Consider the following 144,179-nt stretch of genomic DNA (forward strand, 5'->3'; position numbering starts at 1 on the left):
AGTCACTGATTGATATTGAGTTGAAACAATCCTATAAAAAGAATGTATCAATACCTTATTAGTTGCCCATGATAAACTAGTATTGAACCATTAAAATACAATCAACCAAAACATTAGGTGGTTATTATCTTAGAGTTGGAAAACTAAAGTTTTGTAAAATTTATATACAATTGTGAGATTTTAGATTTTTAATATGTTTAAATTTTTAGTTCACAACTTTTAAAAATCCATTATTAAAATTTATCTCTTTTAGGATATGAGTAAATGAATTAACATAAAAGCAAAGATAAATAATTGCCAAATTTTTATAATTGCTATCCATAAATAAAATAATGACAACATCATATTTTGATTTAAACTATCATGAGATGATAAATGTTTATTGTAAAATTTTACTCTCTTGATATAAAATAATCAACAAAGGACTTTAATAGGTCAAGAATAAAAAATTCATCATCAAAAAAATTAAGTTGGTTCTATTTTTTAATAAGATTTTTATGTGTGGAATGTTTAGCACCATGCCGCGTATAATTGATCCCAAAAAGAGCATAAAGTATTAGATGACTAAAAGATTACTAGCTAATACATAAATGAGTTGCTTATTCCTATCTCAGTTATATTTATGTACTTGAAGGATATGGAATAGATTTTTTCAAACTTACCAAACAACAAACTTAGAGTGTTATATAAAGTATTTGCATTATATTAAAAGATGACATTATTTCTATACAATATTTAATTAATAAATATAACAAGTTGTATAAGGTCATAATTCTTTATTTAATTTATAAAATTTCACTTCTACTATTAGATACGTTATTGCATACAAAGAAAGTTACAATATACAACAAAAATATCAGTTTCTAGATGACCATGGTCAGTTTTAAAAGACTAAAACATTATGTACAATGTTTAGTTGACCCTAAACTTTAAAGCAACTCACTCTTGTGATGAACAATTCATTCATCAAAATATATTCCTTCAATATTAGAAATTTTTTTCACAAATAATCAAGTGTTAGCCCATCATATTTTAAAGGCAACTTATTAGCCTGATGGTCTTCCTTCTCTTTACGACAATGCAATTTTTCCTAGTAGCATCTGATGAGATTACTCTAACACCATCTTCAACATTAGAAGAGTTGGCAAAAATCTTAGGTCAGTAATAGTCATTATTCATTAGTTTATAGTATTTGGAATAGCATACGATCCAATGTTATGGTAGTTTTGATATTAAACTAATGATAAATAAAATCAAGTTCAACACAATGTAGACCATATAGGAAATATGTAATGTGAAAAGTTATCTTCAATTCTTTCAATACCAACCTAAAAGCTTGTTTCTTTTACTAATTTTGCTATATTAGACCATATTTTTTGTTGCTTCATATTCTTGTTAAAATTTTGATCTTATTTCAAATTATTTTACTAACTTGAATTAATTTTGTTCTTTAGTCATTGTTATAAAAGAGGTTATCGCTGGAGATAACATCAAATAATTCAAGTTAAAACATGCTATTATTCATCCTCTACATAATTCTATACACCCTGTACCCCAATAGGTTCATTTTATTAATATCATAAAAAAGAAATTTTAATGCATTATGTGTTGTAATTATTTTACTTCTATATGAACTAAAAATTATTAAAATACATGTCTCTCTAATATTATCGATAAAATTGAAATGGACAAATGTGATTTTGCAAAAAAATAACCCAAATAAAATTTCAAAAATCAACTTTCATAAATGACTTGCATTATTATTACAATCGGTTCTATGTTTTCACGAAAAGAAGATTGGATATAACTATTACCACATGAAATATAGCTTATGTCATTATATTGCATAATTGTTCTAGTAAGATGTATTGTTTCTCAATATTATTTTATTTTATAATCTATTACCATAAATTGATAAATCTTGAGAGTGGGTTAGAGTTCCAATTTCCATCATAAAGTATACCAACACACAAAATCCTCACTCAATTATAAAATAACAATATTCTTAGCTCTTATATTTTGATGATGAATAACTTACTTGATAGTTAAATGAAAAAAAAAGTTAATTTCAAGTTACTGGTTGGTATTGAGTTGAAACATTCCTTTAAAAAGAAAGTATCAGTACCTTATTAGTTGCCCATGATAAACTAGTATTGAACCATTAAAATACAATCATCCAAAACATTATATGGTTATTATCTTAGAGTCAGAAAACTAAAGTTTTGTAAAATTTATATATAATTATGATATTTTAGATTTTTAATATGTTTAAATTTTTAGTTCACTCCTTTTAAAAATCCATTATTAAAATTTATCTTTGTTAAGATATGAGTAAAAGAATTAACATAAAAAAAAAGATAAATAATTACCAAATTTTCAGATTTGCTATCCATAAATAAAATAATAACAACATCATATTTTGATTTTAATTATCATTAGATGATAAATGTTTATTGTAAAATTGTATTCTCTTGATATAAAATACTCAATAAAGGACTCGAACAGGTCATGTTGATAATTAATTCATCCACATTTTAATATTTTTAACTTGTAGGAGGAGGATCATCAACCACATTCTTGGACATGGTGAATGAGATATTATTCAAATCATAAATTGTAATTGTGAGAATTTTCACTCCACAGATTTTCATATATTATAAGTATTCTAAATCGACCACATAAAAAAATAAGTTGGTTCTTTTATCAAATAAGAATTCTATGCTTGGTGAGTTTTGCATCACGCTTTGTATACTTCATCTCAAGAAGAGCATAACTTATTAAATAACTCTGATATTACTTGCTAATTCACAAAGTAGATGCTCATTCCTCTATTAGTTACATTTATGCACTTGAAAGATATGAAATATTTTTTTATTTATTTACCAAACCACAATCTTAATAGTGTTATATAAGGTATATGTATCATGTTAAAAGATGAAAATATTCTTATAAAATATTTACTTTATGGATATAAAAAACATAGATTACAAATTGTATGAGGTCACAATTCTTTATTCAACTTTTATACATTTAATTTCTATCATTTTATAAATTATTACATACTAAGGAAGTTGCTATATACAATGAAGATTTTAATTTTCATGGATTGTTTTAAAATAATAGAGCCGATTCATAAAATTCAATTGACCCTAATCTTTATATAACACACTTTTGTTAAGAATAACTTATCCATCTAGACATTACTTCACTAATGCAAAATTTATTTTTTCTATGAATAATCACGTGTTAGTCCATCATGTATCGAAGACAACTTCTTATTAGCTTAACGGTCTTCATTCTCTTAATGACAATATAATTTTTTGTACTAGCATCTATAGAGATTACTCCATCATCATCTTGAGAATTAGAATAGTTGACTAAAATCTTATATTAGTAATAATCATTATTCACTTGCTTATAATATTTGAAATAATATATGATAAAGCATTATGGTAGTTTCGATGTTAAAATTTATGATTAATAACACCAAGTTCACCTCAATGTGGACAATATAGATAAGTAGTTTGTGAAAATTTGTCTAGCTTTTTCAATGCCATCAATAAAGCTTTTTTTTCATTACTAATTTGGCTATATTATTCAACATTTTAGATAGTATTGTATGATTGTTAAAATTTATATCTTGTTTCAAAATATTTTACTAGCATGAATTACCTTTGTATTTTAGCTATTGCTATCAAAGTGGATTAGTTGGAGATGACATCAGATCTATTGATATTAAACCATCAATCATACCTCCTCTTTATAATCCAATACACCTTAAATCTCCTTAAGCTAATTTACCTAATATCATAAAAACTAAATTGTAATGCTTTATGCAATGTCAATATCTTACTATGTGATGAATAAAAAATGATAAAATAAAAGTCTCTAATATTATCGATAATATCGATATGGTTAGATGTCAACATGTAAAAAAAATATCTCAAATGAAATTATAAATATCAACTTTGAGCAATTATAGATTGTACATAGTCATGACAAGTATAATTATATCAAAAAGTGCTCTCTTTCTATTTCTAGAAATAGAAACATACAAGTTTATAAGAAAAGAAGTTTTGACATTACTTTTACCACATGAAATCATATTATATCATTATATTACAGCAATTGTACAACAAGATGGATATTTTTATTGATATTATCCAATTATATAGTTTATTATTGTAAATGAGCAATTCTTGTAATAGGGGTAGATTTTCAATTTCTTCTACAAATGCAAACCAATGTACATAACACTCACTCTATTAAAGTACAATTATATTATTAGCTTCTAAGTTTTGATAATGAATAACTTATTCACTAGTTAAATGATCAAATTTTCATTTCAAGTCACTAGCAGGTAAAACATTCCTCTAAAAGGAATCTATCAATACATTATAAGTTAATAATGATAAAATAATCTTAGAGCATTACAATATAATTATCTTGATCTTGAAATTTAAGTGGTTGTAATGTCAAAGTAGGTAAAACAAATATTAAGATATTTTAATAAAATATCAAATTGTTTTCTTATGTTTTGATTATGTTTGACTTTTTAGTTCATTCCTTTATACAATTGATTATTAAAATTCATCTTTATTATGTAGCATGAGGGCAAACAAATTAACACAAAACAAAAGATATATTTTTACAAATATTTCTAACTTTGCCATGCTTATATACAATCATGATAATATCATATTATGACTCATATTATCATGACATACTCGATGTTTATTGAAACATTTTGTATTTTGATAAAAAATAGTGAACAAAGGTCTCAAATAAGTCAAATTGACAATAATTTCATCCACATTTTGATATTTTTAACTTGTACAAAGAGGACCATCAACTAGGTTCATGGAAAAGGTGAACAAGATATTATTCAAATTATAAATTCTAAGAGTGATAATTTTTACACCATGTTTAGATTTTTAGAAACTACAAGAATAAAAAATTCATCTTCAAAAAAATTAAGTTGGTTCTATTTTCAAATAAGATTTCTATGTATAGAAAGTTTAGCATCATGCCTCATATACTTGATCCCAAAAAGAGCATATAGTATTAGATGACTAAATGATTACTAGCTAATTCACAAAAGAGTTGCTTATTCCACTCTCAGTTATATTTATGCAATTGAAGGATATGGAATAGATTTTTTCAAACGTACCAAAAAATAATCTTAGAGCATTATATAAAGTATAATCATTATATTAAAAGATGACATTACTTCTATAAAATATTTAATTAATGAATATAACAAGAAAAGTATATAAATTGTATAAGGTCATAATTCTTTATTTAATATACATACATTTCAATTCAATCATGAGATATGTTATTGCATGCAAAGAAAGTTACGATATACAATAATGATTTCAGTTTCTAAACGATCATGGTTAATTTTAAAAGACTAAAACATTATGTATAACATTTAGTTGACCCTAATCTTTAAAGCAACTCACTCTTGTAATGAATAATTCATCAATTAAGACATATTACTTCAAGATTATAAATTGTTTTACAAATAATCATGTGTTAGCCCATCATGTTTCTAAGACAACTTCTTATTAGTTTAATAGTCTTCCTTCTCTTTACGACAATGTAATTTTTTCTTGTAGTGTCTAATGAGATTGCTCCAGCATCATCTTCAGCATTAGAAGAGTTGACAAAAATCATAGGTCAATAATAATCATTATTTATGTGTTTATAGTATTTGAAATTGCATAGGATCTAACATTGTGGTAGTTTTGATATTAAAATTAATGATAAATAACACCAAGTTCTACACAATGTGGTCTATATAGGAAATATGTAATGTAAAAAGTTATCTTCAATTCTTTTTATATCAGCCTAAAAGCTTGTTTCTTTCATGAATTTTGTCATATTAGACACAGTTTTTGTTGCTTCGTATTCTTGTTAAAATTTTGATCTTACTTCAAATTATTTTACTAACTTGAGTTAATTTTGTTATTTAGTTATTGCTATAAAAGAGGCTATCATTGGAAATGACATCAAATCATTTGAGTTAAAACATACTATCATTCCTCCTCTACATAATCCTATACACCCTATACCCCAATAGGCTCATTATCTTAATATCATAAAAAAAATTATAATGTATTATATTTTATCATTATTTTACCTCAAGATGAACTAAAAATTATTAAAATATATCTCTCTAAGATTATCGATAAAATTGAAATGGATATATGTGAATTTACAGAAAAAATAACCCAAATGAAATTCAAAAAATCAAGTTTCTTAAATGACAAGCATTATTATAACAATCAGTTCTATGTTTTCTGGAAAAAAAGTTGGATATAACTATTACCACCTGAAATATAGCTTTGTCATTATATCGCATAATTGTTCCAATATGATATATTGTTTCTCAATAATATTTAATTATTAATCTATTACCATAAATTGACAAATCTTGCGAGCGGGTTAGAGTTTCAATTTCCACCACAAAAGTATACCAATACACAAAATCCCCACTCCATTATAATATAATAATATTCTTAGCTCTTATATTTTGATGATGAATAACTTACTTAATAGTTAAATGAAAAAAATTTTAATTTCAAGTCACTGGTTGGTATTTAGTTGAAATATTTCTATAAAAAAAAAGAATCAATACCTTTTTAGTTACCCATGATAAACTAGTATTGGACCATTAAAATATAATCATCCAGAACATTATATGGTTATTTTCTTAGAGTCGGCAAAACTAAAGTTTTGTAAAATTAATATACAATTGCAATATTTTAGAATTTTAATATGTTTAAATTTTTAGTTCACTCCTTTTTAAAAATCAATTATTAAAATTTATCTTTTTTGTGATATGAGTAAAAGAATTAACATAAAAGCAAAGATAAATAATTGCCAAATTTTTAGGTTTTCTATTCATAAATAAAATAATGACAACATCATATTTTGATTTAAATTATCATGAGATAATAAATATTTATTATAAAATTTTATTCTTTTGATAAAAATAATCAACAAAGAGGATCATCAAGTTCACAATCAATTCATCTACATTTTAATATTTTTAACTTGTACGAAGAGGATCATCAACTATATTCCTAGACATGGTGAATAAGATATTAATCAAATCTTAAATTGTAATAATGAGAATTTTCACTCTACATTTAGATTTTCATATATTACAGGAATACTAAATCGACCACATAAAAAACTAAGTTGTTTCTCTTTTCAAATACAAATTCTATGCATGGAGAGTTTTGCACCACGCTTTGTATACTTCATCTCAAGAAGAGCATAACTTATTAAATGACTATGGTATTACTTTCTAATTCACAAAATAGATGCTCATTCATCTCTTAGTTACATTTATGTACTTGAAAGATATGAAATATTTTTTTTTTAATTTACCAAACCATAATCTTAATAGTTATATATAAGGTATAAATATCATGTTAAAAGATGATAATATGCTTATAAACTATTTATTTTATAGATATAACAAGCATAAATTATAAATTGTATGAGGTCACAATTCTTTATTCAACTTTTATACATTTCACTTCTACCATTTTCTATATTATTACATACTAAGGAAGTTGCTATATACAATGAAGATTTCAGTTTACATGGATTGTTTTAAAATAATATAGCCTTATACATAAAATTCAATTGACCCTAATAGATATAACCTTATACTTTATAGATATAACAAGCATAAATTATAAATTGTATGAGGTCACAATTCTTTATTCAACTTTTATATATTTCACTTCTTTCATTTTCTATATTATTACATACTAAGGAAGTTGCTATATACAATGAAAATTTTAGTTTACATGGATTGTTTTAAAATAATATAGCCTTATACATAAAATTCAATTGACCCTAATCTTTATATTACCTCACTCTTGTGAAAAATAATTCATCTGTCTAGACATTACTTCAATAATACAAAATTTATTGTTTCTATGAATAATCAAGTGTTAGTCCATCATGTATCAAAGGTAACTTCTTATTAGCCTAACGATCTTTATTCTCTTAATGACAATGTAATTTTTTGCACTAGCATCTATAGAGATTACTCCAACATTATCTTGAGAATTAGAATAGTTGGCTAAAATCTTATGTTAGTAATAATCGTTATTCACTTGCTTATGATATTTGAAATGATATACGATCAGGCATTATGGTAGTTTGATGTTAAAACTTATGATTAATAACACCAAGTTCACCTCAACGTGGAATATATAGATAAGTGGTTTGTGAAAATTTATCTAGCTTTTTTAACGTCTTCAAAAAAGCTCTTTTTTTATATATATAAATTTGGCTATATTATTCACCATTTTAGATAGTATTGTATGATTGTTAAAATTTAGATCTTGTTTCAAAATATTTTACTAATATGAATTACTTTTATTTTTTAGCTATTGCTATCAAAGAGGATATAGTTGGAGATGACATCAGATCTATTGATATTAGACCATTAATCATACATCTTCTTTATAATCCAGTACACATTAAATCTCCTTGAGCTAATTTATCTAATATCATAAAAAATAAATTGTAATGCTTTATGCATTGTCAATATCTTACTATGTGATGAATAAAAAATGATAAAATAAAAGTCTCTAATATTATCGATAAAATCATATGGTTAGATGTCAACATGTAGAAAAAATGTCCCAAATAAAATTCTAAATATCAACTTTGAGCAATTATAGATTGTCCATAGTAATGGCAAGTATAATTATATCAAAGAATGTTCTCATTCTATTTCTAGAAATAGAAACATACAAGTTTATAAGAAAAGAAGTTTTGACATTATTATTTCCACAAAAAATCAAGTTATATCATTATATTACAGAAATTGTACAACAATATGGATATTTTTATTGATATTATTCAATTATATTGTTTATTATTGTAAATGAGTAATTCTTGTAATAGGGGTATATTTTCAATTTCTTCTACAAATGCAAACTGATGTACATAACACTCACTCTATTAAAGTGCAATTATATTATTGGCTCCCAAGATTTGATAATGAATATCGTATTCGCTAGTTAAATGAACAAATTCTCATTTCAAGTCACAAGAAGGTACCAAATTGAAACATTCATCTAAAAGGAAACTATCAATACATTATAAGTTACCTATGATAAAATTGTTAGGATCAAGAGCGGTACTAAGAGGGGGGGTGAATTAGTGCTGCAGAAAACTTTCACGATTTCAAAAAACTTGTTTCGATTAAAACTGATTCCAATGAAAATGGTTTCAATTCAATCCATTTCAGAGAGAATTTGAACTTAAAAGCTTTCGTAAAAGTGCAAGAGAAGATTAAGGAGATTTATATTAATGTAAATTGCATAAATGAAAAGCATCGATTTCATAAAATCTTCATATAATTAAAGTTGATCTCGGAAGGTATTTACTTGAAAGCATATGTAGGCATAGTAAAAGCACAATAAGGAGGAGAGGTAGTTTACTATAAAACTAATTTGCTCAAAGTAAATGCAAACCGAGTTTTAGAGTGGTTCGATCAATGTGACCTATATCTACTTTTGGATTCCTCCTCCGACAAGGTCACCAACATCCGCTAAAGGCCTTCCTTCAATAGGTGAAGACCGAACACCTTTTTACAATACTTTCTCATTTTCCTGGGTTTAGGAGATAACCCTTACAAGTCTTGCTCCTCTTTCTTGGATGGTTATAAGGCTAAGAGATGAAGGAGGAGAACTCTTCACTTTTACAATTCTTTAAGACTCAAGAATTCAAGATTATGCCAATAGATTTCGTGCTCTTTTATGCAGAAAAGGGTGGGATTTTTATAGGCCCCAATGGCTTCAAAATTGGAGCAAAAAAGTATCACATCCCCGAAATCCGGGGTACTGACGGTACCACCGCCATTACTGGGTGGTACTACCATCGTCGATATGACACTGGGTGATACCACCACCGAACAGGGGCAGTGCCACCGTTGGCCATATTTTTAGGGGCTGAATTAGGTGTTCAATTCGGCCCAATTATGCATTGTTAAGGGCCTAATTGGCCCATAATTAAGTTAGTGGGATTACCTTCCAATCCTAACTTAATTTATGTTCTAACTACGATAATTAAGATACAATTTATAGTGCTTCTTGTTCCGGTGTGTCAATTGCTCTTCCGGCGAGCTTCCAACGTACTTCCGACGAACTCTTGGCAATGTTCCGGCGAACTCCCGACAAGCTCCTGGACTTTACGATGATCTTCTTGGTGAGTTCCGATGAGCTTCTATGGCAAGCTCCTAGACTTCTCGATTGGTTCTGGCAGAAATTCCAATGAACATCCGGACTTCCGTCGAACTCTCGAACTCCCAATGAGATCTCGATCTTGACTCCGGTACAACACCTGCTTTATATCTTACTACTATCGTAGTTAATCCTACATACTTTTTTCAACATATAGATTAGATCAAATAAATTACAATTGACTTCATCATCAAAATCCGAGATTCAACAATCTCCCCCTTTTTTATGATGATAATCAATTGATCACGGAGTTAACCTTAACTCCCCCTATCTATATGCCATACGAAAAGACATTCTTGAATTCAAGAAACAAATTGATAAGATAAGTTAATTAAACTTATCAATATGCACATCATGATTCCTATCATGATCTATCATTCTCAAAATATGATGCCAAGTATTTTTCAAAATGATGTCAAGGCATGATATTCATTTTCAAGTATGATATTTCAAATATGAAAGATGACAAAGATAGCAAGTCATCATTCTATGACAAGATATCAATTACAAAATAACAAGTTAAGTTTTAGATATCTTATCATAATGAGAGAAATTTATCAAGCAAACATTTCAAGTATATATGATGAAATACATTGCATACATTTATCATCAATTTACCATATTTTGGTACTATTTCTCCCCCTTTGTCATCAACAAAAAAGAGAACAATTCAACAATGTAAATGTGGTAAAAAAAATCAAGCAAGTTTCACACTCAAAAGTTCTCATCATTAAATGTTATCAACATTAAAACGATAGATTCCAACAACTTCTCCCCCTTTGTCATCACATTTTGCATGAAAAAGAGGAAAGAAGGTAAAGAGAGAATACATTAAGAACTAAATTTGTGAAATAATTTGAATCAAGTCAAAAATAAGTTTTCGTTAAAACACGCTTTCATTTTGACAAAGAGGAGGGATTCATGAAAAGGATCGAGACATCCATATGAAATCAAATCTCTACGAAAATTATCACACAAATGCTTTCATTATCACACACAAGAATTCATCTTTCAAGGATTAATATATCCATTGGAATTTCTTCACTTTTCATGAGAAGAATTCATGGGAGAGGAGTATCACGTGAAGGAGAAATTCATGAATAAAACTTCATAGTGAGAAGAGCATTACATCAAATTCATTTCTCATTAAAAATTCATAAAAGTGAAATCCGTGAGAGATGCATTTGTCAATTACTTCCATGTATCAAACATTAAGATATGTATAAACACTTCATGCATTTATAAAATGTTTCATCATAGCCGATCATCACTACTTGTATGAGATAAAATCATTAGTGCTTGTAGCACTCAAAAGTTAAGAATCCGATGTATGATTAAAACTTCTCAATATTCAATAAAGATCATAATCATTATAGAAATTTTCAGCATCAAAGTAAACATGATATTGCATCATTGTATGATAATATGTTCATCATTTAAAGAGATCACAACATCATAGAAACTTTCAGCATCAAAGCACAAAATTCCAACATCAAAGTAAACATTTTATTGAAGCACACAACCTTATCATCATGTAAAATTCGTATCATAAAATTATCAGAACAGAATTTAAGTGAGTGATCTAAAGAATCAAGAAAGTCTGAAAATAAAATTTAACAAATTCATGCATTCAGACAAATTAGCATTCCTAACTTCGCAAATGATCATCAAATAATATATCAGGTTATAAATACCAAAAGTTAAATGTATCAAGGAATTTATTCATTTAAAACATTTATCAAGTCTAATTCTTAGAGTGATACATTCATCAAAGTAAGAATAGAATTTCACCATCAGAGTAGGCAACATAAGATTACAACATAAAAGAAATTACAACGAAATTTTTGCATCAAAGTAAGCAACATTTTAAGATTACAAACAGCAAGGTAATTAACATAAGATTACAACATATAAGTAAACATAATACAATAAAGAGATTTCATCCCCTACTCATTCAGGTGATGGTACGTTAAAATGTCTAAACAAGGTATTAAACTATCGATGAATCTGCTACAACTCAATTAAGATTTGATCTTGGCATTGTTCAAGTCAATCTTGTCATTGTTCAAAATGATCCATCTGAGTCCCTATGTCGTCGATAGATGAGGGAGGTGCTTGCTCTACTAGAGGTGATTCCTTAAAGGGACCAGTTGGAGGAGATTGATTACTCCTAAAAATTGATATTTTAGGTTCTGATTCTGGTTGGAGGGGATCAGTCCTTCTAGGCAGTCTAGTCCATATTCCATTTCTAAATGTATATCTCATCCATCAAAGTAGATTTCTATTTATGATACTAAATCTATCTAGTTTGATAACTTCTTCTTCGGGTGGAATAGTAATATCATAAGCATGGAGTATTCTTATAATTATGCCATCATATAGAAGCATCATGTCCCTTTTTGATAGTTCAATCATGTTCTGTTGGATTAGGTAACCAAAACAATTATTATGTCCCTTTATGATCCAATACATGGTACCTAATTCCATTTGGCTTACTTCATCATAATGATATTGCTTTGGGAGAATGATACTTATCAAGATGTGATGAAGTATTTTGGTGCTTAAAGGTAGTAAATATTCATAGCTTTTTGAAAGAATCGTTAAGTTAGGATTGCCAAAAATTGTTCCTAAGGCATCAACGTAAGTAGTCCCAACTATTTCATCATCCCATTGTCCTTTAAAATAACACCCTCTTTCTTTTACCGAAATTCCTATGATGTTGCAAATGATTCTATCCGTAATGGGTATATGATGTCCTAGTAGATAGGTAGATACCCTTTCATCTTCATCTACATATAAATTGTTATAAAATAGCCTAACAAGTCTAGGGTAGATAGGTTCGACCATTTGAAGAATTGGGAGAATGTCTAGATTTGCAAACCATTGAATAGGTTTTAAATCGATTCGTCTAAATCAATATATTTACCCTTATGAACATGTCTAGACTCTATGGATGAAAATTTTAGGGCATGTTAATTAGAATCAAAAAGTAGGGAGTCATAATTTTCATCTAATCTCCTCTTCCCTTTGTCTCTAGAGGATCTTCTAGAAGCCATGAGACTAAACACATAAATGATGAGAGAACTACACATAAGAGGTAAGATCTATCAATAAATTAAGAGAAGGAGTTTGAGAATTACACTTGCAGTAATCTTCTTGAAAGTTTGAGATTGATCCTTGGATTTGAAAAAGGGGAGAGTTTCCTTGAGTTTCTAGAGGAGGATCAAGGAGAATGTGGGATGGAGAGGTGTTTAGAAGTGTGAGGAAGGAATGTAGGAGGGCTTGGGGTTGGTTCTACTGCCGGCCCTAAGTGCCTTTTTATAGGGTAGAATTATGGGCAGTGCCACCGCCTACAACCAGTGCCCACTAGCGGTGCTACCGCCAGTCCGACGATGCCACCGTCGATGCACTGTTTTAAACCCTATGGCTTCTCAATAGAAACAGTGCCATTGCCAGGGCACTGTTTTCCTCAACTTATCACTTTTCTTTTTAAAGCATTATGGCTTCCCAATTGGCAAGAATTCTTGCTTGCTCTTTCAAGCAGCATCATAGTCATTTTGTGGTGCGAATGCCTGTTCGCATGAATCTCATACCAAGTCAGTTTTCGTAAATGGGAGAGAGAACTCTTATTGAAATTATTAATTCATAAAAGATTAATCATATCAATATTCCATGAATCATATTTGTAATAAGAGATCATAGCAAATGAAGACTCATTTTTCAAATGTCAAGAAATCCAGAAATTGTGAGAAAGGAACTCATGCATAAAAATTCTTAAGTTTCAAATATTGAGAGATTATGATCAAGTGTTTATCACTTAAGATTTCAAATAATAATTAAATCATCAAGTCATCAAACATGATCTTATTTTAATTCTAATGATCTTTTCTTTGTGTGTTTTCTCTTTTTTTTGTTTTTTGGCTTAGAGAGCTTTATGAGATATTTTAGATCTCTCGTCATAAGCCTTGTGCATCCAAAGTATCATCTCTTGCTCCTAGCTTGTGATGGTATATTTTTCTATAAAAAATGATGATTTTTAGTTATTCATTTGACCTTGGGTGCCTCAAAAATCGATCTACATAGCTTATCATGTTGCATTGAGTCATTTGAGGTTCTTTTAGGAACCCAAATCAATTTATGTGAACTATATTTCTTGAATGGACATTTGTATGCAACATGTCCAAATTTGTAACAAAAGTTGCATTTGGTGTGAGATGATACATGGAAGGTAGGGCCTTTAATAAAGATGGTTGGATTTTGGTGAGAGCTACTCACAAATCTTATTCCGCCTTTTCTATTAACATGACCCTTATTGGCAAGGATCATGTTCAAGGACTTACTAGCAACCTCAAATTTCTTCAAGGTTTCTTTGAGTAGCAAGTTTTCCTTTTGAAGTATTTCTAGTTCATGGCATTTTGTGTAAGAAGCTAGTTTATCATTGTGCTCAACTTTTAATCTATCAAAATTGTTAATAAGAGAAGCATGTTCCTTTTTTAAAGAGTTATATTTTTTACTCAAGATTCTGCATTCATCAAACAATTCATGAAAAGCACTTGAAAGCTCATCGAAAGTTAAATTTGCATCTAATGAACTTGTTACCTCATCTCCAATAGCCATTAGCGCATAGTAAGCAACTTGCTCGGTGTTGGTTGGCTCCTCTTCTTCGGAAGCACTTAAGTCATCTCATGTAGCTTTGAGAGTCTTCTTCTTTGGTTGCCTCCTCTTTGCTTGGGGACATTCACTCTTGAAGTATCCCGGCTTCTTGCATTCCTAACATATCACTTGTTATTTCTTAGGTTCAAATTTATTTTTAGTATCATTTTTAAATTTATTTCTTTTCATGAATCTTTTGAACTTATTTGTTAAGAGTGCCACATCATCATCAAAGTCCTCATCACTTGAGTTTTCTTTCAAATGGTCTTCTTGTGATCTCAATGGCATATCCTTTTTGTTCTTTAGAAGGGTATCCTCAAGCTCTTCATGAGTTTTACATGTCATTTCATAGGTCATTAGTGACCCAATTAGTTCTTCAAGAGGAAAATTATTTAAATCTTTGGCCTCTTAAATGGTGGTTACTTTAGGGTCCCAACTTTTTGGAAGGGATCTTAAAATCTTATTAACAAGTTCAAAATCCGAGAAACTTTTACCAAGTCCTTTTAGACCATTGATGACATCTGTAAATCGGGTGTACATGTCTCCAATGGTCTCACTCTGTTTCATTTGAAACAACTATAAGAATGCACTAAAAGATTAATTTTTGACTCCTTCACTCTACTAGTGCCTTCATGAGTCACTTCGAATGTGTGCTAAATGTCAAAAGTCATTTTATAAATCGATACTCGATTAAACTCATTTTTATCTATTTCACAAAATAAGGCATTAATAGCCTTTGCGTTTAAAGCAAAAGTCTTCTTCTCCAAATCAATCCAATCATTCATTGGAAGAGAAGACTTTTGAAAGTTATTTTCTACAATATTCTATAATTTAAAATCTATTAAAATTAGGAAGATCCTCATTCTAGTCTTTCAATATATGTAATATGTCCCATTGAACATGGGCGGACATGTAATTGAATGGCCCTCTAGGCTGTCGACAAATGTTATCTCTCTTGGGTTTAAAACCAAATGAGAGTGAACCTTGCTCTAATACCAATTATTAGGATCAAGAGCGGCACTAAGAGGGAGGGGTGAATTAGTGTAGTGAAAAACTTTCACGATTTCAAAAGACTTGTTTCGATTAAAACTGATTCCGACGAAAATGGTTTCAATTCAATCCATTTCGAAGAGAATTTAAACTTGAAAGCTTTCGTAAAAGTGCAAGAGAAGATTAAGGAGATTTGTAGTAATATAAATTGCACAAATGAAAAGCATCAATTTCGTAAAGTGTTCGTATGATTAAAGCCGATCACATAAGGTATTTACTTGAAAGTGTATGTAGGCATAGTAAAAGCATAGTAAGGAGGAGAGGCAGTTTGCTATAAAAGTAAATTACTCAAAATACAAGGTCACCGGCATCCACTAAAGGCCTTCCTTCAATAGGTAAAGATCGAACACCTCTTTACAGTACTTTCTCCTTTTCCCGGGTTTAGGAGATAATCCTTACAAGTCTCACTCCTCTTTCTTGGATGGTTACAAGGCTAAGAGATGAAGGAAGAGAACTCTTCATTTTTACAATACTTACTCAAGAACTCAAGATTATGCCAATAGATTTCATACCCTTTCATGCAGAAAATGGTAGAGTTTTTATAGACCCCAATAGCTTCAAAATCAAAGCCAAAAAGTGTCACATCCCCGAAATCCGGGGTACTGGCGATACCACCACCGTTATTGGGCGATACCACTACCGCTAATATGACACTAGGTGGTACCACCGCCGAACAGGGGCGGTACCACCGCTGGCAGCATTCTTGCTGGTGGTACCACCGCCCAGATATCCTGGGGCACTACCTTCCAAGCAGTGCCACCACTGGTCATATTTTCAATGGCTGAATTGGGTGCTTAATTCGGCCCAATTTAGCCCTGTTAAGGTCTTAGTTGGCCCATAATTAAGTTAGAAGGATTACCTCTCAATCCTAACTTAATTTATGCTCTAACTATGATAATTAAGATACAATTTACAGTGTTTCTTGTTCCGGTGCCTCAATTGCCCTTTCGGTGAGCTTCCAGCGTACTTCTGGCGAACATCTGATGAACTCTTGGTAATGTTCCAGCGGACTCCCGGCAAGCTCCTGGACTTTACGATGATCTTCTTGGCAAGTTCCAACAAGCTTCTATGGCAAGCTCCTAGACTTCTCGGTTGGTTCGAGCAGAACTTCCGACGAACGTCCGGACTTCCGTTGAACTCTTCAATGAGATCTCGATCTTGACTCTGGAACAACACCTGCTTTATGTCTTACTACTATCGTAGTTAATCCTGCACACTTTTGTCAACATATAGATTAGATCAAACAAATTATAATTGACTTAATCATCAAAATCTAAGATTCAACAAAAATAATCTTAGAGCATTAGTATATACTCATATTGAAATTTAAGTGGTTGTAATGTCAAAGTAAGCAAAACAAATATTTAAGATAATTTAATAAAATATCAATTTTATCTTCTTAGATTTTGATTATGTATGTCTTTTTAGTTTTCTTATTTATACAATTGATTATTAAAATTCATCTTTGTTATTTAGCGTGAGGGCAAACAAATTAACACAAAATAAAAGATATATTTTTATAAATATTTCAAACTCTGCCATGCTTGTATACAATAATCATGATAACATCATATTATGACTAAAATTATCATGGCATTCTTGATGTTTATTGAGAAGTTTTGTGCTTTTGATGTATAATAATGAGCGAAGGTCTCGAATAAGTCAAATTGATAATAATTTCATCCACATTTTAATATTTTTAACTTGTATGAAGAGGATCATCAACTAGGTTCATGGAGAAGGTGAACTAGATATTATTAAAATTATAAATTCTAAGAGTGAGAATTTTTGCACCATGTTTAGATTTTTAGAAATTACAAGAATAAAAAATTCATCGTCAAAAAAATTAAGTTGGTTCCATTTTCAAATAAGATTTCTATGTGTGGAAAGTTTAGCACCATGCCTCGTATACTAACAATCAATTCATCCACATTTTAATATTTTTAACTTGTATGAAGAGGATCATCAACTATATTCTTGGAAAAGATAAATGAGATATTATTCAAATCATAAATAGTAATAGTGAGAATTTTGACTCTATATTTATATTTTCATATATTATAAGAATACTAAATTGACCACATAAAAAACTAAGTTGGTTCTCTTTTCAAATAAGAATTCTATGCATAGAGAGTTTTGCACCATGTTTTCTATACTTCGACTTAAGAAGTGCGTAACTTATTAAATGACTAAGGTATTACTTCCTAATTCACAAAGTAAATGCTAATTCCTCTCTTAGTTACATTTATTCATTTGAAATATATGAAAAAAAATTTTAAATTTACCAAACCATATTCTTAATAGTGTTATATAAAGTATAAATATCATGTTAAAAGATGATTATATTCTCATAAAATATTTACTTTATGGATATAACAAGAATTGTTGATAAATTGTATGAGGGCATAATTCTTTACTCAACTTTTATACATTTCACTTCTACCAGTTTATACATTATTACATATTAAGGAAGTTGCTATATACAATAAAGATTTTAATTTGCTTCTGTAGTTTTAAAACAATATAGACTTATGCATAAAATTCTATTGACACTAATCTTTATATTACCTCACTCTTGTGATGAATAATTCATTCATCTAGACATGACATCAATAATAAAAAATTTATTTTTTTTAAAGTGTTAGTCCATCATGTTTTGAAGGTGACTTCTTATTAGCCTAAAGATCTTCCTTCTCTGAACGATAATGTAATTTTTTGCACTAGCATCTAAAGAGATTATTCCAACATCATCTTGAGAATTAGAATAGTTGGCTAAAATATTATATTAGTAATAATCATTATTCACTTACTTCTAATATTTGGAATAATATACGATCAAGCATTATGATAGTTTCGATGTTAAAACTTATGATTAATAACACCAAGTTCACCTCAATGTGGATCATATAGATAAGTGGTTTGTGAAAATTTGTCTAGATTTTCTAATGCCATCCAGAAAGCTTTTTTTTTAATTAATTTGGCTGTATTATCTAATATTTTAGATAGTATCATATGATTATTAAAATTTAGAACTTGTTTCAAAATATTTTACTAACATAAATTCTTTTATTTTTTAGTCATTGCTATCAAAGAGACTATAGTTGGAGACGACATCATATCTATCGATATTAAACCTTTAATCATACCTTCACTTTATAATTCAGTACACCTAACATCTCCTTGAGCTAATTTTTCTAATAACATAAAAAAATAAATTGTAATGCATTATGCATTGTCATTATCTTACTATGTGATGAATAAAAATTGATAAAATAAAAGTCTATAATACTATCGATAAAATTGAAATGGTTAGATGTCAACTTGAATAAAAAAATGACCCAAATGAAATTATAAAAATCATCTTTGAGCAATTATAGATTATCCATAGTAATGACAAGTATTATTATATCAAAAAATGCTCTTTTTCTATTTCGACCAAGTTTATATAAAAAGAAGTTTTGACATCACAATTACCACATTAAATCAAATAAATCATTATATTACATAAATTTTCCAACAAGATGGATATTTTTATCGATATTATTCCATAAATTTTCTTAGATTTTGATTATGTTTGACTTTTTAGCTCACTCTATTACACAATTGATTATTAAAATTCAAATTTGTTATTTAGCATGAGGGCAAACAAATTAACACAAAACAAAAGACATATTTTTCTAAATATTTCTAACTTTGCCGTGCTTATATACAATCATGATAACATCATATTATAACTCAAATTTATTGAAATTTTTTGTGCTTTTGATATAAATAATGAACAAAGGTCTTGAATAAGTCAAATTGATAATAATTTCATCCACATTTTGATATTTTTAATTTGTATGAAGAGGATCATCAACTAGGCTCATGAAGAAGGTGAGCTAGATATTATTCAAATCATAAATTCTAAGAGTTAGAATTTTTGCACCATGTTTAGATTTTCAAAAATTACAAGAATAAAAAATTGATCGTCAAAAAACTTATGTTGGTTCTATTTTCAAATACTACGCATGGATAGTTTAGCACTATGCCTCAGGTACTTGATCACAAAAAGAGCATAAAGTATTAGATAACTAAAGGATTACTAGCTAATTAACAAAAGAGATGCTTATTTCTCTCTCAATTATATTTATGCACTCTAAGGATATGAAAAAGATTTTTTTCAACTTAGCATGCAACAATCTTAGTGTGTTATATAAAGTATAAGCACTATGTTAAAAGATGACATTATTTCTCAAAAATATTTAATTAATAAATATAACAAGCATAGTATATAAATTGTACAAGGTCATAATTTTTTATTTGATTTATATATATTTCACTTCAACCATGAGATACATTATTGCATATAAAAAAAGTTATAATATACAAAAAAAAAAATTCAGTTTCTAGATGACCATGGTCAGTTTTAAAGGACTAAAACATTATGCATAACGTTTAATTGACCCTAGTCTTTAAAGCAACTCACTCTTGTGATGAACAATTCATCCATCAAGATATATTACTTCAATATTATAATTTTTTTCAAATAATTAAGTGATAGGCATCATATTTATAAGACAACTTCTCAGTAGCCCAATGGTCTTCCTCCTCTTAATGACAACATAATTTTTCTGGTAGTGTCTGATGAGATTGCCCCAACATCATCTTCAGCATTAGAAGAGTTGGCAAAAATTTTAGGTCAATAATAATAATTATTTATTTATTTATAGTATTTGTAATAGCATATAATCCAGCATTATGGTATTTTCGACATTAAAACTAATGATAAATAATACCAAGTTCTACTCAATGTGAACCATATAGGAAATATGTAATGTGAAAAGTTATCTTCAATTTTTTTCATGCAAATCAAAAAGCTTTTTTTTTTTACTAATTTTGCTATATCAGACCATAGTTTTTATTGCCTCGTATGCTTATTAAAATTTAGATATTGTTTCAAAATATTTTACTAACTTGAATTAATGTTGTTCTTCAGCCATTGCTATCAAAGAGGCTATAGCTAGATATTACATAAAAACATTTAATATAAAACCTTTTATCATTCCTCCTCTACATAATCATGTACACCCTATACCCCAATAGGCTCATTTTCTTAATATCATAAAAAATAAACTGTATTGTATTATGTGCTATCATTATTTTACTTCGAGATGAATTAAAAATTATTAAAATACATGATTCTCAAATATTATCGATAAAATTGAAATGTTTAAATATGAACTTCTAGAAAATATAACCTAAATGAAATTCCAAATATCAACTTTTTTTCGTGACAAGCATTATTATAACAAACAGGATATAACTATTACCACATAAAATATAGTCCTATCATTATATTGCATAATTATCTCGATATCATATATTCTTTCTAAATATTATTTAATGATATAGTCTATTACCATGAATTGACAATTATTGAGAGCGGGTTAGAGTTCCAATTTCCATCACAAAAATAGACCAACACACAAAATCCTCACTCCATTATAATATAACAAAAGTCTTAGCTCTTATATTTTGATGATGAATAATTTTCTTAATAGTTAAATGAAAAAATTTTAATTTCAAGTCACTGGTTGGTAATGAGTTAAAACATTCCTATAAAAATAAAGTATCAATACCTTATTAGTTGCCTATGATAAACTAGTATTGAACCATTAAAATACACTCAACATGAACTTTAAGTTATTATAATCTTAGAGCAGGTAAAATTAATGTTTTGTAAAGTTTATATACAATTGTGAAAATGTCAAAATTGTATATAAACTTTACAAAACTTTGGTTTTGCTTACTCTAATATTATAACCACTTAACTTACCAAAAAAAAAACATACAATTGTGATATTTTAGATTTTTAATATGTTTAACTTTTTAGTTCACTCCTTTTAACAATTCATTATTAAAATTTATCTTTTTTAAGATATGAATAAAAGAATTGACATAAAAGCAAAGATAAATAATTGTAAATATTTCAAGTTTGCTATCCATAAATACAATAATGTTAACATCATATTTTGATTTAAATTATCATGAGATAATAGATGCTTATTATAAAATTTTATTCTTTTGATATAAAATAATCAACAAAGGACTCAAACAAGTCAAGTTGACAATCAATTCATCCACATGTTAATATTTTTAATTTGTACGAAGAGGATCATCAACTATATTCCTGAAAAAGGCAAATGAGATATTATTCAAATCATAAATAGTAATTGTGAGAATTTTCACTCCACATTTAGATTTTCACATTTACAAGAATACTAAATTGACCACATAAAAAACTAATTTGGTTCTATTTTCAAATAAGAATTCTATGCGTGGAGAGTTTTGCACCATGCTTTCTATACTTTGACTCAAGAAGAGCATAACTTATTAAATGACTAAGGTATTACTTCCTAATTCACAAAGTAAATGCTAATTCCTCTCTTAGTTACATTTATTCATTTGAAAGATATGAAAAAAAACTATTTTAAATTTACCAAACCATATTCTTAATAGTGTTATATAAAGTATAAGTATTATGTTAAAAGATGATAATATTCTCATAAAATATTTACTTTATGGATATAACAAGCATTGTTTATAAATTATATGAGGACCTAATTCTTTACTCAACTTTTATACATTTCACTTCTACCATTTTATATATTATTACATACTAAGGAAGTTGTTATATACAATGAAGATTTTAATTTGCATGGATAGTTTTAAAATAATATAACCTTATGCATAAAATTCAATTGACCCTAATCTTTAGATTACCTCACTCTTGTGATGAATAATTCATCCATCTAGATATTACATCAATAATATAAAATTTATTTTTTCTCTAGCTAATCAAGTGTTAGTCCATCATGTTTCGAAGGCAACTTCTTATTAGCTTAACGATCTTCCTTCTCTTAACGATAATGTAATTTTTTACACTAGAATCTAAAGAGATTACTCCAATACCATCTCAAGAATTAGAATAGTTGGCTAAAATCTTATATTAGTAATAATCATTAGTCACTTGCTTCTGATATTTGGAATAATATATGATCAAGAATTATTATAGTTTTGATGTTAAAACTTATGATTAATAATACCAAGTTCACCTCAATGTGGATCATATAGATAAGTGGTTTGTGAATATTTGTCTAATTTTTTTAATGGCATCGAGAAAGCCTTATTTTTTACTAATTTGGCTCTATTATTCAACATTTTAGATAGTATCATATGATTGTTAAAATTTAGATCTTGTTTCAAAATATTTTACTAATATAAATTATTTTTATTTTTTAATCATTACTATCAAAGAGGCTATAGTTGGAGATAACATCAGATCTGTTGATATTAAACCTTTAATCATACCTCCATTTTATAATTCAGAACACCTTACATCTCCTTGAGCTAATTTTTCTAATAACATAAAAAATAAATTATAATGTATTATGCATTGTCATTATCTTACTTTGTGCTGAATAAAAAATAATAAAATAAAAGTCTATAATACTATCGATAAAATTGTTATGGTTAGATGTCAACATAAAGAAAAAATAACCCAAATGAAATTATAAATAGCAACTTTGAGCAATTATAGATTGTGCATAGTAATGACAAGTATTATTATATCAAAAAATACTCTCTTGCTATTTCTAGAAATAGAAACATCCAAGTTTATAAGAAAAGAAGTTTTGACATCACTATTACCACATGAAATCAAGTTATATCAATATATTGCATAAAATTTCCAACTAGATGGATATTTTTATCGATATTATTCAATTATATAGTTTATTATTGTAAATGTGCAATTCTTTTAGTAGGGGTAAATTTTTAATTTCCTCTACAAATGTAAACCAATGTACATAACACTCACTCTATTAAAATACAATTGTATTATTAGCTCTAGGTTTTGATAATGAATAACTTAGTCACTATTTAAATGAAACTATCAATACATTATAAGTTACCTATGATAAAATAATCTTAGTGCATTAAAATATGCTCATCTTAAAATTGAAGTTGTTGTAATGTCAAAGTAGGCAAAACAAATATTTAAGATATTTTAATAAAATATCAATTTTGTCTTCTTAGATTTTGATTATGTTTGACTTTTTAGTTTACTCCTTTATACAATTAATTTTTAAAATTCATCTTTGTTATTTAGCATGAGGGCAAACAAATTAACACAAAATAAAAGATATATTTTTGTAAATATTTCTAACTTTGCCATGCTTGTATACAATCATGAAAACATCATATTATGACTCAAATTATCATGACATACTTGATGTTTATTGAAAAGTTTTGTGCTTTTGATATAAAATAATAAACAAAGGTCTTGAGCAAGTCAAATTGACAATAATTTCATCCACATTTTGATATTTTTAACTTGTACGAAAAGGATCATCAATTAGGTTCATTGAGAAGGTGAACTAGATATTATTCAAATCATAAATTCTAAGAGTTATAATTTTTACACCATGTTTAGATTTTCTGAAATTACAAGAATAAAAAATTGATTGTCAAAAAAATTAAGTTTGTTCTATTTTCAAATAAGATTTTGAATTTAGCACCATGCCTAGTATACTTGGTCCCAAAAAGAGCATAAAGTATTAAATGACTAAACGTGACTTGTTTCTAATTTTATATTTTTCTAATATTTTTTATAATAACATGTTTTCATTTTTAAGTGATTCTATTACATCCTTACTATTAATAGACTCTTCTAAGCAATGTTTTAGCTTTTTATTCGTGACAAGTAATAGTTTGTATTTTTTAAAGCATACAATTATAATTAGTTTTAAAATAACTCATTTTTAAGTTCAAGATCAGATGATTCTAAATTTTTCACATTTAGTGCAAGATGTATAAGATGTTGGCATATAGTTGTCATACTTATTTTTTAATATATCAAATTCGAGTGAGACATTATCCCATTTTAGTAAACTATATTTTTTATCAATCTTTTAAGTTCATTATATAAATCATCAAATAAAGTTATTCATTATGTGATAACAAAGTTTCAGGAGAGTCAAATATCTCATCATTGAAATGTTAAGATCAAGAGGTCGGCACTAAGAGAGGGGGTGAATTAGTGCAGCGGATAAAATAACGTCTTCAAAAACTTCGTTGCGATAAAATCGTTTCCAACGAAAAACCGATTTCAAAAACTTAACTTGAAAGCATGTTCGTAAAGATATGCAACAAAAGTACTGAGGACATAAAGCACATATGGAGGTTTGCAGTAAGGTAAATAGCAATAAGTAAATGCAATCCAGAGTTTTAGAGTGGTTCGGTCAATGTGACCTACATCCACTTTCGGCTTCCTCCTCCGATGAGGTCATCGGCGTCCACTAGAGGCCTTCCTTCAATAGGCGAAGGCTAAACACCTTTTACACCCCTCTTCTCCTTTTACCGGGTTTAGGAGATAACCCTTACAAGCACTCACTCTCCTCTCTAAAAGAAATCTAAGTTTAAGCTAGAGGAGGGAATACACTTATGATCGCAGCAGCGTTTTCTCTCTTTTAATCTCTCTGTGCTTGTGTGCTTTAACCAGAGATGAGAGGGGTATTTATAGGCTTCAAGTTAATTCAAACTTGGAGCCTAAAAACATCTCATCCCAGGTTCCCCGGGCATGGGCTGTACCACCGCCTAGTGTTAGTCAAACTAACACTGCCTTGGGCGGTACCACCGCCTGGGGGACAGTGCTAGGTGGTACCATCGCCTAGACTGGCGGTACCACCACTTGACATAGTCTCAAAGACTATGCCATGATGGTGAGACTTCTTGGGGCACTGTTTGGGCCTCTTATTAGGCCCAACACAGTTCTTACATGGGCCTAACTGGCCCTTAATTGGATTGGCCCAAATCCAAGCCCAATTACGTGATAACTACGAAATCCTAAGACATTTGCTAAGCTAAACAAGTTCCTATGTCTATTCTTCCGACGAACTTCCGACGATCTCTCGATAATATTTCGGCGGACTCTCGGCAAGCTCCTGGACTTCACGATGATCTTCTTGCCGAGTTCTGACGAGCTTCTTTGGCAAGCTCCGAGACTTCTCGGTTGGTTCCGCCAGAACTTCTAACGAACGTCCGGACTTCCGATGAACTCTCGAACTCCCAACGAAATCGCGTCCTTGACTCTGGGACTTCATTTTGCTTCATACCTTGCTATCGTAGTTAATCCTACATATGTAAAATACACTTCGATCTGGACATTTAATACTAAGCATTAATCAAGTTGTCTGGCATGTCATTGGTCCTTCGACGCTTCGTCTGATTCTTCGGCACATCGTCCTCTCTTGCGGTCTATTGCCCAATCGGCCAGTTGACTCCGCAACTCCGATATCCTTGGTGCAATATCCACTCTTCTTGGCCCGATGCCCGAATCCACGGCCCGAAACCTTCTATCGATATGTCGACCGATCCACCGGTCCGATATCCAATCTTCTAACATGTTTTTCTCCGGCAGAACATGATTCTTCCTGCTTTAATTATCTCATCTTGATCGAAGTATCTTGCGTCACTCAAAATGTAGATTAAAACATAAATAATTATCAATTGGTTTTATCATCAAAATCCGAGATTCAACATAAAATTTATTGAAGCATAATTTGTCACTTCTTCTTTATTGATTTGCTCTTCCTTTTATGACTTAGTTGATTCATCTTATGTTACTTTGAGTGTTTTCTTCTTATTTTAAGTTAATAATTTTTTTTTTAATTATGGACAATTATTTTTTAAGGGTCCCAAATTTTTGTACTCATAGCATAAATTGTATCTTTCTTAGGCTCACATTTATTCTTACATTCTCTTCTTACTAGATTTGTCGTGTTTTTTTTATGAACTTTTTTGAATCTTTTATAAGAAGTATCATGTCATCATCATCATCATTTGAGCTTTCACTTGAGTAGTCTTCTTTAGATTTGAGAGTAATATCATTCTCTTTTTTTAAAAGGTTTTCCTCTTCTTCATCATATGCTTTATATGTCATTTTATAGGTCATTAAATATCTTTTGAGTTCTTCAAGAGGAAGGTTATTCAAGTCACCAATAGCTTTTAATCCATTGATAAATCCATAAAATGAGTATATATGTCACCAATAGATTCACTTGGCTTCATTTAACTAATTTATAACTATAAATCAAAAAATTAATTTTAGATTTTTTCACTCTACTTGTGTGTGACTTCAAGTGTGTGTCATATATAGAAAATCCTCATTCATCGCCTAAAGCCCTGGTTGTAGTAGTACTACCTAGGTCACACTGGTACCATCTAAAATTTAAATATTACGATGGTATGACCATTGGAGTTTAGATTTATAGGTCATGTTAAAAGTTATAGTGGTAATACCAACTTATGTCAGCAATGGTACTACATGTACCCTAAAATCATAGGGATTTAAATTTTTAATTTTATTTTTAAATCCTTTTAGGGTCAATAAATACCTCACTTAGGCTTATTTGATAGAGCATCTATTCTTAAGGTTACAAAGTATTATAAGCTCTAATTTTGAGCATAGCTTGTCTCCTCTTCTTGAGTTTAGTTATAATACTAAGTTGTAAGAGATGAGAGATCTTTAAAAAAAATTAAGTATTAAAGTTCTCTCCTAACTTTTAGAAAGGAGAAGGGTATAAAGTAGCATTGATCTCATCTGTTAGAAGCAAGATCATTAGTGAGAACTGATAATCTTGAGGAAAAAAAAATCAAGAGTGGGCATTGGTCAAGATGACCGAACCACTATAAAATTGGCTTACCTCTCTTTACTCATCTTTTACTTGTGACTTATTATTATTCTCTTTAATCACAACTTTTACTCTCACTTGATACTCAATCAATCGAGTTTTCATAATGTGTTATTTTCTTGATTGAATTCTGAAATATTTAAAATTAATATAGCACTAATTTATCCCTCTCTCAATGCCATTAAGATCCTAATAAAGTTAAGATATTATTGAGCAATAAAAATATATTTTGATCATAAGAGATGAAAATAATTCCAAATCATTTTTTTTATTCTAGCAAATAGAATTCTATTGGTTTAATTTTGGATTCTCTGATATATCTTTATTCTAGCCACCCAAAGGAAACGGCATAATAATATCAAATAAGTCCTTACATTTATATGTGGCCATAAAGGATTCAAGGTCTCATGTATAGTTTTGGAATAACGATGAGAATAGTAATGCCATTATCGACTATAATTATCTAATAGTTCAAGTGCAATTGATATAATTGAAGCACAATCTAAATATAGCTTTTTTGGGTAAATACTATCACGTCAACCTATAGGATTAATAGTTTTCATAATTTCTTTTCTAGTTAAATGTGAGAGATTACCCTTTGATTTACGAGGAGGAATTAGTAGTAGGTTATCAAACAGAATATTCATGTATCAAATTTTATTTATTTTATCTTACTTCTTACCTAATTTTTTAGTTTCTTCATTATTTATGATAGTTCTTTGTTTTGGTGGGTGAAATTTATGTTAGGATCGGAGCAGCACTAAGAGGGGGGGGGTGAATTAGTGCAACGGATTAAAACGTCGGTTTTGGAAAATCTTTCATATGATAAAAACTGAACTCGGAAGTGCTTAACTTGAAAGCGTATTCGTAAAGGTGTGCAGCAAAAGTAATGAGGAAGTAAAGCACGTATGAAGGTTTGCAGTAAGGTAAATAGTAATAAATAAATACAAACCAGAGAACACGCTAATTTTATAGTGGTTCGGTCAAATGGCCTACATCCACTTGCGAAGCCTTCTTCGATGAGGCTCCCAACTTCCACTAGCAAATCACTTTGAAGGGGAAGGACAAATACCCCTCTTATAACCTTTTACAAGTGGTTTACACTCTTACAGATTTTCAAAGAGAATGAGGGAGGTAAACACTCTATTGAAAACAAGACTTGCTAAAGACTTTGCTAAGGCTTTATCTCAATCTCTAACTTCTCAAAGGTTGTATTCTTTGCTGAGAATTGAGGGGTATTTATAGGCCCCAAGAGGATTCAAATTTGGGCTCCAAATTTTGAGTTCTCTTAGGTTTTCGAGGCTGACGATGCCACCGCCTGTCGGTGGCGGTGCCACCGCCTTTCAATTTCAACATTGATAGAGTTCTAGCGGTGCCACCGTCGGAACTCTCGAGTTCTGGGCGGTGCCACCGCCCGAACTCTCGGGTGCTGGGCGGTGCCACCGCCCAGTTCGACGGTACCATCGCCTGATACTTCAGGCTCTAGGCAGTGCCACCGCCTAGTCTAGCAGTGCCACCACCTACACTATTTCAGCTCATTAGTTGGGCTCCAAACTTAGCCCAAACCAGTCCGAACTCGGGCCCAATTGGCCCCTAACCGGGTTATAAGATTAACCTCTAATCCTACTCCTAATTAACGTGCTAACTACGAATTTAAAGACATTTCCTAAGCTATTACAAAGTTCGCAAGTCAAGACTTCTTCCGGCGAGCTTTCGACGAACTTCCGGCGGTCTTCCAATAAACTCTCGGAAACCATTCTGCGGACTCCCGGCAAACTCTTAGACTTCAAGATTTGATCTTGGCGAGTTCCGACGAGCTTCTTCGACAAGCTACAATCCTTCTCGGCGAGCTCCGCGAACTTCCAACGTACCTTCCGGCAAGCTTCCGAAAACCCTTCGGCAAGCTTCCTACTCATTCTCGACTAGTTCTGGCAACATTCCCGACGAACCTTCGGACTTCCGTCGGACTCTCGAACTCCCAACAAATCATTCGCGCTTGACTCCGGTATTTTGTTTCTCTTTATGTCTTTATCGTTATCGTAGTTAATCCTACACACACAAGCCAAAACTCTACTCTGATCTAGATAATTATTACAACACGAATTGACATTCTGTTGCCCGGCACGTCATTGGTTAGCACTTTGTCTGATTCTTCAGCGCATCGTCCTCTCTTGCGGCTTGTTGCCCAATCGGTAGTTGACCTCCGCAACCTCGATATCCTTGGCGCAATTCCACTCTCCTTGGCCCGATGCCTAGCGTCCGAAGCCTTCTGCCATCCAATATCTTGACGTGATCTCCTCCGGTGCAACGTCAATTCCTCCTGCGTCAACTTTCTAATCCTGATCGAGTAGACCTGCATCACTCAAAGTATAGTTAAACATCTAAACACAATCAATTAGTTTCATCATCAAAATTCGAGATTCAATAATCTCTCTCTTTTTGATGATGACAACTAATTGATGACTAACGGAGTTAATCTTAACTCCCCGGAGCTTAACCAAACTCCCCTTATCAATATGTCATATTGATAGAAACTCTTGGATTCAAAAATCCAAGCAACATGCCATGATCAAATCATGACATGGCCTCAACATACTTCTCCCCCTTTGTCATCAACAAAAAGGAGAAGTGTCACTTTCTATGTGTTTGAGAGATGAATTCAACTTATTGCATGAAAAATATAATATCAAGTTTTATCATCATGCAATCTAGCGATTAAAGATGTGTAAGTTTAGCATGTTTGGTTTTCTTGAGATAGCAACTGATTGCTTCTCTTTAGTCTACTAGCTAGCAGTTTTCACGACATGCAAGTTGCAAGCTAGCAAATTTTTGCTTCCTTTGCAATGTTTGAGTTAGCAATTTTTCTTCCGTAGCAAGTTAGCATATTTTGCATTTTGAGATAGCAACTATTTGCTTCTCTTTAGACTATACGCTAGCAATTTTTACGATATGCAAGTTTTACTATATACAAGCTAGCAAAAAATTACGAAAGTAAATACAAGATAGCTTTCTTGTGTAAGCTCATGATTCTTGCTTCCTATTGCAATGTGCAAGTTGCAAGTTTTGCTTCTTTTGCAATGTGTAAGTTTTCAAATTTTGCATCTTGAACTAGCAATATTTCTCCCCCTTTGTCATTGTCAAAAAGAAAAGAAAAATACAGTTTTGTAGTTCTTTTTCCTTTTACAACGATTTCAAAATCATGACAAATGATGAATAATCAAGTTATGAATGTCAACACAATTTTTCATCATGAATATTTTATCATTGCATGCATCATTATCATAAGTTGAAGTATTACATGCATAATATCATATCATCATTCATAATTACATTAATGTTTCAATATAGTAATTTCTTCTCAAAATGTGTAACTTAATACTCATTGCTTCTCTTGAGATTTGCAAGCTAGCTAGCAAAATTTGCTCCCCCTATGTCATTGTCAAATAGAAGGGAATAACAATACAATAGTGTAATTCATTTCCCTTTACTATAATCTTCAAATCATGACAAGGGTTAAGTGTCAATCTTATTTGTGCATCATTATATTTTTAAATTAAAATATACATATTTTAAAAAACCTTATATTTCATTCATGCATGATATTGAATAAATCGATCGACATTATGATACCAAACATTCATCATTTAGAGCATTCATGATACAAAACATTAAATCAACATTTATCATTTTAGCAACAACTCATAGCATTTTAAATCATGATTTATATCATATGCAATACATCACATCATAATTAGAAAGCACAAGTATTACATGCATCATTGCAAATCATAAATGTTTCATATCATGATGGTATCAATTTTGTCAAATTATATCCTACCATGCATGATCAAAACTTCTCCCCATTTTATCATTGAAAACAAGAAAGAAGTAGGGAAGAGTATAAAAGTGTAAAATATTTCAATCATTTCAAGGCATTTATATTATAGATACAAAGAAATCATATCATCAAAGATAAGACCATTTGAATACCAAAAGACATGATTCATTTTATCAAATCTCTTCCTTTTATAAATAACAAAAATTATAGGTGTACAAAGAAGAGATTGTGATTAAAAAAGAATCTCAAGTAATAAATCCAAGAAATCAAGATCATAATTTGAATACAAACTCATTCAAATTCAAATCGTCAAATTCATCAAAATCTCAATATTACTTTCAAGAGATTCAAAATGGTATACATAGATTTATCATAATAATCATCAAGATCAATAAGATAGAGAAAAATAATTTTTCAAGGAAAAAATATTTTTCTCTTTTTAGTTGTTTCAATTCATATGATTTTATTTCATTTATGCCAAATAAAAACATATATCATGTTTAAAACCGAAAGTGTAAGATTTATTACAACAAAGATCAATAAGGCACTTCCATTATAGTAAAAATCAATAATCCGTAAATCGCAAGATTCTTCATGCATAATTTTAAAATTTATTAAGCATGATCATTATCTATGACACTAAAACATGGTTTCAAAATGTTTAATATTTTCATTATACAATTTCATCATTATGCATCATCATATTTTCAAATTCGAACATGCACAATTTCAAAACTATACCTTTCATTTTTCATGCATGATACAAATAACTCAATCATCAATATGGGCATATCATACATGATATTCAAGCATTCATGATATATCATTTTGGCAGCATGATCATAGCTATTCAAATGATAGTATCTAAATGTCAAAATTCATTACATCCTATTATGCATGATCATTAACTTCTTATTTGTATTTCATGCATTATTTCATTTCATCACATAAGGAATATCAAGAAGAGTTATTGGGTGATGAGATAAATATTTCATGAGTACAAGGAATTGCATAAAAATCATATCATGAAAAGATAATAACAGAAGACACGTTTTCTTTTGAAAAATCTCCTCTTAAATAATCAAGGGAAAATCTTAGGAGATCATGATATAGATAAAATTCATTCAATCTTATAAGAGAACAAGATATTAATTCAAGCATATAAAATTTCTCAATTCATTATGAATCATAAAAAGAATTGTGGTTCCGAAAAATCACGATTCATTTAGGAAAATTTTCTCTTTAGTGCATGATAAGAAGAAATATAGCAATGATACCAATCATAATTCATTTGGATAGTAGATGCTAAAAAGGAACATTGAGGATACAACATCTTGATTTTTATAGAGTAAATCTCAAGTTATAAATCTCAAAAAATCAAGATAAAGCTCATTCAAATTCAAATCATCAAATCAAAATCATTTTCAAGAGATTCATAAAAAGATGATAAAATAGATTCATCAAACCAAGAATTTTCAAGAAAAATACTTTTATCTATTTAGTTGTTTCATATAAGCATGCCTTTGTCCTTTTTATGCCAAAAAATATATATATATCATCAATCATTTAGGATCGAAAAATAAATTTCTTCATAAAAACCATCAAGATCATTATGCATAACTTTTAAAATCTCATGCATAAAATGGTATCAAAACATTTAATATTTTCATTCCATCATTTTGCATTGGTTTTATTGAACATAATTTTGAATGATTCTTATAGATAACTAAAACTTCTTTAGTTTTAATTTATATGATTGACTTTATCTTAACATGATCAAATTTTATTCATATGTCAAAACCATACATCATGTTTGAAAACCAAAGACAAGGTTCATAAAAAATCATCAAGCCTTCCATTCAAAAGCCATGCATCGTCATTGAAAATCAATATGAAAATCATCAAAATACACATTCTTGCTTCTCAAGCACATACATAAGATTAATCTTACTAGGTGTACAAGCATTAGATTTATATCTAACATTTTATTGCATTAACATAAAACATGCAATTTTCATTGTCATGAACATATTTTTGTATTTTTATTTTTAAACATTTAATTTTTAAAAAAATTGATTCAAAACTAAATTACAAAAAAAAATGCATTATGAAAAGCATTATGTAATTTCAAAGTAAATTAGGGGGATTTCGATTACCTCATCATTGAAAGTGGTTATGGCGTAGTTTGCCACCTCCCCTTTCTTGATTTTCTCCTCGTCTTTGGAGGAGCTCGATTCATCCCAATTCTTGTTCCTTTTCTTGCGTTCAAAGCAAGTAGTTCTGTTCTTTTTGTTCTTAAAATTTTGTTTCATTAATTTTTTAAATTTATTAGTGTGGAGTTCAATTTCACCATCACTTGAGCTTATGCTCAAGTAGTCTTCATGTGTTCTATGTCTCAAATCCTTCCTGTCCTTTGAAAGGTTGTTTTTGAATTCCCTTTTTGTCACATTGTTCATTTTGTAGGTCATTAAAGACCCAATTAGTTCTTCGAGTGGAAATATTTTAAGGTCCTTGGCCTCTTGAATGGTCGTAACTTTTGGATCCCAACTCTATGGAAGGGATCTTAAAATTTTAGTTACTAGTTCAAAGTTAGAAAAATCTTTACCAAGAGCTTTAAGTCCATTGATGACATCCGTGAAACGGGTGTACATGCCTCCGATAGACTCACTTGGTTTCATCTGGAAAAGTTCGTAAGAATGCACAAGAATGTTGATTTTGGACTCTTTCACTCGGCTAGTGCCTTCATGAGTAACCTCAAGAGTTCTCCAAATATCAAAAGCCGAATCACAATTCGAAATACAATTAAATTCATTTTTATCAAGTGCACAATATAAGGCATTCATAGCCTTTGCGTTTAAAGCAAAAACTTTCTTCTCCGATTCATCCCATTCACTCATCGGAAGAGAAGATTTTTTAAATCCATTTTCGATAGTATTCCAAAGCTCGAGATTTAACGAAAGTAAGAAAACTCTCATTCGAGTTTTCCAATAAGTATAGTCCGTCCCATTGAAAAAGGGAGGACAAATGAGAGAGCGGCCCTCTTGAAAGCCGTAAAGAGCCATTTCTATTTGAGTGTTAAACCAAAGTAGAAAACGTGGCTCTGATACGAATTGTTAGGATCGGAGCGGCACTAAGAGGGGGGGGGGGTGAATTAGTGCGGCTGATTAAAACGTCGGTTTTGGAAAATCTTTTATACGATAAAAACCGAACTCGGAAGTACTTAACTTGAAAGCGTGTTCGTAAAGGTGTGCAGCAAAAGAAATGAGGAAGTAAAGCACGTATGAAGGTTTGTAGTAAGGTAAATAGCAATAAGTAAATACAAACCAGAGAACACGCCGATTTTATAGTGGTTCGGTCAAATGACCTACATCCACTTGCGAAGCCTTCTTCGATGAGGTTCCCAACTTCCACTAGCAAATCACTTTGAAGGGGAAGGACAAATACACCTCTTATAACCTTTTATAAGTGGTTCACACTCTTACAGATTTTCAAAGAGAATGAGGGAGGTGAACACTTAAACTATTAAAAACAAGACTTGCTAAAGACTTTGCTAAGGCTTTATCTCAATCTCTAACTTCTCAAAGGTTGTATTCTTTGTTGAGAATTGAGGAGTATTTATAGGCCCCAAGAGGATTCAAATTTGGGCTCCAAATTTTGAATTCTCTTAGGTTTCCGAGGCTGGCGGTGCCACCGCATTGTCACGGACTTAGCTGGTTTTGCCTAAGTCGTGCGGCACCCTTGCATGTCTGTCCGCAAAGGTCAGCCTCCCCGAAGCCTCCCATTGTCCCTTAGGACCAACAAAAGAGAGAACGGGTTAGAGAGAACGCCTCAATCGGGATCCACAAGCAAATATCTCCGAAAAACACTTCATAGACAATGCAAATTACAAACAGACTTTACAAGCTCTGAATAGTGGCACAACAAAGGGTAAAATGGTCCATTATAGACCAAAAATCTCTCACACGTGTCCACATGACACAACCTTTATTTACATGCCTAAAGAGGCCACCAACCCAACTAAAATGGGACTATTAAGCCTTCGGCCGCCCCTCTACATGCTGTACAAGGCATGAACATGCCAAAAGACATGGACATACATAAGCATTACATCAAACATCTTGTTTCAAAGTTTGTCCGTGACATTCAACCCCAATTATTCCTTCGACGTCATCGTTGAAGCCTTTGTCGACATTGCAACTCCTCGCCTTTGCTGAGTCTTCAATCTTCTGCTCTAGCTACAATGCGCCTCTTAGCTCCTTGCTGCTCTCCGCTGCTGTTTTTGAGTAGTCAAACCTTTGATCCGCCATGCTGCTTCAACTCACCAATGACTCTGACTCTGGTGTGGGGTTGGTTGAGTTTTGTTGATCCTTGTTGATTCCTGTGGATCCCCCAAATGAAGGAAAAGACCATCTTTACTGCGCCAGTCTCTCAAATTCCTCATGCTGCTTGAACTGGGTGGATGCTTGTTGGAGCTTTAACGAGCATCGTCTCGTAAACTTCTGAAGTTTTGGGTCATTCCTCCACAAAATTTGCTCATTGACTCTTCTTACACTTAGTTGTCACATCCAAGTAGGTTCGCATCACTTCCGCTTTCGATTGGCATTTCGTTGGGAAATGAAGCGGACAATCTACTCTCAGTAGCACTGATCACCATTGGTGAGGATTTGACAACTATTGTCTTCCATTATCTTCGAAGGGTCTTTGAACTTGTGCAGAGCTCCTCTGCTGGATAGATAAGAGAATTGGGGTACTCAGTTTCGCCCATTCTCTTAAGAGTTGAGAAGGCAAAGGTTACTTGACTTCGCCCGCCTCCTCGAGGATGTACTTCATGCATCGAGCTGGTTACTAGCCTTCGCCTGCTCTTTGCTCACACTTCTGAAGCTCTTGAAGTGTTTGCACTCCTTGCGTTGAGTTAGTTACTGTGATTCATCTTCTCAATGCCATTGAACTTCTAGAATATAGGAAGTTTTCACCCCAACTTGGAGTAATTCTCTCATAGGTTTGGTCGCCTATGGGATTGTACCGTCTTCTCCATCAACCCTACCGCCTACTCCACTGAGTAGCAAAGGTACAATACCGCGTACTGCCTGCTTCGTTCCTTGGTTATGCACTCTTGCATGACCCAAAGTCCTTCACTTTCTGCTATCTTGATGAGAAGCACATTGACACCGGTCTTACGAAGTTCTTCGGCCTCTGCCCTTCAGCCTTGTCTCGGTACTTGGAGATTGCCTTTGCATTCTCCACCTCCTCGGCCCCTTTCACGACCAAGCGCTCTCCCTCCATGAGAGCAAGGGATCAATGACTTTCACGGAAGTCCCGCCTCTGCGGTACCATGGCGCTGCCATGCCCATGGCCCTACTATCCGTCGCCTCGCATCTGCATCCCTTTTCTTCACGATCAGTAGATATGTCTCCGTGGCACTCCTCTGAGTCCACCTCCATTCTAACTGATGCTTGATTTTGGGTAGCTAAGTCCCTCTGGACTCATCGTCGCTTCCTCGCCCCTTTCGACCCCCTGCTTCAACACCTCTGTGTTCTCTAAGCAGTCCGTTTGGTCGATGGAAAGACAGACTGCAACTCCCATGCATGGCCTCTGCCATCACATTGTAGGGTTTGCACCGATTCTGTTCTCCTTAGCTTCCTTGGTAGCAACGTTCGCTTACTCGGCCTTGTCCTCTGACTTGCCGGGCTCCCTTAAGCGAATATGAGCTCTGGAGCAGTCCAACTCTCCAGCTGCTTCGATCATACCTCTGCATGATCAAGTTCCTCCCATGGAACTCACTGGTACTTGCATTCGAACTTTTCCATTGGTAGAACCCAGCCCCCATATGCTGATGACCAAGGTTTTCATCCGATGCAAAATTCGATGCATGAACGAAAGACCCGCCTCTGCGGTACCATGGCCTTCACTCCTTGAATCCATAGCCCTTCTTGCCGTCGTGTTGTTCACCGAAGTGGAGCTCCCAGTAGCTCCCGATCATACCTCCATATGATCTAGTCCCTCCCGGGACTAAGTTGTGTGTATCGCATTACCACGAACTGTTCCACCACGATCCGCTGCACCATGTCGCCTCCTGGTGACATCTCCATTGCATTCTGATCCTTGTGGAATAAACTCGAATTGTGAACCTTCCATGTGTGGCCTCTGCCAATACATCGCAGGGTCTCATCCACCTTCGATTTTGTTCGCTCCTTTGGCAATCGACCTTCATCCACCCACTCTTGGGTCACACCTAGATGAAGCACCACTCTAGGACAGTCCGTCGCCTAGTAGCTCCCGAATTCCACCGACTTCACTGTAATTTGTGCACCATTGTCTGGATCCTGGGCCTCTGCCCCTACCAGCACAATCTCCGCTGCGCACCGCTTCCTTCATAGCAAATTGAATGACAACACTATGGCATATTCTTCAAGAGTACTCGCCTCTGCGTCCTCTTGCCCCGTGCTAAGGCCTTCTGAACCCAACTTCGTCTCCGCAAATTAAGTCGCCTTAGTTTCTCCATCAAATGCTTTTCCAAGATAAGGTGCATGTGCCCAGAAGCTCCCTTCTTCCTCGGCACCATGCAAGATGAGTCCGCTCCATTAGAATGAAGGACCCATGGAACAACATGATCCTACTCTTGCCTCTGCAAGAGTTCATGTCCTTGACCTCTGTCTAAGGAAAGCACTGTGCCTCTGCTCCATGTTCCAACTTCTATGCTGGCTCCCTTCATGCGGCTTGAGTACTTCACCAAGTTACACCCAAGTTGCTCCGCTCCTCGTTTTTGCATTGAGTCGATGGTGGCCCTCGCGCCCACCATTCCACGGGTCAGCCCTCCCTTGAGTCTGATCTCCACATCGACTCCAAGTGTGCCTTCATTTAAGTTGCTTTGGATCGCTCCCCCACTTGATCTCGCAATGCATCCACCAATGCATTCTCTCAAGCGAGATCATGCGACGACTCCTCGCTGCTTGCTCAGTCCATCGAGCTTCGTGGAGTTGTTGTTTGTTGAGGTACTCCTCCTCAACATGTGCAGTCCGTCGCACATGATTCTCCCTCTAGAGAGCCGGGATTTATCTCTCTTGGATAACTGTCCCATTTGAGCAACATCTCTCTTCGTTTAGGAGACCACCATCCCCTTGGACTACTCCGATCTGCTGAACAAACTGTGCATTGTTCTGCCTCCTGCAAACGCACTTGCTAGATTGCGACTCCCCGTCAATACAGTCCCCGCTGCACCCCTCAAGGCCTAGCAACATGCTGAACTCATTGCACACTTCAGCCTCCAACGGACGTATCCTTCACATGCCGAAGAGAAAGTTTCAATGCTCCATGGCGCCGAGTTTCGGTCGCCTTGGGATGGCCACGAACATTCCATCGTCCGCATACAAGCCCATGCATGAGTACCAAATTCTTCGAGTTAGCAATTCCCCTCACCTCTATGAGCTTTGCATAACTCTTTTGGTCATTGAGCAACTCATTCCACCTTGGATGGTCTCATCCTTTACCAAGTGCCTCGCTTGCCTTGAGCACCATCAAGTATGGTTGTCAACGTTGAGCCGTAGCTCAAACTTAGCCATCCCAACCTTTGTACGCTCCACATTCATCCCAGCTTGCCTGTTCTCGTGGTGCCTCTTACGCGAAGGGTTGGCCATTCCTCTGAATGCCAATGTCAGATACCCGCTCCTCTGAGCGACTCCTTTTCCCTACATCTCCATGCTCGTTTTTCCCCAAACGGTCGCGCGTGTGCTGACTGCCCTCAACGCAGCCCCGCTAGGTTCCCCACGTTTGCATGCTAAGTGTTTCTATGAGTGCTTGTCCCATTCTGATACCATCTGTCATGGACTTAGCTGGTTTTGCCTAAGTCGTGCGGCACCCTTGCGTGTCCGTCCGCAAAGGTCAGCCTCCCCGAAGCCTCCCATTGTCCCTTAGGTCCAACAAAAGAGAGAACGGGTTAGAGAGAACGCCTCAATCGGGATCCACAAGCAAACATCTCCGAAAAACACTTCATAGATAATGCAAATTATAAACAGACTTTACAAGCTCTGAACAGTGGCACAACAAAAGGTAAAATGATCCATTTTACCGAAAATCTCTCACACGTGTCCACATGACACAACCTTTATTTACAAGCCTAAAGAGGCCACCAACCCAACTAAAATGGGACTATTAAGCCTTCGGCCGCCCCTCTACATGCTGTACAAGGCATGAACATGCCAAAAGACACGGACATACATAAGCATTACATCAAACATCTTGTTTCGAAGTTTGTCCGTGACAGCATGTCAATTTCAACATTGATAGAGTTCTGGCGGTGTCACCGCCGGAACTCTCGGGTTTTGGGTGGTGCCACCGCTCAAACTCTCGGGTGCTAGGCGGTGCCACTGCCCAGTCCGGCGGTACCACCGCCTGATACTTCAGGCTCTGGGTGGTGCCACCGCCTAGTCTGGCAGTGCCACCGCCTACACTATTTCAGCTTACTGGTTGGGCTCCAAATTTGGCCCAAACCAATCCGAACTCGGGCCCAATTGGCTCCTAACCGGGTTATAGGATTAACCCCTAATCCTAACCCTAATTAATGTACTAACTACGAATTTAAAGACATTTCCTAAGCTATTACAAAGTTCGCAAGTCAAGACTTCTTCCGGCGAACTTCCGGCGATCTTCCGATAAACTCTCGAAAACCATTCTGTGGACTCCCGGCAAACTCTTAGACTTTAAGATTTGATCTCGGCGAGTTCCGACGAGCTTCTTCGGTAAGCTACGATCTTTCTCGGCGAGCTCCGTGAACTTCCGACGTACCTTCCGGCGAGCTTCCGAAAACCCTTCGGCAAGCTCCCTACTCATTCTCGGCTAGTTTCGGCAACATTCCCGACGAACCTTCGGACTTCCGTCAGACTCTCGAACTCCCAACGAATCCTTCGCGCTTGACTTCGGCACTTTGTTTCGCTTTATGTCTTCATCGTTATCGTAGTTAATCCTACACATACAAGCCAAAACTCTACTCCGATCTAGACAATTATTACAACGCAAATTGACATTCTGTTGCCCGGCACGTCATTGGTTTGCGCTTCGTCCGATTCTTCAACGCATCGTCCTCTCTTGCGGCTTGTTGCCCAATCAGCGGGCTTGTTGCCCAATCAGCAGTTGACCTTTGCAACCCCGATATCCTTGGCACAATTCCGCTCTCCTTGGCCCGATGCCTGACATCCGAAGCCTTCTGCCGTCCAATATCCTGACGTGATCTCCTTCGGCGCAACGTTAATTCCTCCTGCGTCAACTGTCTAATCCTGATCGAGTAGACCTGCATCACTCAAAATGTAGTTAAACATCTAAACACAATCAATTAGTTTCATTATCAAAATTCAAGATTCAATAATTTATCTATTCTGTATATATTGAGCTTTTTCGGAATCAAAAAAGATAATTGAGGTCTTTGGAATGACAATTGGTATCTTTATTACATTAGCTAAAATTTATTTGTCAACAAGATGGACTTTACCTATGATGAGAATAGACTTAGCTATTAAATCTTGGATGAAATTTCTTTTACATATTTCTATTTCTTTGGGTATTCTATTATTCACAACTTCTTCTCAAACTTATTCCACTATAGATGACAAAATCCAATAATGATATTCTAAATTCATAATCACTTAAAAAAAACATCAATTTATTCATAGATATCTACAATATATTTCCCATCGTGACTAAGTTCATGAATTATGGTCAACAAACAATATGAGCTATAAGGTACGTTGATCAAAGTTTCATAATTATCTTATCCCACACAAACTGTTTATTATTCAATATTCTTATGAGAAATCAATCACGTTAGAGCATTTTTGTTGTCAAATTAAATTTGAATTTGATAAATTGCATTACTTGCGAAGTATGTGTTGGTGTATGCCCAATAAATCTATCTGTTGTTGATTGAAGATTGAAAAGAGATATAAAAAAGAAATAATTAATTAATTATAGTATGGTTTTGTAGTGACTGTATCGAGTGTTGTCCAATAAAATGTTTATAAATGATCGAAGAATATAAACTTTCTACTTATGATCAGGATTGTGTTATAATCAAATTACTTTAGATTGGTTACCCTTCACTGTGAGGTCACACAATTCAAACAGTTTCGAATTTGACTTAAATCAAAAAAGATAAAGATGAACCCTTTGATTCAAGAACGATTACCAATTAAGAAGATTTTGTTTTGATAGCTAAATTTGACAAATTCAGCATATTAACTAACTGAGTTAATAAAAAAATAATCATTTAAATTTTAAAAAATAAAAAAAATATATATTATATTTTTGTCCATCAGTCACCACAGTCAATGTTTCATGAAGTTTGTCTTGATTTGGTTTAATCAAATTTAGATCCAGTTAGGCTGTTATTGAAAAGGACCAAAAATAGTATAACTAGGTCTAAGCTTAGATTTTTTAAACCAAACACTCATAATACGTTTCAAACCAATTAACAAGTCAACATATTACAAAAAATTTCATGGAAGCATCAAACAATTATGAAATTTAACTGAATTTAGATATATTCAGCCTATTAACAAGCTGAATTAATTAGTGATCATTTAATTTTTAAAATTAAATATTATTATAATTTTATCCATTTGGGAACATTTCTAAAGTTTCCATAAACTTTGGCCTCGCTTGGACCAAACTCAATTAACTTTTGAAAAGGGATTAAAAAAATAATATAACTAGGTCTAAACATGGGTATTTTTGAATCAAACTTTCAAACTATCTTAAAAATCAATTAACAAGTTCAAATGTTAAAAAAGATTTCATAAAAGCATCAAAATTTGTGAAACTTAGTAGAATTTAAAAAATTATGTTAGGAACAAAAATGTCATTAAGATGGAACGGGTGGGGGCTATATTGAATTAGTGCTTTTGTAAAAACATTCATTTTAACTTAAAAACATTCACAAGTATAGTGAGTAAGTAAATTAGTTTATAATGAAGTAAAAAGCATAAACAAAAATGCAAATCGAGTTTATAGTAGTTCGGTCATCGCCACTTATGTCCACTCCTGATTCCTTTTCTATCAAGGCCACCGATGTTCACTACCGATCTTCTTTCAATGAGCGAAGATCAACTACCCTCTTATAACTCTTTCTCTTTTTCACGGGAGAGAATCTTTACATCTCTCTTTTATCCTAAGACTGACGTCACTCCTCTCTTTAGAAAAACTTCTAAACCTACGAGGAAGAGACTCTAAAGTTTAGAGAGATTACAACTCTTTTTTCATAAGGATTTTTTTTTTCCTTTTTACTCTTTTTCTTTCTTTCCCAAGCAAGAATAACTAGGGCATTTATAGACCTCAAATGACTTTTAAAAATAGAGCCAAAATTTAAATCCTTGGGATTTCGAGGTACTAGCAATACCACCGCTTGTGCATAGTGGTACCACCGCCTAACACTAACGGTACCACCGACGAGTCTTCTAGAAGAAGTACATTTTATACTTTTCCAACTCACAAGCGATTCCACCACCTGTTCTAGCGGTACCTAACTTTTGGATCACCGAATGGGCCTCCCAATGAGCCCATATCAGCCCTGACTTAGGCCCAATTGACCCCTAATTGAGTTAGCTTGGTTATACTTGAAACTAACTCAATTAGACCTAAACTATTTTGATTTGGACATAATCGATTACAAACATGAATCCTATGTTGTCCGGCATGTCATTGGTTCATCTGGTACTTGATCCGATCCTTCGACACTTCGTCGATCCTTCGGCGCATCGTTGATCCTTTGGCGTATTTGCTCAATCCATCTGCATGTTAACTTATCACAATATCCGATCTTTTTAGCGCAATGTCTGATTCTTCTGTCTGATGCCCGAACTCATTGCACAAAGTCCTTCCAGCACGTCGACCAGTCCTTCGACCCGACATCCAATCTTCTAACATGTTCTACTCCGACCCAACATCTGATTCCTCCTACTTCAATCGATTTACCTTTCTATAATCGAAGTTAGTCTTACAACACTCAAACACTGATTAGATTATAACTTAATTGATTTTAATATCAAAATTCGAGATTCAACAAATTTAAATTATTAATAAGTTGAATTAATCAAAAACTTATCATTTAAATTATCAAAATAAAACAATATATATGTCTATGTTGGACCATTATCAAGTTTGACCATGTTTAGACCTAGTTACACTATTTTTTAAAAGGGACCAAAATAGTATAATTGGGTCTAAACCTAGGTAGCCAATCTTTCATAAATCTTTCAAACCAATTAACAACTCCAAATGCTACAAAAGATTTTATGGAAGCATCAAAATTTGTTTATCTGAATTTTAAAAAAATAGCCTATTAACAAGCTGAATAAACCAGAAAATGGTCATCAAAATTCTTAAAATTATAAAATACTATATTTTTGTCCATATCGGACCATTGCTAAAGTTTCCATGAAATCTGGCCTCGTTTTGATTAGGTCTAAATATTGATGTTTTTGAATCAAAATTTCATAACATCTTTCCAACCAATTAGCAAGGTTCAAATGTTATCAAATAATGCATAGAAGCATCAAAATTTATGAAATTTAATTAATTTTTTTATTAAAAAATTCAAACTGTTCACAAGCTAAATTAATTAAAAACTTATCAATTATATTCTTAAAAAATATATATATATATATTATATTTTTTTGTTCATCTGGGGCTATTGTCAAAGATTCCATGATGTTTGACCTTATTTTGACCAATTTAATAGTTTGGTTTAATATAATGAATTTGAAAAAGGGGAGAGCGAGAGAGAGAGAGGATAATTTTTAAAAAGAAAAAGATAAAAAGTGATTGATGATTACTTTTACCATTTTAAAATTCAATGCTCTCTCTGAAAATTTTTGAAAAATGAGGTGCTAACCGAGAATTTCTTAATACAAGAAACTTTTTTAAAAAATTTCCCCAAGTTTCAAAGTACTCGTATACTGATTAATACTCACACCGTACTGGATATTGATAACTGGGCATATCATTATATTCTTTTAGTGATATCCGATTTTAAATCACTATACCACTTAGTATCTTGATATCGTACGGATCTAGTACGTTAATAAAATCTTAATTATTTCCACCTTTTGCATACCATGACTAAAAAATACATTACACTTAATTCAGATCGCAGTAGCTAAAGGCACTTTTGAAACTTAAATGATTCAATTTACTAGTGGTTACGCTGTAGATCACGGTCAGAGGAAGCTTCAGACATCACATCATCAGATACACTGGTAAGTGTGAAGAATTGGACTTACTAGCAACATAAAGCTGACATACTAGTAATAAAATTTTAGCTTACGAAAGAGTGTTATTATGTCCAGGCTAAATATCAAGTTTTAGTTAATCCTCCTCCCCTGCTAAACAAAATTGAGAAAGGGCAAAAGAAGGAAAAGAGAAAAGCTGCTAAATTCACTGGTTTCTTCTGGCACAAGTAATTAGCACTTGCAATAATAGACCAAGTCTTCAAAGCTTGCAGCCTAAAAGGTACATCAGTAGTGATTCAAAAAACAAAAAATATATGTTTCTCTAAATCTTGTAGTAAATTCCAATTGAAAAAGATGGTAACAAACCCCCAACACGGGTGAATGATACCCCGTTTTTTCCATGTACATGAAACAAATCAAATGCAGTATAACCAAGGAACACGGAGAGAAGAAAAATTATGAACATAAAGTCATCAAACACTTCCATCATAAATCCAAAGCTTTAGTTGTCTGTCGCTGTGCATGAATACAGTTTCCGGGGGATGAGATTCACATAGAACTCTAATCAGACTGTACAAAAGAAGTTAAAATGATTTATATGTACACTGTTCCAGAGCTTCCTGCATGATGGTTAGAAGAGCCAAGGGAACAACAAAATTAATTACGGAGTGTACAACATACTCTACTCTCTTTGATCAGACGAATTTTAATGGCTGGAGCAAAACATCTTGGATCAGCTCATCTTGTAAGCCCAACCATGTTCATCTAGAAATGCTTGAACAGCTTCTTTGATAGCAAGGTTTGGTGCCAACTGGTGTGGATCAAGTGGCTCCCTTGTTACCGGATCAAACTTCCCCACCTAATTTTAAAGATTAATGGTCAGAGTTAGAAGAAAGTTTCTAAACAACAGGATATTTTGTATCATTATATAACTCTTTCTATGCAACGATCACATGCCCCTTTTCCTTCTCCAGATATCCAATGTTTTTTCTTTTTTTTCAGAGAACAAGTAGTACTCGTAGTTGTATACATACAAGTCCTAAGTCAAAACATTAAAATAAATAGAAGAATTTGATGGCTCTCATTGTTATCATCTCCAAATTCCTAGAAAATTTACAAAGAAGATTAGACAGGCAAAAGGATCTGCAAGTATGCAACAATAGATACAAAGGATAATACTAAATTTTGACATAGGATTAAAATCACCAAATTGAAATGTTATCTAAAGCACAGTAAATCAGAAAAGTAAAACAAAAGTAACTTGAGCATCACAGCCACATAAATTGCTTATGATACTTCAGTTGCCTCTAGGAAATCAACTGCTACATTATTGTAAAGCCACACTTAGTTTATTATTTTATGTCCTATATGGTACAAAACATGGACACAACCGTGAAACAAGCATGACCATTGTATGAACTCGTACGTGCTGTTAATGGACTTAGCTGATTTTGCCTAAAACATACAGCAGCACCCTTACGTGTCTGCCGACAAAGGAGTAGCCTCCCCATAACTTCGCAGGGCCCATAAAGACCTGCAAAAGAGAAAATGCTTAGAAAACAAGCAAACGCATGGGCAAACTATTGTCATTGCTTCGTTGAAGCTTCAACGTAAACTCCAAACCCTAAACTCAAGATCCTACAAACTAACATTAAAGCAAACACTTGATAAGCACCGGAACATCAAAAGATGGATTTAGTAGGCTCTAAACGATCATGCGACACCGCAGTGAGAACTAAGCAATAAACCAACCTAAAACACTACCTCAAAGCCCCATCAAGCCATATGCCACCTAGGGTTCTAGGTGTCTGAGATGGCTTACGTTTTGGGCCACTCTTCGATTATGGAAATCTCTACAAGAGACTTTGGTTTTGGGTAGTTTTACTCCATGCGATGATCACACATAGGCAAAATAGGGCTGCCAACTCTACTGCAAGCCCCTTACATACTGCCTAAGGCATGAACAATACTCAAAAGAATGGACATTACATCAAACATCTTAGCTACGAATAATCTATAACATTCTCCCCCACATATTCCTTCGAGTTCCTTATCAAAGACTTTGTAGAAGCTGCATCTTCTCTCTTGTTGTATCTTCTGTCAAGCTTTACTTGCAACATGCCTCCTAGCTCTTGGTCTTTTAACTCCTCTATTAAGTAATCAAACTTTGATCCGCCAAAGCTGCTTCAATCACCAATGACTCTTAACTCTGGTGTGGGATTCATCAAGTTGTGTTAATCTTCACTAGTACCTACTAATGCCTCCGATGAAGGAAAAGGACCTTATTTGTTACATGCCAATCCCTCAAACGTCTTGTACTAACTTAACCAAATAGATGTTTGTTGGAACTTTAACGGGCATCACCTCATAGAATTTAATGTTTTAAGACCTATCCTCTATAAAGTTTGCTAAATAATCCCACTTTACTTAGTCATCACCTCCAAGTAGGTTCGCATCACCTCTACTTTCGATAATCACAATTAGTGAGAATTTGACAACTGTTGTCTTCTTCTAAGTCTGGTCTTCATAAATGTTTATATCACCTCTATTGGACAACCAAGGGACTAGGGTACTCAACCTCATTCATTCTCTCAAAAGTTGATAAGACCAAGATTACTTGACTTCGTCGGTCTCCTTGAGGATTGCACTTCATGCATGAAGCTAGTTCTAAACCTTCACATTGTCATGCACTTAGCTGGTTTTGCCTAAGTCGTGCAGCACCCTTGCATGTCCGTCCGTAAAGGTCAATCTCCCCGAAACCTCTTATGGTCCCTTAGGATCCATAAAAGAGAAAACGGGTTAGAGAAAGCATCTCACTCGGGATTCACAAGCAATCATTTCAATAAACACTTCATATCCAATGCAAATTACAAATAGACTTTACAAACTCTGAACAATCACACAACAAAGGATCTAAAATGGTCCACTACAAATCAAAATCCCCACAAGTGCCCACATGACACTACCTTTGTTTGCAAGCCTAGGATGGCCACCAAAACCAAAGAAAATGGGGCTGCTAAGCCTACTGCCAGCCCTTTATATATTGTGCAAAGCATAAACAAAAACGAAAGACACGGACATACATAAGCATATATTGAACACCCCATTTACAATTTTGTCCGTAACATTCTCCCTCACTTATTCCTTTGACGTCCTCGTCGAAGCCTTTGCCGATGCTGCAACTCCTCGCCTTTACAGAGTCTTCAATCTACTACTCCAACTGCAATGCGCCTCTTGGCTCCCAGCTGCTCTCTGCTGCTATTGTTGAGTAGTCGAACTTTTAATCTATCATGCTGCTTCAACTCGCCAATGACTCTGACTCTAGTATGGGGTTAGCTGTGTTGTGTTTATCACTGTCGGTTCCTGCAGATCATTCAAATGAAGGAAAAGACCATTCTTAGTATGCGCCAGTCTCTCTAATGCCTCATGCCACTTGAATTGGGTGGATGCATGTTGGAGCTTTAACGAGCATCGCCTCGCAAACTTTTGAAGTTTTTGGATCCTTCCTTCACAAAATTTGCCCATCGACTCTTCTTTCACGTAGTTGTCGCTTCCAAGTAGGTTCGCATCACTTCCGTTTTCGATTGGTATCCTGTTGGGAAATGAAACGGACAATCTACTCTCAATAGCACCGATCGCCATTGGTGAGGATTTGACAACTATTATCTTCCATTAGATTTCTTCGAAGGGTCTTTGAACCTGTGCAAAGCTCCTTTGCTGGATATATAAGAGAATTGTGGTACTCGGTTTCGTTCATTCTCTTAAGAGTTGAGAAGGCAAAGGTTACTTTGATTTCGCCCGCATCCTCGAGGGTTGTACTCTATGCATCGAGCTATAATTACTAGCCTTAGCCCGCTCTTTGCTCACACTTCTGGAGCACTCGAAGTGTTTGTACCCCTTACGTTGAGTTAGCTACTGTGATTCGCCTTCTCAGTACCATCGAACTTTTGGAATGCAGGAAGTATTCACCCCAACTTGGATGAAGTCTCTAATAGTTTTGGTCGCCTTTGGGATTGTATCATCTTCTCCATCAACCCAGCCGCATACTCCACTGAGTAGCAAAGGTATAGCACCGTGTACTGCCTACTTCGTTCCTTGGTCGTGCACTCTTGCATCGACCCGAAGTCCTCCACTTTCAGCTATCTTGATGAGAAGCTCGTCAACACCAGTCTTACGAAGTTCCCTGGCCTCTGCCCTTCAGCCTTGTCTCGGTACTTGGAGTTTGCCTCCGCATTCTCCACCTCCTCAGCCCCTTTCACGACCAAGCGTTCTCCCTTCAAGAGAGCAAGGGATCGATGACTTCACGGAAGTCCCGCCTCCGCGATACCATGGCACTACCATGCCCATGGCCCTACTATCCGTCGCCTCGCATCTACATCCCTTTCTTCGTGATCGGTAGATCTGCCTCTATGGCACTATGGCACTACTCCGAGTCCACCTCTATACTAACCGATGCTTGGTTTTTGGTAGCTAAGTCCCTCTGGACTCGTCGTCGCTTCCTCACCCCTTTCGACTCCCTGCTTCAACACCTCTGTGTTCTCCAAACAGTTCCCCTTGGTCGATGGAAAGACAGACTGCAACTCTCATGCATGGCCTCTGCCATCATGTTGTAGGGTTTGCACCGATTCTGTTCTCCTTAACTTCCTTGGTAGCAACGTTCGCTTACTCGGCCTTGTCCTCTGACTTGTCGAGCTCCCTTAAGCAAATATATGCTCTGGAGCAATCCAACTCTCCAGCCACTTTGATTATACCTCTACATGATCAAGTCCCTCCCATGGGACTCACTAGTGCTTGCATTTGATATACTCCCTCGGTGGTACACAACCCCCATATGCTAATGACCAAAGTTTTTATCCAATGCAAAATTCGATGCATGCATAGAAGACCCGCCTCTGCAATACCATGGCATTCACTCCTTGAATCCAGTCTTTCTTGTTGTCGTGTTGTTCACCGAAGTGGAGCTCCCAGTAGCTCCCGATCATACCTTCGTATGATCTAGTCCCTCACGGGACCAGATTCGTGTGTATTGCATTGCCACGAACTGTTCCACCATGATCCGCTGCACCATGTCGCCTCCTGGTGACATCTCCATTGCATTCTGATCCTTATGGGATGTACTCATATTGTGATCCTTCCATGTGTGGCCTCTACCAACATATCGCAGAGCTTCTTCCACCTTCGATTGTGTTCGCTCATTTGGCAATCAACCTTCGTCCACCCGCTCTTGGATCACACCTAGACGAAGCACCGCTCTAGGATAGTACGTCGCCTAGTAGCTCCCCAAGTCCACCGAATTCACTGAAATTGGTGCACCATTGTTTGGATCCTGAGCCTTTGCCCCTACCAACATAATCTCCGCTGCGCACCGCTTCCTTCATGACAACTTGATATGACATATTTTTCGAGAGTACTCGCCTTCACGTCCTCTTGCCCCGTGCTAAGGCCTTTTGAACCCAACTTTGCCTCCGCAAGTTGAGTCGCCTTAGTTACTCCGTCAAATGCTTCTCCGAGATAAGGTGCATTTGCTTCGAAGCTCCCTTTCGTCTTTAGAATCATGCTAGATAAGTTTGCTCCATCGGAATGAGGGACCCATGGAACGACATGATCTCGCTCTTTCCTGTGTAAAAATTCATGTCCTAGACCTCTGTCCAAGGAAAGCTTCGTGCCTCCGCTCTATGTTCCATCTTCTATACCAACTCCCTTCATACGGCTTAGGTCCTTCACCAAGTTACACCCAAGTTGCTCCGCTCCTCGATTTGCATTGAGTTGATGGTGGCCCTCGCGCCCACCATTCCACGGGTCAGCCCTTCGTTGTGTCCGATCTCTATATCAGCTCCAAGTGTGCCTTCATTTGTGTTACCTTAGGTCGCTCCCTCACTTGATATCGCAATGCATCCCCCAATGCATTATCTCAAGCGAGATCATGCGACGACTCCTCATCGCTCCCTCGATCCGTTAAGCTTTGTAGAGTTGTTGTTTTGAGGTACTCCTCAACATGTGCGGCCCGTTGCACATGATTCTCCCTCTGGAGAACCGGGATATATCCCTCCAAGGTATCTGTCCCGTTGGAGCAACTTCTCTTTTTTCATCCTTCCCTTTGGAAATTTCGAAGACCACCATCCCCTTGGACTACTCTGCCTTGCTGAACAAACTGTGCATTGTTCTGCCCCTGCAAATGCACTTGCTAGATTGAGACTCCTCGTCAATATAGCCCCTGCTACACCCCTCAAGGCCTAGCAACATGCTGAACTCGCTGCACACTTTAGCCTCCTACGGACGTATCCTTCTCATGCTAAAGAGAAAGTTTCAATGCTTCATGGCGCCGAGTTTCGATCGCCTTAGGATGGCCACGAACACTCCATCGTTCGCATACAAGCCCTTGCATGAGTACCGAATTCTTCGAGTTAGCAATTCCCCTCACCTCTGTGAGCTTTGCACAACTCTTTCAGTTGCTGAACAACCCATTCCATCTTACATGGTCTCATCCTTTACCAAGTGTCTTGCTTGCCTTGAGCACCATCAAGTATGGTTGCCAACGTTGAGCCGTAGCTCAAACTCAGCCATCCCAACCTTTGTGTGCTACGCATTCTTCCCGGCTTGCTTGTCCTCGTGATGCCTCTTGCGCGAAGGATTGACTATTCCTCTGAATGTCAATCTTAGATGCCCGCTCCTGTGAGCGACTCTTTTTTCCTACATCTCCATACTCGTTTTCCCCCAAACGGTCGCGCGTGCTGGCTGCCCTCAACGCAGCCTCGCTAGGTCCCCCACGTTTGCATGCCAAGTGTTTCTATGAGTGCTTGTCCTGCTCTGATACCATATGTCACGTATTTAGCGAGTTTTGCCTAAGTCATACGGCACCCATGCATGTCCGTCCGCAAATGTCAGCCTCCCCGAAACCTCTTATAGTCCCTTAGGGCCTACAAAAGAGAAAAAGAGTTAGAGAAAACGTCTCACTCGGGATCTATAAGCAATCAGTTCAGTAAATACTTCATAGCCAATGCAAATTACAAACAGACTTTACAAGCTCTGAACGGTCGCACAACAAAGGATCCAAAATAGTCCACTACAGACCGAAATCCTCACAAGTGCCGACACAACACAACCTTTGTTTGCAAGCCTAGGACGACCACCAAAACCAAAGAAAATGGGGTTTCTAAGCCTACTGCCAACCTTTTATATATTGTGCAAAAACATAAACAAAACCGAAAGACACTAATATACATAAGCATTACATTGAACACCCTGTTTACAAGTTTTTCCGTGACAACATGTCATTGCTTTCACTTTTAAAGCACTCGAAGTGTTGCACTCCTTATACTAAGCTATTGTGATTCACCTTCTTGTTGCTATCGAACTTTTGAAATAAAAGATGTATTACCCAAAAAGAGCAAAATTTTGCACAAGTAAAGCAAGTCCCTAACTGGTTATCTCTCTAGGATTGTACAACCTCCATCGTTTTCGTTACCTATACTGAGCAAAAAAGGGTACAACATCATATGTTACTTATTTCATTCCTAGTCGAGCACCATCACATTGACCTGAAATCTCCCACTTTCAATTATCTTAATGAGAAGCCCTTCAATACAAGTCTTATGAATTTCCCTAACCACTACACTTTTACCTTGTCTTAGTACTTGGAGTCTTCCATTGCATTTTCCACTGTCTTAATTCCCTTTTTACGATCATGCGCTCTCCTTCCATCAGAGGAAGGGGTTAGTGGCACTATGGAAGTCTCGCCTCTATGATACCATGGTGCTTCCTCGTGCACATGGCCCTAGCATCCATATCCCTTCACTTCATGATCGGCAAATCCACCACTACAACATTTTAGAACTCCATTTGAATCTACATTCATTCTAATCGATGCTTGATGTTGGGTGGCCAAGTCCCTTTGGAATCATCATCATTTTCTAACTCCTTTTAACCATATGATTCAACACCTCTGTGTTTCCCAATCAATTCTCCCCTGGTCGATAGAAACTTTGGTAACTATATGATTACACATAGCCTCCACCATCATGTTGCAGGGCTCACAACGATTCTTCTCTTCTCTGCATCTTTGGTAATAATATTCTCTCGCTCGACCTTGTCCACTAACTGCACTGGGCTCCCTCAAGTAAATATAAGCTCTCGAGAAGTCCATCATCCAATAGCTCTAATCATGCCTCCATATGATCAAGTCCCTCATGGAACTTACTAATGCTTATACTTGGAAGGTCCGCCTCTATGGTACAATGCCCCTATCTGTTGATTTCCCAAGCATTCATCCGATGCAAATTCGATGCTCACATGGAAGACGTGCCTCTATAGTACTTTGACATTCACTCCTTAAATCTGTAGTCCTTCTTGTTAGGTTACTCGTCAAAATAGAGTTCTCAGTAGCTCCAACCGTCCTTCCAGATCATTAAGTCACTTAGCCCCTCATAGGAATTCTTGATTTGTCGCATTGCCTCGAATTGTTCCACCATGATCTGCTGCATCGCATCGTCTCATGGTGACGTCTTTATTGCCCTTTAAGCTTGGTGTAGTGAACTTGGACTACTATCTCTCCTTGTGCGACCTCAACCAACACATAATATGGCCTCCGCCACTTTTAATTATGTTCACTCCTTTGACAACCGACCTTCATCCACTTGAACTCGAGTCACTCATGAATTAAGTATAGCTTTAGGTTTGTCCATCTGTCACCCAACAGCTCTTAAAGTCCCCTGACTTTATTGAAATTTAGTATACCATTACTAGGATCCTAAGCCTCAGCCCCTAGCACAATCTTCATTATACACCACTTTCTTCACGACAACTTGAATAGCAGCACTTCGACATATTCTCCAAAAGCACCCTATTATGGACTTAGCTGAAATTGCCTAGGTCACGAGGCACCCTTGCGATATTCATCCTCAATGGGATAAGTCTAGAAGCAACCACATACAAGTCCCGAAGAACCTGCAAGTGAGAAAGTTGATTCGATTTCAGAAAATGAGTGGTGGACGAGTCTCGACGTCTCACTTAAACGTGCAACAAACAAGCAATTCAACAAACACTTAAAGAGCAAAGAAAAACAAGGACTTTGGAAGGGAAAAAGGCAATCGCAAGAACATAAATGGCCACTCAATTGGGTGTTAGGGTGTTAGGCAAGTCTACGCACACTTTGCATATAAATTAGTAATCCAAAAAGGGCCCAACACAACACCAAAGCCCCATCTAGCCCTATGCCACCTGAGGGGTTCTAAGAGGCTGATACTAGCTAACATTTTGCACCACGCTATAGGCTTGAGAAGTCAAACTACGACATGCAAAAACAAGGTTGTTTTGGTCCAATTTTGCCCTATACGGTGAGCAATCCTTGAGCAGCCTTGCGAACTATCTATGCTTTCAAAAACCAAGGAAAACACACAAAAATAGGCAAAACATAATGCCAAATAAATATATAAGCAAACATAAGCGATGAATAGTCCATTGACGAAGAAGTTGCCCCCTCCATGTCCTCTTGCCCACTATTGAGACTTTACTGCTACAAGTTGAGTCGATCCCTAACCTTAATCTTTCCTAAATGCATTGCCAAGATAAGGTGCATGTGCACTGAAGCCCCCTTCGACTTTTGCATCATGCTAGATTAGTCTAGCCCATCAAATGCGGAAACTAAGGAACAACATGATTCTACACCATGTCCTCGACCTCTGTCCAATGAATGCTCCACGAGATTGGTGCTTCCGCTCCATGTTCAACATTCAACATCGACTCCCTTCATCCCTAAATCATCAAGTCTCACCCAAGTTGCTCCACTCCTCAATTCGCATTGAGATCACAATGTTCATTGAGACCATGGTTCCACGAGCAAATCCTTCATCGAGCTTGATGTTCTCACTGACTCCAAGTGTGTCTTTATCTTTGATGTTGCCTTCGGTTGCTCCCCCAGCTGATCTCGTAATACATCCACCAACGTATTACCCCATGTGCGATCTTGTGATAACTCCTCACCACTTACTCAATTCTTAGCCCCCTTCGAGCTTTATAGAGCTTTCACCTTGAGGTACCTCCCTCAAAACATGCGATATTGTTGCACATGAATCCTCCACTAAAAACCCAAGAAACATTCGTTGGATACTTGTCGTGTTGAAGCAACTTTCATCTTGGCATACTTCCCCTGAAAGTTTCGAAGACCATTATCTTCTAAGAATACTTCATCTTTCCAAGACACAATAGAGTACTATTTCGTCACTGTGAAAACGCACATACTAGATTGTGACTCTTCACCAATGTGGGGTGCATTTGAGAACACATTTGAAATGTACATTAAGGGCCTAATGCATATTTCAAATATGACTTAGTGTTTAATTTTTTTTTTTCAAAAATCACATTTAGACTTTATGCTGCATTGCAAATGCTCACATTTAGCCTTTTGCGGGAAGCTAATATAATTTTTCAAGTACCCAAAAGACCTTATAACATTATCTAAAATCATAGGATTGTCAACATGATTCAATGAGAAACCAATATGATTTGTCTTCTATAGGGTGAAATTTTATTTATTTATTTTCAAAGGTTATTTTATATTTATTTATATGATTATAATTTTTATTTATTATATATTAGGCCATACGTTTTTTGTAAGATTATATACATTCATTTATTTATTTTATTTATTTACTTATTAATTTAATAAAAATATGTATTTTTTTGAATAAATATTAAAAATATTAGAAGGGTAGATTTGTCATATAATATTTAATAGACTTTTGAAATATAATTTTAGCTAAATAACACTTACATCAATTCATTTTTAAAATGTAGTTTTCACCTATTTTTATCAAACAATCAAGGTATCCTATAATTGCATATTCACTTAAGCTTTTTCTCCAAATGCATACTGAAAATACAAATGTGTTCCCAAAATACAATTGTCGTCTACCAATGTACCCAACAAGGCCTAGCAATATAATGAAATCCCTACACAGATTAAAGTCATCCTTTTCCCCTCTATCGAAGAAAAAATTTCAATGCTCCATGACGTCGAATTTCATTCACCTTGGGATAATCAATGACACCTCCCATTCACACACAAGTAATTGCTTTAGCATCGAATTCCTTAAGTTGGCAATTCCGCTCGCCTCCGCGAGCTTTGCACAAATTCCTTCAATCATCACGCAATCAATCCCTGCTTGCATGGTCTCATCTTTTGCCAAACACTCTTGCTTGCATTGAGCACCATCAAGTTCGGCTTATGATGTCAAACTATAGCTAAAACTAAGCCATCCCAACCTTTTTGCACTACATGTTCTTCCATGTTCACTTATCCTTATGGTGCCACTCGTACAAAGGGTTGGCTATTCCTCTGAATGTCAATCTCTGATACTTGCTCTATTGAGCAACTCCTTTCTCTGTCTTTACACCTATTTCCATGACTTATTTAGTTTTCCTCAAACGATCGGATGTGTAGACCACTCTCTATACAGCTTCGCTAGGTCCCCACGTTGTATCAGAAGTGTTTCTTTGTGTGCTTGTCTCATCCGATACCATACTTTGTTTGCCAAGTCATGTGACACCCTTGCATATTCATTTGTAAAGATACAACCCTATAACCTCGGAAAGCCCCTAAGAACCTTACAAAAGAGAAAACAAGTTACAAAACAAGCAAACGTACAAGCATACTACCGCCACTACTCTATCGAAGCCTAAACTCAGGATCCCATAAGCAGACATTAATGTAAACACTTAATAGGCACTGAAAGGTCTAAACTATCGAACGACAAAAGGTCCAAGTCATTCTGCCATATGCAAGTCCTAGTGCACAAGTGTCATGCAACATTACTACGGAACCAAACGACGAACCAACCCAAGGCACTACCCGAGAGCCACATCCAGTCATATACCACCTAGGGTTCTAAGGGTCTGAGATGGCTGATGTTTTGGGCCACTCTCCTCTCATGGAAATCCTTATAAGTTACAGGCTAGAGGTTTCGTTTTTGGGTAATTTTGCCTCCACACAATGATCACACACAAGCTACACATACTAGAAAGGGCCACAAAACCCAATCAAAATAGGGCTGCCAAGCCTATTACGAGCCCCTTGCGTGTCCGTCCGTAAAGGTCAGCCTTCCTGAAACCTCCTATGGTCCCTTAGGACCTACAAAAGAGAAAACGGGTTAGAGAAAGTGTCTCACTCAGGATCCACAAGTAATCATTTCCGTAAACACTTCATAGTCAATCCAAATTACAAACAGACTTCATAAGCTCTGAACGGTCGCACAACAAAGGGTCCAAAATGATCCACTACAGACCGAAATCTCCCACAAGTGTCCACATGACACAACCTTTATTTACAAGCTGAAAACAGGCACCAAACCCAACTAAATGGGGCTGTTAAGCCTTCGATCGTCCCTCTACATGTTATACAAAGCATGAACAAACCAAAAGACATAGACATACATAAGCATTACATCGAACACCCCATTTACAATTTTATCCGTGACTTTCTCCCCCGCTTATCTCTTCGACGTCCTCGTCAAAGCCTTTGCCGACGTTGCAGCTCGTCGCCTTTACAGAGTCTTCAATCTACTGCTCCAACTGCAATGTGTCTCTTGGCTCCCAATTGCTCTCCACTACTGTTGTTGAGTAGTCAAACGTTTAATATGTCATGCTGCTTCAACTCACCAATGACTCTAACTCTAGTGTGGGGTTGGCTGAGTTGTGTTGATTACTGTTGGTTCCTGCGGATCCTTCGGATAAAGGAAAAGACAATTCTTAATATGTGCTAATCTCTCAAATGCCTCATACCGCTTGAACTGGGTGGATGTCTGTTGGAGCTTTAACGAGTATCGCCTCACAAACTTTTGAAGTTTTTGGGTCCTTCCTCCACAAAATTTGCCCATCGACTCTTCTTTCACGTAGTTGTCACTTTCAAGTAGGTTCGCATCACTTTCGCTTTCGATTGGTATTCTGTTAGGAAATGAAGCGGACAATCTACTTTCAATAGCATCGATCACCATTGGTGAGGATTTGACAATTATTGTCTTCCATTAGATTTCTTAAAAAGGTTTATGAACCTATGTAGAGCTCCTCTACTAGATATATAAGAGAATTGTGACACTCGGTTTCACCCATTCTCTTAAGAGTTGAGAAGGCAATGGTTACTCAACTTCACCTGCCTCCTCAAGGGTTGTATTTCATGCATCGAGCTGGTTACTAGCCTTCGCCTGCTCTTTGCTCACACTTCTGAAGCACTCGAAGTGTTTGTACTCCTTGCGTTGAGTTAACTACTGTGATTCACCTTCTCAATGCCATCGAACTTTTGGAATGCAGGAAGTTTTCACCTCAACTTGGAACAAGTCTCTAGTAGTTTTGGTCGCCTTTAGGATTGTACCGTCTTCTCCATCATCTTTGCCGCCTACTCCTTTGAGTCACAAAGGTACAACACCGCATACTGCTTATTTCGTTCCTTGGTCATGCACTCTTACATCGACCCGAAGTCCTTCACTTTCGGCTATCTTGATGAGAAGCTCGTTAACACCGGTCTTACAAAGTTTCATAGCCTCCGCCTTTCAACCTTATTTCGGTACTTGGAGTTTGCCTCTGCATTCTCCACCTCCTCGACCCCTTTCACAACCAAGCGCTCTCCCCTCGTGAGAACAAGGGATTGATGACTTCATAGAAGTCCCGTCTCTACAGTACTATGGCACTGTCATGCCCACGACCCTACTATTCGTCGCCTCGCATCTACGTACCTTTCTTCGCAATCGGTAGATCTGCCTCTATGGCACTGTGGCACTCCTCTGAGTCCACCTTCATTCCAAGTCCACCTCCCTCGATGGTACACAGCCCCCATATGCTGATGATCAAGGCTTTTATCTAATGCAAAATTCGATGCACGCATGGAAGACTTGCCTCTTCGATACCATGGCATTCACTCCTTGAATCCATAGCCTTTCTTGTCGTCGTGTTCACCGAAGTGGAGCTCCCAATAGCTCTCGATCATACCTCCGTATGATCTAGTCCCTCGCGGGACTAGTTTCGTGTGTATCGCATTGCTACAAACTATTCCACCACGATCCACTACACAATGTCGCCTCCTGATGACATCTTCATTGCATTTTGATCATTATGGGATAAACTCGGATTGCGATCCTTCCATGTGTGGCCTCTGCCAACACATCACAGGGCCTCTTCCACCTTCGATTATGTTCACTCCACTGGTAATCGACTTTCGTCCACCCGCTCTCGGATCACACTCAAACAAAGCACAGCTTTATGACAGTCCATCGCCTAGTGGCTCCCGAAGTCCATCGACTTCATTGAAATTACTGCACCATTGTCTAGATCCTGGGCCTTTGCCCCCACCAGCACAATCTCCGCTGCGCACCGCTTCCTTCATGGCAACTTGAATGGCAGCACTGTGGCATATTCTTCAAGAGTACCCGCCTCTGCATCCTCTTGCCCCGTACCAAGGCCTTATGAACTCAACTTCGCCCCCGCAGGTTGAGTCGCCTTAGTTCCTCTATCAAATACTTCTCCGAGATAAGGTGCATTTGCCTCGAAGCTCCCTTCGACTTTGGCACCATCCAGGATGAGTCTGCTTCATCAGAATGAGGGACCCATGGAACGACATAATCCCACTCTTGCCTCTGCAAGAGTTTATGTACCGGACCTCTGTCGAAGGAAAGCTTCGTGTCTCCGCTCCATGTTCCATCTTCTATACCAACTCCCTTCATGCGGCTTAGGTCCTTCACCAAGTTACACCCAAGTTGCTCCGCTCCTCGATTTGCATTGAATTGATGGTGGCCCACGCGCCCACCATTCCACAGGTCAGCCCTTCGTTGTGTCCGATCTCCATATCAGTTCCAAGTGTGCCTTAATTTGTGTTGCCTTGGGTCGCTCCCTCACTTGATATCGCAATGCATCCCCAATGCATTATCTCAAGCGAGATCATACGATGACTCCTCGTCGCTCCCTCGGTCCGTTGAGTTTTGTGAAGCTATTGTTTTGAGGTACTCCTCAACATGTGCGGTCTGTTGCACATGATTCTCCCATTGGAGAACCAGGACTAATCCCTCCAAGGTATCTGTCCCGTTGGAACAACTTCTCTCTTCGCATCCTTCCCTTTGGAAGTTTCGGAGACCACCATCCCATTGGACTATTCCGCTCTGCTGAACCAACTTTGCATTGTTCTACCTCCACAAACGCACTTGCTAGATTGCGACTCCACGTCAATACAGCCCCCGCTGCACCCCTCAAGGTCTAGCAATATGCTGAACTCGCTGCACACTTCAACCTCCTACGGACGTATCATTTTCATGCCAAAGAGAAAGTTTTAATGCTCTATGGCGTATTATTTAGATTGCCTTGGGATGGCCACGAACATTCCATCGTCCACATACAAGCCCTTGCATGAGTACCGAATTCTTCAAGTTAGCAATTCCCCTTACCTATGTGAGCTTTGCACAACTCTTTCGGTCGTTGAACAACCCATTCCACCCTACATGGTCTTATCCTTTACCAAACGCCCCACTTGCCTTGAGCACCATCAAGTATGATTGCCAACGTCAAGCCGTAGCTCGAACTCAACCATCCCAACCATTGTGCACTACGCATTCTTCCAAGCTTGCTTGACCTCGTGGTGCCTCTTGCGCGAAGGGTTGGTCATTCCTCTAAATGACAATCTTAGATGCCCGCTCCTCTTAGCAACACTTTTTCCCCACATCTCCATGCTTATTTTCTCCCAAATTGTTGCGTATGATGGCTGCCCTCAACGCAGCCCCGCTAAGTCCCCCACGTTTGCATGTCAAGTGTTTCTATGAGTGCTTGTCCCACTCTGATACCATATGTCACGCACTTAGCTGGTTTTGCCTAAGTTGTACGGCACCCTTGTGTGTCCATCCGTAAAGGTAAACCTCCCCTAAACCTCCTATGGTCCCTTAAGACCTACAAAAGAAAAAACGAGTTAGAGAAAGCGTCTCACTCGGGATCCACAAACAATCATTTGAGTAAACACTTCATAGTCAATGCAAATTACAAACAGACTTCACAAGCTCCGAACGGTCGCACAACAAAGGGTCCAAAATGGTCTACTACAGATCAAAATCTCCCACAAGTGTCCAAATGACACATCCTTTATTTACAAGCCGAAAACGGCCACCAAACCCAACTAAAATGGAGTTGTTAAGCCTTCAACCGTCCCTCTACATGTTGTGCAAAACATGAACAAACCAAACAACACGGATATACATAAGCATTACATCGAACACCACGTTTATAATTTTTTTCGTGACATCAAGCCTATTGCGAGCCCCTTATATGCTGCCGAAGGCATGAACAATATGGAAAAGCATGGATATTACATCGAACACCTTCGATATGAACAATTCTTTGAAATATAGAACACAACATAGTATGGACTTGGCAGTTAATGTTACCAACATTCCATGTATTGCAATAGTATACTAATGTATAATAGACAATCAACAAAAATCATAATATATGTAACTTAACCAAAAGTCAACTATAGAATCGTATTGCACATATTATATAGGTGTCATACATATGTCAGATATAATAAGTTAGAAGTCATAAGCTTTCTTATCAGTATAGGTGATACATATGTCTTAATATATTTCAAAGAATCCCACATATTTCAAGATGTATTTGACAAGTACCAGTCTCTCTCCATACTACATAGCGCTCCTATATGTGCTACAAATATGTAGTCCACTAGTTCCTAAACCAAAAGAACAAAGTATGTAAGAATTTAAAAACAAGATCTTGAGAATTTTTCTCCCTCGTTTCCTCTTTTTTTCCCAACAAGCTGAGATGTAAAAGGTGATGGCCGATGAGGGAGATGGATCTAACCTTGAGAAACAAATTTTTCCTCCTAGTAAAAGTGGTGACTAGAGAAAGAAAGAGGAATTTGTCTTCTAACAAGGGGCACATCATGGTGGTGATGGTAATTGTGCTAATGATAGGCAACTAGCAGAGAAAATGGAAGGCAGGAGCCATCACTTGTATTTTCACACATCCTCCACTTTCCAATTTGAATATTTTTGACTTCATGAGATAAAAGGTTTAGTCCATTTAAAGAAACAATTCTTCAAGAGAAAAAGTGACTCATTTTTTCAAAACTAGAAAAAAAGTAGTTTATTGTGTCAATACCCCCAAGAAATATTGGCACAATTAGTAAAGAATGAGATACACTACCTTCTGAAGATGATCAAGAAGCACAGCCCTCTCGTAGGTAATGCCACTTGGAGTGATCACAGGATCCCGGAATATATCAAGTGTAATTTTACAGCATAGGAAATCAGGCACCTGAAACATCACTATCAAGTTACAGTTACCAGTTTTATAAAATGACAAAAGATGCTGTCTAGAAAAGTTAATTTGAAGTCTCACCTCTGTAGGTTGGTCAGCCTGTGCAGCTTTGTTAAATACCTCTTCAAGATGTCCCAACTGTTGCAAGTGTCCATTTGCAATTTCTTCAGAGATATTTTCCACTTGAGAATCCTCAATTGCATAATAATGTATAAGAGCTCTTTCACATGCTTCCCTGAAACAAGCAAATAGTAGAAAAAAGATTAGGCATAGATGACTCAAAACGTCATAGTGAGGATATCAAGAAATGCATCGGTCAACAACTTGCAGATAAGATGTGACCTACTTCAATTTCTGTAGTCTTGATGCCCGCTTGCTAGACGAATCCTCCCATTCCATGTACTTTGCTTTGGCAAGAATCTGCCAGATCTCCTCGACCATGTAGCTCGCAGGATTTGCACCCCTTCCAAGTTCCAGTGCCTACATCAATAAGTTCCTACTGTTAAAATTCTAGTAACTAAAAGTATTTACAGCATGAAACTAAAAGTGCTGACAAAATCAAAGATAGGCTAGATGCTCGAAGAGTATTTAAAAAGAACACCAAAAGAGAGGGAAAGTCTAGCATGTATTTTAAATTCAGACTTGAGCTGGCTAAATGCATCGAAGCTTCTTTTTCCCATTTGCCCTTATTCCAACTTATGGTCCTCTATCAACTTCGAAGAGAACAATTTTTTACCATTCAAAAAGTGACCAACCACAAGATTACTTGTTCAAGATATCACCTTGAAGGCTTGAACAATGAATAATCTGCCTAACAATGAATAACAAAGAAAAGTAAGTCATGTGCATGTCCTAAAGTGTTCTTTACTTGATACAAAAGTGTCTCAGATAGAAGTACTACATCGAAATCACTTTCCAAAATTTAAGGTGCAAATATAAAATAGATCAATAAGGTCTACCCTGCAAAAATCCTACTTTAAAAATGATATCCGAATATGTTATACATCTGCTGTAAACCGAGATTAGCCAAAAAAAAGACAATTTGTGCAGTTTGGTTTAGTGAAGTTCTTTTTTTGTATTTGGAAGTTAAACGAAAAAAATTATTCAATTCAGTTCGGTCTCAGTCTATTTACAAAACCAAAAGGTACTGAATGCAATGGAATAACAGATCCATATATGTTTAAATATATTATACATTATTTTTCAAGTGTTTTACAGAAACATATCAAGTTATTTTTTTCAATTTGTCCGATACACGTACACTTGAACCTTACCTAGTACATAAGTTGCACGTGCTATGTGATGTCGAGCTCCTCTTATCTCTCACTCTCCTCAAGTTGTAAACCCAACTCTTCGCCACCATTATACTCTCTCTCTCTCTCTCTCTCAATTTCCCACTTTCCAAAGCTAGATCGTTCATCTCCCATTGACCAGAAACCCACCTCCTTGATCTCTCTCCCAATCAACCAAGCATCACTGTTGCAGGCCCTCAAAGTGTTTGTTCCACCTAAAACCACTACAGACAATCCTCATACTGGAATTCCATAATCTGGAACTCCTGCTAAAAGTCACCAAAATGATTAGCATAGGCTAGAAATAATAGCAAGAAAAAAGTAAGGCAGCTAAAATGACCTCTAGGGCATGGAAGCACCCCACCAAGATGCCTTATGAAGGTTACTTGTCTAATGTGCCTGACTATAGGTGGAACTAGTTCTGCATGAAACCATCCATATAAGTGGAACTACTTCTGCATGAAACCATCTAAATAAATGCCCAAAGTACCCACTGACTAATGTAAACAAAGAACACTAGTTTTTCAACATCAATTAATTATGGAAGAGTGAAGCTAATAATAGCAGTAAACTTGCATGGTAATCTGATCAAGATATGGAAATTTTTGGTTAATGAATTCCCTTTTGGGAGTTGGAGCATAACAGATTTTGTAAATTTTACAATGGCATACAACCTCAATTCTATATTCCATCTCACTGTTATTCAGAAATGTTTTAACACCTATGCTAGTGAAAAGGGCTGAAGACACGTTTGACAAAATCAGCCCAAAGATTTTGTCTTATATAGACTTCAAGGAAAAACCTTAGTTATATGTGCCTCATGGCTAACTTAATTTATAAAAGTTAAAAATTACATAAAAGACCATTTAATTACATTCCCATATAGGCATTCAGGAGAAATTATTGGGAAACCAAATGGCCTTGGTACTGGGAAATTGATAGGGTTCTTACAATCACAGTTGACAAAGTGAACTCTAGTGGCCTTGGTATTCAATTTTAAAGACTTTTAAGCAATGATAAGAAAGTATGCCAAAGAGTGAGGATCTTCACCAAAGCATTCTGCAGACATACAGCTCAACTGTTAAGGAGGATTTGAAAGATTGAGGATTTATAATAGCAAAAGCCATGTATGCATGGATATTGAAATTAGGTGATACTTTACACACATGATGCTAGAGAGTGTTGTAAAGTTTCAAAGATCATTTGTCAGGTCAGAAGAACATGATACAACACAGATCTGAGATGTGGACAGAAAGGATGAGAGGTTTTCCCACTGAGGACTGGGAATCTGCATGTGCTGTGTTACCCGTTTAAACGTCTCTTTGTGATAGAAAATTGTGTGTTTCATGCTAAAGTCAAGTATATTTTGTTTTATCTGAATACTAAGCATCTGCTCTAGGAACTTCTATTGAAGGATCAAACAAGAAGATCCAGGATATATAACAACAGTGTGCCAGACATGGATGAAGTAGATGATCTCCAAGCCTAGATTATCTAAAGACATACGAGAAAAAAGGCAAAAGAAAAATAAGTACTCTGAAGGCAAATCAGAGCTGGACAGACACTTGGAAAAAGCAATTGAAAAATTTTATAAAAATTTTGATACAATCAATTGGCAGAAGGTGAATTTTTCTAGATTTTCGTTGTTTGTTTTATGGCACTAGATTTACTAGTTATCCCTGACTCAACTGTTATACCTGAATATGCTTTTACACATCTTTGTCGTTGTGTATGTGGTTTGTGCATGGAAATTTAAAAAGCTTGAAGAAGTAGTAGTATTGACTCATATTTCTATTATTGTTGCTTTAAAATGATATATTGTTCATTGTTCACAAAGTTATTCTTATTTCATTGCTTGCAAACTTGTGTTAAAATAAATGAATCTGTTCTTGCTGATTGAAGAGGTAATCCATCCAAAACTCAAGTGTTAAAAAAGGCATGAAGATTAATTATATAATTTTCCTGTCCTTGTTCTGTTTATAGCATGGTCAAAGCATATTTGTTTTGTTTTCATCTATTCCTAAATATGTGACTGATGTGTACTGTTATGTGTTGAATTATGCACTGTGGTCCTTTGGATGTGAACTTCAATGCTGGGCAGGATTCTCATAGAAATAGAAGCTTCATGTGCCATAAATATGTTGGAAAAACCTTAATTGTCATGATAACCTGAGTGCCTGCAGTATTCACAATAACCTTTAGTGAAATGTATGACAATTTAAGACTTAATGTTCATGTAAAGGCCATGAACAGAGATCATACCTAAAGAGGAAATAAAGAACAGAGATCATACCAACAAGTCAAAAACATACCTTCTCCAATTCCTTGATTCCCCCAGCAAAATCTTGCCACTCCAACAACGCAAGCCCCAACATATAGTGTGCCTGAAACTCAATCAAGGAATTCAACTTAAGTTCTCAACCACCAGAGTAACTAAATTATGGCCATAGCAAACATTCAAAGATAGGATAAAAGAACAAATTGCGAAAACCAACCAACATATAGTGTGCCTGAAACTCAATCAAGGAATTCAACTTAAGTTCTCAACCACCAGAGTAACTAAATTATGGCCATAGCAAACATTCAAAGATAGGATAAAAGAACAAATTGCGAAAACCAACCAACAACTTAGTTATAGATGAATATCCTTGTATTCTAATTGATTGAAAGGATAAAAGCTCTATATAACAAGGCTTGAATTCCAACACAATGATTGTTATGATCAAGGTTTTAAATACAAGTTTGATTTGGGTTTTGGTAAACCATTGGACTGGTATTGGATATTACACTGATCTATAATGTATCATTGAAAAATTAATTAAAAATATAAAAAGATAAATGTACCAGTATAGATTATATGCTTGATACTGGTACTTGGTCGGACTTGTAAGTATCAGTTGGTTTGTATAAACCTTAATTCTGACACTATAGGAGCACTTTGATGGTTTGTCTCTGTTACTATTTGGTGTACATAGACAATGGTAGGAAAAGGTGCTATGGAAGGCTGTAAAAGTCTCAATAGCAGCACTAACATCATATCAAGGACTGTCGTACCACCCAAAATGGTACAAAACTGATGGTACATTTCAGTCGGCGGTACGTGGACCGCTCCATTTGATCATTAATGGCTGGATTCTGCCTAAGGACCAGTACATATCACCCAATCCACTTGATACAATTGAAATTCGCTCATTACCGACTTATATTGATCATTAATGGTCGGATTTAGACCATATCGGTTCGATCAGATCAAATCAGGAGTCTTCAATTGAAGGTATTATACTCTTTCTATGTTTTAGTTATCATTTAACATAATTAGATGCTTATCATTCTACAAATGGCAATAGGTAAAGGTGATTAGTGTATTTCTCTTAAGATTAGGATCAAATAGGTCTGCTATCTTATTTTTAGGCTCAAATTAGGGTTAATTTTGCCTAATCACAGCTTGTTAATGACGATTGGTATCTTTCTTTTAAGTTTAGGCATAATTAGGGCCATTATCTAACTTTTAGGTCGAAATTGGGGATAATTATGTCTAATCACAGCTTGTTAAGGGTGACTAGTGTGTCTCTCTTATTTTTAGGCTCAAGTAAGTCTATTGTCTTACTTTTAGGCCCAAATTGGAGGTAATTAGGCTTAATAGCTAGTGCCTTTGTCTTAAGATTAGACACCATTAGGTCCATTATCTTACTTTTGGTCCAAATTAAGAGTAATTAAGCCTATCATGGCTTGTCATTAGTGTTTCATTATAAATTTATTTGTTGATTAACGATTTTCCTCATATTTAATATGATTAAATTGTAATTAGAGGCAATTAGTGTCATTTTTCATACTTAGACCCAACTAGGGGCCATTAGCTAGGCTTAATCACAGTTTCTTATTATTTGTTTCATTATAAATTTAGTTGTTTAAGAATCTTTTCTTGTATTTGATATTTTTTAAAAAAGAACAGAAGGAATTTCTATTACATCAAATGGTGTACATGATACTCACATGTGAAATTATACTTGAGACTTATCAGTTATCACTTGTGCAACAATACACTAACCAACTCAAATGATGAAATATGATTAACCAACTCTTGTATTTAATATGATTAAAGTGCAATTAGAGCCAATTAGTGTACCTTATCCAATTAGAGGTTTTAGCTTAATTAAGCTTGTTATTAGTTGTTTGATTCAAGGTATGCAATTTCGAATAATACCGCCCGATACGGGCGGTATGTCCGGTCCGTCAGCTTACCGATACACGGACCGTCCGTTACCGGACGGAACGAAATAAATAAATAAATAAATAAATATATATATATATATATATATATATATATATATATATATATATATATATTTATTTATTTATAAATATTTTATAAAAGGGGATGTCGCCAAAGCGATGCGACGTCCCCTTTTATAAATATATATATATATATAAATATATATAATATTTTATATATAAATACATATTTATTAATTTATATATATATATATATATATATATATATATATATATATATATATATATACGAGGCGACGTCGTCGAGCTTGGGAGAAGAGAGAGGTGACATCACTGAAATATATATATATATATATATATATATATATATATATATATATATATATATATATATATATATACCGAACGGTATACGGCTCGGTATATAGTTTCGTATCGTACCGAGCGAACGTCAAAACTCATGGTATGGTATGAAATTGCATACCTTGGTTTGATTAAGAATTGATAGGTTGATTAAGGATCTTTCATGTATTTAATATGACTAAAGTTTAATAAAATCAATTAGTGTTATTTTCTTACTATTAGAGCCAATGCAGGATCATCTAGGCTTAATCATAGTACAATTCTTTGTAAAAAAATGATCCCAAACCAACAATCAAGTGATTAGGCTTGAGAGCATACTCGGGGTTTGGACAACCACCATCATTGGCAGATGCTACGCAGAAAAAGGCTACAAGAAGAAAATTTGAAGAACTATGGAGCAATATAGGTTTGCTCTGCAAGAACTAGTTTATGATAAATATGAAGGTCATGGTAATGATATCGACCCAGACCTTGCAATTGGCATCCCTAGCTCATCGAAGCATTAGCATATATATTTTGTGACTATGAGACATCGATCAAGCAACTCACAATAGAAGCATGGCAATGACAGTAGCACTAGACCACAAAGACTGGATAGGAGTGTGAGGTTGCCAACTACCCCAACTCCTCAATTGAGTAGAATCAATAGCATGAGATAGGATGGCTTACAAGGTTTCATGGGAGGCTTTGCTAGGAGGAACACCTAATATTGTCGATATTGATCAGTAGGCTTATCCACTAAAAAAACAAACAAGGATTATTGATGCATATACAAAGGAAAAAAGTGGCATATTGGCAAAGTCATTACCAACTGGTTTAACTTTCACATTATTCTAATGCTTATATCCAAGTTCCAATGCTACATCTAGGTTCCAATGCTTATAGCCAAGTTCAATTCAAAAGGCTGGCATAGGCAATTAACCTCCTACATCGAAGGAGATACATGGCGTATATGAGTTGTAAAACTAAAAGATTAGATAAAATGAGCATCGTTGACTTCTTAATATATTGAAACACAAGGGCCATCTTTCACATGTCCGTTAATGCATCAAATAAAAGTCAAGATGCGAACTACATAAAGAACCAAAAGGACACTATGGTAGAGGAGATTGACTCACAATATGTTGTGCAAATTATTAACAACAATGGAGTAAATTTCAAGAAGTTGGATTTGCAATTGATAGATCTGAAAGGATTTTTTTTTTCTTTTGCTCAAAATGCAACATACTACATAGACCTCATTATCAAGGATACTGGTGAGCTACAATAAACAAGTGGCAAGGCACAATCGATCAAGAAGTTTATCTACAACCATCACTAGATACACTCCTCTGTAAAAGTACACAAATAGAAGGATCCGCATCACTTGACTTGCAATGAACTTTATCATTTTGAAGTCCATTCAACAAAAGAGACATGGATTAAAGGCAACATTTACATCACAAGAATAAGTTGATTCTCGTTATTCGAATTCATCGAAAGGGGAGAAACTGGAGAAGTAGGATTCAGTCTCTAAGATTATACTCATGGTTAGAGCCACGATTTGGAGAGGTAACCATAGGTAACCTAAAAGTAGTTGAGCTACTTTAAGGCATCCACCACAAAGTTGATTTGGTTTACTTGACATATATATATATATATTGATTTCGACAGAAGAGGAGGTTACAAAAGCATTAAACAATGAGTGGAATACTGATCAGTATGTGTAGGACCCATATGGACCAAGATATTTACAATGCAAGTATGTTAAATGTCGACTTCAATTAGAATTTAGATAATCTATATTAATAACATGTTATATTGACCAAAATAAGTCGTTTGTCATGCAATCTATTACCTAAATCCTAGTATTATAGCCTTGTCACTTATTTAGATATGTTGCAGACACTACATAATGTTATATATAGGCTCCTACCAAAAAGTGCCAAGGTGTCGGATTATTCTCTAATAATATAGTTATATTGTGTCGATTATAAATTCAAATGATCATTAATGATTTGTTATAGTAATAATTATATTTTCCTACCTCTAAGTGGTGGCTATAATTTAGAGGGTCTGTGCCCAATCTAACAAAGGTTGCAGCATATGTGCTTTCATAGATGATAGTATCAAGTGAATGTGAATATAATTGGTCAACGTTCGAATTGATTCATATGAAGGTGTAATGAACTCAAGGTTCGCCGAACCGTACCGTACCGGCGTTTCGACGCTGGCTCGGTACGGTACGGTACGGCGTACCGAACGGTATACCGAGGTGTACCGCTCGGTACACCTGATTTCACCGATTTATCCCTCCGAAAATACCTGAAAATTAAAAAAAAAGTTAGGATAGAGTTTTCAAGTTACAAATAAATATAGTAATAGTATAAGTTTAGCAAAATCAATGTAAATTTGGTAAAAATAGCATCACATATCTTTTTCGGGCTTTGAGGTAGTCTTGTTCGAGGTTCGTATTTCAGCTCGTTATAGATTAAAATATCTATAGAAAAATCAGTTGAATTGTTAGACTATTTTGTTACAATATAAACTCTAAAATTCAAATGAATTAAATAATCATATATCTAGATATACCTGATTGTTAATTCTACCACCAAAACGAACGACGGGCCTCCACGGGTGGTGGATCGGGGTCCTCGATCCGATACATATCAATATGATACTTTTGTTGGACCCAATCATGAAATTGATCCCATGACATAGTGTATTGATACACCGTATGCCATTGATGCATCAATGTGATACTGATCGTAGATTGATCGTCATAAATCATATTTGTCCGAGGCAGCTCTTGAGGCATATATTGGTGTTGTTCTGTATCATGTTGTTGCTCAGAGAAGGATGACCAACTATCACCATACTGTTGTTGCCCATATGATTCTTCATAATACGATGGCTGTGAATACGATGAGTCTCTTTCTGTGTCTATATCATGTATGCTCTGTCGCATTTGTTCATATTCATCCACTGCCTTCCCCTTCTCCTTTCCCTTCCGCGCATAAACTTAACCAGTACCTTGTCGAGTTTCATGATCTGAATCTTGAGTGGCATGTGTAAAATATTGCTCCTCAGTCCATTCACCACCCTCAAGTTGTGCAGACGAGACCAACGACTGCCCGGTATCACCGCCATCATCTGTTGAGGCACTGCTATCCGTGTTGCTGTCATGTCTCTGGACCGAACGAGAAAGAGAATGTGATTGTGAAGGTGTCTCGTCGCCCGACTCGATTCTTTCCAACGATGCAACTGATGCTATTGCCTTCCCCTTTGCCTTTGCACGTTGGGCGGACGAGTGTGACCGTTGGGTATCGGTAGTTCCTCGAGCAGTTTGACTCATACCTCTTGATTAGAAAGTTCTTCCTCTTAATCTTCCCAAATTTACCTCGATTGAATTCACAAATCGTTGTTTTATAGAGTTTATGAGAGAAAAGAAATGTTTGAGAGAGAGTTTAAGAGTGTATAATGAAATAGGGGAGAGAAGATTAGTTTAAATAGGAGGAGAAATGGCTCCAACGGTCAATTTGACCGTTGGAGCACTGTAGCACTGCTACAATGTGGTAACAGTCGATTTCGACCGTTACCGAGTGGTATCGGGCGGTAACGGTCGAAATCGACCGTTACCGAGTGGTATCGGGCGGTAACGGTCGAAATCGACCGTTACCGAATGGTACCGGGTGGTAACGGTCGAAATTTCGACCGTTACCGCCCGATACAGGCTTTTTTTGGTGTACCGCCCGGTAGAGGGCGGTCCGCGTACCGGTCGCCTCTCGGACCGGTACGTACCGCCCGTACCGGGCGGTACACATCGGTATGGCGAACCTTGAATGAACTACTACATAGATGACTAGAGAAGCTTGTATACATGCACTACAATATATGTTAAGACTGCAATGCACCTGGCTTGACAAGGAACAAGAGAAGCCGCCAAAGATAGATCCTTTTGATCTCCAATTCTATAACAAGGATTCTCAATTGATGCTAGAATGAGTCGAAAGAGCATGTACCTGGGATCCTTTGCTCGATGAGGTGAGTGATAAGATCCTAGGGTTTTATCATAGAAGAAAGAGGGGAAAAGGGGATGATTACTTCGAAGGAATCAGCCTCCTTGATCACTTCGAGGGGATCGACCTCCTAGGGTTTGTCAAAAAACTGAATAATATTTCATTGCCTAATTAAAAGAAACAAATACATCCCTATTTATAGAATTCCACCCCGAGTCCATCAGGACTTAGACTCTTAATAATAAATAAATATTAAATAAACCCCTATCTGACTTTTACTGAACTAAACAAACTCAATAAACATCATTCAAAAGCTCAAAAAATAAAAGGATCCTAACAATTCCTCCTCCTTTAAATCAGCCTTGTCCTTAAGGCTAAACAACATCAAACTCGGGGAGTTTCTCTTTTAGCACTTCAGTCACAGGGTATTTGCGGTGCATCACAACCTGTTGATCAAGTAAGTATAGTCTCCATTTCTTGATAGTGTAAGCAATAGGTCGGCCTTTCGGTGTAGTAGTCATTGCAGTCTTCTGAAGAACCCTCTCCATCCAATGGCTGGTGGCAATTGTGACCTGACTTTCATGTCTTCCCTTTATGATCACTTGCTTTCCATTAATAAAAAACTTCATGATTAGTTTAGAAAAATTCCAAGAAACATCACCCAGGGTTAATAGTCATTCAATTCTAAGCACCACTTCGAAATCTTCCAAAAGTAACAAAAAGAAGTCCACGAGCAACTCTTTGCCTTGTATAATCAACTTTATCTTCGAATATTTACTATCACAAGTTAAAATTCGTCCATCAATGACATTTACTTCGAATTTGTTACAGTCTTCAATGTGGTAGGCCAATCGGTCAGCAACCTTACTGTCCATAAAATTGTTAGTGCTACCAGTATCAATCAAAACTGTAACATGCTGATATTCCAAAGTTCCTCCAACTTTCATAATTTGTGGGTTAGAGTAGTCGACTAATGCATGCACTGTATGTATGATAGGTCCAACATCTTCATCAGAGTCCATACCTTCAGGATCAGAGTCCACATTGCTAGCTTTCGGTTCCTCCCCAATTGGTTCAATCATCAGAAGTTGCCCTTGTTTACATCGGTGCTCCCTACTCCACTTTTTATCACAATGCCAACACAAACCTTTCTATGATCTTTCCTTGAGTTATTCTCGGGTTAGTCTTCTAGTGTTAGGGTTTCGGTTGGGAATAGATGGGGCGGGTGGCTTGTTGATCATATGTTTGTTGTCACTTTTGTTTCGAAGATTTTCCCTGCTGATTTTTTCTTCATGTAAACATGCAAATGATATTACGACTATCATAGTGCGGGGTTGGCGAGCTTTGACTTCACACTGGATATCTAGATTAAGTCCTTCGATAAATGTACCCACCAATTATCGTTCGAATCAATCTCTTGCTTGATTTGACAATCGTTCAAATCTGCTTTGATATTCTAACACTGTGGAAGTTTGGCGAATTTTAATGAGCTGCCCATCAACATTCTCATATTCAGATGGTCCAAAGCAAATAAGAAGTCCTCTCTTGAATTGCTCCCATGAGGGAACCCGATGACAAATTTCGTACCAATCATACTATTGGATTGCATCTCCATCTAGTTGGATTGAGGCTATTTCCACCTTCGATTCTTCTGGGGTTCTATGAAAACGGAAAAATGTTTCTGCCCTAGAGATCCAACTGATCGGATCTCCATCTTCCCATCTTGGAAATTCCACCTTCATGCGTGGATAGCTTGTGCCCTGTTCTTGGTTTCTTTTTCCTATGTCTCCAGATCGGTTCAATGTAAGACTTGAACTTTCATCTTGTTGAAGTTTGTTGAAGCTCTCCAGTAGGCTCTTTTTGAAATCATTAAGTGTTTCTTGCAGCCGGTTCTCAATTCTGGTTTCCAATGCTTCGATTTAGGCTTTTACTAAGTTGTCGGTAGTCATTGCGTAAGACTGCAAATCTGTAATCTCAACTCTTGTTTCTGACGTCAGGACAAGGGCATCAACACTGCCCTATTTGGTGTTGTTGCTGTGATATAGTCGATGGCAGCACTGTGAGAGTGAAGGGTTGCTGCGAGGATACGGGGATGTAGCTGCAGTCGCTACGTGGGAGGCAGCGATACTTGCTGCACCCGCTACGTGGAGGGATCGCTACTGCTAAGGGTTGGGAGGCAACGATGGTGGTGCGACTGGGGGCAGTGCCGCCAAGGGCTACGGCGGTTGAGGACTAGGCTGCGGCGGCGTGAATTGAGGGAAGCGTTGCCCTGTCTCTGTCGCGTCGCGAAAGGAGGCGCTGGCGACGCCGAGGGATCGCGGGTGATTGGGGAAACTGTAGCGGCTGCGGCGGTTGAGGACTAGGCTGCAGCGGTTGCTGTCGATGCCGACAGCGAAGAGGGGAGGAAACAGTGGCGGCTGCAGCTGTCGTGGTTGCCTTGTTTCGGTCGCCACAAGGGATGGTCGAGCGACTGCGATTGCGACCCAAGGGGAGGTAGCGATGGTGGTGTAGCTAGGGGCAGCGTTGCCAATGGTAGAAGCGACAAGGGGCGTGGCCCGCTGGCTGGGAAACAATGATCGTGGCCCTTTTCACCCAAGCAGGTTGGGGCAACGAGGAGGGAAGGTTGCTGGTCGGGGAGGAAATAGCGACAACTGCGACGGTCGTGGTTGCCCTGTTTCGATCGCCGCGAGGAGGGATGGTCGAGCGGCTATGGCTGCGACCCAAGGGGAGGCAACGATGGTGGTGCGGCTAGGGGCAGCGTCGCTGACGGTAGAAACGACGAGGGGGGTGGTCTGCTAGTCAGGAAACAGCGGTCGCGGCCCTTCTCGCTCGAGCAAGTTGGGGCAGTGAAGAGGGAAGGTTACTAGCTGGGGAGCGACGACGGCGGTGGAGAAGGGGGAAGCGGTGGTCGCAGGCCGGGAAGTAGGGGTTCTTTCTCAATCGAGAAGGATTGGCGTGCATGGATACCGACTTCACCCTTTCTCTTTTTTTTTTTTTTTGAGATGATGATAGCTACAACAACACTACAGCGAGAACGCCGAGGATCGTCGCTTTGATATCAAATTATAAGACCCTAGAGTTTTATCATAGAAGAAAGTGAGAAAATGGGATGATCACTTCGAGGGGATCGACCTCCTTAATCACTTTAAGGGGATCAACCTCTTAGGTTTTATCAAAAGACTGAATAATATTTTATTATCTGATTAAAAGAAATACATACATCCCTATTTATAGAGTTCCACCCAGAGTCCACAGGACTTGGGACTCTTAATAATAAATAAATATTAAATAAACCCTTATCCGACTCTTACTGAACTAAAAGAACTCAATAAACATTATTTAAAAGCTCAAAAATAAAGAAATCCTAATAGTGGGAGTCCCCATGTTTCTCTTGTTTCATCATTAAGGCTATAGAAGAAGAGGAACATCTCAATAGCAGAGTTAATCTAGTAGGGGTCGTGGCACCGAACAATGATAGACATTTGCGGGGAAGGAGAGCGCAGTAGCATCGACTCATCTATTGGGAAGAATTATTGGGCAATAGTTTTAGTCTGCTGACAAGACACCTCCCTTGCATTCAACACTCCATAAGATCCATAGAGATAGTAGCGAAGTCAACAGTAGTGCCCTGACCTATGATGGTGATGGCGATGACCAATCAATTTTTCCATCTACTCAACCTCAAGGTGAGGCATGGATGAAGCAACACTTTACACATACCGCTAAGATTCAGATTACAGAGATCAAAGTGTTAGGTTTCGAATTTTGATGATGAAATCAATTGATAAATTTGAGGAACTAATGTTATTAAAAGTAATGCAAAAAATACTTCGTCTAAGGATTCGAACCATTTGAGGACAAAACTTCGAGCTGAAGAATCAAACATTATGTTGAAAGATTGTCATGTAGGGAGTTAGATATTGAACCATGTCGGAAAAATTAAACACTATGCCAAAGGTTTGGCTATCATGTCAAAAGATCAAAAATTGTGTTAGAGGATCAGATGTCATGACACTACTGCGGAACAAAGCAATGAACTAGCCCTAGACACTACTCCAGAGGCTCATCCAACCATGTGTCACCTAGGTAGCTCTTGGGTGTTGCATTGGCTGACACTCCACATCACTCTATGAAGCTAAAAACCCCCAAAATGACTGTCTGGATAGCCTGTTTTTAGAAAGTTTTGTCTCTATACGACGATTCCATACAACCTGCATTTATAGGAGTAGGACGACCACAAAAGTCAACCAAAATAGGACTGTCAAGCCTACTGCAAGCCCACTACATGTTGTACGAAACATAAACAAAATTGAAAAACACAAACATTACATCGAACATCCTTTGTACAAATTTGTTCATGACAACTAGTACGACTATTTTAAGGTATTTATTCTTTATTTATTCCATCTTTTAAGATGTTTTGAGCCTATATATATATATATATATATATATATATATATATATCATTAGCTTCGTGAGTTGAGGTAAGTGTTCTCAAGTGTGAAGCTCACCTTATGAGAAGTCCTCTTTTGTGTGATAAAGTTTGCTCCTTGTTGAGAGAGGAATGTTTCGACTTTCAAGTGTAATCCTTATCCTGAACCATTAGAAATTGTAATAGATAGCTGATCTTGACCCATTGGAAGGAAAGTCGATGGCCCTAAGAAAAAAGATGTTGAATCTCAGATTTTGATGATGAAATCAATTGATGTGTTTGATCTAATCTGTGTTTTAAGTGACGTAGGACTAGTTTCGATCAGAACAGCCAAAACAATTAAAGCAGGAGGAATCAGACGTTGGGTCAGAGCAAACATGTCAGTAGATTGGACGTCGGGCCGGAGGATCGGTCGACGTGTCGATAGAAGTCTTCGTGCCGTGAATTCGAGCATCGGGCCTAAAAGAGTGGACATTACACCAAGGAGATCGGAGTTGCGGATTCAACATACCAATTGGGCAAAAGGCCGCAAAAGAGGACGATGTGCCGAAGGATCGGACGAAGCGCCGGATGAATCAATGACATGCCGGACAATATAGGATTCGCTTGTAATCGTTTATGCCTAGATCGAGTTAGTTTAGGTCTAATTGAGTCGGTATTGGGGTGAAACAATGCCAACTCAATTAGGAGTCAATTGGGCCTAAATTGGGAGTGATTTGGGCTCATTAGGAGGCCCATTCAATGACCCAAATGTTGGGCTAGGCGGTGGCACTGCCAGAACAGGCGGTAAAACCACTTGTAAGTCGGAAAACTCCAAAAACTCGGTCTCCAAGGCTGTCAGGCGATGGTACCGTCCAATGACAGTGTCAGGCAATGGTACCACCAGACTGGGTGATGGTACCGCTCAGTGTTGGGCTGCAGGCGGTGGTACCGCTCGTACCCAGAAGACCCGAAAGTTTAAATTTTTTGCTCCATTTTTTAAACCATTTGGGGCTTATAAATACCCCACATGGCCAACAAGAAAGGAGCAAGAATTATAGAGGAAAAAGCTGAGTAAACTCTTCCAAAACTTTGAGTTCCCTCCTCCTGGTGCTTAGAGTTAGTCTTAAGGGAGGTGTGTGAGGGAATAGTTGTAAAAGAGTGACTTGTAAAGGTTATCTCCTAAACCCGTGAAAAGGAGAAAGTGTTATAAGAGGGTAGTTGGTCTTCACCCATTGAAGGAAGACAGATAGTGGATGCCGGTAGCCTCGACAGAGGAGGAATCGGGAGTGGATGTAGGTCACAACGACCGAACCACTATAAATCGGTTTGCATTTCTTTTTGGGCAATTTACCTTTACTGCAAACTGCTTTACTTCCTCATTACTTTAGCTGCACACTCTTATGAACGTTTTCAAAGTTAAATACTTTCTGATATCGATTTTATCGAAACGAAGATTTTTCAAAATCGATGTTTTTTATCCGCTGCACTAATTCACCCTCCTCTTAGTGTCGACTCGTTCCTAACAGTTGGTATCAAAGCCTGGTTTTTCTCATTTGGTTTAACACCCAAGAGAAATGGCTCTTTTCGGCTTTCAAGAGGGTCACTCTCTCATTCGTCCTCCCATGTTCAATGAGACGAACTACACATATTGGAAAACTCGAATGAGAGTTTTCTTGCTTTCTTTGGATTTGAATTTATGGAATATTGTCGAAAGCGGTTTTCAAAAGTCTTCTCTTCCAAAGAACCATTGGAATGATTTGGAGAAGAAGACTTTTTCTTTAAATGCTAGAGCTATGAATGCTCTATTTTGCGCCTTAGATAAAATTGAATTCAATCGGGTTTCTACTTGCGAAACGGCTTTCGATATTTGACACACTCTTGAAATCACACACGAAGGCACAAGTAGGGTTAAAGATTCTAAAGTTAATCTTTTAATGCGTGATTTTGAATTATTTCGTATGAAACCAAACGAAACTATTGGAGACATGTACACCCGTTTTACGGATGTTGTCAATGGTTTAAAAGCACTTAGTAAAATTTTTTCGAATCTTGAACTTGTTAATAAAGTTTTATAATCTCTTTCTAAAAATTGAGATTCGAAAGTAACTGCAATACAAGAGACAAAGGATTTAAATAAATTTTCACTTGAAGAACTTATCGGGTCTTTGATGACCTATGAAATGACTTATGTGGCACTTGAACTTGAGAACAACCTTCCAAAGAACAGGAAGGATTTGACACTTAGAACAAATGAAGACCACTCGAGTGAAAGCTCAAGTGATGAGGACTTTGAACTCTTAACTATAAAGCTTAAAAAATTCTTAAAATAAGAATCAAAGAAGAAAAATGAACCTAAAAAGAAGAAGCTACAAAAGAAAAAGAAAACACTCAAGGTGGTTTGGGACGAATCGAGTTCATTGGAAGGAAGAAAAAACCAAGAAATGTGAGGTGACAAACTACGCCTTAACGGCTTTCGACGACGAGATAATCAAAATCCCCTTTAGTTTATTTTCAAATAACTTGATGCTTTTTCATGAGTTTTTTTTTAAATTAGTTAGTAAAAAATAAAAAAAATATAAAAATATATCTCTTTTTTTTTTTTTTTGCTACTTTTGAAAATGATAATGAAAATTACATGTTTTATGATAAAGGAACAAAATGTTAAGTCTAATGCTTGTACACCTAATAAGATTAATCTTATATATGTTTTTAAGAAGCAATAATGTGTATCTTAATTATTTCCATATTGTTTTTCGATTTTGACTAAAAATATTTTATGTTTAATGAAATCATACTTGATGATTTAATGATGCATAATGATTTGAAATCCTATGTTTTTTGAATTACATGTTATACTTTTGATCTTTTATCTTTCATGATATAATTCTTTTGTATTTATGATTTGTATATCTCATGATATGATTGAATCATTGATGTAAAGTGTTATGACCCTTTTTCTGAGCTTTTGAATAATGTTTATTGAGTTTGTTTAGTCCAGTTGTTCATTAAATCGGTTTGGTTCAGTTAGAGTCAAGTAGAGGTTTATTTAATATTTATTTATTATTAGAGTTCAAGTCCTGATGGACTCTGGGTGGAACTCTATAAATAGGGATGTAACTGCTTCTTTTCAGTTATCTATGAAAAATACTATTCCGTCTTTTGACAAACCCTAGGAGGTTGATCCCCTCGAAGCGATCAACGAGGCCGATCCCCTCGAAGTGATCATCCCTTTCTCTTCTTCCTTTTTACGATAAGACTTTAGGGTCTTATCATTTGGTATCAGAGCGGTGATCCTTAGCGTTCTCGCTGCCGTAGCTATCAAAAAAAAAAAAGTTTGAAAGAAGGTGAAAAAAAAAAGGAAAGAAAGAAAGAAAGAAAGAGAGAAGAAGCAGCAGCAACCGCAGCCACGCACCCCAGCTTCCGGCCAGCCCACCCGCCGCCTGTCGCTGCTCTCCGGCCAGCAACCGACTCTGCCCCACTTCCGGCTAGAGTCCACCGCCGCCTCCCACCCGAGCCACCACCGCTGCCAGGAGACGACACTGCCAGTGTCCCACTTCGCCGCAACCCTGCTCCTCTTCTCTACTGTCGCTACAAGGCAACTCCTTCTCCACTGCCGCCGTTGCTTCCCGGCCGATCAATCACCGACGCCCACCTCCCAGCTGCAACCCTAGTCGTGCCCCCCCCCTTAGGTCGCAGCCGTAGCCACCGGTTGCCGCAGTCCCTCGTTGCAACGGTTGCAGAAACAGAGTTCCTCTGTTGCCGCAGCCCCTCGTCGATCGCAGTCGCGCCTCCACCAACCGTGCCACCTCCAGCACTCCTCTTCCCCTCTAGCACCGTCGCCGCCCAGCCGACCCATCACCGTTGCGGGCCACCGTGCGACAACCGCCGCTCGCCTCCTAGCCGCCGCTCCACCTTGCTCTGCATCCTTTATAACCGAAACATAGCACAGGAAGCTCACCTTGCTGCCCTTGTTTCCAGCCGCACCACAGTGGCGAGTCCCCTTGTTGCTGCGAACGTCAGCTGCCATCACCGTCGCTGCTACTGCCCAGCCAGTGACAACGCTGCTCGCGCCCAGCCGTGATCCTCGCAGCCTCTCCCTTGCTCTGGTAACAGAAACAAGGTAAATCATCGATTACCTTTGTTCCCACAGAGCCACCGTCAATTCCTATTCTCCACTGCAACCTCAACCCCGGCCACTTCAACGCTGCCTCTCCCTTGCTCTGCCTCCGCTGCTGCAGCCGCCGGATGCCATCACCGCAGTCTCAACCTCACTATTTAGCGATCGCTTCCGTGAGTCACAACGGTTGCAGTCGTCACCTTCCAGCCCCCGACGCTCTCATCTCACGCAGCGACTGAAACACAGGGCAGCAACTCTTCCTCCATCGCAGCCACCGCATCGGCGAGCCCTTGCCGACGTTGCCCCCAACCGCACCACCATCGCTACCTCTCCGCCCTCAGCAACAGCGATCCCTCCACGCAGCGACTGCAACAAGCATCGTTGCCTCTCACTAGTGCCTCCTTCCACAGTGTGACAGAGACAGAACAACGCTGCCTTCCATCCGCGCCGTCGTAGCCATCGCAGCGGCGAGCCCTTGGCGGTGCTGCCCAAGTCGCGCCACCATCGCTACCTCCCAGCCCTCAGCAGTAGCGATCCCTCCACGCAGCGACCACAGCATGCATCGTTGCCTCCTACGCAGCGAACGCAGCTACATCCCCACATCCTCGCAACAATCCTTCATTCCAATAGTGCTACCACCGATTGCATCACAACAACAGCACCGAGTAGAGCAGTGATTTATGCCCTAGTCTTGACACCAGAAAAAGGAGTTGAGATTACAGATTTGTAGTCTTACAAAATGGCCACCAATAACTCAATGAAAGTACAAATAGAAGCATTGGAAATCAGAATTGAGAACCGGCTGCAAGAAACACTTAATGATTTCAAAAAAAGCCTACTAGAGAGCCTCAGCAAATTTCAACAAGATGGGAGCTCAAGTTCTACGTTGCACGGATCTGGAAATACTGGAAAAGGGCCCCAAGATTGTGACACAATCTGTTCATACATGAAGGTGAATGGACAGCTCGCCAAAATTTGTCAGACTTCTACAGTATTGGAATATCAGAGTAGGTTTGAAAGATTGTCAAATCAAGCTAGAGATTGGTCAGAACGACAACTTCTGGATACATTTATTGAAGGGCTTATTCCAGAGATCTAGTGTGAAGTTAAGGCTCGTCAACCCCGCACTATGATAGCTGCGATCTCATTCGCACATCTACATGAGAAAAAAATCAACAAGGAAAATCATAGAAACAGAAGTGACAACCACCAAATAATCAATAAGCCACCCACCATATCTATTCCCAACCAAAGCCTTGACACCCGAGGACTAACCCAAGAAGAACTCAAGAAAAATTCAACAAAGGGTTTGTACTATGATGAAAAGTGGAGTATGGAGCACCAATGTAAACAAGGGCAACATATGATGATTGAGCCAATTGGAGAGGAACCGAAAGCAGAAGAGTTGGACTCTGATCATGAAGGTATAAATTCTAATGAAGACGCTGAACCTACCGTACATTCAATGCATACATTAGCCGACTACTCTAACCCGCAAACTATGGAAGTTGCCGGAACTCTAGAGCATCAGCCTATTATAGTTTTGATTGATACTGGTAGCACTAACAATTTTATGGACAGTGAGGCTGTTGACCGATTGGCCCACCACATTGAAGACTATGACAGATTCGAAGTAAAGATCGTTGATGGACGGATTTTCACTTGTGATAGCAAAGGTTCAAAGATAAAATTGATTATACAGGACCAGAAGTTTCATGCAACGATTACTGAAAGACCGACCTGTTGCTTACACTATCAAAAAGTGGAGACCATACTTACTTGATCAACGGGTTGTGATGTGTTGCAGATAGTCTATGGCTAAAGTGCTGAAAGAGAAGCTCCCCGAGATTGATGCTGCTCAGCCTTGAGGACAAGGCTGATTTGAAGAGGGAGGAACTGTTAGGACCCTTTTTCTGAGCTTTTGAATAATGTTTATTGAGTCTGTTTAGTCCAGTTGTTTATTGAGTCGGTTTGGTTCAGTTAGAGTCAAGTAGAGATTTATTTAATATTTATTTATTATTAGAGTTCAAGTCCTGATGGACTCTGGGTGGAACTCTATAAATAGGGATGTAACTGCTTCTTTTGAGTTATCTATGAAAAATACTATTTCGTCTTTTGACAAACCCTAGGAGGCCAATCCCCTTGAAGCGATCAAGGAGGGTCGATCCCCTCGAAGCGATCAAGGAGGTCGATTCCCTCGAAGTGATCATCCCTTTCTCTTCTTCTTTTTCACGATAAAACTTTAGGGTCTTATCATAAAGAAGGAAAATGCAATACCAAAACAAACAAAATGATTTTGATTAAAAACGTTTATGAAATCATGGTTTATGAAATAATGTAATGATGATTTAAAGTCATGTTTAATAAGTTTATATTTCAAAATTATGCTCGATGAGTTATGACTTATTGATCTTTGTCGTAATGAAAGTTGCTTTTTCGGTTTTAAACATTGATGCATGTTTTTATTTGGCATAAAATTTGGGCGTGCTTATATAAAATCAATCATGTGATATTGAACATAAATCACATAAATTGAAACACGTAAAAAAAGAAAATATTTCTCCTTGAAAAATTTCTTTTTCTCTATCTTATCGATTTTTCAAAAAGAGATTAATGAATCTATTTGTGTTATTTTATGAATCTCTTGAACTATTAAAGTGATTTTGATGACTTAGATTGAAATGAGTTATTAATCCAAATCACGATCTTGATTTCTCGATATTTGATACTTGAGATCTTTCTATGAACTGAGATCTTTTTCTCCTGGTTTCTTTTTATGATTTACTAAAAAGAATATCTTTTTCGGAATTTATGACTTAAAATTTCTTTTGAAGAGTAACCTCCTAAGATTTTTTTTTGTTATTTACTAGAAAAGGAGATTTATCAAGATGAATCATTTGGAAATTGATCTCTCTTGATCTTTCATCTTTCATGTCATGATTTTCATATGATTACCTTTGTATTTATGTGATGCTTAGAGCATTGATGTAAGAAGGAAATGAATTGCACCATTAAAAAATTCCTCTCTTCTTCTGTCTTATTTACAATGACAAAGGGGAGAAAAGAAATTGAATGAGTTTAAAATAATGATGAATGTTTTGAAAATAAATGTGGCATGTTTGATGATTTTATATTTTTGAAATTATGCATGATGAGTTGAAGTGATAATGGTTTAAAAATATTTATTCAAATACATAAATCGATAATCTTTTTATCAAATGAATCATGATTTTTCTTGTGAATTATTGGAATTATCACATGATCTTCTCTTTTATGATATGATTTTTACTATGCATAATTCCTTGTATTCATGAAGTATATCTCATCACCAAATTTTTCTTGTTATTCTTGTCATGATGTGAAAATTGATGTAAAGGAAAAAGAATTATAATATTATATTCTTCTCTTCTTTTTGACAATGACAAAGGGAGAGCAAAACTTGCTAGCTTGCTCATCTCAAAAGAGAAACAAAAAGGGCTATCTTGCAAATCTCAAAAGAAACAATACAAAACTTGCTAAGTTACACATTTCAAGAAAATACAAAACTGATGCTATCTTGTACATTTCAAAAACTTACTAGTTTGAACATCGTAAAGAAAAGCAAATATGCTAACTTGCACATCTTTAAATTTGCTAGCTTGTATGTTATAAAACTTACATATCTCTAAAAATTGATAGTTGCACTTCTCCTTTTTGTTGATGTTAAAGGGAGAGAAGTTATGATGATAATCATGAATGCAAAGATGTACTTTGATATTTTGATTATGCATGATTTTATATTACATGCAATGATATGATTAATTGGTTATATTCATGATGTATGCAATATTAAAGTACCTTGATTATATGATGTATTGCATTTGATGTGGATCATGATTGTTTTAACTTGAATTCAAGGTTCTATCAATATGGCATATTGATAGGGGGAGTTTAGTTTAAACTCCGTCATCAATTGGTTGTTATCATCAAAAAGGGGGAGATTATTAAATCTTGGATTTTGATGATGAAATCAATTGATGTGTTTGATCTAATCTGCGTTTTAAGTGACGCAGGACTAGCTTCGATCAGAATAGGCAAAACGATTAAAGCAGGAGGAATCAGACGTTGGGCCGGAGCAAATATGTCAGTAGATTTGACGTCGGGCCGGAGGATCGCTCGACGTGTCAGTAGAAGGCTTCGTGCCGTGAATTTGGGCATCGGGCCTAGAAGAGCGAACATTACGCCAAGGAGATCGGAGTTGCGAAGTCAACATACCGATTGGGCAAAAGGTCGCAAAAGATGACGATGTGCCGAAGGATCGGACGAAGCGTCAGATGAATCAATGACATGTCGAACAATATGGGATTCGCTTGTAATTGTTTATGCCTAGATCGAGTTAGTTTAGATCTAATTGAGTCGGTATTGGGGTGAAACAATGCCAACTCAATTAAGGGTCAATTGGGCCTAAATTGGGAGTGATTGGGCTCATTGGGAGGCTCATTCAATGACCCAAATGTTGGGTCAGGCGGTGGCACCACCAGAACAAGCGATAAAACCGCTTGTGAGTTGGAAAAATCAAAAAACTCGGTCTCCGAGGCTGTCAGGCGATGATACCGCCTAGTGTCAGGCTGCAAGCGATGGTACCACCCGTACCCGGAAGACCCAGAAGTTTGAATTTTTTGCTCCATTTTTTAAACCATTTGGGGCTTATAAATACCCCACTTGGCCAGCAAGAAAGGAGCAAGAATTCTAGAGGAAAAAACTGAGTAAACTCTTCTAAAACTTTGAGTTCCCTCCTCCTAGTGCTTAGAGTTAGTCTTAAGGGAGATGTGTGAGGGAATAGTTGTAAAAGAGTGACTTGTAAAGGTTATCTCCTAAACCCGTGAAAAGGAGAAAGTGTTGTAAGAGGGTAGTTGGTCTTCACCCATTGAAGGAAGACCAATAGTGGATGTCGGTGGCCTCGACGGAGGAGGAATCGGGAGTGGATGTAGGTCACGATGACCGAACCACTATAAATCGGTTTACATTTCTTTTTGAACAATTTACCTTTACTGCAAACTGCTTTACTTCCTCATTACTTTAGCTAAACACTCTTACGAACGTTTTCAAAGTTAAATACTTTCCAATATCGATTTTATCGAAACGAAGATTTTTCAAAACCGACATTTTTATCCGCTGCACTAATTCACACACCTCCCCCCCCCCCCCCCCCCCCCTACGTCGAGATGAACCTACGTCGAGATAACAAAACCATTATAAGTATATTTATCTTTCTCATTGTAATAGATAACTGATCTTGATACAACATTTCAACTCTTTATCTTTCTAGGTGAGTCAAGATCAATAAAAGCAACTTCCCACTATGGAGGACTATGTGACAAAGTCACTCCACGATGATTCAAAAAAGATAAATTCACTTTCTCATCCTAATAACCTATAAAAACTACTCATTTTGTCCTTATTTACACTTTATTCTTATTTAAATAGAATTAAAATATCATTGAATTAGAATTTCCAGTTTTTTTTTCTCAAAGACCGATTTGTATCACATACCGATCTGGTCCAGAACTGATACCACCAATCAACACTATATGGTAGACCTTGTGTCAAACTTATAATACCAAAATGAATCAAACAATTTACTGTAACAAATATATAGGCACTAAATGTTCTTAGAGAACGTAGCATAAATGTTTTATGTAAATAAATATCATACAATACCAAAATATCAAAATGCAATATGATTATCCATAAATGTACCAAAAATATCAAAATATGCTTTGTGGCCAATTTATTATATCAACATAAAAAAAAGGTAAGAAAAATAATGCTAGAGCTTATCCATATATGGACAAAAACCAAAAAGATAATAAAATTAGAATCAAATAAAGTTGATTTCATTAGGAAATATACAACTTTCTTATCTTGACTTTGGCATTTTTATTTGAGTAAAAAAGTTCATTTTCTTTTATCATACTACATAGAGAGAATTTTTATTAGATAGAATGGTAAATATTGGTCCATAGCCTAGTAGTCGCTATAGCAGTGGAGTGCTCTCTATAAACCCAAAATGCTTCTTGATGCCATTAGTGGTGTATCATCTTAGCTCTACAAATGACTATGAGACACATCCCACTTCTTTTAACACTGTTCTGATTTAAACAGATTTATTTAATAGTATAACTCATTATTATTAAAGATACATATAAATTTACAAAGCACAACAATGTATCAACTCCATTATCCTTTCAGTAGGTGATTACTTTTCCTAAGAATGGTCATTTTTTAATCATTAAAAAGTAAGTTCATAACTACTACCGCAACTTATTGCAACAAACAACACATTTTTCAAAAGAATTATATGAATACAATAATAACTTAAGCATTATATGACAATATCCCACCACCACAAGGTCAGTTTGCACGTGTGCATGCACTAGAAAAAGAAAAAGATAAAGATAAAGAAAAAAGAGACGAAATCAATACATCATGCAAACATAAATAGAACTCGGACATCATCACCTCCTTGTTATCAGATTTTAAACTACCGTACTTGCATACCATATGCTATCCTTTTCCGATCCCATCTATTTAGAAAACTGTTATTTGACATCGGCAATTCTAATCCTTACTAAGAAACTAAGTATGATAGTGAAACTATTAGTTTTTTTTTCCAATGCAAAACTATTAGTTAAGTTATACAATTAAGATATTCAGGAACCTAGTAATAAATAACACTCCCATTTGAAAGATACAATAAAATAATCTTACACCAAAGGTAACAAGCTTTCTGAAGTGCATTGCAACGCCTATCTCCATAAACTACCTAGTTTTCAATTTTTTATTCTTCTCCATTACATGTACAACCTCATATCCCTAGAAATGCTATGACAGGGTGCACCATCTATCTCCCATGTTCTGTTGAACATAAATCACCATCCAATATCTTCCTTCCACAAGAGATGAACCAATTGTCCTATTTAGCTGCAAGTAATATGCATTCCTTCCAAAGTAGGAAATCATCTACAAAAAGATGAAAAAACAAGAAAGAAAATCACAAAGGTTCATGAATTGGATCCTCAATCTGTGGCCCTAAGTTCTACTAGTACACAAAAGAAAGAAAAGGCAAACTAAGTTCCATATGTTTCTAGGGAACCTAAAACTTAGACCAACTTGAATGATCATTTCTAAGGCTGATTTGTGAGTCTTACGGAATTACTAAAAAATTCCATGGAAAGCCATAAAGAATTATTACAATTTACAAACATGATTTCCTGCTTTGTTGCTTCGTAATCATTGCTACAAAATTTCCATTAAGTCAAAATATAGATGGTACTGTCAAATCAGAGGCTGTGGAACAGGTAGTGATCTCAAAAGTAACACAAAAAACAATAATTTAATTATCAGCGATAAAAGGGAAACAAAAGAATTTTGCTATGCTGATATCTTTAAAACAAGCAAGAAGAAGAGAAAGTAAAAGGGACATGATAAAACAGTCTCTCTGATGTATTCATGACATAGCAAAACAACAGTTTTCTAAATACCTTTACAATTTGGAGTTTCAACATATTGTCTAAATCATAATTTCTCACATTGGTTCTATTTAAATATAATAAATTCAAAACCTTTCTCCTACTATTGGTTCACCAGGTTGTGCTTAACATTGTTTTCAGCAAGCAATGGAGCACAGACAAAATTGTTCTAGTGGTTCAATAACTTAAGAATTCCCAATATTTCCATTATTTTTCGTTTAGGGAGGAAAGAAAATCTTCAACTATATGCCAATTGGATGGTTGGCAAATATATGGGATTACATAGAAAAGCTATAGACTTAATCTCAGGAGAAACCCAAGTTCAAAAGATGAATTGTGATTATTGTTCAAGAAAATGATCAAGAACAAGCAGCATACAGCAAGATGAATCACAATTAATGTCCAAGAAAATGGTCAAGAACATCCCCAGCACAGCAAATCTAAAAGGATCGTGAAGATTAAGAGGAGAAAAACAAATGCATGTACCTTAACCGAATGACTATCCAGCTGAAGAGCTCTTTTACAGTCCTCTTCAACCTTATTCCACTCACTGCAATCCTCGAAAAGCAAGACAGTCTAATGTTCATTAAGATAACTGATCCAATTGATACAAATAAAGAAAAATAAGCATAGAGTGGCTGTCACAAACTTCCGCTTCCGGTAGCATAGCGCTCGGTTCGTCCAATAAACCGCCACATTAGGGCACAAGGTAATAGCCTAGATTGTCAAATCACACAATCAAATTAAAACCAATAAACGCATGAAAACAACAATTTATGAGGCAATATTCTAACATCAAAAAGAAAATCAATGCCAATCGTTCTCTCTTTTTTTAACAACTAAAAGAATCAACGACAATAAACAACAAATTGATTGCAATCAAAAGGAAAAAAAGCAAAAGAATCTGAATTTTAGAGAAAATTCAAATTCGCTAGCCATTAATAAGAACAAAGGAGGGACGCGACCAAAATGATCGGACCGACTAGGGTTAGAGGGGCACATGTGCCAAATTATCCTCGCGATAAAGAGATCAAGAGTGGGATGCATACCTCGGTGTAGGCGTCGATGGCGGCGCCGAGGCGTTCCTTCTTGAAGTAGCTGTTGCCGTCTTGCTTCAGGAGCTCCGCCTGCCTTGCCACGCTTGCCGGCACCGGCGCCATCGTCCCGCCGTTCGCCTTCCGCCTCTCTCGATCCTTGTTCCGTCGACACCCTTTCGTCCAACTCCGAAACTCAAAAGAGGGGAGACGAAACGACCCGCAAGAATTAATAACGCAAAATGGAATTGCGCAAATAAAAGGAGTTCATGGGTGTTACTGCAAATTTTATTTTTCCTATCGCCTATCCTTCGAAAAATTTTCCACATACCCTTTAACTCCAAGAAATAAATGTTCATGTATTTTCTTATATACCTCTAGAAATATACCTTATTTTAAAACTTAAAAAATTATTATAATAATTCAAAATTTTGCAAAGATAATATTTTATAAATTAAATTTAAAAAAAAAAAAAAAAGATACTTTTCATAATTGCGGGATTTAGATGATATTATTTTCCAGGTCAATGGTTTAGATGGGAGCCTGGAAGATTTAACCTGCGAAACTTTGTTGACGACATCAGTCAAATATGTCAAACATTCATATATTTTATTTTTCATATAATAATGCAGTAATGGATAAGGTGCTGCAGCGGTGTGACATGGAAAAGAAAATGATGCATCAAAATGGAAGAGAGTGATCGACGTGTCCAAAAAGACGCAAATATGAGCATAAGGAATAATGGAAAGAGTTCGGCATGTAAAATATGTAGAATTTAGTTTAAAAAATAAATGTTTATTTCCATCATGAGATTATAAAAAATATTTTCCTTTAAAAACCCATAATCTTCTCAATTAAAAGTGTCATCAACCATTCTCTTGTGTTTTTCTCATTTTTTAGTTGATTCACCCAATTGAAACAATACATTCACCGACACTTTTAATTGAACGTGTTTAATCAACCCAAATGTCGTATTGGTCCAAAATAAATTGTATCTAAAAATTAAATAATATTAATGTATATCAATTTATACTATACTAACAAGAATATAAAGTAATTATATCAAAATTGATCTTATAATTATAAATAAATCATAAATATAAAAATCTGACATTTTCTATTTTATTTTTGACCAATTTAAGCTGAAATTATAACTTCTATGATCAAAATTTTTATGAACTCTTAAAAATATATAATGAAGCCCTAAGTGACCAGTTTTCCCAATTTTGGATCTATAACAGTTTTACTTTAAGTTAATTTAGCCTCTAAAATGATAAAACTTTTTATTTTTTATTTTTTTACAAATTTTAAGTGAATCTATAATCAATTTGGGTCAACAATCACTTGAATATAATCAGATATAGTTTTATAATTTTAAAAATAAAATTATCTGGACCTGAGTTATACTATTTTTTGTTCCTATTCAAAAATAGTATAACTGTGAATTTTTATCCAAAAAATTATTTTTTTATAAAATCCTTAAAATATATAAGAAGTCCTAGATAACTTTTTTTTTAATTTTTATGTCATTAAAATAACTATTTTTAGTTAATTCAATCTTAAAAGTTGAAATTTTTCTCATTTTCAATTTTTTTGGCTAATTAAAGTTGAAATTACAACTTTATTTGGCCAAAATTTTCCTGCAATCTTGAAAATATAATACGAAGCCTTAAAAGGCCATTTTATACTGCTTAGATATTTATAAATCTTGTTTTTAGTTAATTTAGCCCTTAAAGGGTAAAATTTTTTATTTTCATTTTTCACCAACTTAATATTTATATCATCACTTATCACCGTAATATGAAAAACTATGGTCATCTAAATCAATTCATCTATTAGATTATGTGGTCCTATTTAATTAGATAAGATATATTAGGTATATAATTATATTTTGATTACGATTATTAGTCAATAGAAATGAAGTACAATTGTAATATGATTCATTATGAGATAATCTTGATAGGAGGAACTCTCACAATTACTTATTCTAAACTCTTTGCTCTTACCTATAAAAAGATATGCTCTCCTAAAGATTTAAAACACATGATAATTATATAATAATTGAATATGTGAACATACCAGTATGTGAATGTGTGAATACATAACGTAATTGAGAGATTACAGATCTTCTCTCATCCCTAAATCCATTAATCATAGCGGTCCTATGAAAGATAGGAAAAGAGAAGAAGATAAGTCTAGTTTTCCCATGCAAATCGACATTACAACAAATCTAGGATCTGACGATGGTGCACTCGTAGATTAGAGAAAATGTTTTTTAAATAGCATCAAAGATATGTATCGTAATATTTAGATATATTTTTATTTGATTTCATATTTTTAGCATTAAAGTTCTTTCGCTTAATAATAGCATATTATTGTTTTATGCTAACAATTGGTATCATAGCTAGATTTTAAGATCAAATACTTTATATCTATCTAGTAGCACCCTTCACTTATGAAAAGATGTTAATCAATTTTTATTTACGATAAATGAATGATTCGTCGATATTGTTGATATGTTTTTTTCTATCTATTTTGTCTTATCGCTTGCTTGCGGGTGATGTAAAATTTCATATGTTTGATTGATGGATCACTATCGACAGCTTGTTGTCGGTGATAGTATCATTAAGGGTCACGATCTTTGATGTTCCTCAACCTTGTGACAATTGTATTATTGGCACAATAGCATTGTGCATAGCGGTAGTAGCAATATCATTGCTGATGATAGTCATAACAATTGTAGCAACACTATTGCGTGTGACCGCTATAACAGATCTGCTAGTTACGGGTAACTGTGCTGGGTAGCGCATGCGCCCTATAGCAACATCAACAAACGATTGTGCATAGCGATGGTTACACATCACAACGGCCATGCAAGTGGTGACCACGCATGGCGGTGGTCGTGCCATGCGTAGGTGATGGCCGCAAATAGTGGTTGTGCTGCCATGCCAAGGGTCACTCATAGAAAAAGAAAACTAGGGTTTTCTGACACTTTTAGCCTTCTAGAATATAAAAATTTTAGCCTTTATCCTTTTACCCAATTTTCATTTCTGCCCTTCATAAATTAGAAAAAATTTTCACATATCTTTTATCAAAATTATAGTTTTACCCTTATAAAATTTAAAATTTTTAATTTATGCCCTTAATTATAAAATTAATTAATTTATTTTATTTTAATCAAATATTTTGATCATAATAGTATTTTTTTTACTTGATTATTTAGATTCGATCAATAGTCTTGATTGAATTTAGGAAAGATCAATCTTTAATTTTGATCTATTTTAATTTTTGAGTGATTTAATTGGGATAATATTTAGCCTAATTTTAAGCTTGTCCAATTAAATAAAATTGACTAGTATAATGGTTCTATACGAAATTAATAAAAAAATATAAATTATGATTTTCCTTTATAGTTTTCTCATATGATTTAATGATTATATTTTGCATATAGTAAATAAAAATCTAATTATTATTCTTAAATATTTATTTTATTCACATTCATATGTATGAAATTATGAAATAATATTTATTTTTTTTACATAAAGGTATGATTTATTTTTCATCATTATTACAGTCATCATATAAGTTTTTCTTTATTTTGATTAATGTTCACTAATTATTACAGTTATTATTTTATTATTGAACTATTTTGGCATAAATTAGATTAAAAATTTTGATGAATATTATTTATAAATCATATCCCTAAGTTTGATCTAACCAGTAACTGCCAAAGTGGCTTAATATGCTTTATGCGATATGAATTACAATAAATATCTTATCATTTTTAGAATATTTTAAATTATATTTTATTTTATTGTATTAATCTTGTAATCACCATTGATACGTATGATTAGGAGATTTAGATGATCTTAAAGGAAAATATATTTTGAATAATTGTGTGATGAGATTGGATGATATTAGTTTGGATATCATTGCAGTTTAGGGTATATCCAAAGGTAGGAATACTATTCCATGAGGATAGTATTAGTCTTACATAAATATTTTGTATGAACACTAGATATATCAATATTTTACCCAATGATGAAATAGAAATGATATCAATAGAACTCAAAGTAATAATATTATAATATTACAATGGTACTTCTTTCATTATATTTTTACAAATGTCCCTATATTTTCTGGATTAAATGGCATGAGCATAAACAATTTATACTAGGTGTAGTAGAACTTGATCAGATCAGTTGAAAGGATCATAGACTTAATTACTAAAAGTTTTATGGAATAAATAATTAAAATAATTGATCAGGTCTAAAAGATGCTATTTTGTGATACTTGCTAGTAATATTTAGACTTTATTACAGTTTACAACTAGAGCACTATAATATTTAAAAATTAATTTAAATTTACTAATAAGTCATTAACTATCACCTTAATGAAAGAACCGATTGGAATTTAAGTGATAGTATTTGAGGAATTCAAGATTATATCCTTAGTATAGCTAATAAAATTTTAAACTCAAGAATATTGCATATGATTGTAATTGAGTCCTTTCTCATATAATTTATTCTTAATTCTCTTTCTTTTTTTGTTTGACTTATTTAAAATTCACTATAATAAGATTAAAGATAAATAAAACTTAAATAAGCTGACTAGTATATGTGTTTAGAAAGAATTATTATTAAAATAGAAAAGACTCATAATATTTTGGGTACTACTAAGGAGTTGGTAACAATAAAGGAAACTTGAAGCATAAATCACTTGAGTTTTATATAAAGTCATAAAAGAAAAAAATCTTCATAGTTAAATTCTACTTTTGTGACAAGGAAGGTCATGTGAAGAAGATCATAAGGTTTGGTTTGAAAAGAAAAGGTATAAATCTTATCTTTAAATTAAATATTATATAAAAAAATTTAATACTTGGTGAAATAATTCTAAATCTGCAACATATGTTGCCAATAATATAGATTCATTTTAATATGAAAACCAAAGGAGAATAAAATATTCATCATTACAAGGAATCATCTTAAAGTGAAAGCGATAGTAGTTGGTACTTATCGCTTATGCCTAAAGACGATTCATTTGATGAATCTTACGGATACATGCTATGCTATGTTCTTATAATTCTAGGAATTTGTATTCTTTACCTAGAATTATTAGGATATTATTTCTCTCTTAGTGGTTGTAAACTTAATATGTTTCAATAAAAGTTAATCTTTGAATTCTATATGACAATCTATATATAATTAATATAAATCTTGAGCTTACAATGATCTTGTAAACAAATATTAAAATAAAATATAGTTTCATAAACTCCTTGAAATAATGCTTATATTTGTGGGTCACTCTATATTTTTATTTTATTAAAAAGAGACATGCTATCATCTTATAGATAACATATTAAGATATGATCATATATATCTAATTTATATAAGGTCTCAAGCTGTTAATACATTTAGGTGTATATAAATGAAATCAAAAGATAATTAGATAGAAAAGTCAAAATTATCATATCAAACAGGGATGATAAATTTTATGATATTTATGATGAACTCGATCATAATTCTAGTTCTTTTATTAGATTCTTAAAAAAATAGGATATATGTGTTCAGTATGATTTATCATGTGTGTCATAACAGAATAGAATTATTGAAAGATGAAATCATACTCTCATAGATATAGTTAGGAGCATAATGAGTTATTATTCTATACTCGAATCAATGTGATAAAAAGTAATAAAGATGATTATGTATATATTAAATAGGGTTTATAATAAATTAATTTTATTAACTTTTTTTTAGTTATGGATGGATAGAAAACTGATATTTATATATTTGGGATTGTCATGTAAAGATAAGGATGTTCAATTCATATAAAAAAAAATAGATTCAATAACTATTTTTAAATATTTTATTCAAAAAAGTTCAAAGGGGTATATATATCTTATTACCTTAATTAGAGTATGAATCTAATAATGTAAAATTCTCAGAAATAATAGCGAATCAACAAGAGTGAAAATCTTAAAATTTAATTTTGATAGTGAGAAAATACAAATTAATATTCCTTTATCATTCGAGATATTGTTATTATTAATTTGATAAAGGTGAATAATAAAATAATAATGATTAAACTCTCACATAATATTGATGTAATTGTTAATGATCTTATAAAACAACCACAATCGATAATTTTGATAATTTCTTAAAGAAAAGAAATTATGTCATTTTTGACTATTATGTGATATATTTATAAGAATCAGATTATAATATAGGAATCAAAGGGATCCCTTACTGTTTTCATAAGTCATAAAAGGTTATTCTGAAAAAGGTGGTATGATGTAATAAACGAAGAGTTAAAATTAGTGACCAAAATGGTGTTTGAGAACTCATTGAATTGCCCAATAACTTTAAAATAGTCTATTGCATAAACATGTTGAATATTAGATTTTGATGATAAAACTAATTGATAGTGTTTATGATTTGATCTGCATTTTGAGTGACACGGGAAGCTTCAATCAGGGAGAGACAATTAAAGTAGGAAGAATCATGTTGGGCCGGAGTAGAACATGTTAGAAGATTGGACGTCGAGTCAGGACGTCGAGCCGAAGGATCGGTCGACGTATCAACAGAAGGCTTCGGGCCAAGGGTTTGGGCATCGGGCTAAGAAGAGCAAAAATTACACCAAGGAAATCGGAGTTGCGGATGTCAACTGGCCGATTGGGCAATAGGCTGCAAGAGAGGATGATGCGTCGAAGAATCGGACGAAGCATCGATGAACCAATGACATGTCGGACAACATTTGATTCAAGCTTTGTAATAATTATCTAGATTGAAGTAGGTTTTAAGTGTGTAGGATTAACTATGATAGCGATTAAAGCATAAAGCAAAATGAAGTCTCGGAGTCAAGAACAAGATTTCGTTGGGAGTTTGAGAGTTCATCGGAAGTCTGAACGTTCGTTGAAAGTTCTGCCGGAAATGACCGAGAAGTTCTTGCCAAAGAAGCTCATCGAAACTCACCAAGAAGATCATCATGAAGTCTAGGAGCTTACCAGGAGTCTGTTGGAACATTGCCGAGAGATCGTTAGAAGTTCGCTGGAAGAAACCTAGACTTACCGGACTTATTTAGCTTAGTGTATGTCTTAAAATTCGTAGTTAACACATAATTGGATTAGAAATGGGCCAACTCAATTAGGGGTCAATTTGACCCAAGTTTGGGCTGTGTTGGACCAAGTGAAAGGCCCAAACAGTGACCCAACAGGTGGCACCGTCATAGTATAATCTCTGAGATTATATCAAGCGATGGTACCGCTAGTCTGGGCGGTGATACCACCCATTGGTAGGGTGTCAGGCGGTGGTATTGCCAGACTGGGTGGTGGTATCGCCTAGTGTCAGTACTGCAGGCAGTGGTACTGCCTAGCACAAGTGATGGTACCACCCAACACAAGCGGTGGTACCACCTAGCATAGGCGGTGGTACCGCCAGTATCCTGAAAACCAGGAATGAGACACTTTTAGACTCTAAGTTTGAATCTACTTGAGCCCTATAAATACCTCTCTCATCCTTAGTTAACATACACAAGCACAAAGAATTTAAAAGTGAGAAAACATTATAGTAATCACTTGAGAGATCCCCTCCTCTAATTCTAAGTTTAAAATTTTGTTTAGAGAGGAGTGAATGCTTGTAAAAGTTTGTCTCCTAAACCTATGAAAATAAAATGAGAAGAGGGGTGTAAAAGGGTAGTTGGTCTTCGCCCATTGAAGGAAGACTGGTAGTGGAAGCCGATGGCCTCGAGTGAAGAGGAATCAAGAGTGGATATAGGTCACAATGACCAAACCACTATAAAATCGGTTTGCTACCTTCTACTTTATTGTTTACCTTTGCTATAAATTATTTTAGTTGCTCACTGCTCTACTTCCTCATTACATGCTTACGAAAGTATTTTTAAGTTAATATCTTTTCGATCAGTTTTCAATGAACGAATATTTTTCGAAATTAACGTTTTTACCGTTATACTAATTCACCCCCGCCCCTCTCTTAGTACCGACTCATTCTTAACAATTAGTATAAGAGCCACATTCTTTTCTCATTTGGTTTAAGACCCAAGAGAAATAGCTCTTTTCGGCTTTCAAGAGGGCTTTTCTATCGTTCATCTGCCCACGTTCAATGGGATGAACTATACTTTTTGGAAACCTCGTATGAGAGTTTTCTTGTTTTCCTTGAACCTTAATTTATGGAATATAATTGAAAACAGATTTGAAAGGTCTCCTCGTCCAATGAATGATTGAAATGAGTGGAAGAAGAAGACTTTTTCTTTAAATGCTAGAGCTATGAATGCTCTATTTTGCACCTTTGACAAAAATGAATTTAATCGGATTTCTACTTATGAAATAACTTTTGACATTTGGCATATACTCGAAATTGTTAGGATCAAGAGCACTAAGAGGGGGGGAGGGGGGGGGGGGGAGTGGGGTGAATTAGTACAGCAAAGAACTTTTGAAGATTAAAACTACGTTTGTACGATAAAAATGATTTCGGTAAGAAAACCGATTCAAAAATTACTTTAACTTAAGATTAGGTGAAGTGCAGTTACAGTAAAGCTATGGAGGTAGTTTGCTATTAAGATAGAGAACAGAATGTAAATGCAAACCGAGATTTAGAGCGGTTCAGTCAATCTTTACCTACATCCACTTTTGGCTTCCTCCTCCGATGAGGTCATCGACGTCCACTAGAGGCCTTCCTTCAATAGGTGAAGGCCAACCATCCTTTTACAGTTTCACTCCTTTTGACGGGCTTAGGAGACAACCCTTACAGAATTTTCACTCCTCTCTTGAATGATCAAAACTTGGAAGAAAAGAGGGAGGAGAACTTTTGGCCTTTACGAGCTCTAAAATCACAGAGTAAGATCAAGCTTTCGGTGCCCTTTCATGCAGGAAAGGGTGGGGTTTATATAAGCCCCAACTGGTTTAAATTTGGAGCTCAAAAATGTCATCTCCCGGATTTCCGGGGTCCTGACAGTACTACCGCCATAATTGGGCGGTACTACCTCTCGGAGATCGAGCTCAAGCGGTACCACCGCCTGACCTGGGTGGTTGCACCACCCAACTTTCCTGGGAGACTGAGCTCCTAGGCGGTGCCATCGCCGACCAGGAAATCTGGGTCCGAATGGGCTGATCCATTCGGCCCAATTTGGGTCTGTCAAGGGCCCAATTGCCCCCAGATTAAGTTAATGGGATCATCTCTCATTCCTAGCTTAATCTACATGTTAATTATGATATTTCTTAAGACATTTACTGTAACTTGCTCCGGTGCATCAATCGCTTCTTCCAGCGAACTTCCGACGAACCCTCGGCAATGCTCCAATGGACTTCTGGCAAACTCCTGGACTTGCGACGATCCACTTGGTGAGTTCTGACGAGCTTCTTTGGTAAGCTCCTAGACTTCTCGGATTTGTTCCCGCAGAACCTCCGACGACCGTTTGGACTTCCGTCGAACCCTCGAACCCCCAATGTAATCATGGTCTTGACTCCGGTGCAACTCCTGCTGCATGTCTTACTTCCATCATAGTTAATCTTGCACATGTAAAACAAACTTCGATATAGACAATTAATACTAAGCATTAATCAAGTTGTCCGGCATGTCATTGGTCCCTCGACGCTTCATCTAATTCTTCGACGCATCATCCTCTCCTATGGCCTATTACCCAATCTGCCAGTTAACTTTGCAACTCTGATATCCTTGGTGCAATGCCCGCTCTTCTTGGCTCGATGCCCGAATCCACGGCCCGAAGCCTTTTGTCTATACGTCGATCGATCCATCGGCCCGACTTCCAACCTTCTAACATGTTCCTCTGGCTTAACATGATTTTTCCTGCTTTAATTGTCTTATCCTGATCAAAGCATCCTACGTCACTCAAAACACAGATTAAAACATAAACACAATTATCAATTGGTTTCATCATCAAAATACGAGATTCAACAGAAATCATACACGAAGGTACTAGTAGAGTTAAAGACTCTAAAATAAATATTTTGATGCGTGATTTTAAATTATTTCGTATGGAACCAAGCGAGACTATTGGAGGTATGTACACACATTTTACGAATATCATCAATAGTCTAAAAGCTCTTGATAAAAGTTTTTTGAATCTTGAACTTGTGAATAAAATTTTACGATCACTTTCTAAAAATTAGGATTCAAAAGTAACAAATATACAAGAATCAAAGGGCTTGAACTATTTTCTGATTGAAGAATTTATTGGGTCTTTGATGACCTATGAAATGACTTATATGGCATAACATGAACATGAGAATAACCTTCCAAAGAACAGGAAGAATTTGGCACTTCGAATACTAGAATACCACTTGAGTGATAACTCAAAGTGATGATGATGATAACTTTGAACTTCTCATTATAAAATTTAAAAAGTTCATGAAACAAGAATTAAAGAATAAAAATAAACTTAAAAAAAGTTGCTAAAGAATAAAAAAGTATTCAAGGCGGCTTGGGATGAATTGAGCTCATCCGATGACGAGGAGCAAACCGATGAAGACGAAACGACAAACTTCACTTTGATGACTCTCAATAATGAGGTAAATAACTCAAATGAAACTCCTTTACTTTATTTTGAAATTACTTGATAATTTTTTATGAATTGGTTTTAAATTAGTTAAAAAATATAAGAAAATTAAAAAAATTATATCATGCTTCTTTTTTTTAGTAATTTTGAAAATGATAATGACAATTGCATGTTTTATAAAAATACAATAAAATGTTAGATTTAAATATAATTATTAATCCTATGTATATTTTTAAGAAAAAATAATGTGTATATAAATTGATGATTTTCGATTTTGATTGAAGATGTCTTATGTTCAATAAAACCATGCTTGATATTATAATGAAAATATTAAAAGTTTTGGGATTATGCTTATCTTTCTAGTGATTTTGAAAAATAAAATATTAAGCATGACAATTGCATATTAACTCTTAGCACTAAGTATGATAAGTTAGATTCACTTAATCATTTTAATTGAAAATGATCATGTTGTAGATTTAATGATGCATAATGATTTGAAATCTTATGTTTTGGAATTACATATTATACTTTTGATCTTATATCTTTCATGACATGACTCCTTTGTATTTATGATTTGTATATCTCATTATATGATTGAATCATTGATGCAAAGAAGATAAATGCATTACTACAACAAATAAAATGATTTTGATTAAAAATACTTTATGAAATCATGCTTGATGAAATAATATAATGATGATTTGAAATCATGATTAATGAGTTTATATTTCGAAATTACGCATGATGATCTTTGTGATGATGAATTTTGCTTTTAAACGATGATGCATGTTTTGATTTGGTATAAAAACTTGGGTATGCTTGTAAGAAACCAAATCACTTAAATTGAAACAACTAAAAAGAGAAAAGTATTTTTCTTGAAAATTTTTTTTCTTTATCTTATCGATTTTTTACTAAGAGATTGATAAAGTTATTTATGCTAATCTCTTGAAAGTGATTTTGTTGATTTTGATTATTTGAATTTGAAGAAGTTCTTACCTATATCATGATTTTGATTCCTCGGAATTAAAGGCTGAAATCTTTTATGAATCAAGATATCTTATTATGTGTTCTTATATCTTCTTATTAAGATTTATCTAAATGAATCATGGTTTTTTTCTTGATTTCTCAGAATTTATAACATAATATTACCTTTGAAGATCATTGACTATTTAATCTCCTAAGATTTTTTTTGTTATTTACTAAAAAGGAGATTTGTCAAGATGAATCATTTACGAATTGATCTTTCTTGATCTTTCATCTTTCATGTCATGATTTTCATATGATTACCTTTGTATTTATGTGATGCTTAGAGCATTGATGTAAAAAGGAAATGAATTGCACCATTAAAAAATTCTCCTCTTCTTCCTTCTTGTTTATAATGAAAAAGGGGAGAAAGAAAATCGCTAGCATCTCACGAGATTGATAGATCAATTTATGTCATTTTGAATCTCTTGAAAATGATTTTGATGATTTGATGATTTGAATCTAAATGAGATTTTTTTTCAATCGAATTGTGAACCTTCTCTTGATTTCTTAACTTAGAGATTTTCTTTTATGAATCAAGATTTTTTGCTCTTTATTCTCGTATGATTCTTGCATTTTGTATAAAAGAAAATTTTCTATATGAATCACGTCTCTTAGTATTCAAATAATCTTTGATATTATATCTTTCATGCCATGATTTATTTATGATACTCCTTTACATTCGTAAATTGTATACCTCATCATATTTGATTTAAATTTATCTTTGTCATGATGTGAAAATTAAAAAAAGAATTTCAAAATTGTATTCTTCCATTCTTTTTGACAATGACAAAGGGGGAGAAATAACTCACTAGCTTGTATGTTCTAAAATGATGTAAAATTTGCTAGCTTGTATATGCAAAATTTGTTAGGTTGCTTGATGTAAAACTTATTGTCTTACTAGCTTACTCATCTCAAAAGAGAAGCAAGAATTATTAGCTTGTACATCTCAAGTAGGGAGTCATATACTATGGCATCTGAGGAGGCAATCAATGCTAAATTTGAAGCCTTTGAGACACGAATGGAAGATAAGATTCGAACTCTCCTTACCGAATTCAGTTTGGGCCGACCACCAAGGCCGAAGAAATCACATAAGGAGAGAGCTCTAACCAATCACATCATGCCCAAAGAGATGACTTCCAAGAGAGGGGAGGCTCTATGACTGACCCCAACTATTCGCGCATGAGAGTGGACTTCCCTAGATGGGAAGAAGGAGACCCAATTGGTTGGATCTCGCACGCGGAGCGATATTTTCGGTACCATAAAACTGCGGATACATCCATGGTGGAAATTACAGCTATACATCTTGAAGGGGATGTCATACAATGGTTTGACTGGTTTGAACACACTTATGGAGTCTTTTCATGGCGACAATTCAAAGAAGGACTACTAATCCTCTTCGGACCAACTTATTACGAGAACATTGACGGACAACTAGCAAAGATCTGACAAACCTCCACCATTCAGGAGTACCAAACCAGGTTTGAAAGATTATATAATCAAACTCGTGATTGGTTTGAAAAACAACTATTAGGGACTTTTATTGAGGGCTTAAAGCCGGAGATCCGGGGAGAAATTAAGGCGCGACAACCATACACACTTATGGCAGCCATCTCTTTCGCACGACTTCAAGAGGAGCGATTGAACCATGAAGCTGGAGAACTAGGATCACTCCACGACCTACAATACTAAAGCCCTCAGCCCCCCCTACTATCAACCGAGTCCCTGTACCGAAAAGGTTAACAAGAGAAGAACTTCGGGAGCGATCTGCGAAGGGGTTATGTTGGCATTGCGACGAGCCGTGGAGCCGCGAGCATCACTGTAAAAAAGGTAGACTTCTTATGATTGAACCAGTAGAAGAATAGGTCATTGAAGTAAAATTACTAGCTTGCACTTCTCAAAAGAGAAGAAAAAACTTGTTATCTTGAATATCATCAAGAATTACTAGTTTGCAATCTCAAGAGAAGCAAAAGAGCTATCTTGCCCATCTCAAGAAGCAAAACTTGTAAACTTGTATATCTAAAAAAAAAAACTAAAATTACAAACTAGCTTGTATGTTATAAAACTTGCATATCTAAAACTTTATAGTTACACTTCTCCTTTTAGTTGATGACAAAGGGGGAGAAGTCATAATGACAATCATGCATAGGATGATATACTTGGATATTTTGATTATGCATGAGTTTATATTGCATGCAATGATATAATAAATTAGTTATGTCAATATTCATGATGCATGCAATATTGAAGTACTTTTATGTTTGAAAAAATTACATAATTTTTTGAATTTAAAGTTCTATCAATATGGCATATTGATAGGGGGAGTTTGTTTAAAATCCGAAAGTTTGTTTAAACTCCTTCATCAATAGGTTGTCATCATAAAAAAGGGGGAGATTATTAAATCTCAGATTTTGATAATGAAACCAATTTATAGTGTTTATAATTTAATTTATGTTTTGAGTGACATAGGAAGCTTCGATTAGGGAGAGATAATTAAAGTAGGAAGAATCATGTTGGGTTGGAGTGGAACATATCAGAAGATTGGACGTCGAGCCGAAGAATCGGTCGACGTATTGACAAAAGGCTTCAGGCTATAGGTTCGGGAATCAGGCCAAGAAGAGCGGAAATTACACCAAGGAAAGTAGAGTTGCAGAGGTTAACTGGCCGATTGGGCAATAGGCTGCAAGAGAGGACGATTCACCGAAGAATCAGACGAAGCGTCAATGAACCAATGACATACCGGATAACATTTAATTCAAGCTTTGTAATAATTATCTAGATCGAAGTAGGTTTTAAGTATGTAGGATTAACTATGATAGCGATTAAGGCATAAAGCAAAATGAAGTCCCGGAGTCAAGAACGAGATTTCATTGGGAGTTCAAGAGTTCGTCGGAAGTCTAAACGTTTATTGGAAGTTTTGCTAGAAATAACCGAGAAGTCCAAGAGCTTACCAAAGAAGCTCGTTAGAACTCGTCAAGATGAATATCGTGAAGTCCAAGAGCTTGCCGGGAGTCCATTGGAACATTTGCCAAGAGATCGTCAGAAGTTCGTCGGAAGCTCGCCGAAAGAAACCTATACTTATTGGACTTATTTAGCTTAGTGTATATCTTAAAATTTATAGTTAGCATATAATTGAGTTTGGGCCAACTCAATTAAGGGTCAATTGGGCCCAAGTTTGGGTTATGTTGGGCCAAGTGAAAGACCCAAATAATGACCCAACAAGTGGCATCGTCGTGGCAAAGTCTCCGAGACTATGTCAAGCGATGGTACCACCAGTCTGGGCGGTGGTACCACCCAGACGCAATCTCCGAGAGACTGTCAAGTGGTGGCATCGCGCAATGGCAGGGTGTCAAGCGGTGGTATCGCCAGACTGGGCGGTGGTACCGCCCAGTGTCAGTGCTGCAGGCGATGATAACGCTAGTATCCTGAAAATCATGGATGAGACACTTTTAGGCTCCATGTTTGAATCCACTTAAGGCCTATAAATACCTCTCTCATCCCTGGTTAATATACATAAGCACAAAGAATTTAAAAGTGGGAAAACGTTGTAGTAATCACTTGAGAGATCCCCTCCTCTAATTCTAAGTTTAGAATTTTGTTTAGAGATAAGTGAGTGCTTGCAAAAAGTTATCTCCTAAACCTGTGAAAAGGAGAAGATGGGTATAAAAGGGTAGTTGGTCTTTGCCCATTGAAGGAAGACCGGTAGTGGAAGCCGATGGCCTCGAGTGAAGAGGAATCGAGAGTGGATATAGGTCACAACGATCGAACCACTATAAAATCGGTTTGCTGCCTTTTACTTTGTTCTTTACCTTTGCTGCAAATCATTTTACTTGCTCACTACTCTACTTCCTTATTATACGCTTATGAAAGTATTTTTAAGTTAACATCTTTCCGATCAGTTTTCAACGAACGAATATTTTTCAAAATCGACGTTTTTACCATTGTACTAATTCACACCCCCCCTTAGTGTCGACTCATTCCTAACAAAACATAACTTAAAGGGTAATATTGAATTATATAATAGTCAAGTTTGTGGTTAAAGGTTATACTCATATGGAATGCATAAACCATAATGAGATATTTTGTTTAGTTTTTAAATGAACTCATTAAGAATCATTATGATATTACTGACTCATTATAAGTTTGAGTTATATTATTAGGATATGAAAACAAGTTTTTTAATTGGGGATCTAGATTTATATGGGTTACCCTAAATGATTAGCAGATAAAATAAAAAAAATATAAAATTTGGTATGTAAATTAAAAAAATCTACTTATAACCTTAAACAAGCTTCTAAACAATGACATATAAAGTTTCTTGATATCATTATTTTATTCAGATTTAAGAAAAATATTATTGATCAGTATTTATATATGAAGATCAATGGGAGCAAGTTTATTATATTGGTTACATATATATGTAATATTTTGCTTGCTAGTAGTGATCTTAGTTTATTGTACTAAACTAAAAAAATTCTTACTAAAAATTTTAAGATGGTTGATATAAATAAAGCATCTTATGAGATATTTAAGGATAGTTCTCAATGATTATTATGAATGTTTTAGAAAAGATATATTGATTGAGTTGAGAGATTTAATATACAACCTTATTCAGCAAATGATAAAAGTAAAAGTTTCAGTCAAAATAAGTATTTTTAAAATAATTTTAATAAGAATCAGATAAAGAAAAATATTCTTTATGTATGCACAGTTGAAAGTCTATTATATGCTCAAGCATATGATAGATCACATATCAATTTTATAGTTAAAATATTATATTAATGCTAGAGTTACTTAGAAATGAAAATATTAAATGATTACAAAGAAAATAATAAGATATATGAAAGGGACGATGGATTATATGCTCATATATATATATATATATATATATATATATATATATATATATATATATATATATATATATATATATACATATATATATATACATATATATATATACATATATATATATACATATATATATATACATATATATATATATATGTATATGTATATATACATATATATATACATATATATATATATACATATATATATATATATATACATATATATATATACATATATATATATACATATATATATATATATACATATATATATACATATATATATATATATACATATATATATACATATATATATATATATATATATATATATATATATATATATATATATATATATATATATATATATATATATTAGCTTGAAATGATGATATTTTTCAAGTGTTGATTTTTATAAATTATCTCGATAATAAGAAATCTACTTTATAGTTTATATTTATTAATTAGGATAATTTATAGAAAAAAATATAAAGTAATATATTATTATATTATCAATAATATAAGTTGATTTTATGACATGTTTTGAGGCCACTAATTGAACTTCATGACTATGAAATTTTATCTCAATACTTGGTATAGTTAGATTCAATTGCCAAGTCACTAAGATATTTATGATATATCATAGTATTTTTTTTCTAAAAATAACAAGTACCATTATAGTTCTATGCATTACGGTATAAAGTACTTAATGATTAGATAAAAGAGTCCAAAAATAATTAATATCAATTAATAACTTAAGTTTTACTATATTGGTTGCTGATTCATTCACTTAGCACTTAAAACTTAAAGTGTTTGAAAGAACATGTTCTTATGATTGGATTTATGAGCAACCCATAAAAAATATGATGATGCTTGCTTGCTTAGATATTGTAATTGACATTGTTGCTTACGTACTTAAAGTTATTTGTTTCTGCTATCAATGTATGTACATATTATGGTTGAATGTCATGATAAGACAAATCACATAAGTTATTTTGAACTACATTAGGAAGGGCTAGTATTATTGTGCTACATAAAAAGAAGTATGACATTGATGACATACAACCACTATGACTAGTATTACTAGTCAAACTTAATAGTATTATTATATTTATTGGACTTGTTGGCTTGTTTTATAAAATTAATGTACACGTGCAAATGTTTTTCAAAAAAATTTAGAATCCAATTAGATAAAACTATTTTTAAATATTTATTTTTTTTATTTTAAAACTTTTTATATCTTATAAATTAATGGGCCAAGTGGAGAATATTAGATTATGTAACTCTATTTAGTTATGTATGATATATTATGCATATGATTGAATTTTGATACAATTATTGACTAATAGAAAGGAAGTCCAATTATGGTAGGATTCCTTAGGAGATGATATTGATGTGAGAGACTCTTCTAATTACATATCGTATATTCTCTACTCTCACTTATAAAAAGATATGATCTTTTAGGTATTAAAGACACACGACAAATACACAATAATCGAATATGCAAACACGCGAATATGAAAGTACATGAATGTATGGATAAGTGATATAATTGAGAGATTACATATCTTCTCTTATCTCCCTTACTCACGTGAACCAATTACGTTAGATTGATTCATGTGAACCAATTAATGAGAGATTACATATATTTTTATTTTATCTCTAAATCTATCGATCATAGTGGTTCAATGTAAAGTAGGAAAAGAGGAGAAGGTGAGTCTAGTTTAATAGAAGAGAAAAAAAAAAATTCTAGTGGTTCAATTAATGGTGCACTAATAGAAGAGAAAAAAAAAATTCTAAACAAAATCAAAAGTACACATCATAATATTTATATCTATTGTTAATTAATTTCAGATTTTTGATAATAAAGTTCTTCTGTTTAATAATAGCATTTTATTGTTTTATGCCAACTAATTGATTGTTGTTGTGTTTGGGATGAGTCAGTTTTTATTAACTAAGAAGGTAGAACACCTTTGCTTCCAATATTAACATGTCGAGATCAGAGAATATATCATTCGGAAGAGAATCATCATATATAAGTAATTATATCAACGTCTAAATAATCGTTTCTGAAGTAATAATACACTAATACCTTGGTTTCAAGTGATAAGAAGTCATTATAGTGTACTTATTCAGTTATAGAAAATAGTGTAACAATTTCAAGAAATACTATAAATGCTTAATAAGACACTTGTTATTATTATTTTAATGACATACAATATTAACATATAAATATCTTGGACTTTAAAATTGATATTGACATAATTTGCATTGAGAAGTATGATAAAACTTACATTTAGCTATTTCATGTAAGGAAATGCCACAATCATTATTCTAATTATCAACAATAAACAAAACACCACACTGAAATTTATACGATTAAACAATCATTTATGAGCAATATATGTACAATAGGAGGGAATTTCAAGTAATAAAAAATTAGTTTTAATGTTTTTAAACATCATTATAGTATTTTCGTTCAGATAAAAAAACACACTACAACTATTTTAAATGTTAAAATGATGTGCATTATAGTACTATCATGTACATATATGAATATACATTTTCACATAGAATGAGGAATACACTGTAAAAGTTGGAGTACATTTACACGTTTCACAAGTGATTGATAGCTGAACTGTATATTTGTGAAGATACTTCAAACACATCGGTAACAAGAAGTTTTAGTGAGTGGAGTATATACCGATAGGGTATATTTTGGCATCGCTACTGTAGATGTGGTCAACAGACATATTAGTGCAGACGTAGAACTTCAGGATCCAGATGAAGTGTCACGTCAAACATGCCACCTCGGACTTGGAACGATGATCACACCCTCCCGCATCATCCGGAGCCACACAAGAAAGCATCGTACCGACAAAAGGTGTTCCAGAAAGCTTAGAACGACACCATCCCGTACAAATCGAATGTAGGTCGCCCAAAGGTACGAACTCAATCGCCCAAGAAGTCAGTCGGTGCAGACAGATTGCGTACGATCGATCGTTGACCGCAAGTATAAAAGCCCCCCGATCAGCATCTGATAGGGGTGACCCTTCTACATAAAACCCACTTGATATTGATTTAATCGTCAAAGAGGCCAAGTCGAAAACCTCTCTCCTCCCGACTTAGGCAAGTGTACAGAAGCCTGATGATCACGAAGCAGACAACGTGCTCATTAGAGAGTGATGTCCGGAGCCAACCCAAGTTCAACCCGATTTGACAGAGGCTTAATCATCAGGATGATCTTGAACATTGGTAATCAGATTGAGCCATGCTGATACCTAGGCCACATGGCTAGGCAAGTTGGTTAACACATTTTGGTTTGGAGAGAAGAGAAAAGGAGCAACAATAAAAAACGATGCTATGTTATTCTACAAAATGAAGACTTGTAACACTAGTAGATTGCATGGGAGAGGTAAGAGTAGACGGGAGGGATGAGAAATGAGAAGAAGAGGTGAGAGCTGAGAGGAGAGGAGGAAGAAGCAGATTGGTCGAGAACATAGTATAGATCAATTCATCCATTTAGAATAATATATCTTATGGTTAATAGAGTGATCATCAAAAATTAATTTTTAATATTTTTAAGAATATGTTGAGTATTAAGAAAGGGAGAGGACACAAATTTAAAATTTTAAAAATGAAGATCGCCTAAAGAAATATAAGAGACATTATTCTTAATTGTCGACACCTGCCTAACAAAAATGAACCTACAACCATCCCATATTCTTAAAAGGAGGTTATTATTTTACAATCTTTTTTACTATTTATAATTTTATTTTTAAAAATATTAAATTATTCTTTTAAAAATAAATATAAAGATTCTATTCTTTTTCCTTCTAACCCTCCTCCTCCACATTCCTTTTCTTTTTTTTTCTTTTTCTTTCTCGAATTACAATATCGAGGGGTGATGAGCGGGTCGGGTGGGACCGATAAGGATGAAAATAAGAGGTTATATAAAAAAAATAAAATCGATAACATATTATTATTATTATTATTTAAAAATATTAATAATAAGAGATTATTAATAGTTAAGAGAGCCGTAAATAGAAAGCTTCTTCTAAAACCCATAACAATACAGCCCTCTCTCTCGCTCGTGGTCTGATGTGCTTTTGAATCCCTCCTTCCCCTCGAAGTCTTCAACCGTAATCTTTCCCCTCAATGAATTCGAAGCCCTAAGCCTCTCTCTACCTCCCTTCGAGCCCGTTCTTCGTCATCCATAGCGTCAAATTCCCGCTCGAATCCTCGATTTCTTTCCCGTTAGCTTGTGGTCGAATCGAGCAATGGACGGGGGCGATGGAGCTTACAGTTCTCGCACTGCGGAGGATGTCTTCCGCGACTTCAGAGGCCGAAGAGCCGGCATGATCAAGGCGCTCACAACCGGTGCTTAATCACTACATTTTTTCTTTTTCTAACGGATTTGTTTGATTCCTTGTTGTTTTTTCCTCGAAATCGATGTGTTAAACTTTTGCCTTTGCTGCTGCTGCAGATGTCGAAAAGTTCTACCAGCTGTGCGATCCAGGTGAAATGTTAGCGCCTTTCTTCGGTTTATTCCCTTTGGTTAGGTTTACGCCTCGCAGTGTTCTGTTGGTTCCAGGGTATTGTCCTTGATAGCAGTTAGTAGAATTTCTTGATCTATCATATAAACGGGTGATTGATGATTAATGGTATCTATATGCCATGTTCTGTGGGTCTCCTGTTACTGTGAATATATTCTTATTTTGTGTTGTATGTCCTGTAACTGGTCAATCACTGAGAGTGTACCACTCAGTCATTCTCCATATCAGTTTTTGGAGCTGTAGAGAGTCTTTTGAGACCTAGCTTGAGTAGGAAAATAGTTGGTCGAGTTCAACATAAGAATGAGGGCATAGAATAAGCAAGTCTAGTGAAAATAGAATCTCAATTTTAGGACTCTTATCATTATCCAGATCAGTTCTTGGAGTTGTAAGGACTCTCTTGAGATCTAGCTGAAGTAGGAAAACAGCTGGTCGAGTTCAACATATCAATGAGGACATAGAATAAGGATGGTTAGTGAAAAGGAAAAATACTTAATTTTGGTAAATAACAACTTTGCTTATTATCTGTTAATTGGTTGATTGATGATGAATGGAATCTGTATGTCATTTTCTCTGTCGATCACCTTTTTACTGGGAGTATATACTTAGTTTGTGATGTATGTCTTGTAACTGGTTAAGATCACTTATAATATACGGCTTCGTCATTATCCAGATAAGTTCTTGGAATTGTAGAGAGTCTAATAAGACTTAGCTTGATTAGGACAGTAGTTGCTCGGGTTTAACATAAAAATCAGGGCATAGAATATGGATTTGGATGGTGAACAATACTCAATTTTGGTAGATAGCAGGGTTTGCTATCTGTTTGTTACGGTGTTACCCTTGTCATATTGTTATTCTTCTCTTCATTCTTTTCTTATTCATTTTAGAATTTTTTCCTTCTCTAAGTATGCAGAAACAACTATTTCACTGTCATTCAGTCTTTAAGCAACAAGCTTAGATTCACAATTGATTTAATCTGATTTGTTTTCTTTTTGTTTACTTCTTCAGATATTGAGCGATGAACAAATGAAATTTGTTTATTGTCTTTTCTGCTTGTTTTAAGTGGTGGAATCCATCTATTGGCTTGTCATGCATCTCATATAATTAATTGATCAATTTTACAAATAACATACCCTTGATGATATTGATGGTTAGATGAATCACAATCTAGAAGTGCTACAGGAACTTTATTGTTAAACATGATTTATTTTTGTCTAGTTGGACTAATATGTTAATTGAGAATGTTGCATTTGGAGATGCAATTGCTATCATTTGGTTGCATGCATTCACAATTGAAGTATTTTTTGTTTCATCTCGTGCGTTTGGATCTTTTACATGATGTGTGGCAGCTCTCCAGGGTGGTGTTTGGAAGGATTTCATGAGTAAAATAGTACTTGGCAATTTTATTCATATATATTTTTTAGATTTTTTAATCCAGTCACTTCATTCAATTGTCCTACTGTACTTATCTTATTGTGTTGTTCCTATTAAATTGATAATGATGTTGTATTCCAAACACAACCAATTTATTAATTGGGTAACCTAACTCAATCTTTATGATCTGTTCAATAAAAATAAGTCATAATGTCCCAAATATTGGGGGTCACCTGAATCACAATGGATATTTGCCTGCCACTAAGCTGAGACAATAGCTGAAGTTAAATCAAGATTATTTAGATTCTTTTTATTTCTTACCGTAAATAATTCTCTACCTTTTCTTGCACCACTATCTTGATTGATTCTCTTTTGTCTTGTTACAAAACATTTATACCTTCTTTCAATTTGTCCATACCATTTTGGATGAATCTCCCTAATTTTGGACAAATCTCCCTAAGATGAAAACATGTTTAATTGTATTTTATTTTTTTAACTTGGCACATCCAAGTCAAATTATGTCCTTGATGGTCCTGGAAAGGAAAAAGGGTTACCCCATTTTCTACTCAAAACATTCTCACTTTAGCTACATTAAAAGAGGAGCACTGGATGATTACAGAAAATTCCTAATACCTAATACCCCTCACACTTTAGCAATCTAATCTTTATTCTATGAAGAATATCTTCATCAACCTCCCCTCTCGGTTGAATATTAGATTCAAGATACTAAAATAGTTTATTAAAATTACATATTATATATTTGGTCTTAACTTTGCTTAATTAAAAACCTTTAGAGCATGGAGTTTGTCTCCATAATTCAAATTTAAAATGAATCACAACTGGACTCTCATCAACCAAAACAAAATCTACAGTAAATAATATACACCATGATTGTCTAATCTGTATATGACTAGTAAGTTAAAATGGTAAACACTTGCAAGATACTTGAGGTAACCTTATAGTTATACAAAATTTGCTAGGCACAACCTCCAGTCCTAATGCCAGCAAACAATCTCCATTATACACATTCTGTCACATCAACCTTTACTAGATTTTCCATTTTTTTTATAAAACCCACCATAGTGAAAACCTAGAAAGTCAGACTTTTTTAAGTAAATAAAAATCATATGCAACTGTATCTTTTCTCTATAGTAATTCATAAATTACCTTAAAAATAAGTAGCTTTTGTGTTTTGGTCTTTTGAGCATAAAACCACATTGATTCTCATAAATATTCTGCACCTTATATTTCCTTGAGTCATCCTTTCCCAAATTTTTTTAAGAGAACTAACTGTTCACTATTAAGGAAATTGGTCCAGCTACAGAAACTGCAGCTTCTGCTACAAAAAAGAGAGATGCCATTGGTTCTTGATTGGTTAACAAGATGGTGGGCCAAAAGATTGCTTTGCTTGGCACATGAACCCATTTGTTAACATCATTTCCCTGCTTAGTACAGTCAATAAGCAGGTTTCTGATAGTCCAAGTTCTTCGCTCAGAGTTGTTTAGAATCTAGATCAATCTGTTAGCTTCCAGTCACCAAAATATGCTGGAGCTCTCTTTGCCTAGCCCAATTCAGCCCCTGGAACACAGCTCTACACTAGCTTTGATGGGGCTGTTAGGACTGACTGCTACTTTTCCTGCCGCCATGTCCTCCTCCTCCGTGTCTTTGATGCAAAAACCAGTGCCTCTACACATACCAAATTAACAACAAAAGAGCTATCACAATATATATATAGTACATTACCTGGTTGGAGACTCGGATGTTCCCAGTTGGGCAAATACCCCAAGCTCCCTCAGATGAGGCTATACTTTAGCTATGCTCACTGGCCCAGACCTGGACAATTGGTCCATATAGTGGCTGGGTGCAGAGTGTGGTTGCAATGCACAGTGTCATTTCTTTTCTTTTCCCAATAACAACCAGGGGCATAGGCTATAATGGCTCAAGTGATTTTGTTGGAGCAAACATCTAAATCCTTTCCCTTCTCCAACCAAGCCCCATTTTTCCAATCCTCTTAAGTAAAATAGTATCCTGAATGATGCTCCAAACAGAAATCATGTACCTATACTCAAAGGAGATGATTGACCGAGTCACAACTCACAACCTCCAAGTCAGACCAGACAGAGGCCCATGTAACAAGGCAAGCCTGTGCTAAATGAGTTTCCAGATAAAAAAAATTAACTTTAGGAACTATATCCAAACCTCACATTGCCTCCCTTCCACTTCAGCCTTCCAGTCCAGCTATCAGCTAGTTTTGCTTAAATTTGTAAAGACTCTTGCCTGAGGCATCCAATAAAGGGTGAGCAGCCCAAATTCAGCTGTCATCACTAGAAGCTAAGGGTATACGAATCCTGCAAATCCTCTTCGCTAAAACAGCATAAGCAGTTCATGAAGTTATTAAGAATTCCAACTACTTTTACAAATCAACTTAGAAACCAGAACCTCATCATCTCATCCATATTAAAAAAGGTGGGCCAGTTATTAAGAGGAATGCAGTCAAACCCGAGGGTTTTCCTATTTCCTACTACTGTACCATTACCCTTCCCCAAAGTTTAGTACTGTGACTCATTAGCTTAATTCTTATATGGTTTCAACAATTTTGAATATTTTTCCAAGTCTTCTAAATTGTTATTAGAAGCCATTTCGTTTGTCATACATCTTTTTTAATTTTCAGAATTTTTAAATAAACTAGTAAACCAAACTACCTCTCTCTAAACTCTTTGACTTCTCATCATATTATACTATTTTACCTATCTTCACCCTCTTTAATTTGTTTTAATTTTATGAACTAATCTATGATTTTGAAATTTATCACTACTGTTTATCGCTAAAATTAAGTTATCCAGAGAATGCTCATTAAATAATTTTTAAAAATAATCTCTTCATATTTTAAAAAATTCTATATCATTAATAATAATATGTACCTTTTGATCGTCATTCTTTATACGCTTAATTATCCTTATTCCTTTCCCTGGTTTTAGCAACATGGAAAATGTCCTTTTCCATATTTTAACTTACTAGCTTGTTGTAAAATTTATCAAATGCCTTCTAATTTGCTCTATATATATATATATATATATATATATATATATATATATATATATATAAGTTTCTTTTGCTTCGTTTTTTTACATATCTTCCAAAATTTTCTCATTTTTATAATTTTGTCAATCTTTAAAACATACTACTTTTAGTAGTTATTGCTTTTTGAACCTCCCCAAACCATCATCAGGTCTGCTATCTTGAAGCCACACTAGTTTGTTTAGATTCCCAAACGATTACGTTTGTCACACTTTTAAACTGTGTAGCTATGAAATTCCACATTATAATTGTATTATCCTAATCCAAATTCCCCATCCAAAATCCAAACCTTCTCTTTGATATCTACCAAGTACCAACTAGTTTTAGTAAAACTACTTCAATTTTTTATGCTCCATTTCCTCAAACATACATTTAAAACTATCAAAATATGTTGATTGGTCAAGCTTTTGCCATGTGTAATTTTACAATTCTTACACAAAATTAAATCTATCTATTTTTCTGATGAGACAAAATTTTATGTGTTTATAATTATGTCTACTTTTGTTAGTAATTAAAGCTCATTTTTTCCTTGAAATATGTATTAATGATTGTGAAAATATAGATGTAGCAAAATTTGAAATATTTCTGCCCCACCCCTTAAAGAAGAATTTTTGAAATAGGTTTGAGGTGCGTGGAGGATGGTATGGTATTATCATTAACTCATCTTTGACATGATTTAATTAATTTAAGCAATTTGATCGACAAATTTTAGTCGTGTTTTAACCACCTTTGACATGGGTTGACCCATATGTGATGGAAATCAAGGCATGTTTTGGGTTTGCACTTAGTGCGAAAAGTGAAATGCTATTCTGAATCCCTTTTGATTAAAATGGTGAACCTTGGATCGAACATGTTCTTCATTTTATTTATTATATTCTTTGCTTTTCTTTGGAATGGTTTTAGTAACTTAAAGGGTTTTTTTGCCATTGCCACATGACAATGTCTTCTATATTTTTACATTACTTGGAAAAGAAAGCCAAATTTTAAAAATAGGAAAGTCAATTTTATGTTTGATTGAAGATTCCAAGGCTTGAACAAGTACTTCATTCTTACAAGGGTGTTCAGTTTGATTAGAGAATCCTCAAAAAATGAAGCCTACATCAACTGCGGTGTAAAAAGGAAAGATTATCATCCAATTAAATTTGTATGTATTATTGTCCTTAATTTAAGAAAGTTGTTTAATAGACCTCAATTCAATGGATGTAATTCTTAATTGTAATTTTCTTGTTTTTATCTTCTTTATTCTTCTATTTTTTTTCTATTTGTTTCTTGTACTTAGGGAGTTTGTTAAAAGGAAAAAAGTGGTGTAATATGTATCATTAGTGAATGAATGAGTGAAAGAAGCACTTGGTCCTACAATATATGTGAGTGTGTGAGGCGACTATTCTCATGAAATTAGTTTCGAGGACTTGGAGCATGTCCAAGGCATTTCAATTATCCTACCTTTCATGTTTTTGTTATAACATAAGTCCTAAAGGCCTAAATTCCTTGTTGTCATATACTTAACTTTACACAATCCACTGATACTCAAAATTACTGAGAATTTAATGCTATTGGAGCTGCAAATCATTGGAGACTGGTGGATCAACCTCAACAATCAAGTAAAACTACTCAGGAATGATTGCCTTAATGCCTCTCTCTCTTCTCAGTTCTGTATGTATTTGAACTTGCGCTACTTTGTTTATCATTGTTGAAATGGTTTTTCTGGGAATCAGTTATTGGTCTGGCAAATTACTACCATACAACACCATTCATTATTATATTTTATTATATTATTCAATTATTTAAGGTGTTACATGTCAATGTCCCTGGTACTGTACCAGTCTAGTAGGTTACCAAAAATGGTATTAGATGGAGATTTAAGTTCTTTTAATTAATATGTATATCCAAATACCATTCATTTTAACATGTTTAACCTGGTGTTAAGGTTTTAAATATGTCATGTCCAAATGTCGAATCCATTTTGGTTAGATGCTGAGTACAGAAGAAAAGGCTTAAGAAGAGGTTAAGATCTTTTTGGTGGTGATTTCGGAAAACGAGACATCTTGATCAAACTCATGATCCTTGCTCATTAGGTTCTACACGTGTTTGCAAATGACTTCATGTATGATCATGATGTATTTGGAGAATTAGGAAAGTCAGAATAGAACAGAATAGATCAAACTCATCATCCTTGCTCATTATTCAACTAAAGATCCAATGTTATCTGAAGCTCAGAATGTCCTGAGTAGCCATGATTCAGAAGTATAAGTTTGTATAATCCAGATAATCCTAACAATTGCATGATTATCTGTAAATTTCCAAAAGCTACGGATGAAAGTCAACTGAGGATCATGAGAAAGAATAGGAAAGCTAATCAATAGATAAATTTCAGTTGAAGGTACTCTATTACATGTGAACATAAACTTTTTTCAAATTGCATGAAATGTGAACATAAACCAATAGATAAGAAACCAAATCTGATTGAATGTGAACATAAACTTTTTTCAAATTGCATGAAATGTTTTTTTTTATGGTGTCAAGAACTATGTTTTTTAAGAGTTTCTGACATTTTCGCCTTTTTCTTTTCTCAAATGGGTTTTGAATTACTGCAATGATGTAATATCAACACATTTAAAGAATTGTAACCTTGGTTTTCTTAGTTTACCCCTTTGGTATCTGAATCATGTTTCTAGAATTGTGCACCATGCTGTATGATACATGTTCATTTAAGCTTTCCTGTCCGTATATGTAGAAGACCTTTGCATCAGGCTGTTGCTGGATTGTTATGCGGTTTATACATTTACATCTGTTGTTTAACTAACGAAGTATCTTCACAGCTTATTGTTGTTGTTATTGATGCAACTACTAATAATGTGATTATATTTGCAGAAAAGGAGAATTTATGTCTTTATGGGCTTCCTAATGAGACTTGGGAAGTAACCTTGCCTGCTGAGGAAGTACCTCCAGAACTTCCTGAGCCAGCCTTGGGAATCAACTTTGCACGAGATGGTATGGATGAAAAGGACTGGCTTGCCCTAGTTGCAGTCCACAGCGATGCATGGTTACTTGCCGTTGCCTTCTATTTTGGCGCACGTTTTGGATTCGATAAAGAATCCAGGTAATGTTTATCTGACTGGAGCTAAGGCAAGTCACCTTAGTAATGATGAATTTATTTCTCAGTCTATTCAGTGGTTGATGCATTTACTGGTCAATTCACTTCTTTCTAAGTTAAATACACTTAAGTAGGTTATCGTAATTGTATCATGCTTCGGCCATACAAGTAATAACAACCACATGGTTGCCTTTTGCATTTGTAAGATTGAGAATGCTTATACAATTGTGCTACATAATTGGTCTTTGTAGGTTTATAAATGCATATTTGAGGAATTACCTAACTTTTTTATGGTTTTAATCAAGGTTCGTCGTACCGTATCGTACTGGTGTTTCGACCCGGGCTTGGTACGGTATGGTACCGGTGTACCGGGCAGTACATCAGGGCATACCGAGCGGTACACCCTGATGTACCGAATAATTTTATATTTTTTTTATATTGTAGCAGTGTTATATTATAGTACTGTAGCACTGTAGCTGCGATACAGTATAATACTGTAGCACTGTAGCGGTACTGGGCGGTCTGTGTACCGGTAACCTGTCGGACCGGTACGTACCACCCGGTATGGGCGGTACGTTTCGGTATGACAGACCTTGGTTTTAATTGTGTTAGCCAGTTGATAGTTTTGTTTAACTTCTATAGGTTGGGTGGATTATGACACTCTGACATTTGGTATTTTATGATATTGGTATTCGATTTTTATATATGAGCTACTATGTGATTGACTGCATATTATTTTTTTGTCACCATCTCATCCTTTTGTTGCAAGCTGTTGGTGGTTAAAACAGAGCTATCTCGTACTTGGGTAGTATAGACATCACAATTGAATGATTGTTAAAGGTGATGATCATAGATCATTGAAATGTTGTAATACACATGCCAGTCTGTTGATTCCATGGATCGGGGATTGTGTTGGGTTTGGTTAAGTCCGTGTTCTTGATTTTTCATGAGATTATGAGGAACATTCACCAATCAGTGGGAATGTGCCTAATCAGGCTGTTGTCACCAACCTTAGTGCTGATCATTTATGCCAGTTCTGATCAATATTGCTGATCCTGGTTCTTGTTGCACATCTTTGCAATTTTATTTGAATATTATTTATTTTTTCGTCATTTTTACTGTTTACGAAAAAAAAGGTGATCATGTTAGGCAAATTCAAACCAATTTTCTTACTAACTTTTATGATCTTTCTAAACTCTATCCTAATTCTGCATCAGTGGAACTGATGTTTTTTTTCTTTGTAATTGTTCAAAACTCGTTGCCCTTAAGACTATTACAAGAACGAGTCTGTTGTTCACAAGTAGGAATCCTCATATCACCATTTTTCTTGATGATAGTATGCAATGTTTTGAAAAGGTGCTCAGGCGCTCGGGCAAGGCAAGCCAAGGCTCGAGCACCTTGAAGAGGGTTCGGGCGAGTTGCTTTAAAGAGGCACAACTTGAGTGAACGCCTTGACCCAAGCGCTAGGTGACTCAAGCGTGCCACCTGAGTCAATCAAATTAGATTAGTCCGTTCAACTACTTACCACCCCACACCCACCCCTCGTCGCTTGACCCTTTTTGCTAGCCGAAGAGAGAGCCTACATCGCCTTCGCCATATTATCACACACGGTCGTCGCGCGCACCCGCAACATCTTCACTCAACAAATTGTTTGTCGCTTTTGCATGCTTGTACAGATGCTTAGTAGTATGTTTTGCCTTGGTTTTGTGTGTTTTACTTGAAGAATGTAAGTAAGAATAGTTCGTAGTGCTGCAATGCAATTGCTCACCACAACGGGCAAAATTGCCCCAAAATGGCTTCGTTTTCGCATGCCACGACCTGTTTTCTACAAGCCGTGGTGCGGTGTAAAACGTCAATAAGCTTAGACCCTTGGAACCCTCGGGTAGCACAGGGGTGGATGGGGCTTCGAGGTAGTGTCGGGCATTGATCGATTTACATAAGTTCGTACATTAAGTTAATGGGAACTTGCCATTGCGCTTGACACCTGGTGAGCAGTTGTTTGTGGACTTGTGACTGTTCGTTTTGCCTTCTAAAGTCCTTGTTTTCACCTTCATCTCTTTTTTCTCTTGTACACCAAGTGTTTACTGAATTGCTTGTAAAGCTACCCTCTTCGCGAGATATCGGGATTTGTTTGTTGCTTGCTTTCGAACTAATCAACTTGCCCTTTTACAGGTCCTACGAAACCTGAGCGAGGTTGCAACTAAGCTGACCCTTTACGAATTTTCACGAACAAAATTGTAAAGGGGGTGTTTGATGCAATGCTCATGTATGTCCGAGTCTTTCGGTTTTGTTCATACTTTGTATAGTATGTAAAGGGTTGACAGTAGACTTAGCAGCCCCATTTTCTTTGGTTTTGGTGGTCGTCTTAGGTTTGCAAACAAAGGTTGTGTCATGTGAGCACTTGTGGGGATTTCGGTCTATAGTGAATCATTTTGGACCTTTTGTTGTGTGACCGTTCAAAGCTTGTGAAATTTGTTTGTAATTTGCATTGGCTATAAAGTGTTTGTTGAAATGATTGCTTGTGGATCCTGAGTGAAATGCTTTCTCTAATCCGTTTTCTCTTTTGTAGGTCCTAAGGGACCATAGGAGGTTTCGGGGAGGCTGACCTTTGCGGACGGACACGTAAGGGTGCCGCACGACTTAGGAAAAATCAGCTTAGTGCGTGACATATGGTATCAGAGTGGGATAAGCATACATAGAAACACTTGGCATGCAAACGTGAGAGACCTAGCGGGGTTGCGTTGAGGGCAGTTAGCACGCGCGACTGTTTAGGGGAAACAAGCATGGAGATGTAGGGAAAAGGAGTTGCTCAGGAGAGTGGGCATCTGAGATTGACATTCGGAGTAATGGCTAACCCTTCGCGCAAGAGGTACCATGAGGATAAGTAAGCTGAGAAGAATGCGTAGTGCACAAAGGTTGGGATGGCTAAGTATGAGCTACGACTCGATGTTGGCTACCATACTTGATGGTGTTCAAGGCAAGTAAGGCGCTTGATAAAGGATGAGACCGTGCAAAGTGGAATGGGTTGCTTAACAATCGAAAGAGTTATGCAAAGCTCACAGAGGTGAGGGGAATTGCTAATTCGAAGAATTAAGTATTCATGCAAGGGCTTGTATGCAGACGATGGAATATTCGTGGCCATCCCAAGGCGACCGAAATTCGGCGTTATGAAGCATTGAAACTTTCTCTTCGGCATGAGAAGGATACGTCCGTAGGAGGCTGAAGTGTGTAGCGCGTTCAACATGTTGCTAGGCCTTGAGGTGTGCAGCAGGGGTTATATTGGCGAGGAGTCCTAATCTAGCAGGTGTATTTGCGGGGGCAGACAATGCACAGTTTGCTCAGCAACGCGGAGAAGTTCAAGGGGATGGTGGTCTTCGAAACTTTTAGAGGGAAGGATGAAGAAGAAGTTGCTCCCAACGAGACAGATTCCTTGGAGAGATAAGTCATAGTTCTCCAAAGGGAGAATCATGTGCAACAGACGGCACATATTGAGGAGTACCTCAAGACAACAACCCCACAAAGCTCAATGGACCTAGTGAGCGACGAGGAGTCGTCGCATGATCTCGCATGAGGTAATGCATTATGAGATCAAGTGGGGGAGTGACCTAAAGTAACACAAAATGAAGTTACACTTAGAGTCGATATAGAGATTAGACTCAAGGGAGGGCTGACTCATAGAATGGTGGGCGTGAGGGCGACCATCAACTCAATACAAATTGAGGAGCGGAGCAACTTGGGTATAACTTGGTGAAGTACCCAAGCCGCATGAAGAGAGTCGACATAGAAGATAGAACATGAAGCGAAGACATGAAGCTTTCCTTAGACAGAGGTCAAGGGCATGAACTCTTGTAGAGGAAAGAGTTGGATTATGTTATTCCATGGGTTCCTTATTCTGATGGAGCAGACTCATCCTGCATGGTGCCAAAGACGGAGGGAGCTTCGAGGCACATGCACCTTATCTTGGTGAAGCATTTGACGGAGGAACTAAGACGATTCAACTTGTGACAGCGAAGCTGGGTTTAGAAGGCCTTGGCACAGGGCAAGAGGACACGGAAGCCGGTACTCTTGAAGAATACGTCACAGTGCTACCATTCGAGTTGCTGTGAAGGAATCAGTGCGAAGTGGAGATTGTGCTAGTGGGGGCAGAGGACCAGGATCCAAACAATGGTGCACCAATTTCAGCGAAGTCGGTGGACTTTAGGAGCTGCTAGGCGGGGGACTGTCCTAGAGCTATGCTTCGTTGGTGTGACTCGAGCGGGTGGACGAAGGTCGATTGACAAAGGAGCGAACACAATCGAAGGTGGAAGAGGTCTTGTGATATGTTGGCAGAGGCCACACATAGAGGGATCGCAATCCGAGTTCTTCCCACAATGATTAGAATGCAATGGAGATGTCACTAGGAGACAACATGGTGCAGCGGATCGTGGTGGAACAATTCGTGGCAATGCGATACACACGAAACTAGTCCCATGAGGAACTACATCATACAAAGGTATGATTAAGAGCTACTGGGAGCTCTACTTCGGTGAATAACATGATGGTAAGAAAGGCTATGGATTAAATGACTGAATGCCATGGTATCGCAGAGGCAGGTCTTCCGTGTGTGTATCAAATTTTACATCGGATGAAAGCCTTGGTCATTAGCATAAGGGGGCTGTGTACCACCGAGGGAGAATTTCGAATGCAAGTACCAGTGAGTCCCTAGGGGGGGACTTGATCATGTAGAGGTATGATCGGAGCGGTTGGAGAGTTGGACTACTCCAGAACTCATATTTGCTAAAGGGAGCCCGACAAGTTAGGGGACAAGGTCGAGTAAGCGAACGTTGCTGTCAAGGAAGCTAAGGAGAACAGAATTGACATGAGCCCTGTAACAAGATGGCGGAGGCCATGCATGGGAGTTGCAATCAACCTTTCCATCGACCAAGGGGAACTATTTGAAGAACATAGAGGTGTTGAAGCAGAAGGTCGAAAGGGGCAAGGAAGCGACGATGAGTCCAGAGGGACTTAGCTACCCAAAACCAAGCATTGGTTAGAAAGGAGGTGGACTCGAAGGAGTGCCATAGTGCCACAGAGGCAGATATACCAATCGCAAAGAAAGGGACGCAGATGCGAGGTGACGGATGGTAGGACCATGGGCATAGCGTCGTCATGGTATCGCAGAGGCGGGACTTCCGTGAAGTCATCGATACCTTGTTCTCATGGAGGGAGAATGCTTGGTCATGAAAGAGGCCGAGGAGGTGGAGAATGCAGATGCAAACTTCAAGTATCGAGACAAGGCTGAAGGGCAGAGGCCAAGGAACTTCATAAGACCGGTATCAACGAGCTTCTCATCAAGATAGCCGAAAGTGGACTTCGAATCAATGCAAGAGTGCTTGACCAAGGAACGAAGTAGGCAGTACACAGTGCTGTACCTTTGCGACTTAGAAGAGTAGGCAACAAAGATGATAGAGAAGATGGTACAATCCCAAAGGCGACCAAAACTATTAGAGACTTGCTCTAAGTTGGGGTGAAAAATTCTTGCATTCTAGAAGTTCGATGACATTGAGAAGGTGAATCACAGTAGCTAATTCAACGCAAGGAGTGCAAATACTTCGAGTGCTTCAGAAGTGTGAGCAAAAGAGCAGGCGAAGGCTAGTAACCAGCTCGATGCATGGAGTACAACCCTCGAGGAGGCAGGTGAAGTCAAGTAACCTTTGCCTTCTCAACTCTTAAGAGAATGGGCGAAATCGAGTACCCCTATTCTCTTATCTATCCAGCACAGGTTCAAAGACCTTTCGAAGCAACCTAATGGAAAACAATAGTTGTCAAATCCTCACCAATGGTGATCGGTGCTATTGAGAGTAGTTTATATCTGCTTCATTTTCCAATAGAATGCCAATCGAAAGCGGAAGTGATGCGAACCTACTTGGAAGTGATGGCTAAATGGAAGAAGAATCGATGGGCAAATTTTACGGATGAAGGATCTAAAAACTTTAAAGTCTGCGAGGCGATGCTCGTTAAAGCTCCAACAAGCATCCACCTACTTCAAGTGACATGAGGCATTTGAGAGACTAGCGTATACCAAGGATGGACTTTTCCTTCATTTGAGGGATCCACAGGAAACAACAGGAATCAACACAACTCAGTCGACCCTACACCAGAGTCAGAGTCATTGGCGAGTTGAAGCAGCACGACGGATCAAAGTTCGACTACTCAACAATAGCGACGGAGTGTAGCTGGGAGCCAAGAGGCGTATTATAACTAGAGCAAAAGATTGAAGACTCAGCAAAGGCGAGGAGATGCAGTGTCTGCAAAGGCTTTGACGAGGACGTCGAAGGAATAAATGGGGGAGAATGTCACAGACAAAATTGTAAATGAGGTGTTTGATGTAATGTTCATGTATGTCCGTGTTTTTCAGTTTTGTTTATGCTTTGCACAGCATATAAAGGGTTGACAGTAGGCTTAGCAGCTCCATTTTCTTTGGTTTTGGTGGTCGTCTTAGGCTTGCAAACAAAGGTTGTGTCATGTGGGCACTTGTGGGGATTTTGGTTTGTAGTGGATCATTTTGGATCTTTTGTTATGCAACCGTTCAGAGCCTGTGAAGTCTGTTTGTAATTTGCATTAGCTATGAAGTGTTTGTTGGATCGCGAGTAAAATGCTTTCTCTAGCCCGTTTTCTCTTTTGTAGGTCCTAAGGGACCATAAGAGGTTGCGAGGAGGCTGACCCTTTGTGGATGGGTAACGTAAGGGCCTTTTATGACTTCGGCAATCCCAGCTAAGTTTGAGAAGTTGGTGCAAGGGTGTTTCATGACTTCGGCAATTTCAGCTAAGCCCGTGACTTTGCTGCAAGGGTGCCTCATGACTTAGGCAATTTCAGCTAAGTCTGTGACAATATGTCGTTGGTCGCCCTCTTCCTTTGTCTTATGCCATCGACTACAACCTTCCTTAGCCCTATGTCGTCGTTGTGTATTGCTTCGTTCCTCTGCCATACGATGTCGATTGCCCTCTTCCTTTGCCTTTATATTGTTGACCACGAGCTTCCTCTACCCTATGTAGTTGTTGTGTGTTGCTTTGTTCCTCCACCGTACGTCATCGATTGCCCTCTTCCTTTGCCTTACACTGTCATTTGTGGCCTTCCTCCGCACTATGCACCATCGTAGCCGTGTGAATCCTGTGTGCCATAGTCTGCTGCCTTCCTCCTCGGCTTCTCCATATACATTGCTACCTTTCTCTGCCAACTGGTGATTGTCATCTTGTCCATCTCCTCTTCTCCTTTTAAGTCTATAGTTGACAAAAGTTTTCTAGTAACTTATATTTCAAACGTACAGGAGCCTGATACTTTTCCATCTATTCCCTTCCATGGCATGGTTTGGATCAAGGACTGAAATTTCGTATCATACCGAAATTTCGAGACTTATTCAGTACGGTACGATACTGTATACCGAGCGGTATATTTCGGTATACTGCTCTGTATATATATATATATATATATATATATATATATAAAGGTAAACTGCTCGGTTTACCTCTATGCGGGGCGACATCGGAGATAAAAAAAAAATGCGACGTCGTAGATTAAAAAAAAAAATTGTGAAGTTGCCGGCGACGTTATAGATAAATAAAAAAAAAATTTCGACGTCGTCGAGGCGATGTTGCGGATAAAAAAAAAATTGCAGGCGACGTCGCCTGAGAAGAGAAGAACAAAAAAAAAAAAATCTTCGCCTCTCTCCACCCTGCGACGCCGATGCCTCTTCTACCACACGTAGATGAGAAGTCGCCGATATACGAGGAGAAGAGCGGCAATCTCCAAGATCTCCCTTTTTTTTCCTATTTCTTGCTTTCCCTTCTCCCTCTTCTTTCTTCTCCCTCGGTCACCGTCAACGATAACACCTCAATCGACGGTACCGCTCGGTTGCGGGCGGTCCGTGTACCGGTCTGCTGACGGACCGGTACGGGCGGGATCATTTGGTATTGCAGACCTTGGTTTGGATAATTCAATAGGTAGGTTAATGGATTTGTTTGTAGTGTGGTTCATTTGTGCTTTCTGTATTTATAACTGAAACAACATCAGAAATATTGAATGACTTTGTTGGGTTTAGAATATGGTATTAGGTGTTCTGGAAGGGCATGTGGAGCAAAAATATTTGTGCTATTTTCATTATTTCTTTTTTGTTTCTGTCAAAGTTTGTTAACTTCTTTATGAATCTTTTGATTTGTGATCATTGTAAAGGTTTACTTTTTATTTTCATAATGCTAATGCATGCATTCTTTGGATCTAACTATTTCTCTTTTTTCACTAGAAAGAAGTTGAGGGACTTATTTCAGTTGATCATATTTATCAATCGTGATATATTTTATAAATTTTAATATCCAGGAGCGTCTCGTTTTGCTTCCTTCGAGCATTTTGGCACATTGACGCCTTTTAGTGCCTAGTGCTTTTTCAAACATTAAAGTATGATCCTATTTGTTTGTTTGCTTGTTACTTATTCATTTCATATTTTTGGATAAGTTTTTACCCTGCATACTATTAACAAAAGTGCCTCCATTTGTCTCTAGGAATTTGAATATGTTCTTGCCTTAATCTGTTTTTGCATTCATAAATTTTTCTTTCTTTTTTTTTTCTTTTCTTCTTTTTTTTTTTTTTCAGTTTTTAACAGTCTTTTTTGTTGTATGAAACCAATAAAACTTCTTATATTGTTGTTTACCTTTATAAATATGCGCCATCTGGAGGGTTTTGCCCTTGTTCAATTTTCCATAGTTAATAATGGACCATAATTTATTTTCTTAGATATCTTTTGATTGCCACAAAGGAGTATCTTGCATCTAGCTGCTGATCAATTAGACATACTTGTTTTGTACTTTTTATTATTTTGACATTCTTGTGTGTTTAGAACATTTGTTTTTACAGAAAAAAGTCCCTATCTGTTCTGAGTAATGAATTAACCTAATCAGACTTAAACCAGCTCACTATCAGATCAGATCCTTTTATTCTTTCTTGGTTCAGTTGCATAGCACCTTGTCTAAAAAATAACAAAAAACTGGCCATTCAGATGTCTGGCTAGCACCCCTCATGTTCCTGAAAATCAAATCGTTGGTTTGTTTTAGCTCATAAACAAGGATTGTAATATCATACCAGGGTACTGTACTAGTCCCCGGTTGGACCAATATGTACCAATTGTTACTGTTGTACCATCACATGATACACCTGTACCAAAGGTTAAAAAATGAACAAGAAGAAAAAGAAGACGAAGGAATAGGTAGCGATGGAGAAAGAGGAAGTAAGAAGAGGACGCTTGGAGGAAGAGGAAGGAAGAAGAAAAGAGTGAATTATGGTGTTATACTATTGGATATATCTGATATTTCTCGGTTTTGTTTTCTCATTTCCAGCATTCTTTGTAGATCCACTTGTTAAGAAATTGCTAATTTCTGATATCATGTTCTCTCTGTTTTTGTAATTATTTCAGGAGGCGGCTTTTCAATATGATTAACAATCTCCCTACCATATATGAAGTTGTAACTGGTACCACAAAGAGACAGTTCAAGGAAAAGACCTCTAACAGCAGCAGCAAGAACAAGTCAAGCTCAAAGATGGTAAATTCTTTTTACGTTACATTTTTTCCCTTTAATTTATCTGTTTATTTGCAATATCTATTGCATGTATGCCTTCAGCAGTCAAGACCGGCAGAGTCCCAAACCAAGGCTTTAAGGATGCCAACTCCAAGAGAAGATGAAGAAAGTGGTGCAGATGAAGAGGAAGATGAACAGGAGCATGAGAACACTTTATGTGGTGCCTGTGGAGACAATTATGCTAATGATGAGTTCTGGATATGCTGTGATGTATGTGAGAGATGGTTTCATGGGAAGTGTGTCAAGATCACCCCTGCCCGAGCTGAGCACATCAAGCAGTACAAGTGCCCGAGTTGTAGCAATAAGAGGGCTAGAGCATGAAACAAGAAATGTTTTGGATTATTTGCCAATTCTTCAGTACCGTTGGAAAACAACATGTGCAGAAAACAGCAGACATGTAAGCCCAAGTTTAGTTAGGTCTAGACTTTGTTTCCTCATGTCCTTGTTCGGTATGTAGTTAACTAGTGCCGTCTATTTGCACAAGGGCTCGTGTATGGGTGTGTTAGGTAATCTTTTATTTGCTGAATATAACTTGGTCCATTATGGTAGGGGCTCAGATTTAGCAGCATTGTATTTTTTTGAGAATGAAAATCAAATTAGTATGTTTGTCTAATGATTTTTCTCCCTCTGATTGGTTGGCTTTCGACTTTCTTTTGACTCATTTGTGATTGATTGATCATCACAATTCATGTTATAGTTGCAAAGTTAGTAAAGGATTTCATGTAAGCTCCTTTGTTTTAGTTGGTGCTTTTTCCTTGCTGACTGGTTTGTGATAAATGGTGTTCTAAAAAATTAGCTGTTTAACTGAGGTAATCCAAGTTTACAGTTTTATCATTTTTTTAATTAAATATTGCTCCATGTCATTAGCCGATCCTTCCCACCACATATTTTCTCACATCTTTTAAGAATGTGTCAAATGTTCTCATCAAGAAAGTGCTCGGAATATTGCTTATTATTTGGAGATTTTGACTGGAACAACAAACCAATTGCTTTATAATCTTGCAAAGGAAAAGCATTTTGTTGCTTGATATTACATTACTGGATAAACTCCTGGAGTTTTATTGTATTGTTTTTATGACGGCTTAGATGAGAAACAATGGAATGGAAGGTGGTTCGCATAAGTTGATCAAGGAACTAAATGAATGGTGAATTCTTCGATGCTCAAAATATAGTATAGTAGGATGTCCGGATCTTTCGTACATGGAAACGAATTTAATGCTGGAATCATGTGTAGGAGCTGGATAAGAGTGAACATATGAAATCAACACCATTTGGATTGTGTTAGCTTGATAGTTTCATGCATGATTTGGTGTATCCTTGAACTATTTGGTTAATCGGTAGGGTAAGATTGTATAAATTGAAAATCTCGCGTATAGGACTCTTGTCTTTTTTTTAATATAATCGAGATATTTGATTTCTGTACAGGTTGACAGAAATACAAATGTCGAGAGGATTGTGGGACGTTCTCAAGATGATAACAGTTCGCTCGATTAATTTCGCTCCTGTTGAGATCAACTGCAAACCCTACAAATCATGTCCGTCTTGGATTTCAGATTCTTGAAGTTTTCTTAGCTTTCAAAAATACATGCCATGCGACCTACTTCAAACCCCTTTGCTTGGATTTTAATATACTTTTACAAGGAGGAATGTGGTCAAACTCAGAATCTGAACTTAGTTCAACGAATTCAATTTTTTTTTGTTTTTGTTTTTTCAAAGTTAGCGATCGGTTTGATTTTCTTCGAAGGTCGGAAGCCAAACAAATTGGGCTCACCTCGACTTCTAAAAAGTTAATGTAATCTTAAAAATGTAATCTTAAGAATGGTTGGGTCACTTTCAAAAATTTTATTTGTGGTATTTTCCTCTAATAAATTCGACATAATATGGAACTAGTAACGTATCAAGTGATTAGGAAAAAAAACAAAAAGGCAAACCCACTGGATTTAGAAAGGATCAAAAAAAAAAAATAATATATATATATATATATATATATATATATATATATATATATAAAGAGGTTTTTATGATTCGAAAAAATCTTAATGTTACATCATGTAATGCCCAAGTTTTTCACACACAACACATCTATACGAATGAAAACATAAATAACATACATATGTTATCATTACTTAGAGATATATTTTATAATATTTATGTTTGAGAAAAATAATATGCTTATGTTATTAGTTTTTAAAATCAAAGTATATGTTATGCATAAAGTTCTTCGAAATACTAGTTGAATTATATAAAAACATAAATACCTATATTAAGCATATTTTGTAGTAAAGGATTAGAAGACACTTTGCCGTAATAAACCCTAAATGATTATCAAGATTCGAAGACACTTTGCCATAATAAGCCCTAAATGATTATCAAGATTCAAATAAGTTTAATCATGATTAAAGTAAGTTAGAGATTTAAATATTATATATGCAAAATATAATAAGTTATTTAAGTTGAGATGAAAATACTCATTCATATATATTGAGATATATAAATATGATCGAAGGATGAATTTAGATTGAAACCTATCACTTTTATAATCAAAATTAAACTCAAATTAAGTGACAAAAACCCTAATATTATATTATGAAAAAAAAAGAACTTGTGTACCTTTTAAACAGCTCACTCAACATTTCAGAAACTATAATTCCTTTATCTTCTTTTTTATAATATTCCCCAACCCTTCTCTTCTCTTCATGGAGGCTAGAAACTCAAGCTCCAAGGAAGGAAGAATAAGATAAGAAAACCTAGCTCTTGTCTTAACTATACATCAATTTTAGTCTAGCAGATTATGGACTGAATTTATCAATTACTTTTAAGTAACCTAGGCTTCGAATTAATCTCTAATTTTTTATATATTGTGGATAAATTTGTTATTATTCTATGATTCTAAGGTCTCTAGTATTGCTTTGATATGATATGGATGCATAGAGTTATGGCTGCTTTAATTTGAGGTACTCAAAATCCTATATTTTTGAAGGGGTTCTATTCGACTTGAATTGACCCCTTAGAGATAATAATTAGGTCCTTCTCTTTTAATATATTTAAGAAAGATCCTCTCATATTATGTAAGATTTAAAGTTAAGTGAATATCACTTCTATGCATGAGATTTAGAATTTTAAATAGTCCTAACCTAGTTTCAACATAATAGAATATGTGATAATAGTTAAGTTGGGAGGGTACTTGAGCCTGCTAAAGATTATGCTTTAAGCAAAAAAAATTAGTGTATATCTAGTTCTAGATGTCTCTTGAGTTCTTACAAAATTTTATGATAATCAATGATAATTTGGTAAGCCATAGTGGTGAAGATTACCTTGTAGTATTGTATAGTTGGTTGATTAACAACCACTATATCATGGATTATAGGTTGAAGTGTTGGTTAATTGATAATAGAATTTAAGTGAATTTATATGTTAGAGATAATATGATTCAAAGAGAATTCTACCAAAATTTTAGAATAAATGATTGGTTATATTGGGAGTTATAAGTGATTTAAAATAGACAAATTTTAATTTGGGCATATCATGAGTTTGTGTTTCAATTTATATATTTTTAGCTCGTTAGCATACTTGATGGTTGAGGATAGTGGCCCCTCAATAAAAACTTCATTTAAGCTGAATCAAGTATATATAAGTTGAATTTATTGTAATATGTGAAAGCATATATTGAATAATAAGATGGTTGCTATGAAATAGTTATAAGCATGATGTTAATGTATGTTTTGCATATGAAGAAAGATATGTGAATTCTAACAAAAATAAATGACATGCATGCATACGTAATTATATATAGTGTGGGAGTGCATAAAACATGTCACAAATATATTTACGTGCGGTGTGAAAGTAGATATATATATTACGACATATAATGTAAGAGTGCACCTATATGTTACAATATTTAGTGTGGGACTATGCATATATATTATAACGTGCAATGTGAAAGTGGACATATATGTTATGAAATATAATGTTTAAGTTTAGAAATATGTTTTGATTTCTTATTGCATGCACTATGAATTATAGTTGTATGGGTGTGTTCTGATTTACTTGAAATCAAAATTTTATCTTTTTATTATACATCTATTATGTTATAATACATCTATTATGAAAGGTTTTATATACTTGTGTATATGACATATGATGTGCAAATGCATATAAATATGATAAAACATAGTATGAAAGTTTATATATATATATATATATATATATATATATATATATATATATATATATATATATAATGATTGCCTATTACATATATAATAAATTATTCTTACATATGTGTGTTTTGATTTACTTTAAATCAAACTTCTATTTCTTTATGATTCATATGATTGAAATATTTTTAAAGTTTAAGATTTAAACATCACATGTAAAATATAATAAGTTATGTATAGATGGAGGAATGGATAACTAAGTAGATATGAAAATAAAAAAAAGAATGTTACAGTGAAAATATTGATATCTACAAGTGAGATTAAATGATAAATTTAGACCAAAACTTGTCACCTTTGGTAATACACAAATTAGATTCAAATTAAGTGGCAAAAACCCTAAATTATGTTATGAATTTTTTTTTTGAGAGGTGGTCTAATGGGATTGAACCTATGACCTCATGGCTTTCTCTAAAACAGCACAAAACACCTCACCTCTATTTTGACTTTCGCCTCCTAATCAACATGAGAAATCATGGCTCCTTTTTCTCCTTCTTTAGCCCTTCTCCTTAGTCTTTACGAAGGCTAAGAACCTAAACTCTAAGAAGAACAAGGTAAGAAAACTTAACTCTTCCCTTAGCTATAGCTTAGTTTTAGTTTAGCAAATTATAGACTAAAATTTTTAGTTACTTTCAAGTAACTTAGGCTTTGAATTAACTTCTGATTTTTAGATATATTGTGTATAAGTTAATTATCATTCTAAGGACTCTAGTATTACTTTAATCTAATTTGAGTGCATAGAGTTATAAGTTCTTTAGTCTGAAATACTCAAAATATCTTATTTTCTATGAAGGGATTTTGTTCGAATTGAATTGACCTCTATAAGGGTATGATTATATCTTTTTTTTTATATATCATAAAGGTATCAATTAGAGTTTTATAAGATTTAAAATTGAGTGAATACTACTTTTGTGCACTAAGATATGAGATTTAAAAATTTAAATAGTTTGAACCCAGTTTTAGCATAATAGAATATAGATGATGTTAGTTGAGTTGGGAGGGTACTTTAGCATCTTAAGGATTCTATTTTAATTTAATTTGATGGGTACCTAATTTTATATATCTCCGAAGTTCCTACAAAATTTTATAATAATCTTGTTGAATCTCGGATTTTGATGATGAAGTCAATTGACAATTGTTTGACTAATCAGTGTGTTGAGATAAGTGTACAGGATTAACTACGATGAAAGTAAGACATACAGCAGGAGTTGCGCGGGAGTCATGACAATGATCACGTTGGGAGTTCGAGAGCTCGACGGAAGTTCGGATAGTTGTCGGAGGTTCTGCGGGAACAAATCCGAGAAGTCCAGAAGCTTGCCAAAGGAGCTCGTTGGAACTTGCCAAGTGGATCGTCGCAGTCCACGAGTTTGCCGGAAGTCCGCAGGAGAATCACCGAGGGTTCATCGGATGATCGACGGAAGTTCGCCGGAAACTCGCTGGAAGAAGCGAGTGATGCATCGAAGTAAGCTGCAGAATATGTCTTAGGAAATAATCATAGTTAGCACTTTGATTAAGTTAGAAATGGGAGGTGATCCCATTAGCTTAATCTTGGGGCAATTGGGCCCCTGAAGAACTCAAATTGGGTCGAATGGTTCAACCCATTCGGACCCAGGTTGCTGTGGGAGGTGCAACCGCCCAGGCAGGGAGGTAGCACCGCCCAGGCTATGTCTCCCAGCGAGACTGGGTGGTGCAACCGCCCCAGCCAAGAGGTGCAACCGCCCAGGGCTCAGCCTCCGAGCGAGACTGGGCAGTGCAACCTCCTCTGTCAGGAGGTAGCACCGCCAGAGCTCAAGTTTCGAGCTCTGCCAAGCGGTGCAACCTCCCTAGTCAGGAGGTGCAACCGCCTGAGCTCGGTCTTCGAGCTCTGGCAGAGAGGTGCAACCGCCCCTGACAGAGGTGGCACCGCCCAGAGGCTCAGTCTTCAAGCTCTGCCAGGCGGTGCAACCTCTCCAATCAGGAGGTGCAACCGCCTGATCCCGGAATTCCGGGATTTGATCGTTTTGAGCTCCAAATTTGAACTGGGTTGGGGCCTATAAATACCCTACCCATTCAGCACTGAAAAGATACAGAACTACACCGAATTCTTGATCTTTTCTGTGATTCTAAGAGGTCAAATTTGTGTTAAGTCCAAAAGTTCTCCTCTTTCTGTTCTTCAAGTCTTGAGTTGTAAAGAGAGGAGAGAAAGGTTCTGTAAGGGTTGTCTCCTGAGCCCGTCAAAAGGAGTGAAACTGTAAAAGGGCAGTTGGCCTTCGCCTATTGAAGGAAGGCCTCTAGTTGACGTCGGTGACCTCGTCGGTGGAGGAAGCCAAAAGTGGAGTAGGTCAAGACTGACCGAACCACTCTAAATCTCTGGTTTGCTTTCATTTTGAGCACTTTATCATTACTGCAAACCTCCTACATAGCTACTGCTCTCTACGCTTTTACGAACAAGTTTCTAAGTTCTGTTCTTTCCGAATCTGCATTCAGACGTAAATCGGTGTTTTCGTACGATCTCTACATTGCGATTTATGCTAGTCATAAGTGCCCAGCAAGCCAATCACGTGAGTGATGGCACGTGTGACTTGATACAGAATCTTTTTGCTTATTATATTTTGGCATATATCACTTTATAACTATTGCATAAATGCATATATATTGTGATGTCCTTGGATTTGTGCAATGGGAATCGGATCGTGATGAGATCACGATAATGAGATCGATTCACCTTTAAACACATATCCTAAATAATCCCGGTCATAGGTTACTCGAGAGGGACATCGTGATAACCGGATAGACTGGTGTGCTGTATACCCGTCCATATGATGGATGCAGCTGGTCTCATAGCTGCTCGTGTAGGGACACTAGGGATACAGTACAGGTGCTCATTGGAGAATGAGTTCACTGATTGATCCGCTTACGGAATGCTGGATGGTTGATGATGCCTTATTGTCAGACAACGATTCCGTAGTCCTAGTGGTGTATCTGGTTCTTAGACTTGAGACACCAAGGATGTCCTGTATGAGTGCTCCACTCTTTGATACCAGACTTATAGGTTTGGCTGTTCCCAGATCTAGTACAGCTGGTCATTGGGAGTGGTAGTCGACCTTACGAGGGCTATTGAGTGTCGATAGAGGATCATCCACTCTCGGTATCATGAGAGGAATATCCCATGTGTTCTTGCTCAGACAAATCCCTGGCCAGGGTCATTCGGGTTGAGAGAGAAAGAGTTCTCCGGGAGAATCCGATTAGAGCGAGACTCGAGTAGAAACCGTATGGGTCTGACAGCACCATGCTCAATATACGGTCTCTGGGATATTAGATGGATGAGGGACTATAGGTACATGGTAACTGAGGACAGACAGGTCCAATGGATTGGATTCCCCTGTATCGTCTAGGGACTACGGCGTAGTGGCCTAGTACTTCCGTAGTCGATGAGTCGAGTGAATTATTACAGAGATAATAATTCACTTTGTTAGAAGGAGTTCTGACAGGTATGACTCACGGCCAGCTTGATATTGGGCCTAGAGGGTCACACACATATGGTAGGCATTGCGATGAGTAGAGGTTCGGATATGAGATATCCGACGGAGCCCTTGTCTTATTGGATGCAGATCCAATACCCACTAGGGAAAGGACCCATTAGGGTTTTGACACGGGATCTCTATAAATAGGAGGGATTCACAGCCTCATAGGCTAGAGTCTTTGCTTGCCCTTCCTATTCTCCTCTCCCTCTCCACCTCAGAGTAGGCCTGGAGTTTTGAGGAGCGTCGTCGCAACCCTGCTGTGTGGATCACCGCTAGAGAGGAGGACGCTTGACCTCCTTCACCCTCTCCTAAGGATCTGCAAGGAAACAGGGATATACGATCTCCCTAGGTAACACAATCTCTATACGCAGTTTTGTGTTTTTGCGGATTTTGCGCACCAATCTTCGCACGACGATGAACATCCTTTTGGGAATCGGGGATTTTTGTTTTCTTGTTCTTCCGCTGCGCATATGATGTCGCCCCCCCTATGATTTCCCAACAGTGGTATCAGAGCCAGGTTGTTCGTGCGAATGATTGGTTTTTGAACTGCGTGTGTTGTGTTTAGGAAGAATATTGACGTCAAAATCGTTGACGCAAAAGCAAGGAAGGGCAGCAACAGTTGCTGCCCTCGATCTGCATGCCTGCAGCCAGCCGCAGCCGCAGCCAGGCAGCACAGCGCCGGCGCATGCGCAAGCGCTGTGCCTGCAGCAACCGGCCGGCGGTCTGCTTGCAGCAGGCTTGCGGCCGGCGGGGCTGGGAGCCCGCTCGGTAGAAGCGCCTGTGGCCACTGAGCCCGCGGGCAGAGGCGCCGCGGGGCAGCAGCGCGGGCTGAGGCACCGCAGGGCAGCGGCGCCTGTGGCCGCTGCTCCCACGGGCAAAAACCCCGCAGGGGCGGCCGCCAGCGAGACAGCACCACCTGCGGGTGCTGACTCGCGGGCAGAACCGCCCGCGGAGGCGGCGGCGTCCGTAGGGGCGCCCACCTGCAGCGGCAGCGACCCCAGCGGGCGTGCCACCTGCAGGCGAGGGCAGTGCCCTCGCCCTCGCCGCACAGGCCGCCGCCAGCAGGGTGGCGGCGGCGGCGGCGCAACAGCAAAGGGGAAAGGGTATTAGGGTTTTCTGCGCAAAAGACAGTTTTGCCCCTCGGAATTTGAGAAATTCCAGTTTCTGTCTTTTGTCCAAATTACGAAAATACCCTTAGGAATTGAGAAATTCCCTATATATCCCTGATTTCAGAAAATATTAATTAATTAAAAGGTTTAGTTGATTATTATTTTTATTATTATCTAGTAGTCCTACATGATGATGATTATTTATACATGTGATGTATGATGAGTGGACGGATGATCATGGACCGTGTGATGTGTGTACTTGTGATTATTATTATTGAGGTCTGCGAACCTCCATTATATTTCTCGTTTATTGTCGGGCCTGCGTGCCTATGATTAAGTTGTAATCACATGAGGAGGCGCAGCGGGAGCGTGGAGGCCATAGCGGGACCCACGAGACGGACGATCGTGATGCATGGAGATGCATCAAGATGTCGACGGAACCGACGAGGACGAGATGGACGATCACAAGGCATGGAGATGCACCGTTGCACACATAGATCTTGATGTGAGTGATTAGGCCTACTGGCTCGGGCCTAATCATATTAGGTTGTGGTCCATGATCATCTGGTGTGATTGCTTATACACATATTAGATATGTATATATATTTGCATGCGATGTAGATATATATTAAATATGTATATGTGTGACATGTCATATTAGGAGACCAAATCATAGAAACATCTCTCGATAATATTAAGTCGGTAAACGTGAGGCAATTAGATTGACCCACGTGGCCTTCCATCGTTATGAGTAGGAACCGAATCCCGGTGTAGGTTGAGTTGGTCGAGTCCCTCGAGACTCACCTATATCGCGATTCGCTATCTTGCTTACGACATAGAGATGTCACCGGTGACCTGAGGGCATGATATGCTTGGTCGAGTCCCTCGAGGGTATATCATCAAATCAGACTCATCTTGTAACGAAGGTATTGACTTAACTGAGCATCATGGTTGGTCGAGTCCCTCGAGGCCATGGTGATTCGGAGGCCGAACAGGACGGGAATCACAAGGAGTTGTGATCGGCAAGAGTTGTCTACCTTTTAGGCTTAGTGTGATTGGTCGAGTCCCTCGAGGTTACACTAAGACGCTGATTGGATCCTGATCCCCACTAGAAGTCTGTCGGAGACTTCCGTTTCACGTGCTGAGGGTGTCGCGTGACTCGTTAGTAAAATAGTGGGAGCATATTAAGATAGAAGTCCATATCTTGATAGTTTATTTCTTGCAAAATCTGCATGTTATTCATTTTTGCTACATCTTTATTTTCAGAAAATGTCGCTTTCAAATCCCTTACGTGGCATACTTGATGTCAACCGCCTCACTGGTCCAAATTATACGGATTGGCTCCGTAACTTAAGAATTGTTCTCACAGCGGAGAAAATCGTGTATGTCCTTGATACAGTGATGCCTACGCCCGAAGAAGGGGCAAGCGAGGATGAGATCGCTCGCTACGTGAAGTACATTGATGACTCCACTCTTGCTCAGTGCTATATGTTGGGCTCTATGACTCCAGAGTTACAGAGACAACATGAAAAGATGGATGCCAGATCCATTCTCCTACATGTCCGTAAATTGTTTGAGGAACAGGGAAGGACTCAACGATATGAGATATCCAATAGCCTTTTCCGCGCTAGGATGACTGAGGGGACACCGGTTCAGAACCATGTCCTAAAGATGATTGAGTGGATAGAGAAACTCACAGGTCTAGGAATGGTCCTAGAGGATAACTTGTGTGTGGACATTGTGCTTCAGTCCCTACCAGATTCCTTTTCACAGTTCATAATGAACTTTAATATGAACAAGCTTGAGGTGACTCTCCCAGAGCTCCTCAATATGTTGAGGGAGGCAGAGAGTACTATTAAGAAAGAGAAGCCAGTTCTCTACACTGGTGAGACCAGAAAGAAAAGGAAAGCAGAAAGGTCCCTTAAGAAGGGAAAGGGCAAGGGCAAACAAGGTAAAGCAAAGGTTGCTAAGAAAGACCCAACAAAGGACAAAGGCCAGTGCTTCCACTGTGGTAAAGATGGGCACTGGAAGAGAAACTGCAAAGAGTACCTTGCAGAAAGGGCGAAACAAAAGCTTGATGAAGCTTCAGGTACATTCATGATCAGTCTCCATTTGTCAGACTCTTATGATAACACATGGGTATTAGATACCGGTAGTGCTTATCATATATGTAATTCGTTGCAGGTTCTGGCAAGGCCTAGGAGACTAGAGAGAGGCGAGATGGACCTCAAGATGGGTAATGGAGCAAAAGTTGCTGTATTAGCTGTTGGCGAGGTCGCCCTACATCTGCCTAGTGGAGCTTTTATTGCATTAGATGCATGTTATTTTGTTCCTTCTATTATCAAAAACATTATCTCCATTTCATGTTTAACAGTTAGTGGATATAAATTTGTTTTTGAGAACAATGGTTGTTCGATATTATTAGATGATAAGATCATCACGAAAGGAACATTGCATAATGGTTTATTTATGTTAGACACCACTCCACATATCATGAATATAAATGTGTCCAAAAGGAAACGAGATGAGTTGAACAGTGCATACCTGTGGCATTGTAGGCTAGGTCACATCCATGAAAGAAGGATTCAAAAGTTGCTAAATGATGGATATCTAGATCCATTCGACTATGTGTCATATGCAACTTGTGAGCCTTGCATTCGTGGAAAACTGACCAACTCTCCATTTAGTGGAACTGGAGAGAGAGCCACTGAGTTGTTGGAACTCATACATAGTGATGTATGTGGACCCATGTCAACTCATGCCATTGGAGGTTACTCCTACTTCATTACATTTACTGATGATTTCTCAAGGTATGGATATGTGTACTTAATGAAGTACAAGTCCGAGGCCTTTGAGAAATTCAGAGAGTATAAGAATGAGGTGGAGAACCAGACTGGAAAGAGTATCAAAACTCTTCGATCAGATCGAGGAGGTGAGTACTTAAGTACAGAGTTTACTCACTTCCTCAAGGACCATGGGATATTATCCCAATGGACACCTCCTTATACACCTCAGCTCAATGGTGTCTCTGAAAGGAGAAATCGTACATTATTAGATATGGTACGGTCCATGATGAGTTTCGCTGACCTACCCATCTCATTCTGGGGATATGCTCTAGAAACCGCAGCTTACCTTCTGAACAGAGTTCCAACTAAGTCGGTGGTGTCTACACCATATGAGATATGGAAAGGGAAGAAGCCTGATCTTAAAGTAGTTAAGATTTGGGGCTGCTCTGCCCATGTTAAAAGACACAACCCCGATAAGTTAGAATCAAGGACAGGGCGATGTAAATTAGTGGGATACCCCAAGGAAACTTGTGGGTATTACTTCTATCATCTCGAGGACCAAAAGGTCTTTGTAGCTAAGAGAGCAGTGTTCCTTGAGAAGGAACACATTCTTGACGGAGACAGTGGGAGAATGATAGAGCGAGGTTGAAGAACCAAGCTCAAGCACCACTCTACAGCCCGAGTCTGTTCAGGTATCTAATACACAAGTTTCAACTTTACGCAGGTCTGATAGAGTATCCCATCCTCCTGAGAGATATGTGGGACATATTAGAGCAGAGGATGTAGAGGATATTGATCCTCAGACCTACGAGGAGGCTATTATGAGTATAGACTCCGAGAAGTGGAAAGAAGCCATGAATTCTGAGATGGATTCTATGTACTCCAATAAGGTTTGGAACCTAGTTGATGCACCCGAAGGTATTGTACCCATCGGTTGCAAGTGGATCTTTAAGAAAAAAGATCGGAGTAGATGGAAAGGTAGAGACCTATAAAGCAAGGCTAGTGGCTAAGGGGTATCGTCAAAGGCAAGGTGTTGACTACGACGAAACTTTCTCACCCGTAGCAATGCTAAAATCCATCAGAATTCTATTGGCTATTGCAGCACACTATGATTATGAGATCTGGCAGATGGATGTGAAAACCGCATTCCTCAACGGGAACCTGGAGGAGGAGGTGTATATGATGCAACCTGAGGGATTCGTGTCCAAGAACTGCCCAGATAAGGTGTGTAGGTTGCTTAGATCCATTTATGGACTAAAGCAAGCTTCCCGAAGTTGGAACATAAGATTTGATGAGGCAATCAGATCTTATGACTTCGTTAAGAACGAAGATGAGCCTTGTGTATACAGAAAGGTAAGTGGGAGCGCTATTAGCTTTTTGGTGTTATATGTGGATGACATCCTCATCATTGGGAATGACATAGGAATGCTATCCACAATAAAGGCTTGGTTATCTAGACACTTCTCCATGAAGGACTTAGGAGAAGCATCTTATATCTTGGGGATTAGAATCTATAGAGATAGATCTAAAAGGATGCTTGGCTTGTCCCAATCCAGGTACATAGAAACTATTGTCAAAAGGTTTGGCATGGAAAATTCCAAAAGAGGTCTCATACCGATGAGACATGGGATATCGCTTTCTACGAGTATGTCCCCAAAGACTCCAGAAGAAAGGGCGAACATGGATATGATACCTTATGCCTCAGCAATAGGGTCTATCATGTATGCCATGCTATGTATTAGGCCTGATATAGCGCATGCTCTGAGTGTCACGAGCAGGTATCAGGCGGATCCGGGCTTGGAGCACTGGAAAGCAGTAAAGTGTATCCTTAAGTACTTGAGAAGGACTAAGGATCTTTTACTAGTATATGGAGGTAATAGCCTTAAGGTTGAAGGCTACACTGACTCAAGTTTTCAGTCTGATGTCGATGATAGCAAGTCGAATTCAGGGTATGTGTACACCTTGAATGGAGGAGCAGTGTGCTGGAAGAGTTCCAAGCAAGATACCACTGCTGACTCGACCACAGAGGCGGAGTACATTGCTGCATCAGATGTAGCAAAGGAGGGAGTCTGGTTGAAGAAGTTCATCACAGATTTGGGAGTCGTGCCGGATAGTGAGGAGCCGATTTCCCTATATTGCGACAACAACGGGGCAATTGCTCAAGCGAAGGAACCTAGGTCTCATCAGAAATCTAAGCATGTTCTGAGGAGGTTCCACCTTATCAGAGAGATCATGACCCGAGGAGATGTAGTAGTAGAAAGAGTTCCATCCGAAGATAACATTGCAGATCCACTAACAAAGCCATTGTCTCAGATTGTCTTTGAGCGTCACAGGGGTCTGATGGGGATCAGACACATAGGTGATTGGCTTTAGGTCAAGTGGGAGATTGCTAGTCATAAGTGCCCAGCAAGCCAATCACGTGAGTGATGGCACGTGTGACTTGATACAGAATCTTTTTGCTTATTATATTTTGGCATATATCACTTTATAACTATTGCATAAATGCATATATATTGTGATGTCCTTGGATTTGTGCAATGGGAATCGGATCGTGATGAGATCACGATAATGAGATCGATTCACCTTTAAACACATATCCTAAATAATCCCGGTCATAGGTTACTCGAGAGGGACATCGTGATAACCGGATAGACTGGTGTGTTGTATACCCGTCCATATGATGGATGCAGCTGGTCTCATAGCTGCTCGTGTAGGGACACTAGGGATACAGTACAGGTGCTCATTGGAGAATGAGTTCACTGATTGATCCGCTTACGGAATGCTGGATGGTTGATGATGCCTTATTGTCAGACAACGATTCCGTAGTCCTAGTGGTGTATCTGGTTCTTAGACTTGAGACACCAAGGATGTCCTGTATGAGTGCTCCACTCTTTGATACCAGACTTATAGGTTTGGCTGTTCCCAGATCTAGTACAGCTGGTCATTGGGAGTGGTAGTCGACCTTACGAGGGCTATTGAGTGTCGATAGAGGATCATCCACTCTCGGTATCATGAGAGGAATATCCCATGTGTTCTTGCTCAGACAAATCCCTGGCCAGGGTCATTCGGGTTGAGAGAGAAAGAGTTCTCCGGGAGAATCCGATTAGAGCGAGACTCGAGTAGAAACCGTATGGGTCTGACAGCACCATGCTCAATATACGGTCTCTGGGATATTAGATGGATGAGGGACTATAGGTACATGGTAACTGAGGACAGACAGGTCCAATGGATTGGATTCCCCTGTATCGTCTGGGGACTACGGCGTAGTGGCCTAGTACTTCCGTAGTCGATGAGTCGAGTGAATTATTACAGAGATAATAATTCACTTAGTTAGAAGGAGTTCTGACAGGTATGACTCACGGCCAGCTCGATATTGGGCCTAGAGGGTCACACACATATGGTAGGCATTGCGATGAGTAGAGGTTCGGATATGAGATATCCGACGGAGCCCTTGTCTTATTGGATGCAGATCCAATACCCACTAGGGAAAGGACCCATTAGGGTTTTGACACGGGATCTCTATAAATAGGAGGGATTCACAGCCTCATAGGCTAGAGTCTTTGCTTGCCCTTCCTATTCTCCTCTCCCTCTCCACCTCAGAGTAGGCCTGGAGTTTTGAGGAGCGTCGTCGCAACCCTGCTGTGTGGATCACCGCTAGAGAGGAGGATGCTTGACCTCCTTCACCCTCTCCTAAGGATCTGCAAGGAAACAGGGATATACGATCTCCCTAGGTAACATAATCTCTATACGCAGTTTTGTGTTTTTGCGGATTTTGCGCACCAATCTTCGCACGACGATGAACATCCTTTTGGGAATCGGGGATTTTTGTTTTCTTGTTCTTCCGCTGCGCATATGATGTCGCCCCCCCTATGATTTCCCAACAATTTACACTTACGTTTCGATTCTATTTATAACTGCAAACTGTCTTCTGCGCTTTTATGAATGAGTTTCTTTGCAGTTTACGTTTACGTCTTGATTCTGTTTATAACTGTAAACTGATTTCTGCGCTTTTACGAACGAGTTTCTCTGCAGTTTACGTTTACATTCCATTTATAATTGCAAACTGACTTCTACGCTTTTACGAACGAGTGTCTAAGTTCAAATCTTTCCGAATCTACGTTTTGACGTAAAACTGTGTTTAGACGCAAACTGCGCTTAGACGCAATCTGCGTTTAAGACGCAAATTGTGCTTAAACGCAAACTATGCTTAGACGCAATCTTAGCTTCGACGCAATCTGCGCTTAGACGCAAACTGCGTAAACTGCGCTTAGACGCAATCTGAGCCTAAGACGCAAACTGCACTTAGATGCAAACTGCGCTTAGTCACAATCTGCATTTAGACGCAAACTGCATTTAGACACAAACTGTATTTAGACGCAAACTGCGTAAACTGCGCTTAGACGCAAACTGTGTTTAGACGTAAACTGTACTCAATCATAAGTAATCTTAGAATCGGTTTTTGCATCAAAATAGTTTCTATCAAACAAACGCAGCTTTCGTTTTTAATCGCTGAAAGATTTCCGCTGCACTAATTCACCCCCCCCCCCCTCTTAGTGCTCTCGATCCTAACAATTGGTATCAGAGCCCGGTTAACTCTCAAACGGATTAAAACCCAAGAGAGATGGCTTACGCCGGAATCCAAGAGGGCCATTCCATTACACGTCCACCCATGTTTAATGGGACGGACTACACCTATTGGAAGACCCGAATGAGGATCTTCCTTATTTCTATGGATGTTGAACTCTGGAATCTTATCGAGAATGGTTTTTTAAAGTCTTCTCTTCCAATGATCGATTGGAACGATTCGGAGAAGAAGGCTTTCGCTCTTAATGCAAAGGCTATGAATGCCTTATTTTGTGCACTTGACAAAAACGAGTTTAATCGTGTTTCGATTTGTGAAACTGCATTTGATATTTGGCACACACTCGAGGTGACTCATGAAGGCACAAGTAGAGTGAAAGAGTCAAAAATCAATCTTTTGTTACACTCTTTTGAACTTTTTCAGATGAAACCGAGTGAGACTATTGGTGACATGTTTACCCGTTTCACGGATGTTGTCAACGGTCTAAAAGGACTCGGAAAAAGTTTTTCGGATTTTGAGCTCGTAAATAAGATACTAAGATCCCTTCCTAAGAGTTGGGATCCTAAAGTCACTGCTATTCAAGAGGCAAAAGATCTAAACAACTTCCCTCTTGAAGAACTAATTGGGTCATTAATGACCTACGAGATGACTTGCAAAGCTCATAAAGAGCAAGAAGACATCCTTCCAAAGAACAGGAAGGATATGGGACTTAGAACTTTGGAAGACCACTTGAGAGAAAACTCAAGTGATGAGGACTGTGACGATGACCTAGCACTTCTAACAAGAAAATTTAAAAAGTTCATTAAAAGAAACAAGTTTAAGAATGATACTAAAAATAAACT

The 144,179-nt window shown here is 36.3% G+C and overlaps 2 protein-coding genes across 6 annotated transcripts; one reads left to right on the forward strand and one right to left on the reverse strand.

Annotated features, from left to right (window-relative positions):
- Nucleotides 1–45,213: 45,213 nt before the first annotated feature.
- On the reverse strand, nt 45,214–89,259 carry LOC103973841 (E3 ubiquitin-protein ligase CHIP). 4 transcript variants are annotated; one of them, XR_010492842.1, is made up of 10 exons: nt 89,046–89,259; nt 88,646–88,713; nt 88,483–88,546; nt 65,673–65,744; nt 62,415–62,548; nt 62,150–62,303; nt 61,955–62,065; nt 46,197–46,304; nt 45,452–45,629; nt 45,214–45,340 (listed from the first exon to the last, which is right to left on the reverse strand). XR_010492842.1 is itself a non-coding variant. In XM_065135032.1 (9 exons), exons 1-9 carry the CDS (start codon nt 89,154–89,156, stop codon nt 45,504–45,506), a joined length of 894 nt encoding a protein of 297 aa, XP_064991104.1. In that variant the 5' UTR covers nt 89,157–89,259; the 3' UTR covers nt 45,214–45,503. The 4 variants fall into 4 exon arrangements, 3 of the variants coding, with proteins under 3 accessions (XP_064991104.1, XP_064991106.1, XP_064991105.1); XM_065135032.1 differs by having other exon boundaries at nt 45,214–45,629; nt 46,251–46,304; XM_065135034.1 differs by having other exon boundaries at nt 45,214–45,629; nt 46,237–46,304.
- Nucleotides 89,260–109,504: 20,245 nt separating this feature from the next.
- On the forward strand, nt 109,505–127,756 carry LOC135628539 (PHD finger protein ALFIN-LIKE 8-like). Of its 2 annotated transcripts, none has more exons than XM_065135269.1 (5): nt 109,505–109,819; nt 109,926–109,958; nt 117,316–117,544; nt 126,981–127,107; nt 127,186–127,756. In XM_065135269.1, the coding sequence occupies exons 1-5, from the start codon at nt 109,720–109,722 to the stop codon at nt 127,462–127,464; spliced, it is 768 nt and encodes a 255-aa protein (XP_064991341.1). In that variant the 5' UTR covers nt 109,505–109,719; the 3' UTR covers nt 127,465–127,756. The 2 variants fall into 2 exon arrangements, with proteins under 2 accessions (XP_064991341.1, XP_064991342.1); XM_065135270.1 differs by having other exon boundaries at nt 127,189–127,756.
- The last annotated feature ends 16,423 nt before the right edge of the window (nt 127,757–144,179 follow it).

Source organism: Musa acuminata, chromosome BXJ3-1 (assembly GCF_036884655.1).
Source record: "Musa acuminata AAA Group cultivar baxijiao chromosome BXJ3-1, Cavendish_Baxijiao_AAA, whole genome shotgun sequence".
In the NCBI taxonomy this organism is placed as follows: domain Eukaryota; kingdom Viridiplantae; phylum Streptophyta; class Magnoliopsida; order Zingiberales; family Musaceae; genus Musa; species Musa acuminata.

What these genes read in the sequence shown, in the direction of transcription:
- LOC103973841 (XM_065135032.1), bottom strand. Translation starts at nt 89,156, where the DNA reads ATGGCGCCGGTGCCGGCAAGCGTGGCAAGGCAGGCGGAGCTCCTGAAG. An exon ending in CCATCGACGCCTACACCGAG is followed by an intron (nt 88,714 to 89,045) that starts GTATGCATCCCA and finishes TTGACAATCTAG; the next exon opens with GCTATTACCTTGTGCCCTAA. An exon ending in TGGATAGTCATTCGGTTAAG is followed by an intron (nt 65,745 to 88,482) that starts GTACATGCATTT and finishes ATTGAGTTTCAG; the next exon opens with GCACACTATATGTTGGGGCT.
- LOC135628539 (XM_065135269.1), top strand. Translation starts at nt 109,720, where the DNA reads ATGGACGGGGGCGATGGAGCTTACAGTTCTCGCACTGCGGAGGATGTC. An exon ending in CTACCAGCTGTGCGATCCAG is followed by an intron (nt 109,959 to 117,315) that starts GTGAAATGTTAG and finishes TTATATTTGCAG; the next exon opens with AAAAGGAGAATTTATGTCTT. An exon ending in ACAAGTCAAGCTCAAAGATG is followed by an intron (nt 127,108 to 127,185) that starts GTAAATTCTTTT and finishes GTATGCCTTCAG; the next exon opens with CAGTCAAGACCGGCAGAGTC.